The following is a 144179-nucleotide window of genomic DNA, read 5'->3' on the forward strand; positions in this document are numbered from 1 at the left end:
GAGCTCTGGCAAGCATCACAATGAATGCCACTGTTACCCACAGACAATTCCCTGTGGCTTGATAAAGAAGACTTCTATAGCGGTGCATTGATGATGAATTCTCGCTTTTGTTCTTTGTGGACTCCTCAGGATAGTCTCATGATCCTAGGAAAGGGAAGAGATCAGCCAGCCTGAAGAAATGTCAAACAGAGCCCCAGAAATAAATGGTGAAATCCCTAAGGTTCCAAAATGATCTGCAGGATACCTCAGGCCTGCCTTGATTTAGTAGGGGTGTCTTTTTGAAAATTGCCCCACTGTAATTTCTATGTACAGCCCACCTCTGTTCCCTGGGTTTGCTATCTCCCACCTGGGGTTTCCTGCAGAACCATGCAGCCTCAGCAGGTGCCAGGCTCCGTGTTTTTCTGGGAGTGTTGGATGTCTGTGTGTGTTTGTGGCTTTATGTGTGTGTGTTTGTGTGTGTGCATGCCTGTAAGGAAGTCTGCTTAAAGAGATGTGGCTAACATACTGCAGCACTTTTTTTTTGTCACCCTACATTTTGGTGGTCTGCGTGGCTCTTCTTAGGCTGTGTGGTTCTGTGTTCTTTACTTTTCTGTGGCTCAAGCATTCACAGTTAATTGGGACACGAGTTGAGACCCAAAAGGTTCAAAATAACCTCCCCTGCAACAAAAACCACTCTTCTAGAGATAAGAGGAACACACCACATCCAAGAACAGATATCTCCCAATGTTTCATTGTCCTGCAGTGAACCCAGGAAGAGACACTAGCAGTCCTGTTAGCAGGGACTCTTGAATTTACTTCAAATTCAGTTCCCAGTTGAGCAGGTGCTTCATGTCATGAGGGTTACTCCTGAAACATCTTGAAATTTCACTCTGGATTAGAGTGTGAGCAGAAATAAGTTCAGACAGGGGTGAGGATACAGTCTGGTGTGTGGATGCCAACTAGCGTATTCACCTGCAAAAAGTGAAGATCCATTACACACAAGGTGCTCTCAACTGCATTCCCTCATTCCCTTAATTGCAGAAGCAGTGAACACCATGGCCTGGTGTTCATGTGGGAGTACTTCAAAATGCATGGCACCTTTGGAATTGCAAACTGTGACCATCCTTGCAAACTCTTGATATGAGGGCTTTCAAACCCTCAGCCAAATAGGAGAAGAATGGATTGATGCTGGATGGGATGTGGCCTTCACACTTACCTCTTCTTTTCCTGACTTCTATGTTCCTCATTGGTCTAGGGTTTCCTGAAGCTGGTTCCATGTCTTTCACACTAAATGTTTCCCACTTCATGGAGGACAACCCTCATGGGGATCAATTGCATCATAAACACTGTCACATTTTAATGACTGGTCAGCTGTCATAATTTTAACAGAGTAAATTCCCATTACAGCCACCAAAAAGGAAATGTTTATTCACCCACTTCTATTGAAGGGCAGCATAATTCCTGTAGAATGAGAAGCAGGCAGCTGTGCCTTGTAATCTAGGCTCTGTTTCATTTTATCCTTTGTCAATGTTCAGAGTGTCTTTCATTAGGCTGTTGCAGGATGGGACTTCTTCTTGCCACAGATCGTTTCATTGCCAGAAATTTCAGGGTGCAAAATGGACTTTGAATAGGCTTGCTGCACTCCAGTTTGTGGTTAGAGGTCTCAGTGTGGAAGCTGAGGTTGTTTTCACTTTGAAGGAGGCTTTTGAGTACTCTGACAGGAATTTTGGAATGCTGCCAGGACTCCAGCACAAATCAGCTTATTCTCTTAGGTAAGCCTTGATCTTTCATTTCATCCACTGTATCCCTCAAGAGCACCACTGGAAACCCTCTTCTGGATGGAAATAACCACAGAGGGCATTTGAGACATTGTCTAAACTTCATCTGCACACTTGAGAGGACTTTTTGAAGTGCAAAAATACTGATCCACCATGGAACTGCCTTTGTCAGTGTTCCTGTCTTTCCCAGAGAGCTGCTGTGAGGCCCAGAATGAAGGGAGGCAGTGAGGCTAAGGTCATGGCCAACTTTCACTAGCACTTGCCTCTGGGGTCTAAGGTGTAATTCCATCACCAAAAGACCCCTCAAAAACTCACCAGACTATATTCCAATCCCCAAGGGACCCAATTATTGTGCACACTTTCTTTAAGTAATGGAGTCAGAAGAGTAGTTTCCAGTGAACACCTCAGAGGCTGGAAATGCCTCTTCCTCCAGTGGGACCTGACCACAGAGATATCCTGAATGTGGCCCTAAGGTCAAGACTTTTAGGGTCCCGCAGTGGGTTATCACAAGTAACATTTTCCTGATACCAGACCGGTTCATGAATGTGCATGCCCTTGTCTCAGGGAACAAGAACTGTTCTGTGAGCTCTGCATAGAGTCGCAATGAATGGCACTGTTGCCTAGAGACAAATGCCTGCAGCTTGGCAGAGAAAGAGACCTCCGTGGAGGGGCATCGGAAGTGGACACCCCCCCCCTTCTTCTCTCTGAAATCCACAAGACAGTCCCATGATCCTAGGAGGAAGCAGACATGAAACAGCCTTAAAAAACGTCATGCAGAGCCCCAGAAATTAACCACAAAATAACTATGCATCCCAAAAGATCCGCACAATGCCTCAGGCTTGTCTTGATTATGCAGGGATGAGTTTTTTTGAAACTTGTGCTGCTGTGATTTCTAGGTATAGTCCACCTGTGTTTCCCAGGGTTGCCCTATCTCAGGAGCTTCCTGCAGCACCACACAGCCTCAGAAATTGCCAAGATATGTGTTTCTGTGGGATTGCAGTAAATCTTGGATGTCTGTGTGTATGCGTCCTTGTATGTCTGTGTGTTTTTCTCTGTGTGTGTATGCCTGCATCTGGATTCCTCTTAAAGAAATGTGGCTAACGCATATCAGTGCTTCATTTTTTTAAAACTCTTTCAAACTTTTGGTGGCCTATCATGAATCACCTTCCTGTCCAAAGGAGCCACTCTTCTAGAAAGAAGAAGAGCACACCACACCAAAAAACAGATCTCCCTGTGTTTCATTGCTCTGCCCCTAACCCAGGGAGAGACACTAGCAGTCCTGTCCACAGGGCCCTTTGAATTTACCTCGAATTACGTTCCCAGCTGAGCAGGTGCTTTATGTTATAAGGGAGAACTCCTCCATCATCTTGGAATTTTATCCTGGGTCATACAGTGTGAGCAGAAGTAAGGTCATATAGGGGTGAGGATACAATCTGATGAGGGGTGGATGGAGTCCTGCAACTTCACCTGCAAATGAAATTAAGACAGATGACACAGAATGTGCTTCCAACTGAATCCCACATTCCCTTAATTGCACGAGCAGTCTGCACAATAGTCCGGCGTTCAATTTGGAGTATTCCAACATTCAAGGAACAGTTGGAATGTAAATTGGGGCCTTCCTGGCAAACTTTTGATTTGAGGATTTTCATAGCTGACACCAAATGGGAGTGGAAAGGATTGATTCTGGGTGTGATATGGCCTCCACACTTGCCTCTTCTTTTTCTGATTTCCATGTTTTTTGTTTGCCTAGGGTTTCCTTGGTTTGGCTTAACCAATTACACACTAAACCTTTCCCAGTGCACTGAGGATGACCCTGATGAGAATCCATTGCATGAGTTTTTCCTTCTGAATACCATTATGTTTTAATTAATGGGCAGCTTTGATACTTTTAAAACCATAAATTCTTGTTACAGCAGCCAACAAGTAACCTCAACAACACACCAGACAATAAGCCAATACCTATGGAACAAGATTCTTGCACACAGCGTCTTTCAGGAATGGAGTCAGAAGAACAGTTTCCAGTGATCACTTCACCATCTCAAAACACTTCAGATTCCAGTGGGATCTGACCCCAGAGACAACCCGAAGGGACCCTAAGTTTGAGACATTTAGGGTCCTGCAGTGTGTTATCTCAGACAGCATTTTTCCCAACAGCAAGCTGTCTGAATCTCTACCATTTTCCTCTGCAGGCAGGCTGGCAGCTCTGACAGTCAGGCACAGGAGGCTACCTCGTGAATACACATTTCCAAGTCTCAGGGCATGAGGCCTGAGATTTGAGCACTGGCTAGCATCACAATCAATGCCACTTTTGCCTAACGACAAGTCCCTGCATGTTTGGGGAAAAGGGGACCTCCATGAAGGTGCATATGGTGCAGACTCCTGCCTGTCTTCTCTCTGGGATCCTCGAGATGGTCCCGTGGTCCTAGGAGACATCAGACTTGAACCAGCCTGAAAAAATATCAAGCAGAGCTTCAGGAACAAAGTGCAAAATTTCCAAACATCCAAAAGCATCTGCAGGATGCCTTAGTCATGCCTTGATTTTGTAGGGTTGGGTCTTTTGAAACCTACCACATTGTGATTTCCAGGTACAGCCCACCTGTGTTACCCAGGTTTGCCATCTTTCAGGTGAAGCTTCCTGTAGAACTACAGAATCTCAGAAGCTGCCTTGCTATGTGATTCTGATGGAGTGTTGCAGGTGCTGGATGTCTGTGTGAGTGTATGGCTTGTGTGTTTGTATGTGTGTGTGTGTGTGTGGCTGTAAGTGGAGTCTGCTTAAAGCAATGTGGCTAATGCACTACGGAACTTCCTATTTTTGAATCTTCCAACCTTTTTGTGGCCAGTCAGTGTTTGCTCTGCTTTGGCTGCAGGGTTGATGTTCTTTGTTTTTCTGTGGATTATAAATTCATAGTAAATTGGGACACTGGCTGAGACACGCTGGTGTTCAAATCACACCCCCCTCCCATAAAAACAAAATAAAAGCCACTCTTCTAGAAAGAAGAGGAGCACATGACACCCCAAACCAGGGAGAGATATTAACACTCAATTCCACAGAGCCCCTTGAATTTATCTGAAATTCGTTTCCCAGTCAAGCAGGTGCTTCACGTCATCATGAGGCATGCCTCCATCATCTAGTGATTTCATTCTGGGACACATAGTGTGAGCAGCAATAAGGTCAGATGGGGTGAAGATACAATCTGATGGGGGTAAATTGACTCCTGCACGTTCTCCTGCATTAAAGGTGAAGAGAGATGACACAGAAGTTGCTTCCAAGTGGATCCCTGCATTCCTTTAATTGCACACTGTCCACATCATGGCCTGATGTTCGGGTGGAAGTTCTACAAAGTGCAGGGAACATTTGGAGTTCAAACTGTGGCCATCCTGGCAAACACCAGATTTGAGAGCTTTCAAACCCCGATCCAAATAGGAGTGCGATGTATTGATGATGGGTGTGATGTTCCCTACATAATTGCCTCTTCTTTTCCTGATTTCCATGTTCCTTATCAGCCTAGGGTTTGCTGCGTCTGGCTCCACGTCTTCTACACTAAGCAATTTATAGTTCATGGAAGATGACCCTCATGGGAATCCATTGCATGAGTGTTTCCTTCTAAACACAGTCATGTTTTAATGACTGAGCAGCTTTGATACTTTTAAAAGCATGAATTCTTTTTACAGCCACCAACAAAGTAACTCTGGTTCTCCCACTTTTAACAGAGGGCTGCATGATTCCCTTAGAGTGAGAACCAAGCAGCAGTGTCTGACTTTTGCCTGGTAATCTAGGCTCTGTTTCATTTCATCTGCGCATCCTTTCTCATTGTGGAGAGAATCTTTCATGGGGCTCTTGCTGGATGGGGCTGCCTCTCACCACACATCTTTGGCTGCCAGGGATTTAAGAGCAAATGAGACTTTGGGTAATCTAGCTGCACTCCTTGTTGTTGGTCTTCATCTAGTTGTGGGATCTGTTGTTTGCACTTTGTAGGAGGCTTTTGGTGCCTCAGCCAGGAATCTTTGAACATTGCCTGGACTCTAGCACAATTCAGCTCATTATCTCAGGTGAACTTTACTTTCTTTTTTTTTTTCTTTCATGGGAGGTTCAGAGTCCCCCTCGACAACACTACTGGTCACTCTTTTTCTGCTTGCAATAAACACAGATGGTCTCTGGGACACTGTCTTAATATCATCTGCACTCTTGAGAGGCCAATTAGAGGTGTGAGAACACTGCTTTACCTTGCACTTGCCTTTGCCATGGTTCCTGCCTTTCCCAGAGAGCTCCAGTGAGGCCCAGGATAAAGGGAGGCAATGAGGACAAGGTCCCTGCCAAACTTTGGTGAACCTGCCTCTGGGGTCTCAGGTATGATTCCATTACCAAAAGGCCCCTCAACAACTCACTAGACTATATACCAATCCCCATGGGAACTGATTCCTCCACACAGCCTCTTTCCGAAATGGGGTCAGAAGAGCAGTTTCCACTGACAACCTCAGAGTCTCAAAATACCTCATGCTCCAGTGTGACCTGAATACAGAGAGGGCCTGAATGGGCCCTAAGATGGAGACTTTTAGGGTTCCACAGAGGATTATCACAGCCAGCCTTTCTCCTGATACCATTCTTGCTCTGCTTGCACCATTTTCCTTTCCTTAGGCAAGCTGACAACTCTAACATCTGGGCCCCGGAGCCTGCCTCCCGATTGTGCATGAGCTAGTCTTAGGGCACAAGGCCTGACCTGTGAGCTCTGGCTAGCATCACAATAATGGCCCTGTTGCCTAATGGCATGTCCCTGTGGCTTGGCAGAGAAGGAGACCTCTCTGGCTTTGCATCAATGGTAGACCTTCACCTGTCTTCTCTATGGAATACAGGGGACATTCCTATTATCCTGGGAGATGGCAGACATGATCCAGCCTGAAGAAACATCTAGCAGAGCCCCAGGAATAAATAATGAAATCCCTAATGATTCAAAATAATCTTCGGGATGCCTCAGCCCTCCTAGATGTTGTAGCAGTTTGAATCTTTTTGAAACTTGCCACACGTGATTTCTAGGTACAGCCTGTCTGTGTTCCCAGGGGTCCCTCTCTCTCTGGTGGGGTTTTCTGCAGAACCACACAACTTTAGAAACTTCTGGGCTGTGTGTTTCTGTAGGAGTGTTGTAAGTATTGGATTTCTGTGTGTGTGTGGCATTGTGTACTTGTGTGTGTGTGCATGTGTGTTTGCCTGTAGGTGGAGTCTACTTAAAGGAATGTGGCTAATGCACTGCAGCACTTTTTTTCTTTTGAGTCTCCCAACTTTGTTGGCCTGCCTGTGTGGCTCTCCTGAGAATGCAAGCCTCCCTCTTCTTTATTTCTCTGTGACTTATGAATCCACAGTGAATTAGGAGGCTGGCTGAAACCCACGAAGGGCCAAGTCAACTTCTCCCTGCAAACAAATCCACTCTTCTAGAAATAGGAGGAGCACACCACATGCTAGAACAGACATCTCCCAGTGTTTTATTTTGTGGCCAACACAGGGAAAGACACCAGAAGTCCTTTCTGCAAGGACCCTTGAAATTACCTCAAATTTGATTACCAGATGAGCAGATTCTTCAAGTCTTGAGGGGGCACTCCTCCATCGTCTTGAGTTTTCATCCTGGGGCAGAGAGTGTGATCAGCAATAAGGAACAGTGAGAGGTGAGATTACTCTCTGTGGTGGATTCGGTCCTGCGACTTCACATGCAAAAAGGGAAAGACTGATAACACAAAAGGTGCTTCCAATTGCATACCCACATTCCCTTAATTGCACAAACAGTGCATACAATGGCCCGGTGTTCAGGTGAAAGTACTCCAACATGCAGGAAACATTTGTAGTGCAAACTTGGGTGATCATGGCAAACTCTTGGTTTGAGGGATTTCATACCCTGAAGCAAATGGGAATGGGATGGGATGGGTTGATGCAGGGTGGGATGTGGCCTCCACACTTGCTTCTTCTTTTTCTGGCTTCCATGTTCCTCACGGGCCTAGGGTTACCTGGTTCAGGCTCAATGTCTTCCATACTAAACGTTTCCCAGTTCACGGAGGATGGCCTTCATGGAAATCCACTGTGCGAGTGTTTTGTTGTAAACATTGTCATGTTTTAATGACTGGGCAGATGTGATATTTTTAAAATTACAAATTCCCATTACAGCTGCCAACAAGGAAACTCTTGTTCTCCTGCTTCTATCAGAGGGCTGCATGATTCCTGAAGGATGAGAAGCAGGCCACCAAGTTTGGCTTTTCCCTGATAATCATGGCTCTGTTGCATTCCATCTGCATGTCCTCTGTCTTTGTGGTGGGGATCTTTCATTGGGCTGTTGCTGGATGGGACTGCCTCTCATCACACATCTTTTGGTACCAGGGATTTCAGAGAGCAAAACGATGTCAAGTAGGCTGGGAGCACTCCATGTTCTGGGTGGTTATCTCCTTGTGGGGGCTGAGGTTACCTGCACTTTGCTGGAGGCTTTTGGGTCCTCTGATAGAAATCTTTAAATGTTGCTTGGATTCCAGCACAAGTCAGCTCATTCTCTCAGGTGAGCCTTGATTTTCCTTTCCTTTCATGGCAGTCCACAGTGCCCCTCAACAGCACTACTGGACACAATTTTCAGGCTTGCAATCAGCACAGACAGCCTCTGAGACAGTCTCAACCTTATGTGCACCCACAAAAACCCAGTTTGAGGTTTGAGAACACTGCTCCACATCAGACTGCCTTTGTCATGGTTCCTGGCTTTCACAGAGAGTCCCTGTGAGACCCAGTTTGAAGGGAGGCACTGAGGCCAAGGGCCTGGCCTTCTTTCACTGACACCCACCTCTGGGGTCTCAGGTATAATTGCCTCAACCAAAGACCCATCATCAACTCAGCAAACTATATTCCAATCTTCATGGGTCTGATTCTTGCATAAAACCTCTCTTGGGAATCAAGTCAGAAGAGCAGTTTCCAGTGAAGACCTTAAAATCTTGAAACACCTCCCACTTCAGCAGGACTGAGCTTGGAGACATCGTGAAGGGGCCCAAAAGTTGAGTCTTGCAGTGAGGTGTCGCAAGCAGCCTTTTTCCTGATATCAGGCCAGCTCTGCCTGTAACATATTCCTCTTCTTAGGCAGGATGACAGTTCTGACAGCTGGGCCCCTGAGCCTGCTAACAAATGCACATGTACTAGTTTGAGGACACCTGGCCTGAGAAGTGAGTTCTGGCTATCTTCACCATAAATGCCAACTTGCCTAGTGACAAGTCTCTGCTGCTTGGCACAGATGGCAGCCTTCTTGAAGGGGCAACAGTGGGGAACTCTTTCCTGTCTTCCTTGTGGGATTCACGGGATAGTCTGATGATCCCAGAGAGGGCAGTCATGAGCCAGCCTGGAGAAACCTCAAACACAGCCCCAGAAATAAACCACAAAATCTCTAAGGACCCAGAAGGATCTGCCAGATGCCACAGGCCTTCCTAGATGTCATAGCGGTGACTTCTTTTGAAACTTGCCCCACTGTGATTTTAAGATACAGCCCACATGTGTTCCCTGGGGTTGCTCTCTCCAAAATGAGGCATCCTGCAGAACCACACAGCCTCAGAACCTGCTAGACTGTGTGTTTCTGTGGGAGTATTTTGAGTGTTGGATGTCTGCGTGTGTATGTGGCTTTGTGTGTTTGTGTGTGTGTGTGTGTGTGTGTGCCTGTAAGTGGACCCTGCTTAAAAATATGCCGTTATTGCACTGTAGCTTTTTTTTTTTCGAGTTTCACACCCTTTTGGTTGTCTGTCTGTGTGGCTCTTCTTGGGATGTGGGGATCCTTGTTCATCATTTTTTCTGCGGATTATGAATCTGCAGTGAATTGGAAGGCTGACTGAACATGCCAGGGTCCAAATCACCTCCTCTTGCAAAAAAAAAAAAAAAAGCCACTCTTCTAGAAGAAAAAGAGCACACCAAACTCAAGAACAGACATCTCCCAATGTTTCATTGTCCTGTGGCCAACCAGGGAGAGACACTAGCAGTCTTGTCCACAGGGCCCCTTGAATTTACCTCAAATTAGGTTTCCAGTTGGGCAGGAGCTTCATATCATGAGGGGGCACACCTCCATCATCTTCGGGTTTTATTCTGGGAAAGAGAGGGTGAGCAACATTGAGGTCAGATAGGAGTCAGGATACAATCTGATGAGGGGTGTATCGGTTCCCGCACTCTCACCTGCAAAAAAGTTGACAGATGTCAGAGAAGTTGTTTGAAACCAAAGGATCTGCAGGATGACTCCGGCCTGCCTAGACACTGTCAGGTTGATTTTTTTTTTGGAAACTAAACACACTGTGATTACTAGGTACAGCCTGCCTATGTCCTCCAGGGTTGCTCTCCCCAAATGGGAGTTTGTGCAGAACCACGCCGCCTCAGATGTTTCTGGGCACTGTGTTTCTGTTGGTGATTTGCAAGTGTGGGATGTTTGTGTGTGTGTGTGGCTTTGCGGGTTTTTTTCTGTGTGTGTTTGTCTGTGTGCCTGTAAGTGGAGCCTGCTTAAAGAATGTGGCTAATGCACTGCAGAGCCTCTTCTTCTTTTTTTTTTTCTTTTTTTTTTGAGTGTCCCAACGATTCTGTGGCCTGTATGTGTGGCTGTGCTTGGGCTGTGGGGCTAGTGTTATTTATTTTTCTGTGGATCATGAATCTTCAGCAAACTGGTAGGCTGGCTGAGACTGCCAAGGTCCAAATCACCTCCCATAGAAAAAAAAATCCACTCTTCTAGAAAGAAGAGGAGCATATCACACCCAAGAACAGAGATCTCCCAGTGTTTCCTTGTCTGGCAGCAAAAGCACAGCAAGACACTAGCAGTCCTGTCCCCAAGGCTCCTTGAATTTACCTCAAATTCTGTGCCCAGCCAAACAGGTGCTTCAAGTTGTGAGGTGCCACTCCTCCATCGTCTTGTGATTTGATTGTGGGACAGAGGGTGTGAGCAGCAATAAGGCCAGATAGGGGTGAGAATGCAATCTGGTGAGGGGTAAATTGGGTTCTGCACCTTCACCTGAAGAAAAGGTGAAGACAAATGACATAGAAGGGAAACTGCATCACCAAATTCCCTTCATTGCACAAGTAGTCCACACCATGGCCCATTGTTCAGGAGGGAGTGTTTCAACGTGCAGGGAATATTTGGGGTGCAAACGGGTGCTGTCATGGAAAACTCCAGATTTGAGGGCTTTCATACCTGGAGCCTAATGGGAGTGAGGTGGATTGATGCTGGATGGGATGTGGCCTCTACACTTGCTGAATCTTTTACTGACTTCTATGTTCCTCATCGGCCTAGGGTTTCCTGGGTCTTGCTCAATCTTTTCCACACTAAATGTTTTGGGAAGTGTGGTTCACGCATGATGACCCTCAAGGATATACATGCTGTGAGTGTTTCCTTCTAAACACTGTCACGTTTTAATGACTGGGTAACAGTGATACCTTTAAAACCATGAATTCCTGTTACACCTGCCAACAATGAAACTCATTTTCTCCCACTTCTATTGAAGAGCTGCATAATTTCTCCAGGATGGAAGCAGGGAGCAGTGGCTGTCTTTTGCTTGGTACTAGGGTCTGTTTCATTTCATCTGCACATTCCTTATCATTGTTGAAGGGGGTCTTTAATTGGGCTGTTGCTGGTTGAAACTGCCTCTTGCCACAAAAACTTTTCACTACCAGGGATCTCAGAGAGCAAAAGGGACTTCAGGTAGGCTGGCTGCACACCAGGTTGTGGGTGATTGTCACATTCTGGGGGCTGAGGTTGTTTTCAATCTGCAGGAAGTTTTGGGTTTCCTGATAGGAATCACTGAAGATTGCTTGGACACCAGCACAAGACAGCTCGTTCTCTCAGGCAAGCTTTGATTTTTCTTTGCTCTCATGGGAAATCCACAGTGCCCCTCAACAACACTACTGGTCACAGTTTTCAGGCTTGCCATAGCCAAAGACAGTCCTGAGACACCGTCTCAACCTCATCTGCACCTGTGAGAGGCCAATCAGAGGTGTGAGAACACTGCTCCACCGTGGACTTGCCTTTGTCGTGGTCCCTGTCTTTTGCAGAGAGCCCCTGTGAGGCCCAGGAAGAAGGGAGGCAGTGAGGTCAAGAGCCTGGCAATCTTTCATTGACACCCTCGTCTGGGGTCTCAGGTATGATGCTATCACCCAAAGAACCCTCGAAAACACACCACACACTATTCCAATCAGCAATAAGTAAGAATCACCAGATAATATTCCAATCTGCAATCCGTAAGAAACATGCGATTCTTACACACAGCTTCTTTTGGAAATGGAGTCGGAAAAGCAGTTGCCAGCGACCAAAAGGACAGTCTCGAAACACGTCCTTCTCCAGTGGGACCCAACTACAAATACAGCTCCAAGGGGCCCTGAGGTCGAGACTTTTAGGGTCCCGCAGTTGGTTCTCGCAGGCAGGCTTTTACCCGATACCAAACCGGCTCTGAGTATACCGCCTTCCTTTGCTTAGGCAGGCTGACAGCTCTGACAGACTGGAGCACGAGCCTGCCTCACGAATGCGCATGCACTAGTCTCAGGGAACCAGTCTTGATTATCAGCACTGCCTAGACTCGTAAAGATTGTCTCTTTTGCCTAGCGACAATTTCCTGCGGCTTGGCAGAGAAAGAGACCTCTGTGGAGGTGCGTCAGTGGTGGACTCTCACCTGTTGGATGCAGGGGATAGTCCCATCATCCTAGGTGAGCGCAGACGTGAGCCAGCCTGAAGAAACGGCAGCCATAGCCTCAGGAATAAACCGCAATATCCCTAATGATCCAAAAAGATCTGCAGGATTTCTCAGGCCTGCCTACACATCGTAGCGGTGAGTGTTTATGAAACTTGCACCTCTGTTATTTTCAGGTACAACCCGAGTGTGTTCTCCATGGTTGCTCTCTCCAAGTTGGGGATTCCTGCAGAACTAGGCAGCCTCAGGAGCTGCTGGGCTGTGTGTTTCTGTGGCGATGTTGTGAGTGTTGAATGTCTGCGTGTGTGTGGCATTGTGTGTTTGTGTGTGTGTGCTTGTAAGTGGAGTCTGCTTAAAGGAATATGGCTAACTCGATTCAGAGCTTCTTCTTTCTCTTCTTCCTCTTCTTCTTCTTCCTCTTCTTCTTCCTCTTCCTCTTCTTCCTCCTCCTCCTCTTCTTCTTCTTCCTCTTCTTCTTCCTCTTTCTATTCTTCTTCCTCCTCCTCTTCTTCTTCTTCTTTCTTCTTTCTTCTTCTGCTTCTTCTGCTTCTGCTTCTGCTCTTCTTCTTCTTCTTCTTCTTCTTCTTCTTCTTCTTCTTCTTCTTCTTCTTCTTCCTCTTTTCTTCTTCTTCTTCTCCTTCTCCTTCTCCTTCTCTTTCTTCTTCTTCTTCTTTTGAGTCTGAAAACCTTTTGGTGGCCTGTCTGTGTGGCTCTGCTTGGGATGTGGGACTCCATTTTTTTTGGTTTGTTTGTTTGTTTGTTTTTTCTATGGATCATAAATCTACAGTGAATTGGAATGCCAGCTGAGGCCTGTCAGTGTCTAAATCACTTTCCCTCGCAAAAACAGCCACTGTTTTAGAAAGGAGAACACCACATCAATAAAGAGGCATTCCCTAGTGTTTTATTGTCTTGCAGACAACCCAAAGAGAGACACTAGCAGTCTTGTCCTCAGGGCCCCTTGAATTTCCTCAAATTCTGTTCCCAGCTGAACAGGTGCTTCATTGTGTGAGGGGGCACTCCTCCGTCATCTTGGGATTTCATCCTGGGATAGAGAGTGTGAGAAGAAATAAGGTGAGATATGGACGGGGGTACAATCTGATGAGGCATGGATAGGGTCCACTTCACCTGTAAAATACATGAAGATAGATGACATAGAAGGTGCTTCCAAATCCATTCCCACATTTACTTAATTGAACAAGCCATCCCACATCATGGCTCAGTGTTCAGGCAGGAATACTCCAATGTCCAATTATCATTTGGAGTGCAAACTTGTGGCATCCTATCAAACTCCCGATTTGAGCACTTCCATACCTGTAACTAAATGAAGTGGAATGCATTGATGATCGGTGGGATGTGGCCTACACACTTGCCTCTCCTTTTCATGACTTTCGTGTTCCTCATTGGCCTAGGGTTTCCTAAGTGGCTACGTGACACCCACGCTGAAAGTTTTCCAGTTAACAAAGAAGTCCCCTCAAAGGCATTCATGATGTGAGTGTTTCTCTATAAACACTGTCACGTTTTAATGACTGGGCAGCTTTGATACATTTAATACCATAAATTCCCATTACAGCCACAACAAAGAAACTTTTGTTCTTCCACTTCTATTAAAGGGCTGCATGATTCCTGTAAGATAAGAAGCAGTCAGACATGTCTATCTTTTTTCTGGTAATCTAGCCTCTGTTTCATTTCATCTGTATGGCCTTCTCATATTGCAGGGGCTCTCTCATTGAGCTGTTGCTTGATGGTACTGCCTCTCGTCATAGATTATTTAGCTGCCAGGGATTTCAGAAAGCAAAAGGGACTTTGGGTAGGCTAGCTGGGCTTCATGTTGTGGGTCATCGTCTCATTGTTAGGGGTGAGATTGTTTGCACTTTACAGGAGACTATTGGGTCCTCTGACAGGAATCATTGAACACTGCTTGGACTCCAGCACAAGGCAGATCCTTCTCTCAGGTGAGCCTTTATTTTTGCTTGCTTTTACGGGGAATCAACAGTGCCCTTCAACAGCATTACTGGAAAACTTTTTCAGGCTTGCCATCTGCACAGACAGCCTCTGAGACACTCTCAACCTCATTTGCTCATGTGAGAAGCCAGTCCTAGGTGTGAGAACAGTGCTCCCCCTTGACTTGCCTTGCCGTTGTTTCTCTCTTTCCCCAAGAACCCCTGCAAGGCCCAACATGAAGCGAGGTAGTGAAGTCAAAAGTCCAGCTATCTTTGGCTGGAACCTGCCTCTTGGGCCTCAGGTATAATTCTATCACCCAAAGAACCCTCAACAACACACCAGACTGTATGCCAATCCCCATGGGACCAGATACTTGCACACAATATCTTCAGGGAATGGAGTCAGAAGAGCAGTTTCCAGAGACCACCTCACATTCTCAAAATGCTTTTCCTACAGAGAAACCTGACCACAAAGAAGGCCTGAAGGGGCCCTGTGGTCCAGACTTTTAGAGTCCTGCTGTGGGATTTCTCAGGCAGCCTTTTTCCAGATACCAGGCTGGCTCTGCCTGTACTCTTTTCCTCTGCTTAGGAAAGCCAACAGCTGTGACAGACTGGCTCCTGTGCCTGCCTCAAGGATGTGCATGTTCTAGTCTCAGGTCATCAGGCCTGATTATAAGCTTTGCCTAGAGTCACTATAAATGTCACTGCTGCCTAGCGACAAGTTCTTATGGCTTGGCATAGAAGGAAGTCTCCGTGGAGGTGTGTAGGTGGTGCAATCTCACTGTCTTCTCTGTGAGATCCAAGGGATCATCCCATGATCCTCAGAGAGGGCAGACATGAGCCAGCCTGAAGAAAGTTCAAGCATAGTCCCAGGAATAAACTGCAAAATCCATAAGGATTCAACACTTTCTGCAGGATTCCTCAGACTTGTCTAGATGTTGTATGGGTGAGACTTTTTGAAACTTGCCCCACTTTGATTTCTAGGTAGAGCCCGCCTGTTTTCCCCATCTGTTTTCCCTGGTGTTGCACTCTTTCAGGTTCTTCCTGCAGAGCCATGCAGCCTCAAGAGCTGCCAGGCTGTGTGTTTCTTTGAGAGTGTTGCAAGTTTTGGATGTCTGTGTGTGGCTTTGTGTGTGTGTGTGTGTGTGTGTGTGTGTGTGTGTGTGACTGCAAGTGGAGTCTGCTTAAAAATATGTAACTAACGCATTGCAGAGTTTCTTTTTTTGGTCTCACAACTTTCTGGTGGCCGGTGTGGCTCTGCTTGGGCTGTGGGGATCCGTGTTCATTATTTTTCTGTGAATCATGAACATTTAGTCAATTGGGAGGCAGGCTCAGACATACTAAGGTCCAAATCACCTACTTTTGCCAAAAAAAAACCCACTCTTCTGGAAGAAGGGAAACATATCACACCCAGGAACAGCCATCTCTCAGTATTTTATACTCCTGCCACCAACCCAAAGAGAGACACTACCAGTCCTGTCTGCAAGGCCCCTTGAATTTATCTCGATTTTTTTTTGCCCACCGAGGAGGTGCTTCACTTCGTGAGTGGACACTTTTCCATTGTCTTTGGATTTCATTTTGGGATAGAGAGTGTGAGCAGAAATAAGGTCAAGTAGCAATGAGGATAAAATCTGGTGAGGGGTGGATGGTGTCCAGAATATTCACCTGCAAAAAATGTGAAGAAGATGACTCTGAAGGTGATTCCAACAGCATCCCCACATTTCCTTTATTGCACAAGCTGTCCACATCATTGCCTGCTGTTCAGGTAGAAATACTCCAAAGTGCAGGGAACACATGAAGTGCAAACTGGAGACATCCTGGCTAACTTACAATTTGAGGGGTTTCATACTCAGAGACAAATGAGAGTGAGATTGATTGATACATTATGAAATGTGGTCTGCACACTTACCTCTTTTTTTTCCTAACTTCCAACTTATTTATTTATTTTTTTCGGCCTCAGGTTTACTGTTTCTGACTCAACCTTTTCCATGCTAAATATTTATGAGTTCAAGAAGGTGACCCTCAAGAAAATCCACTGCCTGTGTGATTCCTTCTAAATACTTTATCATTTTAATGACTGGGCAGCTGTGATAATTTCAAAACTGTAAATTCCATTACAGTTGCCAACAAGCCAACTCTTCTTCTCCAGCTTTCATGGCAGTCCTGCATGTTTCCTGTAGGATGAGAATCAGGCAGCTGTGTCTGTCATTTGCCTAGTAATCTAGGTTCTATTTCATTGCATCTGCGTATTCTTTCTCATTGTGGAGGGTATCTTTCATTAAGCTGTTGCTGGATGAGGCTGCCTCTTGCCATAGTTCTGTAGGCTACCAGGGATTTCAGGAAGCAAAAGGGACTTTGGGCAGGCTGGCTGCACTCCAGTTTGTGGGTCATATTCTCATTGTGGTTCTGAGGTTGTTTGCAGTTTCCAGGAGTCTTTAGGGTCCTCTGACAGGAAACTTTGAACGTTGCTTCGACTCCAACACAAGTCTTCTGTTTCTCTTATGTGAGCCTTGATTTTTTTTTTTTTTGCTTCCGTGGGGCATCCACAATGTCCCTCAATAGCAATACTGGACAGGCTTTTCAGGTGTGCCATCACCACAGATGGCTTCTGAGTCACTGTCTCAACCTCATCTGTGCCCATTGGAGGCCAGTTCGAGGTGTGAGAATAATGCTGCAATTTGGACGTGTCTTTGTCATGATTCCTCCCTTTCCCAGAAAGCTCATGCAAGGCCTAGGATGAAGGGAGGCAGTGAGGTTAAGGGCCTGGCCATCTTTCACTGGCACTTGCTTCTGGGGTCTCAGGATGACACTATAACCCAAAGACCCCTGCGCAATTCACCAGACTACATTCTGTTCCCCATGGGACCCGATTCTTGCACAGGGCCTCTATAGGGAATACAGTCAGAAAAGCAGTTTCCAGCTACCATTTCACAATCTTGAAACACAACCTCCTCTAGTGGGAACTGACCACGGAGACTGCCTGAAGTGGCCCTAGGGTCAAGACTTTAAGGTTCCAGCAGTGGGCTATCACAGTCAGCCATTCTCCTGATACCAGGCCAGCTCTGCCTGTACCATTTTTCTCTACTTAGGCAGGCTGACAGCTCTGATGGATAGGTGCTGGAGCCTGCTCCTGAATGTGTATGTACCAGTCTCAGAACACCAGGCCTGAGCTGTGAGCTCTCACTAGCATCACAATGAATGTCACCATTGCCTAGCGACAAGTCTCTGTGGTCTGGCAGAGAAGGAGACTTCCCTGGTGATGCGTCAGCGGTGGACTCTCGCCTGTCTTCTCTGTGGGATCACGGCATAGTTCCATGATCTTAGTAGAGGGCAGACATGAGCCAGCCTAAAGAAACCTGCACCACTGTGATTTCCAGGTACAGCCTACCTGTATACTCAGGGGTTGCTCTCTCCCAGATGGGGCTTCCTACAGAAACAGGCAGCCTCAGAAGCTGCCAAGCTGTGTTTTTCTTTGTGGGTTTTGTGAGTGTTGGATGTCTGTGTGTGTCTGTGGCTTTTTGCTTTTGCGTGTTTTTGTGTGTGCGTGTGGCTGTAAGTGGAGTTTGCTTAAATAAATGTGATTAATGCACTGCAGCACATTTTTTTAAATCTCCCAACCTTTTGGTGGACTGTCTGTGTGGCTCTGCTTGCGCTGTGGTGCTCTGTGTTCTTTATTTTCTGTTGGATCATGAATCCGCAGTAAATTGGGAGGGTGGCTGAGACAAGCCTGGTTGAAATTACCTCCCACTGAAAAAAAAACAAACAAAAAAAACAAAAAAACTATTCTTCTAGAAAGAAGAGGAGCATGCACATCCAATAATAGATGTCTCCCTGTATTTCATTGTCATGCCACCCAGAGTGAGTGCCACCCAGAGTGAGACACTAGCAGTCCTGTCTGAAGGGCCCCTTGAATTTACCTTGAATTCAGTTTACAGCAGGGCAGGTGCTTCACATCATCATGGGGCACTCCTCCATCATCTTGGGATTTCATTCTGTGAAAGAGAGTATGAGTATCAACAAGGTCAGACAGGGGTTAGGATACAATCTGGTGAGGGATAAATAGAGTCCCACACCTTCATTTGCAAAAATCATGAAGACAGATTACACAGATGGTGCTTCTAACTGCAACCCAGCTTTCTCTTAATTGCACAAGCAGTCCACAGCATGGCCTGGTGTTCACATGGGAGTACTATAGCATGGAGGGGCTATTTGAAGTGCAATCTGTGGCCCTCCTGGCAAATTCCCGATTTGAGGACTTTCATACCTCAAGCAAAATGGGTGTGAGATGTATTGATGCTGGGGGGAATGTGCCCTCCACACTTGCCTCTTCTTTTTCTGAATTCCATCTTCCTCATCGGCCGATGGATTCCTGGGTCAGTCTCAACGTCTTCCACTCTAAAGTTTACACAGTTCATGGAGAACGATCCTCATGGGATTCCACTCTGCGTGTGTGTGTTTCCTTGTAGACACTGTCATGTTTTAATGACTGGGCAGCTATGATATCTTTAAAAACATAAATTCCCATTACAGCCGCCAACAAGGAGACTTATTCTTCCACTTCTGTCAGAGGACTGCATGATTCCTGTAAAATGACAAGCAGACAGCATTGCCTGGCTTGGGATCAAAGCTCTGACTCATTTCATCTGCCTGTCACTTCTAATTGTGGAGAGGGTCTTCCATTGGGCTCTTGCCTAATGGGACTGCCTCTCATTAAACATCTTTGGCTGCCATGGAATTCAGGGAGCAAATGGGATTTCAGGTAGGCTGGCTGTGTTCCAGGTTGTGGTTGTTGTCTGTGTGGGGGCTGTGGGTGTGTGCACTTTGCAGGAGGCTTTTGGATCCCCTTCCAGGAATCTTGGAATGTTGCTTGGACTCGAGCACAAGACAGCTTGTTCTCTCTGGTGAGCCTTGATTTTTATTTGCTCTCATGAAAAAGCCACAGTGCACCTCAACAGTTCTACTGGACGAAGTTTTCAGGCTTTCAATCACCACTAATGACCTCTTGAGACACTGTCTCAACCTCATCTGCATATGTAAAAGGCTAGTTCAAGATGTGAGAACACTGCTCCACCTTGGATTTGCCTTTATGATGGTTCCTGTCTTTCCAAGATCTCTTGTGCTAGGGCAAAGATGAAGGGAGACAGTGAGGTCAAGGCTTAGGCATCTTTTGGTGACACCTGCCTCTGGGATTTCAGGTATAATTCTATCACCCAATTACCCCTCAACAACTCCCAAGTCTATATTGCAAACCACGTGGGACCCGATACTGGCACACAGCCTCTTTAGGAAACACAGTCAGAAGAGCAGTTTCCAGCAACCACCTCACCATCCCAAAACGCCTCCTTCCCTAAAGGGACCCGAACATGGAGACATCCTGAAGGACCCTTAAGATTGACATTTTATAATTTGGGAGTGGATTATCACAGGCAGCCTTTTTCCTGATACCAGACTGGCTCTTCCTGTACCATATTCCGCTTAGGCAAGCTGACAGCTCTGACTGCCAGGCGCCTGAGCATGCATCACTAATGCACATATGCTAGTCTCAGAGAGTGTTTCAAGTGTTGGATATCTGCATATGAGTGTGGCATTGTGTTTTTGTGAGGGTGTCTTTGTGTGTGTGTGTGTGTTGGCCTGTAAGTGGAGATGGATTACAGAAATGTGGCTAATACACTTCAGCGTTTCTTTTTGTGTGTCTCCCAGCCATTTGCTGGCCTGTTTGTGTGGTTTTGCTTGTGCTGCAGTGTTCCCTGTTTTTTATTTTTCTGTGGATCATAAATCCACTGTGAATTGGGAGGGTTGCCGAGAGCCACTGGTGTCCAAATCATCTACACCTGCAAAAAAAGCCAATCTTCTAAAAAGATGAGAAACACACAACACCAAAAAAAATAGACATCTCCCAGTGTTTTATTGTCCTGTGACCAACCAAGGGAGAGAGACACTAGCAATCTTGTCCGCAGGGACCCTTGAATTTACATAGAATTCAATTTCCAGCTGAGCAGGTTCTTCATGTCATGAGGTAGCACTTCTGCAACATCTTGTGATTTCATTCTGGGACATAGAGTATGAGGAGCAGCATGCTCAGATGGGGTGAAGATACAATCTGGTGAGGAGTGGGTGGGGTCCCACAACTTCACCTTCCAAAAAAAAAATGAAGACAGAGGACACAGAAGGTACTCCCAACTCCATGCCTGCATTCCCTTAATTGCACAAGCAGTCCACACTGTGGCTCAGTTTTTAGTTGGGAGTACTCCAACGTACAAGGAACAATAGGAGTGCAAGTCAGGGCCACTTTGGCAAACTCCCGATTTGAGGGCTTTCATACCTGAAAACAAATGGGAATGGAATTCATTGATTCTTTGTGGGATGTGGCTGGTACACTTCCCTCTTATTTTCCTGAGTTCTATGTTTCTCATTGGCGTAGGGTTTCCTGGGTCTGGCTCAATGAGTTCCACACTAAACATTTCCTAGTTCATGGAGAACACCCTCATGGGAATATATTACCAGAGTGTTTCCTTCTAAACACTCTCACTTTTTAATACCTGGGCAGCTTTGATATTTTTAAAACTGTTAATTCCCATTAGAGCCACCAACAAGAAATCTCTTGTTCTCCCATTTCTGTTGGAGAGCTGCATGATTCCTGTTGGATGAGAAGCAGGGAGGTGTGTCTGGCCTTTGTCTGGTAATGTGGCCTTTGTTTCATTTCATCTTCACGGACATCTCATTATGGAAAATCTCTTTTATTGGACAGTTGCTGGATGGAATTGCCTGTCCTTACAGATTATTTAGTCTCCAGGGTTTTCAGAGAGCAAAAAGGGAATACAGGCAGGCTGGCTGCACTCCAGGTTGTGGTTTGTTGTCTCCTTATGGGGGCTGAGGGGCTTTGCACTTTGCAGGAGGTTTTTTAATGTTCTGACAAAAATTATTAAATATTGCTTGGACTCCAGCACAGGGCAGCTCATTGCCTCAGGTGATTTTGATTCTTCTTTGCTTTCATGTGGAGTCCTCGGTGCCCCTCAACAACACCATGGGACACCATTTTCAGGCTGGCCATTTCCACAGACCGTGTCTGAGACACTGTCTTAACCTCATCTTCACCTGTGGGAGGCCAGTTCAAGGAGTGGGAACACTGCTCCACTTTGGACTTGCCTTTGTCATGGTTCCTGCCTTTCTCAGAGAGCCCCTTTGAGGCCCAGGATACAGGGAGGCAGTGAGGACATGTACCCAGCCATCTTTTGCTGACATCCACCTCTAGGGTCACAGATATTATTCCATCACCCAAAGAACCCTCAGCAACACACCAGACTATATTCCAATCCTCATGGGGCCAGATTATTGAAAACAGTCTCTTTCCAGAATGGAGTCAGAAGAGCAGTTTCCAGCGACCACCTCACAGTATCAAAATGCCTCCTCCTCCAGTGGCACCTGACTAAGGAGACATCATGAAGATGCCCTGAGGTCCAGACTTTTAGCGTCCCACTGTGAGTTTTCACAGGCAGCCTTGTTCCTCATACCAAGTGGGCTCTGGCTGTTTCATTTTCCTCTGCTTCAGCAGAATGATGGCTCTAAAAGCTGTGTGTCCTAACCTCCCTTATGAATGTGTGTATTCTAGTCTCAGGGCACCTGGCCTGATTGTGAGCTTTGCCTTGCCTCATAATGAATGTCACCATTTCCTAGTGACAAGTACCTGCAGCTTGGTAGAGGAGAATTCCTTAGATGTGAGTTGGCCTTTGGCTCTCGACTGTCTTTTTTGTGGGATTTAAGTGATTGTCTCATCATCTTAGGAGAGAACATAAGTGAAACAGCCTGAAGAAATGGCAAGCAGAGCCCCAGGAATAAACTGAGAAATCCCTATGGATTTAAATGGATCTGTAGAATTCCTCAAGCCTGCCTAGGCTTTGTAGGGGAGAGTCTGTTTGAAACTTCCACCGCTGTGATTTTTAGGTATAGCCCATATCTCTTCTTTGAGGTATCTCTCTCCCAGTTGGGGCTTACTGAGAAACTACACAGCCTCAGGAACTGCTGGGCTTTGTGTTTCTGTAGGATTGTTGAGAGTGTTGGATGTCTGAGTGTGTGTGGCATTGTGTGTTTGTGTGTCTGTCTGTCTGTAAGTGAAGTCTGCTTAAAGAATTGTGGCAAATGCATTTCAGCACCCTTTTTTTAGTCTCTCACCATTTGGTGGCCTGTCTGTATTGCTCTGCTTGGGCTGCAGGCTCTGTATTCTTTATTTTTCTGTAGGTCATTAATCCACAGTGAATTTGCACACATGCTGAAACCTGCCACCATCCCAATCACCTCCCTATGCCAAAAAATAATAATAATAAAAAAGCCAGTCTTCTAGGAATAGGAGAAGGACATCACACCAAAAGACAAACATTTCTGTGTTTTATTGTGCTGTGGCCAACCCAGGGAGAGACACTAGCAGTTCTTTCTGCAGGGCCCCTTTAAAGGGTTACCTCGAATTCAGTTCCCAGCAGAGCAGGTGCTTCATGTAGTGAGGGGTCACTCCTCCGTTTGTGTTGAGATTTCATCTTAGGACATAGAAAATGAGCAGCAGTAAGGTCAGGTAGGGGTGAGGATTCATTCTGGTGAGGGGTGGATGGGATCAAGCAACCTCACCTGCAAAAAAAATGAAGACCCATGACACTGAATGTGCTTCTGAAACCACTCTTGCATTCCCCTAATTGCACAAGCAGTCCACTCCATGGCCTGGCGTTCAGTTGGGAATACTCCAAAGTTTAAGGAACGTTTGAAGTGCAAGTTGGAGCTTTCCTGGCAAACTCCTGATTTAAGGGCTTTCATACCTGGAGCCAAATGGGAGTAAAATATTTTGATGTTGGGTGAAATGTGGCCTTCACACTTGCCTCTTCTTTCCCTGAATTCCATGTCCCTCATTGGGCTAGTGTTTTCTATGTCTGGCTCAATGACTTTCAAACTGAACATTTCCGAGTTCACAAAGAATGAGCCTTATGGGAATCCATTGCGACGGTGTTTAATTCTAAACACCGTCAAGTTTTAATGACAGGGCAACTTTGATATTTTTAAAACTATAAGTTCCCATTGCAGCCACCAACTAGGAAATTCCTGTTCTTTCACTTCTTTCAGAGGGCTGCATTATTCCTGTAAGATGAGAAACAGACAGCCTATTTTGGCTTTTGCATGGTGATCAAGCCTCTGTTGTATTTCATCTGCAAGTCTTCTCATTAGGAGGGGCTTTTTCATTGTCTGCTGCTGGATGGAACAGCCTCTTGCCACAGATTATTTGGCTGCCAGGGATTTCAAAGAGCACAAGAGACTTCAGGTAGGATGGCTGCTCTCCAGGTTTTGGGTCATTATCTCCTTGTGGGGACTGCGGTTGTTTGCACTTTGCAGGAGACTTTTGGGTTCTCTGACATGAATCATTGAACATTAATTGGACTGCCGCACAAGACAGGTCTTTCACTTAGGTGAGCCTTGATTTTTCTTTTCTACCATGGAGAACCCACAGTGCCTCTCAGCAGCACTACTAGACACACTTTTCAGGCTTGCCATCACCACAGACAACATCTGAGACCCGATTTCAACCTCATCTGCACCTGTGAGAGGCCAGTCCAAGGGGGAGAACACTGCACCACTTTGGACTTGCCTTTGTCATAATTCCTGTCTTTCCCAGAGAGCTGCTACAAGGCTCAGGATGAAGGGAGGCAGTGAGATAAAGAGCCCAGCCATCTTTCACTGACACCCACCTCTGGGGTCTCAGGTATGGTTCTATCTCCTAAGGAATGCTCAACAACGCACCAGATTTTATTCCAATCTCCATGGGACCCGATTCTGGTACACAGTCTCTTTTGGTAATGGAGTCAGAAGAACAGTTTCTGGGAAACACCTCACTGTCTTGAAACACCTCCCCTTTCAGGTAGATCTGACCATGGAGACAGCCAGAAAGGGCACTGAAGTTGAGACTTTTAGGGTCCAGCAATGGGTTATCCCAGGCTGCTTTATTACTGGTATCAAGTCAGTTCTGCCTGTACCATTTTTCTCTGCTTAGGCTGGCTGACAATTCTAACAGCTGGGCACCGGAGCCTGCTTCATGAATGCTCATCAGCTAGTCTCAGGGCACCAGGCCTGAATGTGGGCTCTGACTAGCATCACAATGAATGTCACCATTGTTTAGTGACAAGTCCCTGTAACTTGGTGGAGAAGAAAATATCCGTCGAGGTTCTTTGGCATTGGACCCATATTTGTCTTCTCTTTGGAACCTATGCCATAATCCCATGAATAGAGGAGAGGGCAGAAGTGAGCCAGCCTGAAAAAATGTCAGTCAGAGCCCCTGAAATAAACTGTGAAATCCCTAAGGATCCAAAAGGATTCACAGGATTTCTCATTCCTGCCTAGACTTTGTAGGTGTGAGTATTTTTGAAACTTTCCATACTGTGATTTTTAGGTACAGCCCATCTGTGTCTCCCGTGGTTGCTCTTTCATAGTTGGGTCTTCCTACAAAACCACAGAGTCTCAGAAACTGCCAGGCTGTGTGTTTCTGTGGGAATGTTATGAGTGTTGGATGTCTGTGTGTGTGTGCTATTGTGTTTGTGTGTGTGTGTGCCTGTAAGTGAAGTCTGCTTAAAGAAATGTGGCTAACGCACTTCTTGGATTTTTTTTTCTGAGTATTCTAACATTTTGGTGGCCTTCCTGTGTGGCTCTTCTTGGGCTGTGGGGTTCCATGTTCTTTATTTTTCTGTGGATCATGGACTGCAATGTATTGGGAGGGGACCAAGACTCTCAGGCCTCCAAAACTCTGCCCCATGAAAAAAGAAAAAAAAGCCACTCTTGTAGAAAGAAGAGTAGCATATCACACCAAAAAAGGGACATCTTCCAGTGTTTCATTGTCCTTAGGCCAACCCAGCAAGAGACACTGGCAGTTCTGTCAGCAGGACTCCTTGGAGTCACATCAAATTCAGTTTCCAGCTGACCAGGTGCTTCATGTAGGGAGGGGGCACTTCTCCATCATCTTGATATTTCATGCTGGGACAGAGTGTAAGCAGCAATAAGGTCAGATGGGGTGAGGAAACAACCTGGTGATTGGTGGATGGGGTCCCACAACTTCACCTGCAAAAAAAATGAAGACAGATGATACAAAAAGTGCTTCCAACTCCATCCCCACTTTTCCTTAATGGCACAAGTAGTCCACACCATGGCTGAGTGTTTAGGTGGTAAGGAAGGAGACCACCTCTCTTATTATCTCATAACTCAGAATAAGAAAGAAGAAGCAAAAGCTAAAGAAAGGCAAAAATGAGATCAATAGTCAGACAGCGCAGCCTCACACCCCAGGCCTGGTAGTTAAAATTGAGTCCCTGACCTAAGCGCTTGTATTATCTATAGATTGCAGACGTTGTATGAGGAAGCATTGTGAAACTTTCTCTACTGTTCTCTTCTGTTCCTTCCTGATTATTGATGCATACCACCCCAGTCACATACCCGCTGCCAGCTCAACCAATCACAGCCCTTTCATATGGGCCCTTAAAGTTGTAAGCCTTTAAAAGGGGCAGGAATCTCTCTATTGGGGAGCTCAGTTTGTGAGATGCAAGTCTGCGATGCTCCCAGCCAAATGAAGCCACTTCTTTCTTTAACATGGTATCTGAAGGGTTTTGTCCACAGCTTGTTCTGCTACATTTTGTGATTCCCCTACGTGTAAGTGAACTGATTAGTGGACAGTCGATGCAGCCTCTTAGGTGGCTTAGGCCTGCCCTGTAGAGCATGCTTGTGCTGGGCTTTGGCCAGCTTGAGAAACGGGGATCCTGAGAGTGCTCCCGTGTAAGCAATTACCGTAGTGGAACACCTTGCCAGAGCAGTGCACAGCAGGCCCCCACAGAGTATTGACACTGTGGCTGCATGCCCTAAGGGAACTGGCACTTGGAGTACAGACATCTGGAACATGATAAGACTGGTCTTGAGAATTTACCAACTCCATTTGAGTGAAAGCGTGGCCTGATCACCCATGGCATGACTTTATCAGCACTTTGGTTTTGGTTTTGATTTGGACTTGGCTTCATTTACTTGATGTAATGAATTAGATGTGTAAGTGACCTTTGCCCTTTCCCCCTTGCAGTGCAAATGTTGTCTTGTCTCAGGAGAAAAATGGTTCAGACAAAAAGTAAGCCCACCCCACTAGGAACTATGTTGAAAAATTTCAAGAAGGGATTTAAAGGAGACTATGGAGTTACTATATCAAGGATACTTAGAACTTTGTGTGAGATAGACTGGCCAGCATTAGAAGTGGTTTGGCTGTCAGAAGGAAGCCTAGATAGGTCCCTTGTTTCAAAGTTATAGCACAAGATAACCTGTAAGCCAGGGCATCCAGACCTGTTTCTGTACATAGACACTGGTTAAGGCTGGTTTTAGAACCTCCACAGTAGTTAAGAGGTCAGGCAGCAGAAGCAGTGTTAGTGGCAAAGCGACATATATCCAAGGAAGGATTGGGCTCCACCTGATGAGGGAAGTTGGCTCCTAAATTTCAGTCTGACCCAATATCAGAAGACCCATGGCAGGAAATGGCACCAGTTATGGCCTTCTTCACCAAGAAGAGAGACTGCCCACAGCACGTGTGCCTCTGCAGGACACACACATCCCTAGGCCACCCAGAGTAGACAAAAGAAGATGTGAAGCCACGGGAGGAACCCCGCCTTTGGCAGCTCATTTACAACATAAGACTGGAATACAAAGGCCCCTGAAGGAACAGTGGTATACTGGGGTAGATGAGCATGGGCATATGGTGGAAAGGCATGCCTCTGTGTATCGACACTTTACCTCTGCTGATCTCCTAATTTGAAAAAGCAGTACCCCATCTTATACTGAAAAGCCTCAAGCTTTAATTGATTTGCTCCAAACTGTGATCCAGACACACAATCCTACTTGGACTGATTGCCATCAGTTGCTAATATACCTCCTTAACACAGATGAAAGATGAAGAGTGCTCTAGATGGCAACCAAGTGGCTGGAGAAACGTGTTCTGGCCAATTACAAAAACCCCCAGGAGCATGTGGAACCCAAAATAAGGGGAAGGTATAGAAAGGCTAAACTGATATAGGAAAGCCCTCCTAGAAGGGTTAAAGAAGGGAGCTCAGAAGGCCACAAATGTTAACAAAGTCTCTGAGGTCATTCAAGGAAAAGAAGAGAGTCTGGCATAATTTTATGAAAGGTACTCTGTGAGGCCTATCATATGTATACTCTCTTTGATTCTGAAAGCCCTGAAAATTAGTGCATGATTAACATGACTCTAGATAGTCAAAGCAAAGAAGATATTAGAAAAAAACTTCAGGAACAGGCTGGGTTTGCGAGTATGAACTGTCAAAGGCTGATGGCCTACTTCTCTAAACAAATAGACAGGGTTTCTAAAAGCTGGGCATCATGTTTGAGGGACTTATCAGTAACTGCCCTGCTGGCACAAGAAGCAGATAAACTAACTCTTGGACAAAACATGAACATTAAGGCCCCCCTTGCTGTGGTGATTTTAATGAATACAAAAGGACATCACTGGATAAAGAATGGTAGACTAGGTACCAAATCTTGCTCTGTGAAAATCCCCGCATAACCATTGAAGTTTGTAACAACCTGAACCCTGCCACCTTGCTTCCAGTATCAGAAAGCCCAGTTGAGGATAACTGTGTGAAGGTGTTGGACTCAGTTTACTCTAGAATACCTGACATGTGGAACAAGCCTTGGGCATATGTGGACTAGGATTTGTACTTGGAGGGTAAGAATTTTGTCAACCCACAAGGAGAAAGGTATGCAGAATATGCAGTGGTGACCCTGGACACTGTCATGGAGGCCATACTCTTGCCCCAGGATGCTTCAGCCCAGAAAGCTGAGCTCATTGCTTTAATTCAGGTCTTGGAACTCAGTGAAGGTAAGACTGTAAACATTTACACTGACTCTCGGTGTGACTTCTTATCCCTCCAAGCGCATGGAGCATTATAAAAGTAAAGGTCCTGTTAAACTCTGAAGGAAAGTACATAAAACATCAGCAAGAAATTGTGCAATTATTAGAAACAGTATGGAAACCCCAAAATGTGGCAGTCATGCATTGCAGTAGACACCAGGGAGCTTCTACCATGGTTGCTTTAGTGAACTCCAGAGGTGACTCAGAGGTTTGAAAATCAGTCTCTGGCCCTTACCAGTCATCAGTCTAAGCCCTCCTGCTTCCTCAGGCATCTGACCTTGTACCTACCTATTCTAAAGAAGAGAAAGCCTTTTTTCAGGTGAAGGAGGGCATACAGCAAAAGAGGGATGGATCTGGTTACCAGAGGGAAGAACAACCATGCCACAACTGCTAGGAGTCTCATTTGAGGTTGCTGTGCATGAAACTACCCATCTAGGTCAGGAATCACTTGACAAGTTGTTATGCAGGTACTTCTGTGTCTCATATTTTTCAGCCCTTGCCAGAACGGTGGTGCAGTGATGTATTACCTGCCAACAGCACAATGTGAGGCAGGGTCCAGCCGTTCTGCCCAGCATACAACTTGAGGGAGCAGCCCCTTTTGAAGACCTCCAGGTGGACTTCACAGGAATGCCAAAGTGTGGAGGTAACAAGTATTTTCTAGTTCTTGTGTCTACCTACTCTTGGTGGGTAGAGGCTTACCCAACACAAACTGAAAAGCTCATGAAGTAACCCATGTGCTTCTTCGAGATCTTATTCCTAGATTTGAACTGCCCTTATGAATCAGCTCATGTCATGGGCTGGCATTTGTGGCTGATTTCGTGCAGAAGACAGTAAACATATTGGGGATCACATGGAAACTGCATGCAGCCTACCTACCTCTTAGTTCTGGAAATGTGTTACGATTGAATTGGACTATGAAAAATAGCTTAGGGAATGTGTGCCAGGCAACAAGATTAAAATGATTACAGGCTCTCCCTATGGTATTGTTTAAGACAAGATGTACCCCTTGTAAAAGGACAGGATATTCCCCTTATGAAATGTCATATCACAGAACCCCTCCCTTATTATAGAGACACCCAGGGACGCCTCAAGATTTAGGTGAAATTGAGTTAGAGCAACAACTACAGGCTGTAGGAAAAATTACACAAACAATTTCAGCCTGGGTAAATGAAAGTTGCCCTATTAGCTTATTCTTCCTTGTTCACCTCTTCTCCCCAAGTGATCATGTGTGGATCAAGGACTGGAATGTAGCCCACCCACAACTACGGTGGGAAGGACCCCAGACCATCATTTTGACGACTCTCACAGCATGAAAATAGAAGGATTCCCAGCCTGGATCAATCACAGTCATGTATCATCTACATTGTCTGAGACCTGAGAGGTGAGACTGAGCCTGGTGGACCCCTGCAAAGTGACATTGAGAAAGATGGCAAGCCCTGCTACAGTCACAACCAGAAGCTTACTGTTGTATGCATGGCAAAAGAATGAGGATACTCATCATGGGATTTATTCTCCTTAAAATTTGTACTTCTATAATAAAGACTGATTTTTCCTGCATGGAGGACTGTTCCCAGTTTATTCATCAGGTTACTGAGGTAGTACAACAAGTTCAAAGAATCTTTTTGTTTTATATTTATTATGAATGCCTAGGAACTTCAAAAGGAACTTGCCTATATAATTCGACTCAGTATAAAGTGTGCAGCCTAGGAAATGACTGACCTGATTTGTACTACAACCCATCTGAGCCTCCTATGATCACAGTCTTTGAAATAAGATGAAGAACTGGTCCATTTCTTACTGATACAAGTAAAACAATAGCTAAAATAGAAGAAAAAGGAAACCCCAAACAGATAATCTTAAATTTTGATGCTTGTGAATCCATCAATAGCAACCAGTAAGGATTAGGATGTGGCTCTCTAGATTGATAAAAAAGTTATACAGCAGACAATTAGTATATTTGTCATGAGTTAGGCTTATGTGAAAAAGTATGGAATTACTGGTCTGGCATCATTTGGGCTACCTGGAAAAAGAATGAAAAAGATCTGGTATGGCTTTAAAAAGGAAAGGGTGATTCCTCTTGCATGAATGGCCACTGTAACCCCTTAGAAGTAATAATCACCAAACTCCTAGTCCCCCATTGACAAAAGGGAGAACATGTAACTCTATGGATCAATGGAGCTGAACTGGTCCTCGAGTAAATATTTTAGTCCTAGGAGTGTTGAAAAGGCACTCTCTCAAACCAGTGTTTCAGACCTTGTATGATGAATTGAATGTGCCAGTACCAGGGCTCCCAGGGAAGACAAAGAAGCTGTTCCTGCTGTTAGCAGAAAATGTAGCCCATTCCCTCAATGTACTTCCTGTTATGTATGTGAGTTAACCACTGTGGAAGAACAGTGGTGTTGGGAAACCGGAGAATTAGTGCCCACTAATCCAGTTCCTGATAGGATTCCAGTCCAGAATGCCCACACTGACAACTTCTGGTTCTTAACTACCCAATTATTAGGCAGTACTGCATAGTTAGAGAAGGAAAGAACTTCACCCTCCCTCTGGGAAGGCTCATCTGCCTTGGGCAAAAACTGTATAATGGCAAAGTAAAAACAGCCATTTGGTGGGTTTCAAACCACACTGAGAAAAATCCATTTAATAAATTTCCAAAGTTGTAATCTATGTGGACCCATTCAGAGACTCATTGGGACTAGACTGCCACCACTAGACTATAACGGATATGTGGGCATAGAGCCTACCCCAAGTTATCTCACCAATGGTCAGGTAGTTGTGTTATCAGCACCATTAAACCATCTTTATTCCTACTGCTCAGGAAAACAGGTGAACTCCTGGGTTTTCTGGTCTATGCTTCCTTAGAAAAGAGAAGCATAGCTACCGGTGATTGAAAAGATGATGAGTGGCCCCCTGAAATAATCATACAGTAATATCAACCTGACCCTTGGGCACAATATAGCTCTGGGGATGCCAAACCCCCATTAAATGATCAACAGGATCATATAGTTGCAAGCTGTCTTAGAAATAATCACTAATAAAATCAGTAGAGTTTTGACTGCTTTAGCTAGGCAGTAAATCTAGATGACAAATGCTATTTATCAAAATAGATTAGCCCTAGACTACTTGCTAGCAGCTGAAGGAGCAGTCTGTGGAAAATTTAACCTAGTCAATGGCTGTCCGCATATAGAAGATCAAGGAAAAATGTCAAAAATATAATCAGAGATATGACAAAGCTGGCACATGTTTTTATACAGGTTTTACATGGGTTTGATCCTGGATTAGTATTTGGAAAATGGTATCCCAGCACTAGGAAGATTTAAAACTATTGTAATAAGAATAACAATAGAAATAGGAACTGGCTTGTTGTTCTCCTACTTGCTGCCCATGCTCCTTCAAATAATGAGAAAGTCTGTTACTGACTTTGTCCACCAAAGTGCTTCAGAACAAGTATGTTACATGAATCCATATCAATCTGTCTTGCAGGAAGACCCAGGTACTGAGGATGATAAGTACTCCCACTAATAAGTGAGATCCTCAAAGGGGGTAATAAGGAAAGAGACCACCTTTCTTATTGTCTCATAACTCAGAAAAAGAAAGAGAAAGCAAAAGCTAAAGAAAGGCAGAAATGAGATCAATAGTAAGAGAGTCCAGTGCCACAGCCCAGGCCTGCTAGTTAAAAATCAGCCCCTGACCTAAACATTTGTATTATCTATAGATTTCAGACCTTGTATGAGAAAGGGATGTGAAACTTTCTGTGCTGTCCTGATTACCAATGCATGGAGCCCAGCCACATTGTCCATGCTGGCCCAATCTATCACGACCCTTTCAAGTGGGCTCACTTAGAGGTGTAAGCCTTTTAAAGGGGCAAGAAACTCTCTCTCAGGAAGCTCAGTTTTTGAAATGCAATCTGCCCAAACTCCCAGCAGAATAAAGACACTTCCTTATTTAACTAGGTGTCTGAAGGGTTTTGTCTGCAGCTCATCCTGCTACAGTAGAAGAAGTACACCAATGTGCAAGTAATATTTTTAGTGCAAATAGCAGCTAACCAGGAAAACTCCTGATTTATGGGCTTTCATACCTGGAGTGAAATGGGAGTGGAATGGATTGATGCTGTGTGGGATGTGGCCTCCACACTTGTCTCTTCTTTCCCTGCCTTCCATTTTCCTCCTCAGCCTAGGGTTTCCTGGGTCTGGCTCAAAGACTTCCACAGTAAACGTTTCCCAATTCAATGAGAATGACTCTCATTGTGAGTGTTTCTTTCTAAGCTTTGTCTCGTTTTAATGACAGGGCAGCTGTGATACTTATAAAACCATAAAATGTCATTAGAGACTCCAACAAAGATACTTTTCTTCTTTCACTTCTATTGGAGGGTTGCATGATTCTTGTAGCATAAGAAGCTGGTAGCCTTGTCTAGCATTTGCCTGGTAATCTAGCTTCTGTTTCATTTCATATGCACAGCCTTCTAATTGTGGAGGTGTGGTTTCATTGTGCTGCTACTGGATTGGACTGCCTCTCAGAACAGATTAATTAGCTGCCAGGTATTTCAGAGAGCAAAAAGACTTTGGCTAAGCTGGCTGTGGTCGAAGTTGTTGGTCATTGTTTTGTTGTGGGAACTGAGTTTGGTTGCACTTTGCAGGAGGAACTGAGTTTAGTTACACTTTGCAGGAGGCTTTAGGGTCTTCTGTCAGGAATCATTGAACATTGGTTGGACTCCAGCCCAAGGCAGCTCATTCTCTCAGGTGAGCCTTAATTTTTCCTTACTTTCATGGGGAATCCACAGTGCCCTTCAACAGCATTACTTGGCATACTTTACTGGCTTGCCATCAGTGCAGACAGCCTTGGAGATGCTGTCTCAATCTTATATGCACCTGTGAGAGGCCAGTCCAAGGTGTGAAAACACTGCTCCACATTGAACTTCCCTTTGTTGTGATTCCTGCCTTTTCCAGACAGCACCTCTGAGGCCCTGGATGAAGGAAGGCAGTAACAACAGCAGTCCTGCCATCTTTCATTTACACCCACCTTTGGGGTCTTACCTATGTTTCTATCAGTGAAAGAACCCTCAAAAACACACCAGACTATATTCCAATTCCCGTGGGACTCAATTCTTGCACAGAGTATCTTTCCAGAATGAAGTCAGAGGAGCAGTTTCCAGCAGCCACCTCACAATCTCAAAATGCCTCCTCCTCCATCGGAAACTGACCACGGAGACAACAGAAGGGGTCATGAGGTTGAGACTTTTATGGCTCCACTCTGAGTTTTCATAGGGAGCCTTTCTCCCAATACCAGACAAGCACTGCCTGTATGATTTTTCTCTGCTTAGGCATGCTGACAGGTCAGAGAGCTGGCTCTAGAGTCGGCATCAGGAATGCACCTGCCCTAGTCTCAGGGCACCAGGCTTGATTGTGAGCTGTTGCCTAGCAACAAGTCCCTGTGGCTCGCTGGATGAGACCTCCGTGGAGATGCATCAGTGGTGGACTCTTATCTGTCTTCTCTGTGGGATCCACAATATAGTCCCATGATTTTAGGAAAGGGGAGATGTAAGCCAGCCTAAGGAAAGGTCAAGCATAGCCCCAGGAATAAATCAAGAAATACCTAAGAATCCAAAAAGATCTGCAGGGTTCCTCAGGTCTGCCTACAATTTGTAGTGGTGAGCCTTTTTGCAACTTGCCCAACTGTGATTACTAGGTACAGCACACGAGTGTAACCAGGTGATGCTCTCTCCTAGGTGGGGCTTCCTGTAGAATTATGCAGTCTCTGGAACTGCTGAACTGTGTGTTTCTGTGCAAGTGTTGTGAATGTTGGATGTCTGCTTGTATGTGTGAGTGTGTGTGTGTACGCATGCCTGTAAGTGAAGTCTGCTTAAAGGAAGGTGGCTAACACACCAGCACTTCTTTTGTTTTTTGAGTCTCCCAACCTTTTGGTGTCCTGTCTGTGTGGCTCAGCTTTGGTTAAGGGGCTCTGTGTTCCTTATTTTTCTGTGGATCATGAATCCACAGTGAATACAGAGGCTGGCTGAGACCCGCAGTCAGCCAAAACACCTTCCACTGAAAAAAAAAGAAAAAAGAAAAAGAAAAAGAAAAAAAAGCCAGTCTTCTGAAAAGAAGACTAGCACACTACACACACACACACACACACACAGACACACACACATAAAAAATAAATAAATAAGACATCTCCCAGTGTTTCACTGTCCTGCAGCCAACCAAGGAAGAGACATGAGCAGTCCTGTCCCCAGGGCCTTTTGAATTTAACTTGAATTCTGTTGCAACTGAGCAGGTGCTTCATGTCATGAGAGGGTAATCCCCCATCATCTTGGGATTTCATCATGAGATGTAGAGTAGGAGCAGCAATAGGTCAGATAGAGGTGAGGACACAATGTGGTGAGGGGTGGATGCTGTACCACAACTTCACCTACAAAAAAAATAAAGACAGATGATACAGAAGGTGCTTCCAACTCCATTTTCACATTCCCTTAATTAAACAATTAGTCTACACCATGGGCCTAGTGTTCAGGTGGGAGGACTCCAACATGCAAGGAGCATTTCTAGTGCAAACTGGGGCCATCCAGGCAAACTCCTGATTTGAGGGCTTTCACACCTGGAGCCAAATAGGAGTGGAATCAATTGATGCTGGTTGGGATGTGGCCTCCAAACTTGCCTCTTCTTTTCTTGACTTCCATGTTCCTTGTTGGTCTAGTGTTTCCTGGGTCTGGCTCAATGACTTCCACACTAAACGTTTCCCAGTTCATGGCTTACAAACCTCTTCAGAATACATTCCATGATTGTTTTCTTGTAAAAACTCTCAAATTGTAATGATTGGGAAATTATGATACTTTTAAAAGCATAAATTCTCATTAACAGTACCAACAAGGAAAGTTATTATTTTGCTTCTATCGGAGGGCTGCATGATTCCTGTAGAATGAGAAGCAGGCAGCAAAGTCTGGCTTTTGCCTGGTAATATAGTCTCTGTTTTATTTCATCTGCATGGCTCTCTTATTTTGGAGGGTCTTTTTCATTGGTCTGTTGCTGTATGAAACTGCCTCTCACTACAGATAATTTAGCTTCCAGGTATTTCAGAGAACAAAACAGACTTCATCTGGGCTGGCTGCACTCCAGGTTGTGGGCCATTGTTTCATTGTGGGGGATAAGGCGGTTTGCACTTTACATGAGGCTATTGAATCTTCTGACAGGAATCATTGACTATTGCTTGGACTCCAGCACAAGGCAGCTTCTTCTCTCAGGCTAGCCTTGATTTCTTTTCTTTTCTTTTTTCTTTTTTTCAGAGTCTCCTAACCTTTGGGTGACCTGTGTTTCTCTACTTAAGCTGTGGAACTCTGTGTTCTTTATTTTTCTGTGAGTCATGAATCTGCAGTTAATTGGGAGGCTGGCTGAGACATACCACTGTCCAAATCACATCTCCCTGTAAAAAAAGAGAGAGAAAAAAAGCCACTCTTTTAGAAAGAAGATAAGCATGTCACACCCAAGAACTTACATCTCTCTGTGTTTCATTGCTCTGTGGCAAATCCAGGGAGAGACAATAGCAGTCCTGTTTGCAAAGACCCTTAAATTTACCTAAATTCAGTTCCCATGCAAGCAGGTCCTTCACATCATGAAGGGGATCTCCTCCATCGCCTTGTGTTTTCATTGTGGGACATAAAGTGTGAGCAGCAATAAGGTCAGATGGGGTAAGGATACAATCTGGTGAGGGTAGGTGTAGTCCCACACATTAAACTGTAAATAAGGTGAAGACAGCTGATTCAGAAGGTTCTTCCAACTGCATTCCTGCATTCCCTTGATTTCACAAGTAACCACACCATGGCTCGGTGTTCATGAGGAAGTACTCCAACATGCAGGGAACGTTTGGAGTGCAAACTGGGGCCATCCTAGCTAACTCCCGATTTCAGGGCTTTCATTCCTGGAGCCAGATGGGAGTGGGATGGACTGATGCTCGGTGGGATGTGGTATCCACACTTTCCTCTTCTTTTCTTGACTTCCATGTTCTTTGTCAGCCTACGGTATCCTGGGTTTCACTCAACAACTTTCACACTAAATGTTTCCCACTTCCTGGAGGTTGACACCCAGGGGAATCAATTGTGTGAGTGTTTCCTTTTAAACACTGTCATGTTTTAGTGACTGGGAAGCTTTGATTTTTTAAAAGCAAAAATTCCCATTAAAGCCACCAACAGGGAAACTCTTGTTCTCCAACTTATTTATTTATTTTATTTTTATATTATTTTATTTTATTTTATTTATTTTATTTTATTTTTATTTTATTTTATTTTATTTTTTTGAGACAAAGTCTCAATCTGTTGCCCAGACTGGAGTGCAGTGGCATGATCTCAGCTCACTGCAAGCTCTGCTTCCTGGGTTTAGGCCATTCTTCTTCCTCAGCCCCCCGAGTAGCTGGGACTGCTAGCACCCAGCACCATGCTTGGCTAATTTTTTTGTATTTTTTGGTAGAGACAAGGGTTCATCCTGGTGTTATCCAGGATGTTCTTGATCTCCTGACCTCATGATCCACTCACTTCTGCCTCCCAAAGTGCTGGAATTACAACCATGAGCCACCGTGCCTGGCCCCTGTTCTCCCACTTCTATTGAAAGACTGCTTGATTCCTGCAGGATGAGAAGCAGCGAACCCTGTCTGGATTTGCCTGAAAATCAAGGCTTATTTCACTTCATCTTCATGTCCTTTCTCATTGTGGAGGGGCTCTTTCATTAAGCTTTTGTTGGACAGGAGTTCCCCCATCAACAGTTCTTTTGGCTGCCAGGGATTTCAGGTAGCAAAAGGGACCATGGGTAGGTTGTCTGTTCTCCCAGTGGTGTGTTGTGAACTTATTGTGGTGGTTCAGGTTGTTTGCACTTTGCAGAAGATTTCTGGGTCCTGTAGCATGAATCTTTGAATGTTTCTGGGACTCCAGGACAATTCAGTTTGTTCTCATAGGTGAGCCTTGACTTTTCTTTGTTTTCATGTAGGTTCCTAATTGCACCATGACAGCATTTCTGACATCTTTTTCAGGCTTTCAATCACCACAGATGGCTTCTGCAACACTATGTCCATCTCTTCTGCACACGTCAGAGACAAGTTTGAGGTATGGGAACACTGCTCCACCTAGCACTTGCATTTGTCATGGTTTCCGCCATTTCCAGAGAGCCCGTGTGAGGCCAAGGATGAAGGGAGGCAGTGAGGTCAAGGGTATGTCCATGATATTTTGACACTCACCTCTAGGGTCTCAGGTATGATTACATCACTCAAAGACCCTTTCAACAACTCACTAGACTGCATTCCAATCCCCACTGGACCCAATTCCTGCACTCAGCCCCTTTCAGGAATGGAGTCAGAAAAGTAGTTTCCAGTGACCACCTCACAGTCTCAAAAGTCCTCTTCCTGCAGCAGAATCTGACCACAGAGACAGTTTTAAAAGTCCCTAAAGTTTAGAAATATAGGGTACCACAGTGGGTAACTGCAGGCAGCCTCTTCCCAAATACCTAGCCACCTCTACCTGTTCCTCTTTCCTTAGCTTAGTCAGGCAGACAGCTCTTATAGCTGGGCACACAAACCTGACTCCTGAATGCACACACAGTAATCTCAGGGAACCAAGCCTCAGCTGTGAGTTCTGGCTAGCCTCATAATGCATGCCACCATTGCCTAATGACAAGTCCCTGTTTGGCAGAGGAGACCTTCGTGGAGGTGCATCGGTGGTATACTCTTGCCTGTCTTCTCTGTGGGATCCATGGGAGAGTCCCATGATCCTAGAAGCAGGCAGACTTGAGCCATCCTCAAGAAATTTCAAGCATAGCCCCAGGAATAAACCATGAAAGCCCTAAGGGTCCAAAAGGATCTGCGGAATGACTCTTGGGCTGGCTTGATATTGGAGAGATGAGTCTTTCTGAAACTTGCCCCTCTGTGATTTCTAGGTACAGCCCGCCTGTGCTCCCAAGGATTGTTCTCTCCCAGATCGTGCTTCCTGCAGAACCACACAGCCTGAGAAACTGCTGGGCTGCGTGTTTCTGTGAATGTTTCAAGTGTTGAATTTCTGCATGTGGGTGTGGATTTGTGTTTCTGTGTGTGTGTGTTTGTGTGTGCTTGTAAGTGGAGTCTGCTTAAAGAAATGTGGATAACCCACTGCAGCTCTTTTTTTTTTTGAGTCTTTCAATCCTTTGGTGGCCTGTCCACATGGCTCCACTTTGGCTGCGTGGCTCCATGTTCTTTATTTTTCTGTGGATCATAAATTTGCAGTCAATTGGGAGGCTGGCTGAGACATGCCGTGGTTCAAATCACCTCTTCCTGCAAAAAAAGCCACTTTTCTAGAAAGCAGAGGAGAACACCACACCCAAGAACAGACATCTCCCAGAGTTTCACTAGCCTGTGGACAACCCAGGGAAAGACACTGGCAGTGTTTTCCTCAGATCCCCTCACATTTACCCTGAATTTGGTTCCCAGCCAAGCAGGTGCTTCACATCATCAGGGGACATTCTTTTATGGTCTTGGGATTTCATTCTAGCACAAAGAATATGAGAAGCAATGAGGTCAGATAGGGGTGAGAAGACAATCTTTCACTGATGCCCACCTCTGGGGTGTCAGGTATGATTCTATCACCCAAAGACCCCTCCTCAACTAACCAGACTACATTCCAATCACCATGGGACCCAATCCTTGTACACAATCTCTTTGGGAAATGGAGTCAGAAGAGCAGTTATCCATGACCACCTCATAGTCTTGAAATGCCTCCTCCTTCAGCAGGACCCAAACACAAAGATGGCCTGTGTGGCCCTAAGGTCAAAACATTTAGGGTTTTGCAGTGGGTAATTGCAGGCAGCCTACCTCCCAACACCAGGGTGGCTCTGCCTGTACCATTTTCCTCTGCTTAGGTAAGCTGACAACTCTGACAGCCAGGCTCTTGAGTTTGCCCACAAATAGGCATGATCTGGACTCAGGGCACCAGGCATGAATGTGAGCTCTTGCTAACATCACAATGAATGTCACCGTTGCCTAGCGACAAGTCCCTGGGGCTTGGCAGAAAAGATATTTGTGGAGGTGCTTCAGCGGCGGACTCTTACCTGTCTTCTCTGTGAGATCCATGGCATAGTCCCATTACTCGAGGAGAGGGCAGATGTGAGCCAGCCAGAAGAAATGTTAAGCAAAGCCCTAGGAATAAACCGCAAAATTCCCAGAGATCCAAAAGGATCTGCAGGATTTATCAGGCATGCCTATACGTTCTAGGGGTGAGTCTTTTTGAAAGTTGCCCCACTGTGATTTCTAGCTACAGCCCAGCTGTGTTTCCCCAAGTTCCTCTCTTCCAGGTGGGGCTTTCTGCAGAACCACACAGCCTCAGGATATGCCAGGCTGTGTGTTTCTGTGGGAGTGCTGCGAGTGTTGGATGTCTTCCTGTGTGTATGGCATTGTGTGTTAAAGTGTGTGTGTTGACTGTAAGTGGAGTCTGCTTAAGGAAATGTAGCTAACACAGTTCAGCCCTTGCTTTTGGAGTCTCAAAACCTTTTGTTTGCCTGTGTGTATGGCTCTGCTTGGGCTGTGGGACAACGTGTTCTTTATTTTTTAGGTGGATCATAAATCTGCAGTGAATTGGGAGACGTGCTGAGACCTGGCGGCATTCAAATTATCAACCCATGCCAAGAAAGCCACTCTTCTAGAAAGAAGGGGGGTACACCAGAGAAAAAAAAATCCCAGTGTTTCATTGTCATGAGGCTAAGCCAGGAAGAGACACTACAGTCTTGTCTGCAGAGCACCTTAAATTTATCTGTAATTCGGTTCCCAGCTGAGCAGGTGCTTTATTTTACGAGACGGCACTCCTCCATTGTTTTGGGATTTTACCCTGGGAAATAGAATGTAAGCAGCAATATCCCATAGAGGTGAGGATGCAATCTGATGAGGGGTGGATGTTGTCTCACAATTTCACCTGCAAAAAAAAAAAAAAAGAAGAAGAAGACAAATACCACAGAAGTTTCTTTCAACACCATCCTCAGATTCCTTTAATTGCAAAAGCAGTCCATAACATAGCCTGGTGTTCAACTGGGACTACTCCAGAGTGCAAGGAATATTTAGAGTGCAAATTAGAGCCATCCTTTCATACCTGAAGCCAAAAGGAAGTGGAATAGATTGATGCTTATTAGGATGTAACCTCCACACTTGCCTCTTCCTTTTCTGACTTTCATGTTCCTCATCATCCTGGGTTTTCCTGAGTCTAGCTCAGCAACTTCCATAGTAAATGTTTCCCCACTGACTGAGAACGACTCTCATGGGAATCCATCGTGTAAATGTTTCCTTCTAAACACTGTCATGTTTTAATGACTAGGCAACTTTGATAATTTTAAAATTCTAAATTCCCTTTACAGCCACCAACAAGGAAACTCTTGTTCTCCTGCTTCTATAGGAGGGCTGCATGATTCCTGCAGAGAGAGAAGCATGTAGCATTGTCTGACTTTTGCCTGGTAATCTAGCCTCTGTGTCATTTTATCTGCATGACATTCTCATTGTGGAGGGTTTCTTTAAATGGGCCATTGCTGGATTGGACTGCCTTTTGCCACAGATTGTTTAGCTACCAGGGATTTCTGAGAGCAAAGCGGACTTCGGGTCAGCTGGCTACACTCTAGGTTGTGGGTCATTTCCTCCCTCTGGGGGCTGAGGTTGTTTGCACTTTGTAGGATTCTTTTGGGTCCTCTGCCAGGAATCATTGAACATTGCTTGGACTCCAGCAGAAGGTAGTTTGTTCTTTCAGGTGAGACTTGATTTTTCTTTGCTTTCATGGGGAATCCACAGTACCCATCAACAGCACAACTGGACACATTTTTGTCAGCTTGCCAGCACCACACACCCCCTTTAAGAAACTGTTTTAACCTCATGTGCAAACTGGAGAGGCCAGTCCGAGGTGTGAGAACACTCTCCACGTTGGACTTGGCTTTGTCGTGGTTCCTACCTTTACCATAAAGCCCCAGATGAATGGAAGAACTGAGGTCAAGAGTTTGGCCATCTTTGACTGACAGCCATCTCTGAGGTCTCAGCTATGATTATATCACCCAAAGAACCCTTGAAAACACACCAGATTATATTCCAATCCCCATGGACCAGATTCTGGTACACAGCCTTCTTCATGAGTGGAGTCAGAAAAGCAGTTTCCAGCAACCCCCGCACAATGTCGAAAAGCCTTCTCTTCCAGCAGGACCAAACCACAGGATGGCCGATGTGTCCTTGACGTCAAGACTTTTAGGGTCTGACCATGGGTTTTCACATGGAACCTTTTTTTCTGATACAAGGACAGCTCTGCCTATACCATTTTCCTCTGCTTAGGCAGGCTGACGGCTCTGACAGCCGGATGCTCAAACCTGTGTCATGAATGCGCATGCACCAGTCTCTGGTCACGAGGCCTGATTGTGAGCTCTGTCTAGCGACACAATGAATGACACAGTTGCCTAGTAAAAAGTCCCTGCAGCTTGGCAGAGAAGACATCCGTGGAGGTGCATTGGTGGTGGGCTCTCGCGTGTCTTCTCTGTGGTATCCATGGGAATGTCCCATGATCTTAGGATATGACAGATGTGAGTCAGGCTGAAGAAACATCAAGCACCCCCCCAGGAATGAACCGCAAAATGCCTAAGCATCCAAAAATAATCCGCAGGATTCCTCAGGCCAGCCTACACACTGTAGGGGTGTCTTTTTGAAATTTCTCACATTGTGATTTCCAGGTACAGCCCACCTGTGTTCCCTGGGGTGTTCTCTTTCAGGTGGGGCTTCCTGCAGAACCACGCAGCCTCATGAGCTGCAGAGCTGTGTGTTTCTGTAGGAGTGTTGTGAGTGTTGGATGTCTGAGTGTGTGTGGCTTTGTGTGTGTGTGTGTCTGTGTGTGTGTGCACCTGTAAGTAAAGTCTTACAAAAATGTGGCTAAAGAACATCAGCACTTCATTTTTTTTTGTCACCCAGCCTTTTGTTTGCCTGTCGTGTGCCTCTGCTTGGGCTGCAGAGGTCCATGTTCTTTACGTTTTCATGGATAATGAATCTGGAGTGAATTAGGAGGCAGCCCAAGACCGTCAGTGTCAAAATCATTTCCCTCTGGAAAAAAAAAAAAAATCACTCTTCTAGAAAAAAGAGGAGACAACCATAGCAAGAAAATGGATATCTCATAGTGTGTAATTGTCCTGTGGCCAACCCAGAAAAAGACACTAACAGGCGTGTTGGTAGGGCAAGTTGAATTTACCTCGAATTCAGTATCCCACCGAGCAGGTGCTTCATGTCATGAGGAGGAGTGCCTCTATTGTCTTGGGATTTGATCCTAGGGCATAGAGTGTGAGCAGCAATAAGGTCATAAAGGGGTGAAGATACAGTCTGGTAAGGCATGGATGGGGTTCCGTAACTTCACCTCCAAAAATGATAATAACAATAAAGAGAGATTACACAGATGGTGCTTCCAACTCCATCCCCACCTTCCCTTTATTGTACTAGCAGTCCACACCGTGGCCCAGTGTTCAAGTGGCAGTTCTCCAATGTGAAAGAAACATTTGGAATGCAAACTGGGTCCATACTGACAAATTCCAGATTTGAGGGCTTACATACCTGGAGCCAAATAGGAGTGGAATGGATCAATGCTGGGTGGCATGTAGCCTCCACACTTTCCTCTTCTTTTCTTGACTTCCATGTTCCTCATTGGCCTAGAGTTTCCTGGATCTTGCTCAAAGATTTCCACACTAAATATTTCCCAGTTCTTGGAGAATGACTCTCATCTGTATCCATTTCATGAGTGTTTCCTTTTAAACACTGTTGCAATTAAATGACTGGGCAAATTTGATTATTTTTAAACTGTAAATTCCTGTTACAGCCAAAAACAAGGAACCTCTAGTTCCCCCACTTCTATCAGAGGGCTGCATGATTTCCACAAGATTAGAAGGATATAGCCACGTTGGCATTTTGCCTGGTAATCTAGCCTGTTTTATTTCATCTTCACTTCACGGCATTCTCATTGTGGATGGGCTCTTTTCATTGGGCTGTTTCTGGATGGGACTGCCTCTTGCCACATATTATTTAGCTCCCAGGTATTTCAGAGAGCAAAAGGGACTTCGGGTACGCTGGCTGTTCAGCAAGGTGTGGGTTGTTGTCTCATAGTGGAGGCTGAGGTTGTTTGCACCTTGCAGGAGGCTTTCGGGTCTTCTGAAAGGAATCATTGAACATTGCTTTGACTCCAGCACAAGGCAGCTCTTTACCTCAGATGAGCCTTGATTTTTCCTTGCTTTCATGGGGAATCGATACTGCCCCTCAACAACAGTACTGGACACCCTTTTGAGTCCTGCCATTGACACAGGTTACCTCTGAGACACTGTCTCAATCTCATCTGCACCTCTGAGAGGCCAGTTCAAGGTGTGAGAACATTGGTCTACCTTGGACTTGCCTTTGTCATGGTTCCTGTCTTTCCCAGGAAGTCTCTTGGGGGTCCAGGATGAAGGGAGGCAGTGAGTTGAAGGGCACAGCCATCTTTCACTGACATCAAACTCCGGTTCTCAGATATGGTTTTATCACCCAAAGAACCCTTGAAAACACAACAGATTATATTCCAATCCCCATGGGACCTGATTCTTGCACACAATCTCTTTCAGGAATGGAGTCCGAAGAGAAGTTTTCAGATACCAGCCCACAGTCTCAAAACACCTTCTCCTTCAGTGGGACCTGACCAGAGAGATGACTTATAGGGGTCATGAGGTCAAGATATTTATGATCTCACAGTGGGTTTTCGCAGGAAGACTTTTTTCTGATACTAGCATGGCTCTGACTGTACCAGTATTCTCTGCTTAGGCAGTCTGACAGCTCTGACAACCAGGCACCACAACCTGCCTCACAAACATGTATACACAAATCTCAGGGCAACAGGCCTTATTGAGAGCTTCGGTGACTGTCACAATAAATGTCACCACTGCCTAGTGACAAGTCTCTAAGGCTTTTCAGAGGAGTCTTCCATGGAAATTCATAGGCTGTGGACTCTCTCCTGTCTTCTCTGTCGGATCCACAGGACAGTCCCATGATTCTAGGAAAGGGCAGATGTGAGCCAGGCTGAAGAAACATCAAGCAGAGCCCCAAAAATAAACCTTGAAATCCATAAGGATCATAAAGAATCTGCAAGATTCCTCAGGTCTGCTTAGACGTAGGTGTAAGTCTTTTTGAAACTTGTCCCACTATGATTTGTAGGTACAGATTGCCTGTATTCCCTGGGGTTTCTGTCTCACAGGTGGGGCTTCCTCCAGAAACACGCAGCCTCAGGAGCTGCAGGCTCTGTGTTTCTGTGGGAGTTTTGAGAGTGCTGAATCTCTGGGTTTGCGTGTGGGGGGAGGTATTTTAAGTTTGTGTGTGTGTGTGTGTGTGTGTGGGTGTGTGTGTGTCTGTAAGTGAAATCTGCTTACAGGTATGTGGCTAACACACTTCAGTGCTTCTCTCTTTTTTTTTTTTTTGAGTCTTCAAATCTTTTGGTGGCCCATTTGTGTGGTTCTGCTTGGGTTGTGGGGCTCTGTGTTCTTCATTTTACTGTGGATCATGAATCCTCAATGAATCGGGAGGTGGGCTGAGACCCGCCTGCATCAAAATCAACTCCCTGTGCCAAAAAAGCCACTGTTGCAGAAAGAAGAGGAGGACAGCCCACCAAATAACAGACATCGCCCAGTGTTTTGTTGTCCTGTGGCTAAGCCAAGGAGAGACACTGGAATTCCTGTCCACAGGGCCCATTGAATTTACCTCGAATTCTGTTCCCAGCCTAGCAGGTGCTTCGTGTAGTGAGGAGGTGATCCTCTGTCGTCTTGGCATTTCATCCTTGGATATAGAATGTGAGCAGCCATAAGGTCAGATAAGGGTGAGGATGCAATCTAGTAAGTGGTGGATGTGGTCCCCCAACTACACATGCAAAAAAAAAAAAATGAAGGTAAATGACAAAGAAGGTGCTTCCTACTCCATTCCCGCTCTCTGTTAATTGTAGGAGCAGTCAAAACCATGGCCCAGGGTTCAGGTTGGAGTACCCCAATGAGCAAGGAAAATTTGGACAGCAAATTGGGGCCATCCTGGCAAGCTCTTGATTTGAGGGCTTTCATACCCAGAGCCAAACGATAGTACAATAAATTGATGCTGGGTGGGATCTGGCCTCCACACTTGACTGTTCTTTTCCTGACTTCCATGTTCCTCATCGTGCTCCACCTTGGACTTGCCTTTGTCGTGGTTCCTTTCCTCCTCAAAGAACCCATGTGATATCCAGGATGTAGCCAGGCAGTGCAGTCAAGAGTTTTGCCTTCTTTCACTGACAGTGGCCTGGTATCTCAGGTATGATTCTATCACCCAAAGAATCCTGAAAAACACACTGTGATGGAACCTGATGTTTGCACACACCTTCTTTTGAGAATAAAGTCAGAAGTGCAATTTCCAGAGACCATCACACAATGTCAAGATGCCTCCTCTTCCAGTGGGACCTGACCACAGAGATGGCCCAAAAGGTCCCCAAGGTCAAGATTTTTAGAGTCTTGGAGTAAGTTTTCACAGGAAGGCTTTATTCCAACACCAGGAGGGATGTTCCTGTACTGATTTCCTGTGCTTAGACATGCTGACAGCTCTGAGATTCAGGAGCCCTTGCCTGCCTCATGAATGTGCATGCAGTAGCCTCAGGGTACCAGGCCTTATTGTGATCTCTGGCTAGTGTCACCATGAATGTTGTCATTGCCTAGCAACAACAAGTCCCTGTGGCTTGGTGGAAAAGGAGACCTCCATGGAAGTGTGTAGGCAATGGAATCCAGCGTTTTCTATGTTGGATTCATGAGATAGTCTTCTGATCCCAGGAGAGGGCAGACCTGACTCAGCCTGAAGAAACATCAAGCAAAGCCATAGGAATAAACAGTGATGTTCCAAAAAATCTAAGAGGATCTCCAGGATTTCTTAAAACTCTATATATGTTGTAGGGATGAGTCTTTTTGATACTTGCCCCACTGGGATTTCTAGATAAAACCTGCCTGTGTTCCGGTAGGTTGCTCCCTCCCAGGTGGGGCTTCTTGCATAACCACACATTTTCAGGAGCTGCTGAGCTGTGTACTTCTAAGGGAAAGTTGAGATTGTTTGATGTCTGAGTGTTTGTCATTCTGTTTTAGTTATTTTTATGTTTATTTTTATGTGTGCGTGTGTGTGTGTGTGTATGTGTGTGTGTCCCTGTAAGTGGATTCTGCATAAAATATTGAGGTTAATACAGTTTAGCGTTTCTTGTTTTTTTTTTTTTTTTTTTGAGTCTCCCAACATTTGGTGGCCTGTCCATGTGTGGCTCTGCTTGGGCTGTGGGACTCTGTTTTCTTTATTTTTCTGTGTATCGTGAATCCACAGCAAATTGGGAGGTGTGCCAGGAACTGCAAAGTTCTGAATCACCTCTGCTTACAAAAAAAAAAAGAAAAGATAATCTTTTAGAAAGAAGAGAAGCACACCACACTAAAACAAACAAACAAACAAACAAACAAACAAAAACCTTTCTTAGGATTTTATTGTCATATGACCAACCCAGGGAGAGACACTACTAGTCCTGTCCACAGGGCCACTTGAATTCACCTAAATTTTCCCCAGATGAGTAGGTGCTTCAAGTCATGAGGAAGGCCTCTTCCATCATATTGGGACTTTATCTTGGGACATAAAATGTGAACAGCAACAAGATCAGATAGAGGTGAGGATACAATCTGGTGAGAAATAGATGGGGTCCCTCAACTTCACCTGCAACGAAAATGAAGAGAGATGAGTCAGGAGGTGCTTCCAACATCTTCCATGCATTCCCTTAATTGCACAAGAAGTTCACACCATGGCCCAGTGTGCAGGTGGGAGTACTCCAACCTAGAAGAAGTATTTAGAGTGCAAATTGGGGTCATCCTGGCAAACTCCCAATTTGAGGGCTTTCATACCCAGAGCCAAATGGGTGTGGAATGAACTGATGCTGTGTGGAATGTGGCCTTCATACTTGCCTCTTTTCCTCACTTCCATGTTCCTCGTTGGCCTAAGATTTTCTGAGTCTGGCTCAACGACTTCCACTATAAGTGTATCCAAGTTCAGGAAAAACGACCCTCATGGGAATCCATTGTGTGAGTGTTTTCTTCTAAACACTCGTGTTTTAATGACTGGGCATCTTTGATACTTTTATAACCATAAATTCCCTTTACAGCCCCCAAGAAAAAAACTCTCAGTCTCCCGCTTCTATGTAAGGGCTGCATGATTTATGTAGGATAAGAAGCAGGAAGCCATGTCTGAATTTCACCTGGTAATCTAGCCTTTGTTTGGTTTAATCTGCACGACATTTCTCATTATGGAGAAGGTCTTTCATTGGGCTGTTTCTGGATGCAACTGCCTCTCTTTACAGAGCTTTTGGCTGCCAGGGATTTCAGTGAGCAAAAGGTCTTCAGGAAGACTTGCTTCACTCAAGGTTGTGGTTCATGCTCTCTTTGTGGAGGCTGAGGATTTTTGCTTTTTGCAGGAGATTTTTGGATCCCCTGACAGGAATTTTTAAATGTTGCTTGGACTCCAGCATTAGTCAGCTTGTTCTTTCAAGCTAGCCATATTTTTCCTTGCTATCACCTGGGGTCCACAGTGCCTCTCAACGGCACTACTGAACACCCTTTTCAGGCTTCCCATCTCCACAGATGGCCTCTGAGACCCTATCTCAACCCTACCTGCATCTGTGAGAAGTGAGTACGAGTTGTGAGAAATCTGCTCCTTGTAGGATTTGCCTTTGTCATGGTTTCTGCCTTTTCTAGAGAGCCCCTGTGAGGCCCAGGATGAAAAGAGGCAGTGACATCAAGGTCCCAGCCATCTTTGCTGACACCTGACTCTGGGGTCTCAGGTATGATTCCAGTATCCAAACACTTCTCAACAACTCACCAGATGACATTCCTATCCCCGTGGAAGCAGATTTTTGCACATAGAGTCTTCTGGAAATGGAGTCAGAAAAGCAGTTTCCAGAGACCACCTCACAGTATCGAAACACCTCTTCTTGCATGACCTGATGACAGAGGCAGCATGAAAATCCCCCGAGGTTGAGAGCTTTAGCATCCCACAAGGGGTTATCGCAGGCAGACTTTTTTTGGGACGCCAGGCCGGCTCTGCCTTACCATTTTCCTCTGCTTAGGCAGGCTGCCAGCTCTGAGAGACAGGTGCCTCAGCCTGTCTCCTGAATGAACCTGCAGTAGTCTCAAGGGACCAGGCCTGAGGTTGAACTCTGGTTAGCTTCACAATGAATGCCACCGTTGCCTAGAAAAAAGTTTCAGCGGCTGTTTGGAGAAGGAAACCTCCAGGTAGGTGCGTAGGCAGTGGACTCTCACCTGTCTTCTCTGTGGGATCGAAGGAATTGTTCCACGATCCTAGGAAAGGGAAGACATGAGCCAGCCTGAAGAAACATTAAGCAGAGTCCCAGAAATAAACTGTGACATCCCTAAGTATCCAAAAGGATCTGCAGGATGCCTCAGGCTGGCCTAGACCTTGTAGGCATGGGTCCTTTAGAAACTTGCCCCACTGTGATTTCTAGGTACAGCCCACCTGTGTTCTTCATGGTTGCTGTCTCCCAGGTGGGGTTTTCTGCACAACCACACAGTCTCAGAAGCTGCTGGGTTGTGTGTTTCTGTGGGAGTGTTGTGAATGTTGGATGTCTGTGTGTGAGTAGCTTTGTGTGTTTGTGTGTGTGTGTGTCTGTGTGTTTGTTCCTGTAAAGGGAGTCTGCTTACAGAAATGTGACCGATGCACTACAGTGCTTCTTTTTTGTTTGTGTCCCAACCTTTTGCTTGCCTGTCTGTGTGGCTCTTTTTGGGCTGAAGGGATCCATGTTATTTATATTTCTGTGGGTTATGAATCTGCAGTGCACTGGAAGGCTGGCTGATACCTCCTGGAATCCAAATCAATTCCCCCTAGAAAAAAAGCCACTCCCCTAGATAGAAGAGAGGCACACAAAACTTAAAAGAGACACCTCCTAGTGTTTCATTGTCCCATGGAAACATGGGAAAAAAGCATTAGCAGTCCTGTCTGCAGGGCCCCTTAAATTTTCCTCAAATTTCGTTCCCAGTTGAGCTAGTGATTGACATCCTGAAATAGCACTCTTCCATCATCTTGGGATTTGATTCTGGGATACAGTATGTGAGAGCAATGAGGTCAGATAGAGGAGAAAATACAAGCTGGTAATGGGTAGATGAGGTCTTGCACCTTTACCTGCAAAAGAGGTGAAGACAGATGACAAAAAAGTTGCTTCCAGCTGCATCCACGAATTCCCTTAATTGCACAAGCAGTTCGCACCATGGCCTAGTGTTCAGAATGGAGTACTCTAATGTGCAGGGAACATTTGGAGTGCAAATTGGTGCCATGCTTGAAAAGCCCGATTTAAGGGCTTTCATACTTGGAGGCAAATGGGAGTGAGATGGATAGATGTTGTTTAGGTTTTGGCCTTCACATTTGCCTCTTCTTTTCCTGACTTCCATGTTCCTCATTGGCCTAGGGTTTTCTGGGTCTGGCTCAACATCTTCCACATTAAAGCACTCCCAGTTCACAGAGGACGACCCTCATGGAAATCCATTGCATGAGTATTTCCTTCTAAACACTGTCATGTTTTAACGACTGGACATCTGTTATACTTTTAAAACAGTTAATTCATGTTACAGTCAAAAAAATGGAAACTCTTGTTCTCCCTCTTCTATCGGGGGGCTGCATAATTTCTGTAGAATGAGAAGCAGGCAGCCATGTTTGGCTTTCTGCCTGGCAATCTACGGTCTGTTTCATTACATCTGGATGTTTTTTCTTATTGTGTAGGGAGTCTTTCATTGGGCTGTTGCAGGATAGTATTGCCTGTCACCACTGATCTTTTGGTTGCCAGGGATTTCAGGGAGCAATAGGGACTTCAGGGATTCTTGTAGTGTTCAGGCTGTGGGTCACTGTCTTGTTGTGGGTGCTTAGTTTGTTTGCTTTTGCCAGGAGGGTTTTCAGTACTCTAACAAGAATCTTTGAATGTGGCTTGGAATCCAGCACAAGTCAGGTCATTCTCTCAGGCAATTCTTGGTTTTTCTTTGCTTTCAATGGTGTTCCACAGTGCCCATCAACAGCACTACTGGATACAATTTTCAGGCTTGCAATTACAACAGACAGCCTTTGAGACAATGTCTCAACCTCATCTGCACATGTCAGAGGCCAATTTGAGGGGAGAGAACATTGCTTCACCTTGGAATTGCCTTTGTCGTGGTTCCTGCCTTTCCTATATAGCCCCTGCAAGGCCTAGGTTGAAGGGAGGCAGCAACATCAAGAGCCCAGCCATCTTTCCTGACACCTGCCTTTGGGGTCTCAGGTCTGGTTCCATCATCCAACGACCCCTCAACAGTTCACCAGACTATATTCCAGTCCCCATGGGACATGATTCTTTCATGCACCTTCTTTTGGGAATGGAGTCAGAATAGCAGTTTTCAGCTATTACCACACAGTCATGAAACACCTCCACCTCCAGTGGAACCTGACCATACAGACAGCTCAAACTGACCCTAATATTGAGACTTTTAGGGACCTTCTTTGTTTTATCATAGGCAGTCTTTTCCTGATACCAGGCCAGCTCTGCCTCTACCATTTTCTTCTCCTCAGACAGGCTGACAGCTCTGACAGGCAGGCACCCCAGACTGTCTTAGTTATGTGCATGGACTTATCTTAGGGCACCAGGTCTGAGCTGTGAGCTAGTGTCAGAATGAATGCCACTGTTTACTAGCAACAAGTTCTTGCTACTTGGGGTGGAAAGAGACCACCACTGAAGTGCATCCATGGTGGACTCTCACCTGTCTTTTCTGTGGGATCCACTGGATATTCCCATGAGTCTAGGAGAGGGCAGATGTGAGCCAGCCTGAAAAAAGTCAATCTAATCCCAATTAATGAACCACAAATCCCTAAGGATCCAAAAGACCCACAGGATGCCTCAGGCCTGCTTAGATGTTGTAGGGGTGAGTCCTTTACAAACTTGCCCCATTATGATTTCTAGGCACAGCCCACCTGTGTTCCCCATGGTTGCTGTTTCCCAAATGGGGCTTCCTGTGGAACCACAAAGCCTCAGAAGCTGCTGCGCTGTGTTTCTGTGGGAGTGTTGTGAGTGTTGATTGTGTTTGTGTGTGGCTTTGTGTGTTTAAGAGTGTGTGTGTTTGTGTGTGTGTGTGTGTGTGCCTGTAAGTGGAGTCTCCTTAAAGGAATGTGGCTAATGAACTTCAGGGCTTCCTTTTATTTTATTTTTTTTTAATCTCCCAATATTTGTGTCCTGTCTGCGAGGCTCTTCTTGGGCTGTGGTGCTCCGTGTTCTTTATTTTTCTGTGGATCATGAATCCACAGTTAATTGGGAGGCTGGCTGAGAAACTGCCCCCTCCAAAATAAATAAATAAATAAATAAAAGCCACTCTTCAAGAAAGAAGAGCAGCAAACCACACCCCAAAACATTTCCCACTCTTTCATTGTCCTATGGCCAACCAAGAGAGAGACAGTAGCAGTCCTTTTTGCAGGGCCCTTGAATTTTCCTGGAGTCGGCTTCCAATCTGAGAAGGTGCTTGACATCCTGAGGTGGCACTCCTTCATTGTCTTGAGATATCATTCTACATCAGAGAGTGTGAGCAGCAATAAAGTCAGATGGGGTGAAGATATTATCTGGTGAGGGGTGTATGGGGTCCCACATCTTCACCTGCAAAAAAGGTGAGGACAGATGACACAGAAGCTGCTTCCAAATGCAACCCCACATTCCCTCAATTGCACAAGCAGTCCACACCATGGCCAGTTGTTTAGGAGGGAGTACTGCAACGTGCAAGAAACGTTTGGAGTGCAAACTGGGGCCATTTTGGCAAACTGCTGATTTGAGGGCTTTTACACCCAGAGCCAGATGAGAATAGCATGAATCAATGCTGGGTGGGATGTGGCTTCTACACTTGTCTCTTCTTTTCCTGACTTCCATGTTCCTTGTCAGCCTAGGGTTTCCTTTGTCTGGCTCCACCTCTTTCAAACTAAACATTTTTCAGTTCACAGAGGACGACCCTCATGGCAATCCATTGCTTGAGTTTTTCTTTCTAAACAGTGTCCTGTTTTAATTACTGGGCAGCTGCGATAATTTTAAAACTATGAATTCCTGTTGCATCCACCAACAAAGAAACACTTCTCCTTCCACTTCTATTGGAGGGCTGCATGATTCCTGTTGGGTGAGAATCTGGCAGCCATTTCTGGCTTTTACCTCATAATCTAGGCTCTGTTTCATTACATTTGAGTGTCCTTTCTCATTGTGGAGGGCCTCTTCAATTGGGCTGTTGCTGGATGGAACTGTTTCTCACCACAGATCTTCTGGCTGCCAGGGATTTCAGGGAGCAAAAAAGACTTCATGTGGGCTGTCTGCACTCCAGATTGTCATAGTGTCATTTTGGTGGCTGAGAATGTTAGCACTTTGCAGGATGCTTTTGTGTCCTCAGACAAGAATATTTTAACGTTGCTTGGACTGCAGGACAAGTCAGCTTGCTCTCTCAGGTGATCATTGATTTTTCTGTGTTTTCATTGAGGGTCCACAGTGCCCCTCAACATTACTACTGGACACACTTTTCAGGCTTACAACACCACAGATGCCCTCTAAGACACTGTCTCAACCTCATCTGCACCCGTGAGAGGCCTGTTTGAGATGTGAGATCACTGCTCCACATTGGAATTGCATTTGTTATGGTTTCTGCCTTTCCCAGAGAGCCCATGCAAGGAGCAAGGTGGAGGCAGTGAGGTCAAGTGCCCGGCCAAGTTTTGCTGACACCTGTCTCTGGTGTCTCAGGTATGTTTCCGTCACCCAACGACCCTTCAACAACTCACCAGATTATATTCCAATCCCCATGGGGCCAGATTCTTGCACACAGACTCTTTCTGGAATGGAGTTAGAAGAGCGGTTTCCAGCAATCACTTCACAGTCCTGAAATGCCTCCTTCTCCACTGGACCCGACTGCAGGGACCGCTGGAAGGATCTGTGAGGTCGAGAATTTTAGAGTCCTGCTATAAGTTATTGCAAGCAACATTTTTCCTGGTGCCAGGCCGGCTATGCCTGTACCATTTTTCTTTGCTTAGGCAGGATGACAGCCCTGACAACCCGGCGCCCGAGCCTGCCTCACGAGTGCGCATGCGCTAGTCTTAAAGCACTAACTTTTAGCTGTGAGCTCTGGCTAGCAACAATATGAATAGCACCGTTGCCTAGAGACAAGTCCCTGCGACTTGGCAGAAAAGGACACTTCTGTGGAGTTGCGTTGTCGGTTGGCACTCACCTGTCTTCTTGGTTTGATTCACATGATATACCTAAAATCCTAGGAAATGGCCTAGGTGAGCCAGCTGGAAGAAACGTTAAACAGTGCACCAGGTATAAACTGTGAAACCCCTAAAGATCCAAATTATCTGCAGGCCTGCCTAGATGTTGTAGAGGTGAGTCTTTATGAATCTTGCCACACTGTGATTCCTAGGTACAGTAGCCTATGTCCCCTGAGCTTGCCCTCTCCCAGGTGGGAATTCCTGCAGAACAACTCAGCCTCAGAAGCTGCTGGGCTGTGTTTCTGTGAGAGTGTGGTGGGTGTTCAATGTCTGTGTGTGTAGTTTGGTGTGTGTGTATGTGTGTGTGTGCCTGTAAGTGCAGTCTACTTAAAGAAATGAGGCTAACCCTCTACAGAGCTTCTTTGTTTTTTAGTCATCCAACCTTTTGTTGGCCCATCTGTGTGGCTCTGCTTAGGCTCCCATGTTCCGTGTTCTTCCGTTTTCATGAATCTCAGTGAATCGAGGGGCTGGTTGAAACCCACCAGGTTCCAAATCAGCACCCCTTGTATAAAGAAGCCACTCTTATAGAAAGAAGAGGAGCACATGACACACACACAAAAACAGATATTTGTCAATGTTTTTGTCTTGCAGCCAAGCCAAGGAGAGGCACTTGCAGTCCTGTCCACAGGGACTCTTGAGTTTACCTGAAATTCAGTTTCCAGCTGAGCAGGTGCTTCAAGTCACGAGGGGGCACTCCTGCATCATTTTGGGATTTCATTCTACGGTAGAGAATGCAAGCAGCAATGAGTTCAGATAGGAGTAAGGATACAATCTGATGAGGGGTGGATGCTGTCCCACCTTCACCTGCAAAAATCTGAAGATATATGACACAGAACGTGCTTCCAACTCCATCCCCACATTTCCTTAATTGCACATGCAGTCAAATCATGCCCCGGGGTTTATGTGGGAGTATTACAATGTGCAGGGAATACTTGGAGTGCAAACTGGGGTTAACCTGGCAAACTTCTGTATGAGGGCTTTCAAACCCGGGGCTAAATGGGAGTGGGATGGATTGATGCTGGGTGAAATGTGGCCTTCACACTTGCCTTTTCCTTTCCTGTCTTTCATGTTGCTCATTGACCTAGCTTTCTCTGGGTCTGGCTCCATGTCTTCCATGCTAAACGTTTCCCAGTTCATGAAGGACTACCCTCATGGGAGTCCATTGCCTGAGTGTTTCCTCCTAAACACTGTCGCATTTCTTTCAATGACTGGGAACCTGTGATGTTTTAAAACTGTAAATTCTCATTAAAGCTGCCAACAAGGAAACTCTTATTCTCCCACATCTATCAGAAGGCTGCATGATTCCTGTAAGAAAACAACCAGGAAGCCATGTCAGGATTTTGCCTGGTACTCTAGGCCCTGTTTCATTTCATCTGCATGTCATTTCTCATTATGGAGGTGGTATTTCATTGGGCTGTTGCTAAATGGGACTGCCCCCTCCACAGATCTTTTGGCTGCCAGGTATTTCAGGGAGCAAAATAGATTATGGGTAGTCTGGCTGCACTCCAGGTTGTGGATCATCGTATTGATGTGATAGCTGAGGTTGTTTGAACTTTGTAGGTGGCTTTTGGGTTTGCTGAAAAGAATCTTTGAATGTTGCTATGATTCCAGCACAAATCAGCTCATTCTCTCAGGAAACTTTTGAGTTTTTGTTGCTTTCATGTGGGGTCTACAATTCCCCTCAACACATTACTGTACAGACTTTATACACTGGCAATGGCCACAGAGGGCCTCTTAATTGTGGGTCCCCATCCACCCCTCACCAGATAGGATGATCAGCCCTAACTGACTTTATTTCTCCTCACACTCGATGTCCCAGGATAAAATCCCATGACCATGGAGGGGTGCCACTTAAGGACATGAAGCACCTCCTTGGCTGGGACCAAATTTGAGGTAAAAATCAAGGAACTTGTGAACAAGTCTGATAGTGTCTCTCTTTGGGTTGGATAATGAAGCACTGGAAGATGTCTGTTTTTTGGTGTGGTGTGCTCCTCTTCTTTTAGAAGAGTGCTTTTTTTGAAGGGGAGGTGATTTGGATGTTGGCAGGTCTTGGCTTGCCTCCCAATTCACTGTGGATTCATGATCCACAGAAAAATAAAGAACACAGAGCCCCACATCTCAAGCAGACCCACACAGGCCACAAAAGGGTTGTGAGATGAAAACAAAAAAAAAGAAGCACTGAAGTGTCGTAGCCACATTCTTTTAAGCAGACACCACTAAAAGACACACACACACAGAGACTCCCACATGCATACACACATACAGTGCCAAACATACACACAGAAATACAACACTCACAACACTCCCACTGAAATACACAGCTCAGTAGCTCCATAGGCTGTGTGTTTCTGCTGGAAGCTCCACTTGGGAGAGGAACCTTGGGGAATACAGATGGGTTGTACCTAGAAATCACAGTGGAGCAAGATTCAAAAGACTCAGCCCTACAATGTCTTGACAGGCCTGTGGAATTCTTCAGATCTTTTTGAATCCTTGGGAATTTCGCGGTTTATTCCTGGGGCTCTGCTTGACTTTTCTTCAGGCTGGCTCATGTCTGCTCACTTTTAAATTCATGGGAATATCTAGTGGATCCCACAGAAAAGAGAGGTGACAGTCCATGGCCAATGCTCATCCATGGAGGTCTCCTTCTTTGCCAAGCCACAGGGAATTGCCACAAGTCAACGGTGACATTCACCATGACAGCACTGTGCTATCAGTGCTGTCAGCCTGCCTAAGCAGAAAAAGAATCATACAGGCAGAGTCAGCCTGGTATTGGAAAGCAGGCTACCTGAGAATACCCACTGCGAGACCCTACAAATCTTGACCTCAGGGCCGCTTCCAGCCATCTTCGTGGTCGGACAGCATTGATGAAAAGGGTGTTTCGAGACTGTGAGTTGGCCAATGGAAACTGCTTTTCTGACTACATTCCAGAAAGTGGTTGTGCATAAGAATTGAATCCCATAAGGAATGGAATATAATCTGGTGAGTTTTTCAGGGCTCTTTGGGTGATAGAATCATACCTGAGACCACAGATGCCGGTGTCAGTGATAAATGGTTGGGATCTTCTCACTGTCTCTCTTCATCCTGGGCCTTGCAGTGGCTCTCTAGAAAAAACACAAAACACAACAAAGGCAAGTCCAAGGTGAAGCAGTCTTCTCACACCTCTGACTTGCTTTTCATGGGTGCAGACGAAATTCAGACAGTGAAAACGAGCTGCATTGTGCTGGAGTCCAGTCAGTGTTCAATGATTCCTGTCAGATGACACAAAAGCTTCCTTCAGAGTGCTAACATCCTCAGCATCCACAATGAGACAACGACACACAACCTGGAGCACAGCCAGCCTATCTTAACTCTTTTTGGCTCTCTGAAATCCCTGGCAGCTAAATAATCTGTGGAAAGAGGCACTCCCATCCAGCAACAGCCCAATGAAAGAGCTCCACAATGAGAATGCTGTGCATATAAAATGAAACCAAGGTTAGATTACAAGGAAAAAGCCAGAAATGTCTGCCTGCTTCTCATCTTACAGGAATCATGCAGCGCTCCAATAGAAGTTGGAGAACAAGAGTTCCCTTTTTGGCAGCGGTAACAAGAATTCACAGTTTTAAAAGCATCAAAGCTGCCCAGTCATTAAATTGTGAAAGAGTTTAGAAGAAAACCCTCAGGCAATGAATTCTCATGAGGATCTTTCTTCATGACCTGGGAAACATTTAATGTGGAAGTCTTTGAGCCAGACTCAGAAAACCCTATGCCGACAAGGAACATGGAAGTCAGCAAAAGAAGAATCAAGTATAGAGGCCACATCCCAACCAGCATCAATCTATTCCACTCCCATTTGGCTACAGGTATGAAAGTGCTCAAACTGGGTGTTTGCCAGGATGGTCCCAATTTGTAATACAAATGGTCCTTTCACATTGGATACTCCTACCTGAAGAGTGGGAGGTGGTGTGAGCTGCTTGTGCAATTAATGGAATAAGGGGATGGAGTTGGAAACACCTCCTGTGTCATCTGTCTTCATTTCTTTTGCAGGTGAAGTTGCAGGACCCCATCCACCCCTCAGTAGATTGTATTCTCATCCTTATCTAACCTTATTGCCTCTCACACTCTATGTTCCAGGATGAAATTCCAAGACAATGGAGGAGTGTCCCTTCATGATGTGGAGAACCTGCTTGGCTCGAAACTGAATTTGAGGTAAATTCAAGGGGTACTGTGGGCAAGACTGCTAGTGTCTCTCCCTGGTTTGCCCTCAGGACAGGGAAACACTGGGAGATGTCTGTTTTTTGGTGTGGTGTGTTCCCTTTCTTTATAGAAGAGTAGTTTTTTGTTTTTGTTTTTGTTTTTGTTTTCCAAGGAAAGGTGATTTGGATGCTGGCCTGTCTTGATCCACCTTCAAATTCACTGCGGATTTAAGATTTACATAAAAATAAAGAACATGGAGCCCCAGAACTGACCAGAGCCACACAGATGTGCCATAAAATGGTTTTGTTATTCAAATAAAAAGAAGTTCTGAAGGGCGCTAGCCATATTCCTTTAAGCAGACTTTACTTACAGGGACAGACAAACACCCAATACCACATAAGCATGCAGCCATCAAACACTTACAACACTCTCACAGAAACACACAGCCTGGCAGCTCCTGAGGCTGTACAGGAAACCCCACATGAAAGACAGCAACACTGGAACAAAAAAGATGGAAAACAAAATGCTCCCAGACATCACAGTGGAGCAAGCTTCAAAAAGACTCACCCCTACAACTTCTAGGCAGCCTCAGAAATCCTGTAGATCCTTTTGGATTTTTAGGGATGTCATGGTTTATTCCTGGGGCTCCGCTTGATGTTTCTTTAGGCTGGCTCATGTCTGTTCTCTCCTAGGATCATGGGATTATCCCATGGATCCCACAGAGAAGATGGGTGGGAGCCCAACACCAATACACTTCCACAGAGGACTTTTTCTCTGCCAAGCCACAGAAACTTGTTGCTAGGCAATGGTGACATTCGTGGTGACAATAGCCAGAGCTCAAAATCAGGCCTGGTGTGCATTCATGAGGCAGACTCGTGTGCCTGGTTGTCAGAACTATCAGCCTGCCTAAGAAGAGAATATTGGTATAGGCAGAGACCCGATGACATGGGAAAAAGGATGCTTGTAAAACCCACTGTGAAACCCAAGATCTCCCAACCTCAGGGACCCTCCAAGCCATCTCCGTTTTTGGGTTCTGCTGGAGAAAAAGGAGTTTAGTGACTTTGAGGTCATCGCTAGAAACTGCTCTTCTGACTCCATTCCCAAAAGAAGCTGTGTGCAAGAATCAGATCTCAAGGAAAGTGGAACACAGTCTGTTGTGTTGTTCAGCCTTCTTTGGGTGATAGAATTATACTGAAAACAGAGGCAGGTGTCAGCGAATGATGGCCTGACTCCTGACCTCACTGCCTCCCTTCATCCTTGGCCTTGCAGGGTATCTCTGGGAAAGGCAGAAACCATGACAAAGGCAAGTCAAAGTTGAAGCAGTGTTATCACACCTCGGATTGGCCTCTTTCAGGTGCATATGAGGTTGAGACAGTGTATTGGAGTCTGTCTGTGCCAATGGCAAGCCTGAAAATGGTGTCCAGTAGTGCTGTTATGGGACACTGGGTTCCCCATGAAAGCAAAAGAAATAAATAAGTAAAATAGATAAATAAAAAATCTAGGCTCACTGAGAGAATGAGCTGCCTTTTGCTGGAGTCCAAACAATGTTCAATGATTTCTGTCAGAGAAGACAAAAGCCTCCTTAAAATGCAAACATCCTCAGCCCCCACAATGAGACAATGACCTACAACCTGAAGCACAGCCATCCTACCCAAAGTCACTTTTTCTCTATTCAATTGCAGTTAGCTAAATAAGCTGTGGCCAAAGGCAGTCCCATCCAGCAACAGCCCAATAAAAAAGCCACTCCAAAATGAGGAGGACATGCAGATGAAATGAAACAGAGGGTAGATTACCAGGCAAAGGCCAGACATGGATGCCTGCTTCTCATCGGACAGGAATCATGCAGCCCTTTGATAAAAGTGGGAGAACAAGAGTTCTCTTGTTGGTCACTGTAATGAGAATTTACAGTTTAGAAAGTTTCAAAGCTTCCCGGTCATTAAAACGTGAGAATGTTTAGAAGAAAACAGTCGCTCAATGGTTGCCAATGAGTGTCATTCTCTGTGAAATGGGAAATGTTTAGTGTAGAAGTCATTGAGCCAGACCAAGGAAACCCTAGGCCAGTGAGAAACATGGAAATCAGGAAAGGAAGAGTCAAGTGTAGAGGTCACATCCCACCAGGGATCAATCTATTCCACTCCCATCTGGCTCTGGGTATAAACCACCAAAAATAGGGAGTTCACCAGGATGGCCCCAATTTCTTTTTCCAGTGCTCCTTGCATGTTGGAGTACTCCCACACAAACACTGGCCCGTGGTGTGGACTGCTTGTGCAATTAAGGAAACATGGGGAATTAACTGGGAGAACATTCTGTGTCATTTGTCTTCATTTTTTTTGCAGGTGAAGTTGTGGGACCCCATTCAACCCTCAGCAGATACTATCCTCACCTGTATCTGACCTTATTGTGTTCACACTGCATGTCACAGGATGAAATCCCAAGATGATGGAGGAGTGCCCCTCATGATGTGAAGCACTTGATCAACTGGTAACATAATGTGAGGTAAATTCAATGGGCCCTGTTGACAGGACTGCTAATGTCTTTCTCTAGATTGGCTGCAAAACAATGAAACACTGAGTTTTTTTTTTTTTTTTTTTTTTTGGCACACAAGGGTGATTTGGGTGCTGGCACATTTTGGCATGCCTCTGAATTCACTGTGGATTCATGATCCACAGAAAAATAAAGAAAACGGCCCCCTGCAGGCCATGCAGAGCCACACTGACAGGCCACCAAAATGTTGCAAGGCTAAGAAAAATGAAGTGCTGAAGGGTGTTAGCCACATTCCTTTAAGCAGAAGCCTTTTACATTCAAACACACACAAACACACTTACACATACAAACACACAATGTTCTTGACTTCCCTGTCTCACTTCATCCTGCACCTCGCAGGGCTCTATGGGAAAGGCAGTAACCATGACAAAGGCAAGTCCAAGTTTGAGCAGTGTTCTCAAACCTTGGACTGGCCTCTCACGGGTGCAGATGAGGATGAGACAGTGTCTGAGGTGCCACTGGTGGTGATGGCAAGCCTGAAAAGTGTGTCCAGTAGTGCTGTTGAGGGGCTCTGTGGATTCCCCATGACAGAAAATAAAAATCAAGACTCACCTGAGGAATGAGCTGCCTTGTGCTAGAGTCAAACAATGTTCAATGATTGCTGTCACAGGACCCAAAAGCCTCCTGCAAAATCCTATCAACCTCAGCCCCCACAACGAGACCACAAGCCACAACCTGGAGTGCAGCCAGCATACCTGAAATCCCTACTGCTCTCTGAAACCCATGGCAGCTAAATAATGTGTGGTGAGAGACCCTGCCACCCAGCAGCAGTCTAATGAAAGACCTCCTTTACAAAGAAAAGGCAGTGTGGACAAAATGAAACAAAAGCTAGATTACCAGTAAAAAGTCAGACACGGCTGCCTGCTTCTCATGCTACAGATATCACGCAGCCACCCTTTCTCTGATAGAGTAGAACTAGAGCTTCCTTGTTGTTGGCTGTAACAGGAATTTACGGTTTTAAAAGTATAAAAGCTGTCCAGTCATTAATATGTTACAGTGGATAGAAGGAAACACTCACACAATTGCTTTTCATGAGGGTCGTTCTCTGTGAACTGGAAAATGTTTAGTGTTGAAAACATTGATCCAGACCCAGGAAATCCTAGGACGATGAGGAACATGGAAGTCCAGAAAAGAAGAGGCAAGTTTGGAGGCCACATCCCAAGAAGCATGAATCCATTTCCCTCCCATTGGCTCCAGGTATAAAAGCCCTCAAATAGGGTTTTTGCCAGGATGTTCGCAATTTTCACTCCAAATGTTTCTTGCACATTGGAGTATTTCCACTTAAACACTGGGCCATGCTGTGGAATACTTGTTCAATTAAGGTAACTCAGGGAAGAAGCTGGATGCACCTTCTGTGTCATCTGTCTTTATTTTTCTTTGCAGGGGAAGTTTCAGGACACCATCCACCCCTCATCAGATTGTATTTACACTCCTACCTCACCTTGCTGTAGCTTACACTGTATGTCCCAGGGTGAAACCCCAAGACAATGGAGGAGGGCCAAGTCATGATCTGAAGCACCAACTCAGCTGGGAACCAAATTTGAGGTAAATACATGGGGCCTGGCAGACAGAATGGCTAATGTCTCTCCATTTGTTGTCCTCAGAACAATGAAACGCTAATAGATGTCTATTCTTTTGAAGTAGTGTGCTCCTTATTTATTTATTTATTTATTTTAAGAAGAGTAGTTTTTTTGCAGGGAAAGGTGATTTGGACGCTGGCTCATCTCTGCCTACCTCCCAATTCAGTTTGAATTCATGATCCACAGAAAATTAAAGAATATGGAGTCCTGCAACCCAAGCACAGCAACATAGACTGGCCACCAAAAGGTTGGGAGACTTTAAAAAAAAAAAAAAAAAGAAGCACTGGAATGAGGTAGCCACAAAATGTTAAGCAGACTCCACTTACAGGCACACACACACACACAAAGACACACTGCCACACACAGAAGCAGACATCCAACACTTGCAACACTGCCCCCAAAACACAGAGCCCAGTAGCTTCTGAGGCTGTGTTGTTCTGCAGGAAGTCCCACAAGGGAGAGAGCCACCATGGGAAACACAGGTGGGCAACACCTCAAAATCTCAGTGAGGCAAGTTTCAAAAAGACTCTCCCCTACAAAGTTTAGGCAGGCCTGAGGAATCCGGCAGACTCTTCTGGATCCTTAGGGATTTCATTGTTTATTCCTTGGTCTGTGCTAGAAGTTTTTTTCAGGCTGGTCGAAGTCTGCCCTCTTCTAGGTTCATGGGACTATACCGAGAATCCCACAGAGAAGACAACTGAGAGTCCACTGCCGACACATCTTCATGAATGTCTCCTTCTCTGCCAAGCCGGAGGAACAGTCGCTAGGCAATGATGACATTCACTGTGACGCTAGCCAGAGCTCACAATCAGGCCTGGTGCTCTGAGACAGGCATGTGCAAGTTCTTGAGACAGACTCGGGCTCCTGGCTCTCAGAGCTGTCACCCTGCCTAAGAAGAGGAAAACAATAAAGGTTAAGTCGGCCTGGTATCGTGAAAAATGTTGCCTGCCATTACCCACTGCAGGACGCTAAAATTCTTGACCTTAGGGCCCCGTCGGGATGTTTCTGTCTTTGGGTCTGACTGGAGGAGGAGGTGTTTCAATACTGTGAGGTGTTCGCTAACCACATCTCTTCTGACTCCATTACTTAAAGGGGCTGTGTGCCAGAGTTGGGTCCCATATGAATTGGAATATAGTCTGGTGAGTTGTTGAAGGGTTTTTGTGTAATGGAATCATACCTAAGATCCCCAAAAGTGGGTGTCAGTGAATGATAGCCGGGCCCTTGACTTCATTGCCTCTCTTCATTTTGGGCCTCCGAGGGGCTCTCTGGGAAAGGCAGGAACCACGACAAAGGCATGTCCAAAGTGGAGCAGTGTTGCCATACATCAAACTGTGGTCTCACAGGTACAGATGATGATCATAAGTTTTCTCAGAGGTCATCTGTGGTGATTGCAAGCCTAGAAAGGTCCAGTGTTGTTTTTGAGGGTGAATGTGGACCCAGCATGAAAGCAAAGACAAATCAAGGCCCACCTGAGAGAATGAGCTTACTTGTCCTGGAGTCCAGGAAACATTCAAAGATTCCTGTAAAAGGACCCAAAATCCTCCTGCAAAGTGTAAGCAATCTCAGCCCCCACAACAAGACAATGGTTCAAAATCTGGAGCACAGCCAGCCTAACCAAAGTCAATTTTGCTTCCTGAAATCAATGGCATCAGAAAGATATGTGGTGAGAGGTAGCCCATCCAACAACAGTCCAATAAAAGACCTTCTCTAAAATAAGAAAGGATATGCAAATGAAAGGAAACAGCCTTTCCAAGTGAAAGCCAGACACGTCTTTCTGCTTCTCATAGTACGGGAATCAAGCATCCCTCCCATAGAAGTGGGAGAACAATGTCTCCATGTTGTTGGCTGTAATGGAAATAAGGTTGTAAATTTATCACATAAGCTGTTATTAAAACTTGACAGTGTTTAGAAGGAAACTCACACAATGCATTTTCATGAGAATCATTTTCTGTGAAAGGAAAATGTTTAGTGTGGAAAATGTTGAGCCAGACACAGGAAACCCTATGCCAATGAGGGACATGGAAGTGAGGAAAAGAAGAGGTAAGTGTGGAGGCCACATCCCACCAAGCATCAGCCCATCCCACTCCCATTTGGCTTCTGGTATTAAAGCCCTTAAACAGGGAGTGTGCCCCAGTTTGCACTACAAATATTTCCTGAAAGTTGGAGTATTCCCACCTGAACACTGGGCCATGGTGTGGACTGCTTGTGCAACTAAGAGAATGTGGGGATGCAGTTTAAAACACCTCTGTTTCACTGTCTTAACCTTTTTTGCTGGTGAAGGTACAGGGCCCCATCAACCCCTCACCAAATTATATTTTCACCTGTTTGACCTTATTGCAGCTCACAATCTCTTTCCCAGTTTGAAATCCAAAGATGATGGAGGAGTGCCCGCTCATGATGTGAAGTACCTGCTCAGCTGGAAACCGAATTTGAGATAAATTCAAGGGTCTATGTGGACAAGACTGCTAGTGTCTCTCTCTGGATTGGTCATATTGCAATGAAACACCAGACGATGTCTGTTCCTGGGTGTTGTATTCCACTCTTCTTTCTAGAAGAGTGCCTTTATTTGCAGGGGAAGATAATGGAGACCCTGGCTGGTCACAACTAGCCTACCTGTTCATTGTGGATTCATGACCCACAGAAACATAAAGAACAGGGAGCCCACAGAGCCCACAGCCCAAGTACAGCCACACAGACAGGCCACCCAAAGGTTAAGACGCTAAAAAATAAAAAGCCCTGCAGTGTGTTAGCCACATTCCTTTAAGGAGAAACAACTTAGAGGCAGAAACACACACACACACAGCCACACACACCCACAGATATCCAACACTCACAATACTCCCACAGAAATACACAGCCTGGTAGCTTCTGAGGCTGTCTCATTCTATAGGAAGCCCCAACTGAAAGAGAGCAACACCAGGAAAAGCAGGAGGGCTGAACCTAGAAATCACAGTGGGGCATGTTTCAATAAGACTCACCCCTACATCAACTAGGCTAGTATGAGGAATCCTGCAGATTCTTTTGGACCCTTAGGAATTTCACAATTTCTGGGGCTCTGCTTGATATCTCTTCAGGCTGGCTCACATCTGCCCTCTCCTTGGATCCTGGTACTATCTGGTGGATAACACAGAGAAGACGAGTCCACCACTGATGCACTTCCACAGTGGTCTCTTTCTCCACCAAGGTGCAGGGACTTGTCACTAGGCAAAGGTCAAATTCATTGTGATGCTAGCCACAGGTCACAGCTTGGGCCTGGTGTCATGAGACTACCACATGCATATTAGTGAGACAGACTGAACTGTCAGCCTTCTTAGGCAGAGGAAAATGGTACAGACAGAGCTGGCCTTGTATTGGGAAAAAAGACTGCCTGTGATAACCCACTTCAGGTCCCTAAAAGTCTTGACCTTAGGGCCCTTATGCACCATAGCCATGTTAGGGTCACGCTGGAGGAAGAGCCATTTCATAACACTGAGTTTGTCTTTGGAAACTGTTCTTCTAACTCCATTTCTGAAAAAGTTTTTGTGCAAGAATTGAATCCCATGGGGATTGGAATATAGTCAGGTGAGATGTTGAGTGGTCTTTAGAATTATATCTGAGACCCAAGAGGTGGTCTCAGGCACATACACACACGCAAACACACCTCAACACAATGCTACAACATACACGCAAACATTTAACGTTCTATTGTGGAGCAGTGTTTTCACAACTCAGACTGGCTTCTCATGGGTGTAGATGAGGTTTAAAGTGTCTCAGAGGCCCCTGTGGTGATGGAAGCCTGAAAAGGGTGTCCAGTAGTGCTGCTGAGGGGCACTGTGGACCCTCAATGGGAAAGCAAAGGAAAATCAAGGCTTGCTTGAGAGAATGAGCTGCCTTGTGCTGGAGTATAAGCAATGTTAAATGATTCCTCTTAGAGGACCCAAAAGCCTCCTGCAAAGTGCAAACACCCTCAATCCCCACGAGGAGACAACGACCCACAATCTGTAGCATAGCTAAACTTCCCAAAGTCCCTTTTGCTCTCTGAAATCCCTGGCAGCTACATAATCTGTAACAAAACCAGTCCCATCCAGCAACAGCCCAAATAAACAGCCCCTCCACAATAAGAAGCCCATGTAGATGAAATGAAACAGAGGCTAGATTACCAGGCAATAGCCAGAAGTAGCTGCCTGCTTCTCATCCCACAGGAATCATGAAGCCCTGTAATAAAAAGGGGAGAAGACGAGTTTTAATTTCGCACCTGTAGCTGGAATTTACGATTTAAAAAATATCAAACCCTAGTCATGAAAAGGTGACAGTGTTTAGAAGTAAATATTCATGCAATGGATTCTCCTGAGGGTTGTTCCTCATTAACTGTGAAATGTTTAGTGTGGAAGTCATTGAGTAAGAATGAGGAAAACAGGCCGAGGAAAAAGATCGCAGTCAAGAACAGAAGAGGAAAGTGTGGAGGCCATATCCCACCCAGCATCACTCCATTTCCCTCCCATTTGGCTTTGGGTATGAAAGTACTCAAATGGGGATTTTGCCAGTAGAACCCCAATTTGCACTCCACATGATACTTGCTCATAGGAGTGCCCCAACCTGAACACCTGGCCATGGTGTGGACTGCTTGTATAATTAAAGGAATGCAAGGATGGAGCTGGAAGCACCTTTTGTATCATCTGTCTTTATTTTTTGCAGGTGAAGTTGTGGGACCCCATCCACTCCTCACCGGATTGTATCCACATCTTTATCTGTCTTATTGTTGCTCAAGCTCTATGTCCCAAGATGAAATCCCAAGATGATGAAAGAGTGCCTTTTCACGACGTGACGCAACTGCTTGGCTGGAACTGAATTCGTGATAAATTCAAGGGGCAATGTGGACAGGATTTCTACTGTCTCTTAGTGGGTTGGCTTCTGGAAAATGAAACACTGGGAGATGTCTCTTTTTTGGTGTGGTGTCCTCCTCTTATTTCTAGAAGAGTGTTTTTTTGTTTTTGTTTTTGTTTTTGTTTTTGGCTGAGGGAGGTGATTTGGACATCATTGGGTCTAAACCTGCCTCCAAATTCATTGCTGATTCATGATCCACAGAAGAATAGAAAACACGGAGCCTTTCAGCCCAAGCAGAGCCATGCAGTGAGGTCACCAAAAGGTTATGAGACTCAAAAAAAAAGAAGTGCTGAAGTGTGTTAGCCAAATCCCTTTTGCAGATTTCACCTACATGAACACATCCACACACAAACACACGCAAATACACAATGCCACACACATGCAGACATTCAGCACTCACAACACTCCCACAGAAACACACACCCTGAGAGATTTTGATACTGTGTTGTTCTGCGGAAAGCCACACTTGGGAGATAGCAACCCCAGGGAACATAGTCGGGCTGTAACTGAAAATCATAGTTGGGCAAGTTTTTTTTGTTTTGTTTTGTTTTGTTTTGTTTTGTTTTGTTTTGTTTTTGAGACGGATTCTTGCTCTGTCACCCAGGCTGGAGTGCATTGTCACTATGTCAGCTGACTGCAAGCTCCATCTCCCAGGTTCACACCATTCTTCTGACTCAGCCACCCGAGTAGCTCGAACTACAGGAAACTGCCATGAGGCTCAGCTAATTTTTTTGTATTTTTAGTGGAGATGGGTTTTCACTGGGTTACCCAGGATGGTCTCAATCTCCTGACCTCATGATCCACCAGCCTGGGCCTCCCAAAGTGCTGGGATTACAGGTGTGAGCCACCACTCCTGGCTGGGCAAGTTTTTTTTTTTTTTTTTGAGACGGAGTCTCACTCTGTCGCCCAGGCTGGAGTGCAGTGGCGGGATCTCGGCTCACTGCAAGCTCCGCCTCCCGGGTTCACGCCATTCTCCTGCCTCAGCCTCCCAAGTAGCTGGGCAAGTTTTAAAAAGTCTAAATTCTGTAATGCCTATGCAGGCCTGAGTAATCCTGTAGACCCTTTGGAATCCTTAGGGATTTTGTAGTTTATTTCTGGGGCTGTGCCTGATGTTTCTTCAGGTTGGTTCACATCTGCCTTCTCCTAGGATCAATAGGCTAACCCAGGGATTCCACAGAAAAGGCAGGTGAGAGTCCACAGCTGACACATCTCAATGGAGGTCTCCTCCTTCACCAAGCCAAAGGGACTTGTCACTAGGCAACGGTGACCTTCACTGTGAGACTAGCCAGAGCTCACAATCAGGCCTGGTGCCCTGATACTAGCTCACACTCATTTGTGAGACAAGCTTGAAAACCTGGCTGTCAGACCTGTCAGCCTGCCTTAACAGAGGAAAATGGTACAGGCAGAACCAGCATGGTGTTTGGTAAAAGGCTACCTGCACAAACACACTGTGAGAGCATAAAAGTCTCAAACTCAGGTCCCCTTCAAGCTGTCTCTGTGGACGGGTCCCACTGGAGGAGGAAGAGTTTTGAGACTGAGAGGTGGTCGCTGGAATCTGCTCTTCTGACTCCATTCCCAAAAGAGGCTATGTGGTAGAATCGGATCCCATAAAGATTGTAATATAGTCTGGTGTGTTGAGGGTTCTTTGGGTGATAGAATCATACCTGAGATGACAGAGGTGATTGTCAGCAAATGACGCCTGGTCTCTTAACGTCACTGCCTCCCTTCATCGTGGGCTTTGCAGGGGATCTGTGGGAAAGGCAAGAGCCACAACAAAGGCAAGTCCAAAGTGGAACAGTGTTCTCATACCTCAGACTGACAACTTGAGTTTGGAGATGAGGTTCAGATATTGTCTCAGAGGCCATCTGTAGCCATAGCAAGCCTGAAAAGAGTGTCCGGTAGTGCTGTTGAGGGGTACTGTGGATTCTCCATGAGAACAGAGATAAATCAAGACTTGTCTGAGCGAATGAGCTGCCTTGTCATGGAGTCCAAGTAATGTTCAGTGATTCCTGTCAGAGGACCGCAAAGCCTCCTGAAAAGTGCAAACAACCTCAGTCCCCACAACAAGAAAACAACCCACAAACAGGAGTGCAGTTAGCATTCCCAAAGTCACTTTTATTTTCTGAAATAACTGGCAGCTAAATAATCTGTGCTGAGAGGCCATCCTATCCATCAGCAGTCAAATGAAAGAGCCCCTCCACAATGAGAAGTACATACAAATGAAATAAAACAAAGACTTGATTACCAGGCAAAAGCTAGACAAGGCTGCCTACTTCTCATCCTAAAGGAATCATGTAGCCCTCTGATGGAAATGGGAGAACAAGAGTTTCCTTGTTGCCAGCAGTAATGGGAATTTATGGTTTTAAAAGTATCAAAGCTGCACAGTCATTAAAACCTGATAGTGTTTAGAAAAAAACACTCATGCAATTGATTCCCATGAGGGTCATTCTTTGTGACCCAGGAAACGTTTAGTGTGGAAGTCGTTGAGCCAGATCCAGGAAACCCTAGCCCAATGAGGAATATGGAAGTCAGAAAAACAAGAGGCAAGTGTGGGTACCATATACCACCCAGCATCTATCCGTTGCACTCCCATTTGTCTTTGGGTATCAAAGCCCTGAAATTGGGAGTTTGCCAGCATGTCCCCAATTTGCACACTAACTGTTCCTTGCACACTGGAGTACTGCCACCTGAACACAGGCCCATGGTATGGACTGCTTGCGTAATTAAGAGAAGGCAGGGATGGATTTGGAAACAACTTCTGTGTCATCTTTTTTTATTTTTATTTTTGCAGGTGAAATTGTGAGACCCAATCCACTCTTCACCAGATTGTATCCTCACCCCTAACTGACCTTATTGCAGCTCACATTCTATGTCCCAAGACCAAATCCCAAGATGATGGAGGAGTGCACCCTCACGACCTGAAGTACCTGCTCTTCAGGGAGCTGAATTTGAGGTAAATTGTAGCGGCCCTGCAGACAAGACTGCTAGTTTCTATCCCTGGGTTCACTGCAAGACAATAAAACACTGGGAGATGTCTGTTTTTTTTTGGTGTGGTGTCCTTCCCTTCTTTCTTGAAGAGTGGCTTTTTTTTTTTTTGCAGGGCCAGGTGATTTAGATGTTGTCTGGTCCCAGCTAGCCTCCCAATTCACTGCAGATTCATGAACCACAGAAAAATAAAGAATGTGGATTCCCATAGCACAAGAAAAGCTACACAGACAGTCCACAAAAAGGTTGGGAGACTTAAAAAAAATTGCTAAACTGCATTAGCCACATTCTTTTAAGCAGACTCCACTTACTGGCACAAACACATGTACACACACACAAATACAATGCCACACACACACAGCCATTCAACACTTACAACTCTCTCACAGAAACACACAGCCTGGCTGCTCCTGAGGCTGCATGGTTCTACAGGAAGCCTCACCTGGGATAGAGCAACCCCAGGGATCACTGGTGGGCTGTACCTAGAAATCACAATAGGCAAGCTTCAAAAAGATTTACCCCTACAATTTCCAGGCAGGCTTCAGAAATAATGCAGATAATTTGAGATTCTTAGGTATAATAAGGTTTATTCCTGGGACTGTAATTGAGGTTTTTTCATGCTGGCTCATGCCTTCCCTATTCTAGGATCATGGTACTAGTTCATAAATCCCACATTCCTGAGATTTGTGCATGGTCATTCATGAGGGAAAATCGGGCATGCAGCTGTCAGAGCTGTAAGCCTGCTTAAGCAGAGAATACTGGTACAGGAAGAGCCAGCCTGCTATTGGGAAAAAGGCTGCCTGTGATAACCTTGGAGGTTACAGGCAGGCTGTATCTAGAAATCACAGTGGGGCAAGTTCCAAAAAGACTCACCTTTACAATGTGTAGGAAGATTTTAGGAATCCTGCAGAATCTTTTGAATTTTTAGGGATTTCATGGTTTATTTGTGCAGCTGTGCTTGAGATTTCTTCCTGCTGGTTAATGTCTGCCCTCTACTAGGATCATGGGACTATCCCATGGATCCCACAGAGAAGACAGCTGACAGTCCACCACTGAAGCACCTCCACAAGGTCTCCTTCTCCGCCAAGGGACTTGTTGCTAGGCAATGGTGACATTCATTGTGATGCAAGCCAGAACTCATAATCAGGTCTGGTGCCCTGAGACTACTGCCTGTGTATTTGAGAGGCAGGCTCCAGTGCCCAACTGTCAGAGCTGTCAACCTGCCTAAACAGAGAACAATGGTACAGGTGAAGCCAGCCTCATATTGGGAAAAATCTGCCTGTGAAAACCCACTGCAGGACCCTAAAAGTCTAGACCTCAGATCTCCTTAATGCCTTCTCCGTTGTGGAATACCACTGGAGAACTAGTTGTTTTGAGACTGTCAGGTTGTCGCTGGAATCTGCTCTTCTGATTCTGTTTCTGAAAGAGGCTGTGTGCAGGAATTATGCCCCATGGGAATGGCAACATAGTCTTATGTGTTGTTGAGGGTTCTTTAAGTGATAGAAACATACCTTAGATTCCAGAGGTGGGTGTAAGTGAACGATTGCCTAGCTGTTGACCTCACTGCCACCCTTCATCCTGGGCCTTGCAGGGGCTTTCTGGGAAAAACAGGAGGAACCAGGAAAAAGGCAAGCTCAAAATGAAGCAGTGTTCTCACACTTTGGACTGGCTTCTGTCTGGTGTGGATATGGTTGAGACAGTGTCTCAGAGGCCATCTGTGGTGATGGTAAGCCTGAAAAAACTGTCCAGTAGTGCTGTCGAGGGGTACTGTGGATTCCTCTTGAAAGCAAAGAAAAATCAAGGCTAGCCTGAGAGAACAAGCTGATTTGTGCTTGAGTTTTTGCAATATTCAATGATTCCTGTTAGAGGACCCAAAACCCTACTGCAAAGTGCAAACAACCTCAGTCCCTAAAACGAGACAACCCACAACATGGAGCACAGTCAGCCTACCTGAAGTAACTTTTGCTTTCTGAAATCCCTGGCAGCTTAATAATTTGTGGTGACAGGCTGTACTATCCAGCAATAGCACAATGAAAGAGCTCTTTTACAATGTGAAGACCATGCAGATAAAATGAAACATAGGGTAGATTACCAGGCAAAAGCCAGACACAGCTTTCTGATTCTCATTCTACAGGAATCATGCAGGTTTTTGATAGAAGTGGGAGAACAAGATTTTTTCTATTGGCAGTTGTAATGGGAATTTACAGTTTTAAAAATATGAAACTGCCCAGTCATTAAGACCTGACACTGTTTAGAAGGAAACACTAACTCAATGGATTCCCATCAGGTTCGTTCTTTGTGAACTAGGAAATGTTTAGTGTGGAAGTCATTGAGCCAGACTCAGGAAACCCTAGGCCAATGTGGAACATGGGATTTAGGAAAAAAAAGAGGCAAGTGTGGATGGAGGTCAGAGCCCACCCAGCATCAATCAATTCCACTCCCATTTGGATCAAGGAATGAAAACCCTCAAATTGATAGTGGGCTAGGATGTCCTCAATTTGAAATCCAAATGTGTTTTGCACATTAGAGTACTACCACCTGAACCCACAGTCATAGTGTGGACTGCTTGTGCAATTCAGGGAATGAAGGAATGGAGTTGGAAGCACTTTCTGTGTAATCTGTGTTTATTTTTTCTGCAGGTGGAGTTGTGGGAACTCATCCATTCCTCATCAGATTGTATGCTAACCCCTATCTGACATTATTGCTGCTCACACTTTATATGCCAGAATAAAATTCCAAGACAGTGGAGAAATGCCACCTCATGATGCGAAGCACCTGCTTGGCTGGGAACCGATTTCGAGTTAAATTCAAGGGAACCTGTGGACAGGACTGCCGGTATCTCTCTCTGGGCTGGACTCAGGACAAAGAAAAACAGGGAGATGTCCATTTTTTGATGTGGTGTTCTCCTCTTCTTTATAGAAGAGTAAATTTTTTTCTTTTTTTCTTTTTTTTGCAGTAGGAGTTGATATGGACTCCAACGAGTCTCTGCAAGCCTTCCAATTCACTGCGTATTCATAATCCACAGAAAAATAAAAAAAACAGAGCCCCACAGCCCAAGCAGAGCCACACAGATAGGTTACAAAAAAATTGGTAGACACATGAAAAAGAAGTGTTGAAGTGCGTTAGCCACATTTCTTTAAGCCAGCTCCACTTACAGGCATGCACACACACACAAACACATAATGCCACACACACACACACATACAGACATTTAACACTTACAACACTCCCCCAGAAACACACAGCCAGATAGCTCTTGAGTCTGTGTGGTTTTGCAGAAAGCCCCACCTGTGAGAGAGTAAACTCGGGGAACACAGTGGGGATGTACCTAGAAATCACAGAGGGGCAACTTTCAAAAAGACTCACCCATCAGGCAGGCCTGGGGAATCCTGAAGGTCCCTTTGTATCCTTAGGGATTTCATACCCCTCCACAAAAAGAAGGCTGTGCAGTTGAAATGAAACAGTGGCTAGATTACCAGTAAGAAGCCAGACATGACGGCCTTCTTCTCATGCTACAGGAATCATGCAGCCTTCCAATAGAATTGGGAGAACAGGAGTTTCCTTGTTGGAGGCTGTAATGAAAATTTATGGTTTTAAAAGTATCAAAGCTGTCCAGCCATTAAAACGTGATAGTGTTTAGAAGGAAACACTCAAGCAATGAATTCCCATGAGTGCCATTCTCCGTGTACTGGGAAACTTTTCATGTGAAAGTAATTGAGCCAGAATCAGAAAACCCTGGGCTGACATGGAACATGGAAATCACAAAAGGAAGAGGCAAGTCAAGAACCCACATCCCAACAAGCATTAATCCATTCTACTCCCCACTGAAATTGGCAGTTTGCAAAGATAGCCCCAATTTGCACTCCAAATATTTCTCACACTTTAGAGTACTCCCTCCTGAACAATGGGCAATGGTGTGGAATGCTTGTGCAATTAAGGGAATGTGGGGATGGAGTTGGAAGCACCTTCTATATCAACTGTCTTCATTTTTTTTTCTAGTAAAGTTGTGGGACCCCATCCACCCTTCATCAGTTTGTATCTTCACCACTATCTGACCTTATTGCTGCTGACACTCCTTGTCACAGGATGAAATCCCAAGATGATGCAGGTGTTCCTCCTAGAGATGTTAAGTGCCTGCTTGGGTGGAAACCGAATTGGAGTTAAATTCAAGAAGCCCTGCAGACAGGACTACTAGTGTCTCTTTCTGGTTTGGCCACAGGACAATGAAACCCTGGAAGACATCTGTTAATTGGTGTGCTCCTCTTCTTTTTAGAAGAGTGGCTTTTTTGCAGTGGGAGGTGATTTGGATGCCGGACATTCTTGGCCCACCTCCCACTTCACTGCAGATTCAACATGCACATAAAAATAAGGAACACAAAGCCACACAGCCAAAGCAGAGCCACACAGACAGGGCAATAAAAGGTTTGAGACTCAAAAAAAAAAAAAAAAATGTGCTGAAGTGAGTAAGCTGTATTCCTTTAAGCATAAGCATACTTCACTTAGAGGCACACACACACACACACACAAACAAACACATAATGACATACACACATGCAGACATGCAACAATCTCAACACTGCCACAGGAACCCAAATCCTGACATCTCCTGAGGCTTTGTGGTTCTGTGGTAGACCCACTTGGGAGAGACCAAACCTGGAGAACAAGGGTTTGTGGTAACTAGAAAGCAGAGTGGGGAATGTTTCAAGAATACTCACATCTACAATGCCTAGGCAGACCTGAGAAACCCCGCAGATTTTTTTGTATCCTTAGGGATTTTGTGGTTCAATCCTGGGATTCTGCTTGATGTATCTTCAGGCTGGCTCATGACTGCTCTCTCTTGGGATCATGGGACTATCCCATGGATCCCACAAAGTGAGAATCCACAGCCAATGCACCTCCTTGGAGGTCTCCTTCTCCAGCAATCTGCAGAGACTTGGCGTTAGGGAACAATGACATTAATTGTGACACTACCCAGAGCTCATAATCAGGCCTGGTGTCCTGTGATCTGTCTTCATTTTTTTTGCAGATGAAGTTGTAAGACTACATACACCCCTCACTAGATTTTATTCTCACCCCTAACTAACTTTGTTGCTGATCACATTCTATGTACCAGGATGAAATCCCAAAATGATGGAGTGCCCCCTCATAATGTGAAGCATCAGCTTAGCTAGGAACAAATTTGACATAAATTCAAGAAGCCCTGTGGACAGGACTGCTAATGTCTCTCCCTGTTTTGGCTGAAGGACAGTGAAACACTGGAAGATGTCTGTTTTTTTTGCTGTGGTGTGCTCCTCTTCTTTCTAGAAGAGTGGCTTTTTTTTTTTTTTTTTTTTTGCAGAGGCAGGTGATTTAAACACAGGTAGGTCTCAGCCCGCCTCCCAATTCACTGCACATTCATGATCTACAGAAAAAGAGAGAACACGGAGCCCCACAGACCCTAGCAGAGCCACACAGACAGGCCACCTAAAAGTTGGTGACTCAAGAAAAAAAAATTAGAGATGAAGTGTATTAGCCACATTTATTTAAGCAGACGCCACTTACAGGCACACACACACAATGCCGCACACACACACAATTACACACACACACGCAGAAATCCAACACTTGCACCACTCCCACAGAAACATAGCCCGGCAATACCTGGGGCTACATGTTTCTGTAGGAAACCCCAACCTGGGAGAGAGCCACCCTAGGGAACACAGGCGGGCTGTACGTAGAAATCAGAGTGGGTCAAATTTCAAAAAGACTCACCCTTACAATGCCTAGACAGGCCTGAGAAATTCTGCAAGCTTTTTAGTATACTTAACCATTTCTCGATTTATTCCTGGGGGTGTGCTTGACATTTCTGCACGCTGACTTATGTCTGCCCTCTTGGGATTATGGGACTACCCCAACTTTCCCACAGAGAAGACAGGCAGGAGTCTACTGCCGAAGCACCTCAGCGGAGGTATCCTTCTTTTCCAAAACGCAGGGACTTGGCTCTGGGCAACAAGGACATTAATTGTGACGCTATGCAGAGCTCACAATCAAGCTTAGTGCCCTGGGACAATCGCATGCGCATTTGTGAGGCAGGATCTGATGTCGTTGGGTCTCCCTGGAGGAAGAAGATTTTCAAGATTTTGAGGTTGTCCCTGGAAACTGTTTTCCTGACTTGATTCTCAAAAGAGTGCGTGTGTGATAATCGGGTACCATGGGGGTTGGAATATAGCACAGTGTGTTGTTTAGGGTTCTTTGGGTGACAGAATCATACTTGAGACCCCAGAGGCAGATGTCAGCAAAAGATTCCCAGGCTCACTGCCTCCTTTTATCCTGGGACTTTAAGAGGCTCTCTGGGAAATGAGGGAACCACAACAAAGGCAAGTCCAAAGTGGAGCAGTGTTCACATATCTCTTATTGTCCACTAATGGGTACAGATGAGGTTTGTCTCAGATGCCATCTGCAGTGATGGAGTGATGGCAAGCCTGAAAGGGGTGTCCAGTAGTGCAGTTGAGGAGCACTTTGGATTCCCCATGAAGGCAAAAAAAATAATCAAGGCTCACATGAGAGTATGAGCAGCCTTGTGCTAGAGTCCAAGCAATGTTCAGTGATTTCTGTCAGAAGACCCAAAAGCCTCCTACAAAGTGCCAACGTTCTCAGCCCCAACAAAGAGAGAAAGACCCACAATCTAGAGTGCAGCCAGGAAGTCCATTTTGCTCTCTGAAATTACTAGCAGCTACATAATCTGTGGCAAGAGGAAGTCCCATCCAGCCACAGTTCAATGAAAGAGCCTTTCAAAAATGAGAAGGCTGTGCAGATAAAATGAAATAGAGTCTAGATTACCGGGTAAAACCCTAACACAGCTGCCTGCTTCTCATCCTACAGGAATCATGCACCCCTCTGATAAATGTGAGAGAACAACTTTTTTGTTGTTGTTGTTGTTTTACTGTAACAGGAATATAAAGTTTTAAAAGTATTAAAGGTCCCTGTCATTAAAATGTGACAGTGTTTAGAAGGAACAACTCATGCAATGGATTTCTATCAGGGTCATTCTCTGTGAACTGGAACATATTTAGAGTAGAATTCATTGGGCCAGACCCAAGAAACCCTAAGGTGAGGACATTAATGTAAGTCATGAAAAGAAGCAGCATTTATGGAAGCCACATCACACCCAGCATCAGTTGATTCCACTCATATTTGCCTCCCAGTATGAAAGGCCTCAAATCACCAGTTTCCCAGGTTGGCCCCAATTTGCATTCCAAATGTTACTTGTGCATTGGAGTACTCCCACCTGAACACTGAGCCATGGTGTGGACTGCTTATGCAATTAAAGGAGTGGGGAATGGATTTGGAAGCACTTCCTTGTCATCTGTCTTTATTTTTTTTTTGTAGGTGAAGTTGCAGCACCCCATCCATCCCTCAAGAGATTGTATCATCACCCCTATCTGACCTTATTTCTGCTCACACTTTATGTCCCAAGATGAAATCCCAAAACGATGGAGGAGTGCCCCTTCAGGACATGAAGCACCTGCTCAGCTGGGAACTGAATCTGAGGTAAATTCAAGGGACCCTGCTGACAGGACTCCTTTGTTGGCCTTTCCCTGTGTTGGCCATAGGACTATGAGACACCGGAAGATGTCTGTCTTTTGCTGTGGTGTGCTCCACTTCTCTCTAAAACAGTGACTTCTTTTAGCAGAGAGAGTTGATATGGATGCCAGTAGTCCCAGCCTGTCTCCCAATTCACTGAGTATTCATGATCCATATAAAAATAAAGTACATGGAGGCCTGCAGCCCAAGCAGAGCCACATCAACAGGCCACTGAAAAGTGGGGAGATTCAAAAAAAAAGTGCTGAAGTGTGATAGCCACATTTCTTTAAGCAGACTACACTTACAGGTGCATGCTCACAGACACACACACACAAAGACACAAACACAAAATACCTCACACATATGCACACACCTGGCATTCTCAATACTCCCATAGAAACCAACAGCCCAGGAGCTCTGGATGCTGCATGGTCCTACAGGAAGCCCCACCTGGAGAGAGCAACCCTGAGTACACAGGGCAGGCTGTACCTAGAAATTACAGTAGGGAAAGTTTCAAAAAGAATCACCCCCTGCACTGTCTAGGCAGGCCTGAGGAATCCTGAGGATCTTCTTGGATCCTTGGGAATTTTGCAGTTTATTCCTGGGACTCTGCTTGATGTTTCTTCAGGCTGGCTTATGTCTGCCCGCTTGTAGGACAATGGGACAATCCTGTGGATCCCACAGAGAAGACAGGAGAGAGTCCATCACTGATGCAAGTCCAGAAAGGTCTCTATTTCTGCCAAGACTCAGGGACTTGTTGCTAGGCAATGCTGATATTCATTGTGATGCCAGCCAGAGCTCACAATCAGGCCAGGTGCCCTGAGACTAGCACATGCACATGCGTGAGGTAGGCTGATGCCCTGGCTATCAGAGCTGTCAGCCTGTCTAAGCAGAGAAAAATGGTACAGGCAGAACCTGCCTGGTATTGGGAAACAAGCTGCCTGTGACCACCTACTGTGGGACACTAATCATCTAGACATCAGGGCCCCTTCTGGCTGTCTCTGTTGTCGGGTCTCACTGGAGGAGGAGGTGTTTTGAGACTGTGAGGTCATCACTAGAAACTGCTCTTCTGACTCTAGTCCCAAAAGAGGCTGTGTGCAAGAATCAGGTCCCATGTGAATGGGAATATAGTCTGGTGTCTTGTAGAGCCTTGCTGGGTGATAGAATCATATCTGAGACCCCAGAGGTAAGTGTCAGCAAAAGATGGCCAGCTCTTGACCAGAAGACTCCCTTGATCCTGGGCCTCACAGAGACTCTCTGAAAAAAGCAGGAACCATGACAAATGCAAGTCCAAGCTGGAACAGTGTTCTCAAACCCCGGAGTGGCTTCTCACATGTGCTGATGAAGTGGAGGCAGTGTCTCACAGTACTGCAAAGTGCAAATAACCTCAGCCTCCACAAGGAGACAATGAGCCACAATCTGGAACACATCCATCCTACCCAAAGTCCCTTTTGTTCTCTGAAATCGTGGGCAAATAAATAATATGTGGATACAGGCAGCCCCATCCAGCAACAGCTCAATTAAAAATTCCCTCCACATTAAGATGGCCATGCAGATGAAATGAGACAGAATCTAGATTAGCAGGCAAAGGACAGACATGGCTGCCTGCTTCTCATCCTACAGGAATCATGCAGCCCTTGGATAGAAATAGGATAAAAAGTTTCCTTGTTTGAGGCTATAACGGGAATTTAAGGATTTAAAAGTATCAAGGCAGCCCAGTCATTAAAATGTGACAGAGTTTAAAAGGAAACACTCAGGCAATGGATTCCCACAAAGGATGCTCCCTGTTAACTTGGTAACGTTTACTGTGGCAGTCATTGAACCAGAACCAGCAAACCCTAGGGCAAAGAGAATCATAGAAGTCTGGAAAAGCAGAGACAAGTCTGGAAGTCACATCCCTCCCAGCATCAATTGATTCCACTCACATTTGCCTCTGGGTATGAAAGACCTTAAAATGGCAGTTTGCCAGGATGGCCCCAGTTTGAATTCCAAATATTCCGTGTTCGTTGGAGTACTCTCACCTGAACACTGAGCCACGGTGTGGACTGCTTGTGCAATTAGGTGGGGATGGATTTGGAAGCACCTTCAGTGTCATCTGTGTTTATTTTTATTTTGGCAGATGAAGTTGTGGGACCCCATCCACCCCTCACCAGATTGTATCCTCACCCCTATCTGACCTTTTTCCTGCTGACACTCCTTGTCCCAGGATGAAATCTTAAAATGATGGAGAAGTGAGGCTTCATGAGGTGAAACATCTGCTCGACAGGGAACTCAAGTCGAGGTAAATTCAAGGGGCCCTGCCAACAGAACTCCTTGTGTTGGACTCTCCCTGTGTTAGCCATAGGGCTATAAAACATGGAAAGACGTGGGGTTTTTGGCGTGGTGTGCTCGTCTTCTTTCTAGAACAGTGGTTTGTTTTTTTTTGTTTGTTTGTTTTTTTTGGTTTTTTTTGTTGTTGTTGTTGTTTTGGTTTTTTTTTTTTTTTTTTTTTTGCAGAAGCAGCTGATTTGGATGCTAGCAGTTTCCAGCCTGTTTCCCAATTCACTGCAGATTCATGATCCACATAAAAATAAAGAACAAGGAGCCCTGCATCCCAAGGAGACCTACATAGACAGGCCACCAAAACATGGTGAGACTTAAAAACAGAAGTGCTGAAGTAAGTTAGCCACATTCCTTTAAGCAGACTACATTTACATGCACACACACACAAATACAAAAACACACAATGCCTCACACATATGCACACATCCGACATTCACAATTCTCCCACAGAAACACACAGCCCACCAGCTCCTGAGGCTGTGTGGTTCTGCAAGAAGCCCCATCTGAAAGAGAGCAACCCCAGTTAACAGTCAGGCTATACCTAGAAATCACAGCAGACCAAGTTTCAAAAATATTCACCCCTGCAACATCTAGGCATGCCTGAGGAATTCTGCAGATTTTTTGGATCCTTAGAGTTTTGTAGCTTATTCCTGGTGCTTTGCCTGATGTTTCTTCAGTGTGGCTCATGTCTTCTATTTTCTAGGACAATGGGACCATCCCGTGGATCTCACAGATAAGACAGGGCAGAGTCCACACTGACACACCTCCACGGAGGTCTCCATCTCTGCCAATTAGCAGGGACTTGTCGCTAGGCAATGCTGACATTCATTGTGACTCTAGCCAGAACTCACAATCAAGTCAGGTGCCCTGAGAATACCACATGCCCATTTATGAGGTAGGCTAGGGTCCCTGGCTGTTGGAGCTGTCAGCCTGACTAAATAGAGGAAAATGTACCAGGAAAAGCTGGCCCAGTATCCTGAAACAGGCTGTCTGTGAAAACCCACTGCAGGACACTAAAAGTCTAGACTAATATCCCCTTCTGGCCACCTCCGTGGTCAGGCCCCACTGGAGGAGGAGGTGTTTAAAGAATGTGAGTTGGTCGCTGGAAACTGCTGCTCTGATTCCAGTCCCAAAAGAGGCTGTGTGCAAAAATCAGGTTCCATGTGGATTGGAATACTGTCTGGTGTATTGTGTGGTGTTCTTTGGGTGATAGAATCATATCTGAGACCCGAGAGGCAGGTGTCAGTGACAGATGGCCAGGCTCTTGACCTCAATGCCTCCTGTGATCCTAGGCCTCACAGGGGCTCTCTGGGTGAAACAGGAACCATTACAAATTCAAGCCCAAGATGGAACAGTGTTCTCATACCTCGGACTGGCCTCTCTTGGGTACAGATGAGGTTGAATCCATGTCTCAGAGTCCATCTGTGGCCATGGCAAGCCTGAAAAAGGTGCCCAGTAGTGCTATTGAGGGGCACTGTGGATTCCCCATAAAAGTAAAGAAAAATCAAGACTTGTCTGAGAGAACAAGCTAACTTATTCAACTTGTTCTGGAGTCCAAGCCATGTTCCATGATTCTTGTCAGAGTAACAGAAAGCCTCCTGCAAAGTGCAAACAATCTCAGCACCTGCAAGGAGACAATGACCCACGACTTGAAAACCAGCCAGCCTATCCAAACTCCCTTTCATTCTCTGAAGTCCCTGACAGATAAATAGTCTAGGGTGATAGGCATTCCCATCCAGCAACAGCTCAATAAAAAATCCCCTCCACATTGAGACGGTAGTGCAGATTAAATGAAACAGAGGTTAGATCAGCAGGCAAAGGCCAGGCATGGCTGCCTGCTTCTCATTCTACAGGAATCATGCTGCCCTTTGATAGAAATGGGAGACAAAGTTTCCTTGTTTGTGACTGTAATGGGAATTTATGGTTTTAAAATTATTGAAGTTGCCCAGTCATTAAAACATGACAGTGTTTAGAAGGAAACACTCAGGCAATGGATTCCTATGAGGGACACGCCCCATCAACTGGGTAATGTTTAGTGTGGAAGTAGTTGAGCCAGAAGCAGGAAGCAATATGGCAACGAGAATCATGGAAGTCTAAAAAAAAAGAAAAAATGAGGCAAGTCTGGTGGTCACATACCATCCAGCATCAATCCATTCCACTTTTATTTGGCTCCAGGTATGAGAGTGCTTGTATGAGATGTTTGCCAGTATGGCCTGAATTTGCACTCCAAATCTTCCTAGAGTGTTGGAATACTCTCACCTGAATATCAGGCCATGGTGTGGACTGCTTGTACAATTAAGGGAATGCGAGGATGAAGCTGGAAGCACCTTCTGTGTCATCTTTTTTATTTTTATTTTTGCAGGTGAAGTTGTGGGTTCACATACACCCCTCACCAGACTTTATCCTCACCCCTATCTTACCTTATTGCTGTTCACACTCTAGTTCCTGGGATGAAATCCCAAGATGATGGAGAATTGCCCCCTCATGACATGAAACACCTGCTCCAGTGGGAACAAAACTCGATGTAAAGTCAAGGGGCCCAACGGACTGGACTGCTAGTGTTTGTCCCTGGTTTGGCCACAGGACAATGAAACACTTGAAGATGTCTCTTTTTTGGTGTGGTGTGCAGCTGCTTTTTCTAGAAGAGTGGCTTTTATTTTTTATTTATTTATTTATTTTAGCAGTGGGAGGTGATGTAAGTAAACACCTGCAGGTCTCAGGCCGCCTCCCAATTTACAGTAGATTTATGATCCACATAAAAATAATAAACAAGGAGCCCCACAGCTCAAGCCAAGCCGCATGGACAGGTCATCAACTAAAGGGTTGGTGACTCAAAAAAAAAAAAAAGGAAGAAGTGATTACACACACACACACACATACACGATGCCACACAGACATGCGGACATTCAACATTAGCAACTCTCTGACAGAAACACAGCCCAGCAACTCCCTTGGCTGTGTGTTTCTGCAGGAAACCCCACCTCAAGAGAGCCAACCTAAGGTACAGAGGCAGGCTAGAAATCTGACTGTGGCAAGTTTCAAAAAGACTCATATCTACAACCCCTAGGCAGGCCAAGGAATCCTGCAGATTTTTTGTGTCCTTAATGATTCCACAATTTATTCCTGGGGTTGTATTTGACGTTTCTTCAGGCTGGCTCTTGTCTGCCCTCTCTTGGGATCATGGAACTATCCCATCTATCCCAAAGAAGATAGGCAAGAGTTCGCAGCCAATGCAACTCAACGGAAGTGACCTTCTCCTCCAAGCCACAGAGACTTGGCACCAGGCAACAATAACATCAATTGTGATGCTACCCAGGGCTCACAAACAGTCCTGGTGCCCTGAGACTAGTGCATGTGCATTCGTGAGGCAGGATCTGGTGCCAGGCTTCAGAGCTTTCAGCCTGCCTAAGCAGTGGGAAATGGTATGGGCAGAGCCAGCCTGGCATAGGGCAAAAGGTGGCCTGTGAAAACCCACTATGGGACACTAAACTTCTCGACCTCAGGGCCCCTTCAGACCATTTACATGGTCGGGTCTCACAGGAGGAGAAAATATTTTGAGACTCTGAGGTGGTCACTGGAAAAGCTTCTTCTGACTTCATTTCCAAAAAAGGCTGTGTGTGAGAATCTGGTTCCACAGAGATTGGAATATAGTACCGTATTGGAATTGTTGTGTTGTTGAAGGTTCTTTGGGTGATAGAATCATACCTGAGACCACATGTGTGGATGTCAGTGAAAGATGGCTGGGCTCTTGACCTCACCATCTCCATTCATCCTTGACATCACAGAGGCTTTCTGGGAAATGTAGGAGCCACGACGAAGGGAAGTTCAATGCAGAATCATGTTCTCACATCTCATATCATCCTCTAACAGTTACAGATAAGGTTTAGACAGTGTTTCAGATGCCGTCTGTAGAGACGGCAAGCATGTAAATAATGTCCATTAGTTCTGTTGAGGGGCATTTTCGATTCCTGTGAGAGGGAAGAAAAATCAAGGCTCACCTGAAGGAAACAGCTGCCTTGTGCTGGAGTCCATGCAATGTTCAGTGATTTCTTTCAGAAGACCCAAAAGCCTTCAGAAAAGTGCAAACGTCAGCCCCTGCTATGAGACAACGATCCACAACCTGGAGCACAGACTGATTAATAAAAGTCCCTTTTCCTCTCTGAAATCTCTGGCAGCTACATAATCTGTGGCAAGAGACAGTCCCATTGAGCAACACTTCAATGAATGCACCCCTCCAAATTGAGAAGGCCATGAAGATGAAATGAAATAGTCTAGATTCCCAGGTAAAAGACTGACACAACTGCCTGCTTCTCATCCAAAAGAAATCATGCAGCTCTTCAATATGTAAGAGAGAACAAGTTTCCTTTTGGTGGCTGTAATGGGAATATACAGTTTTGAATGTATCAAACTTTCCAGTCATTAAAGCATGACAGTGTTTAGAAGGAAACATTCATGCAATAGATTAACATGAGTGTTGTTATCCATGAACTGGGAAATATTAAGTATTGAAGTCGTTAGGCCAGACCCAGGAAACCCTAGGACAATGAGAATCATGGAAGTTCTAAAAAGAAGAGGCAAGTCTTAAAGCCACATCCCACAAAGCATCAATCCATTCCACTCACATTTGGCTTCAAGTATGAAAGGCCCCAAATCCTCAGTTTGCCAGGATAGCCCCAATTTGCACTTCAAATGTTACTTGTACATTGGAGTACTCCCACCTGAACACTGAGCCAGGTTGTGGACTGCTTGTGCAATTAAGAGAATGGGGGGTGGATGTGGAAGCACCTTCTGTGTCATCTGTCTTTATTTATTTATTTATTTTGCAGATGAAGTTGCAAGACATCTTCTACCCCTCAACAGACTGTATCTTCACCTCTATCTGACCTTATTGCTGCTCACATTATTTGTCTCAAGATAAAATCCCAAAACTCTGGAGGGGTGCTGCCTCACAAGATGCATCACCTGCTCAGTTGGGAACCAAATTTGAGGTAAATTCAAGGTGCCCTGCTGACAGGACTGCTGTGTCTCTTCCTGTGTTGGCCTTAGGGATATGAAACACAGAGACATGTCTGTTTTTTTTTAATATGGTGTGCTCCTCTTATTTCTAGAACAGTTTTTGTTGTTGTTGTTGTTGTTTGTTTTGTTGTTTTTGTTTTTTCTTCAGAGGGAGTTTATTTGGATGCTAGCGATTCCAGACTTACATCCTAATTCACTGCAGATTCATGATCCACATAAAAATAAAGAACACAGAGCAGTGAAGACCATGCAGAGTCACACAGACAGGCCACCAAAAGGTGTGGAGACTTATAAAAAAAGAAGTGCTGAAGTGCGTTAGCCACATTTTTTTAAGCAGATTCCAGTAACAGACAGACACACACACACAGAAGACACAAAAACATAATGCCTCTCTCACACACACACACACACACACGTCAGACATTTGGAACATTCCCATAGAAACACTCAGCCTGGCATCTTGTGATGTGGCGTGGTTCTGCAGGAAGCCCCATCTGGGAGAGAATAACCCTGAGAAACATAGACGGGCTGCTCCTAGAAATAATAGTAGGGTAATTTTCATAATGACTCACACCTACAATGTCTAGGCAGGCTTAATAACCCTGCAGATCTTCTCAGATCCTTAGCAATTTTGTGGTTTATTCCTGGGGCTCTGCTTGACATTCAGGCTGGCTCATGTATACTTCTTCTTAGAACAATGGGACAATCCCATGGATCCCACAGAGAAGACAGGGGAGAATTCACCACTGACACACCTCTACGGAGGTCTCTATCTCTGCCAAGCCACAGGGAATTTTCACTACGCAAGAGTGGCATTCATTGTGACACTAACAAGAGCTGACAATCAGGCCAGGTGCCCTGGGACTAGCACATGCACATTCATGAGGTAGGCTAGAGCCCCTGGCTGACAGAGCCGTCAGCATGCCTAAGCAGAGAAAAATGTTACAGGCAAAGCCGGCCTGGTGTCAGAAAACAGGCCGCCTGTGAAAACCCACTGTCAGACACTAAAAGTCTAGATCTCAGGACCTATTCTGACCATCTCCATGGTAAGGTCTCACTGGAGGAGGAGCTGTTTTGAGGCTGTGAAGTGGTCGCTAGAAAGTACTCTTCTGACTCCATTCCCAAAAGAGGCTGTGTGCAATAATCGGGTCCCCTGTGGATTGAAATACAGTCTGGTGTAGTGTAGAGGGTTCCTTGGGTGATAGAATCATACCTGAGGCCACAGAAGTGGGTGTCAACAAAAGATGGCCAGGCTCTTTATCTCAATGACTCCCTTGATCCTGGTCCTCACCAGGACTATCTGGGAAAAGCAGAAACCAAGACAAATGCAAGTCCAATGTGGAGCAGTGTTCTCATACTGTGAACTGGCCTCTCACAGATAAAGATGAGTTTGAGTCAGTACCTCAGAGTCCACCTGTGGCCATGGCAAGCCTGAAAAGTGTGTCCAGTAGTGCTGTTGAGGGGCACTGTGGATTCCTCTTGAAAGCATAGAAAAGTCAAGGCTCACCTGAGAGAATGAGCTAAATTGTTCTGGAGTCCAAGCAAAATTCAATGATTCCTGTTAAAGGGCCCAAAACCTCCTGCAATGTGCAAACCACTTCAGCCCCCACAAGGAAACAACAACCGCAACCTGGAATGCAGCCAGCCTATCCAAGATCCCTTCCACTCTCTGAAATTCCTGACAGCTAAATAATCTGTTGCTAGAGGCAGTCCCATCAAGCAACAGCTCAATGAAAGAGCCCCTCCACAATGAAACGGCCATGTAGATGCAATGATAGAGGCTAGATTACCAGGCAATGGACAGATATGCCTGCCTCCTTCGCATCCTACAGAAATCGTGCAGCCCTTAGATAGAAATAGGAGACAACATTTACTTGTTTGTGGCTCTAATGGGTATTTATAGTTTTAAAAGTATCAAAGCTTCCCAGTCATTAGAATTTGACAATGTTTAGAAGGAAACACTCAGGCAATGGATTTCCATTTGTGTTGCTCCCTGTTAACTGGGTAACGTTTATTGCTGAATTCCTTGAGCTAGAATCAGGAAACCCTAGGGTGATCAGAATCACGGAAGTTAGAAAAAGAATAGGAAAGTCTGTAAGCCACATCCCACCAAGAATCAATTCATTCCACTTCCATTTGGCTATGGGTATGAAAGCCCTCAAATCGGGAGTTTGCCATGAAGGTCCCTATTTGCACTCCTAATGTTCCTAGCATGTTAGAGTACTCTCACCTGAACACCGGCCCATAGAGTGGACTGCTTGTGCAATTAAGTGAGTGCGGAGATGGAGTTGGAATCACCTTCTGTGTCATCTGTCTTTATTTATTTATTTTGAAGTTAAAGTTGCAGGACCAGATACACCCCTCATCAGATTTTATCCTCACTTCTTTCTGAACTTATTCCTGCTCACACTATATATCCCAGTATAAAATCCCAAGATGATGAAAGGGTGCCCCTCATGATGTGAAGCTCCTGCTTGGCTGGGAACCGAATTCAATGTAAATTCAAGGGGCCCTATGGACAGGAATGCTAGAGTCTCTCCCTGGTTTGGCTGCAGGACAATGAAATACTGGGAGATGTCTGTTTTTTGGTGTGGTGTGCTTCTCTTCTTTCTAGAATTGTGGATTTTTTTTTTTTTTTTTTTTTTTTTTTTGCAGAGGGAGGTGAATTAAACTCCAGTGGGTCTCGGCCTGCCTCACAATGCACTGTGTATTCATGGTCCACAGAAAAATAGAGAACTTGGAGACTGGCAGCCCAAGCAGAGCCAAAAAAACAGGCCATCTAAAGGCTTGGTGACTCAAAAAAACAGAAGCGATGAAGTGCATTAGCCACATTCATTTAAGCAGACACCACTTATAGTTACACATACACACACAAAAACACACAATGTCACACAAACATGCAGACATCCAATATTTGCAACATTCCCACAGAAACATATAGCATGGCAACTTCTGAGGCAGTGTGCTTCTGCAGGAAGCCCCAGGTGGGAGACAGCAACTAAGGGGAACACAGGCATGCTATACCTACAAATCACAGTAGGTCAAGTTTTAAAATGACTCACCACTACAATGTCTAGGCAGGCCTGAGTAATTTTGCAGATTTCTTTGCATCCTTAGGGATTTCACAATTTATTTTTGGAATTGTGCTTGATGTTTCTTCAGACTCTCATGCCTGTCTTCCCTTGGGATCATGGGACTATCTCGTCTATCTTACAGAGAAGAGAGGTAGGAGTCCATGGCATACACAACTACACAGAGGTCTCCCTCTTCTCCAAGCCACAGGGACTGGGCCCTAGGCAACAATGACAATAATTGTGACACTACCCAGAGATAGCAGTCAGACCTGGTTCCCTGTCAGAGCTGACAGCCTGCCTAAGCAGTAAGAAATGGTACAGGCAGAGCCAGCTTGATATCAAGAAAAAGGAGACCTGCAAAAACCTACAGTGAGAGACTAAAAGTCTAGACCTCAGGACTCCTTTAGATGGTTTCCATGGTCGGGTCTTGCTGGAGGAGGAATGGTTTTGAGACTCTAAGGTGGTCACGGAAACTGTTCTGACTTCATTCCCAAAACATGTTGCTTGCGAGAATCGGGTATTGTGGGGATTGGAATATAGTATGGTGTGTTGTTGAGGGTTCTTTGGGTGATAGAATCATACTTCCCAAAGTTGGAAGTCAGCGAAAGATGGCCAAGCCCTTGGCCTCACAGCCTCCCTTCATCCTAGGCCTTGCAGAGGCTTTCTGGGAAAAGTAGGAACCAACACAAAGGCAAGTCCAATGTGAAGCAGTGTTCTCACACCTCATATTGTCCTCTCACAGGTGCAGATGAGGTTTATACAGTGTCTCAGATGCTGTCTATAGAATGGCAAGCCTGAAAAATATGTCCATTAGTTCTGTTGAGGGGCACTGTGGATTCCACATGAAAGCACCAATAAAAATAAATAAATAAACAAGGCTTGCCTGAGAGAATGAGCTGCCTTCTGCTGGACTCTAAGCAGTGTTCAATGAATCCTGTTAGAAGACCCATAACCCTCCTGCGAAGTGCAAACAAATTCAGCCCCCACAACAAGATAATGACCCACGATGTGGCTTGGAGCCAGCCAAATGGAAGTCCCTTTTGCTGTCTGAAATTTCTGGCAGCTACATAATCTGTGGCAACTGGCAGTCCCCTTCCAGCAACAGTTCAATGAAAGCGCCCCTCCAAAATGAAAAGGCTGAGCAGATGAAATGAAACAAAGTCTAGATTGCCAGGTAAAAGCCTGATATGGCTGCCTGCTTCTCATCCTACATGAATCACGCACCCCTCAGATAGATGTGAGATAACAAATTTCCTTTTGGTGGCTCTAAAGGGAATATACGGTCTTAAAGTATCAATCTTCCCAGTCATTAAAACATGACAATGTTCAGAAGGAAACACTCATGCAATTTCCCATGAGGATCGTTCTCCATGAACTGGGAAACATTTAAGGTGGTAGTCATTGGGCCAGACTTAGGAAACCCTAAAGCAATTAGAATCATGGAAGTCACAAAAACAAAAGGCATGTCTAGAAGTCACAGCCACATCCCACCCAGCATCAATCCATTCCACTCACATTTGCCTCCAGGTATGAAAACCCACAAATGAGTAGTTTGCCAGTATGGCCCCTATTTGTACTCTGAATGTTCTTGTGCATTGGAGTACTCCCACCTGAACACTGAGCCATTGTGTGGATTTCTTTTGCAATTAAGGGAATGTGGGGATGAAGTTGGAAGCAACTTTTTTGTCATCTGTCTTTATTTATTTATTTATTATTTATTTATTTATTGCAGGTGAAGTTGCAAGACCCCATCCACCCCTCACTACATTGTATCCTCATTCCTATCTGATCTTATTGCTGCTCACACTCTATATCCCAGGATAAAATCCCAAGACAATGGAGGAGTACCTCCTGAGGATGTGAAGCACCTGCTTGACTCAGAACTGAATTTGAGGTAAATTTAAGGGGCCCAATCAACAGGACTGCTAGTGTCTCTCCCTGTGTTGACTGTAGGAATATGAAACACGGGCATGTCTGTCTTTTGGCATGATGTGTTCTTATTCCTTTTCTAGAAGAGTGGCTTTTGTTTGTTTTGTTTTGTTTTCTGATTTGTTTTTTTGCTTTTGCAGAAGGAGTTGATTTGGACACATTCAACTAAAAATAAAAAATAAAGAACATCATGCCCCACAACCCAAGCAGAGCCACATATGCAGGCCACCAAAAGCTGGGGAGACTCCAAAAAAAAGTGCTAAAGTGCTTTACCCACATTCCTTTAAGCTGACTCCACTTACATTCACACACACAAACACAAACACACACATACACAAAGAGTAACCTTGAAAAACACTGGTGGGCTATACCAGGAAGTCACAGTAGCACAAGTTTCAAAAAGACTCACCTTTACAACATCTAGGCAGGCCTGAGGAATCCTGCAGATCTTCTTGGATTCTTAGGGATTTCATGGTTTATTCCTCAGGCTCTGTTTGACATTTCTTGAGGCTGGCTCATGTCTGCCCTCTCCTAGGATCATGGATCAAACCCATGGATCCCACAGAGAAGACAGGTGAGTCCAACACCAATGCACCTCCACAGACATCTTCTCTGCCAAGCCACAGGGACTTGTCTCTTGGCAACGGTGACATTCATTGTGATGCTAACCAGTGCTCACAATCAGGCCTAGTCCCCTCAAACTAGCACATGTCCATTTCTGAGGCAGACTCAGGAGTCAGGCTTTGAGAGCTGTCAGCCTGCCTAAGCAGAGGAAAGTGGTACAGCCAAACCCATCCTGGTATCAGGAAAAAAGCTGCCTGTGAAAATCCACTGCTCAGGGCCTTTTTGGGTGGACCCCATGGTTGAATCCTGCTGTGTCAGGAGGCATTTGAAGACTATGAGGTTGTCTCTGGAAACTGCTCTTCTGACTCCACTCCTGAAAAACGCTGTGTGCAAGAATCAGGTCCAATGGGAATTGGAATATTGTCTGGTGTGCTGTTGCATGTTCTTTGGGTGATAGAATCATACCTCAGACCTCAGAAGCTATTGTCAGTGAAAGATGGCCAGGTTGTTGACCTCACTGCTCCCCTTCATCTGGGCCTCACAGAGGCTTTCTAAGAAAGGCAGGAACCAGGACAATGGCAAGTCCAAGGTGAAGCGGTATTCTCACAACTTGGACTGGCCTCTTAGGCATGCAGGTGAGGTTGAGACCTGTCTCAGAGATTGTCTGTGTTGACGGCCAGGCTGAAAATGTTTCCAGTAGTGCAGTTGAGGGGCACAGTAGATTCCTGATGAAAGCAAAGAAAGGCCAAGGCTCACATGAGAGAATGAGCTAACTGGTGCTGGGTCCAAGCAATGTTCAATGATGCCTCTTAAAGGACCCAAAAGTCCACTGCAAAGTGCAAACAGCCTCAGCCCTGGAAATGAGACAATCACCCGCATGCTGGAGCACAGCCAGCCTACCTGAAGTCCGTTTTGCTGTCTGAAATCCCTTCCAGCTAAATAATCTGTGGTAACAGGCAGCCCCACTCAGCAACAGCCCAATGAAAGAGGCTCTCCACAATGAGAAGGCCATGCAGATGAAATGACACAGAGGCTAGATTACCAGGCCAAAGGTAGACATGGCTGCCTACTTCCCATGCTACGAGAATCATGCAGTCCACTAACACAAGTGGGAAAACAAGAGTTTCCTTGTTGGTGGCTGTAACAGAAATTTATGGTTTTAAATGTATCAAAGCTGTCCAGTCATTAAAATATGACAGTGTTTAGAATGAGACACTTATGCAATGGATTCCAGAAGTGCTGTTCTCTGTGAACTAGGAAAGGTTTATTGTGGAAGTCGTTGAGCCAGACCTGAGAAGCCCTAGGGCAAAGGGGAACATGGAAGTTAATATAAGAATAGCAAGTGTGGAGGCCACATTCCACCCAGTGTCAATATATTCCACTCCCATTTTGCTCTGGGCTTGAAAGCCCTCAAATCGGGAGTTTGACAGGATGGCCCCAATTTGCACTCCAAATATTCCTTGCATATTGGAGTACTCCCATCTGAACACTGGGACCTGGTTTGGACTTATTCTGCAATTAAGGTGAGGAGAGAGATCATTTCTCTTACTGCCTCCTGTTTCTGAAGAGAAGGAGGAAGTAAAAGCTAAAAAAAACAACAGGAATGATAGCAGTGGCAAGACCAGCTGGCACCACTAATGACCAGTCCTGAGGCTAAATGATTAACCCACCACTTTAACCACATTTGTATCTATAAATCTCAATTTATTATGCCCCTTTCCTGTAGAAGCCCTTAGAGTTCTAAGCCCTTAAAAGGGCCTGGAACTCTTTCTTCAGGGAGCTTGGTCCTTGAGACGTGGGTCTGCCAATGCTCCCAAACAAATAGAGCCACTTTCTTCTTTTACCTGTTGTCTAAGTTTTTATTTTTGTTTTTGTTTTTGTTTTCCCCACCACTCGTACTGCTACATTTCTTGGTTCCCTGACCTGGAAATGAGGTGATTAATGCACAATCAAGGCAGCCCCCAAGGCAGCTTAGGCTTGCCCTGCAACATATCCCTGTGGGTAACTCCAGCCAGCTTGAGTAACATGTATCCTGAGAGTGCTCCTGGTTAGATGTTTTCCCAGGTGGAACACTTCATCAGAGCAGTACACTGCAGGCCCCCACAAAGGATCAATACAGTGGCTGTACTCTGCGAATAAACTGGTTCTTGGAGTCCAGACATCTGGAATATGGTAGAAGGAGTCCTGGTAACTTGCTCACTCCATTTAAGTGGAAACATGGTCTGATTACCCACAATGTGTCCTTATCAACACTTTGGTATTGATTTTGATTTGGCTTGACTTGCTTGCAAAAAGGAAAAAGAAATTGAGTGAGTGCTTGAGTTTCAGATGGGAGAGATGAGTGACTGAACCCTTTACCCTTTCCTTCTTCTGATGTGTGTTGTCTTGACTCAGGAAGAAGATGGATGGAACATAAAGTAAGCCCACTCCGTTAGAAACTATGCTGAAAAATTTCAAGAAACCAGCAAAACTTAGAACTTTGTGTGAGATAGACTGGCTAGCTTCTGGCACTACAACAAAACTTGAGGGTAAATAAACATTTAATTGGAATGAATCATAGAAAACTGATTAGAAGAATACTTGATGTTCATGATAATTGTGGTGCAAGACAGTTTTAAGTATGTTTTTAGTATTTTTATAGTTCAGGAAGATATATTCTAGGAGCAGTTTTAGATGACTCTTATTTCTGTAGTAATATTCAATATAGTGTACCTGCTTTGTAGTCAGAAGAAGGCTAGAAGTTGAATTCAGGCATTTTCTTCCAATAAAGCTAATTATGGCTCATTCCCATTGACAAGGTGTAGATTTGGATTAGCAATTGTAATTACATCTGTGATTCTTAATTAATGATGTTAATTCAGAGATATGTAAAGTGCAAGTGAGCTTCTCTGCTGTCACTGGCCTTCCAACATTTTTATCCAGTGTTGTATTTGAAATTTCTGCTTCTGTAAATAAATTTTTGAAGATTACAAGTGGTTTGGTCATCAGAAGGAAGCCTGGATAGGTACCTTGTTTCAAAAGTGTGGCACAAGGTAACTGGTAAGCTGGGATACCCAGACCAGTTTCTGTACATAAATACTTGGTTACAGCTGGTTTTAGACCCCTCACAGTGGTTAAGAGGACATGCAGCAGTAGTACTAGCAGCAAAGTGGCAGACAGCCAAAAAAGAATCCCACTCCATCCACTGAAGGGAATTGGCTCCTAAAGTCTTGACCCAACATCAGAGGATTCATGGCAAGAAATGGATCCAGTTGCCCCCACTTCACCAAGAAGGAAGGCCTCCTGAGCCCACTACACCTGAGCTTCCACAAGACCTACATAACCCTAGGCCACCCAGAGTAGAAAGGAAAGGATGTGAGACCTCAGGAGAAACTCCTCCCTTCATAGCCTGTTTGAGGTCTAGAATTGAAATACAAATGTGCCTGAGAGAGCAGTGGTAGATGAGGATGGGCATATGGTGGAAAGGTGAGCCTTTGTGTACTTACCCTTCAGCTTTGCCAATCTCCTCAATTGGAAATACAATATCCCATCCTATACGAAAAATCATCAAGCTATAATTGATTTGCTCAAAACTATTATCCAGACCAACAACCCCACGTGGGCCGATTGCCCCCAGTTGCTCATGTACCCTTTTAACACAGATTAAAGGAGGAGAGTGTTCCAAGCAGCAACTAAGTGGAAGGAAGAACATATTTCAGCTGATTACGAAAACACTCAAAACTATGTGAGGATCTAATTACCAGGAACAGACCCACAGTGGGACCCAAATGAAAAAGAGGGTATGCAAAGGTTAAACTTGTACAGGGCACCCCTTCTGGAAGGGTTAAAGAAGGGAGCTCAGAAGGCCACAAATGTTTTACAAGAGACTATATGAGGCCTATTGTATGTTTACTCCCTTTGATCCCAATGGCCCTGATAATCAGAACATGATTAACATGGATTTAGTTAGTTAAAGTACACAAGACATTAGAAGAAAATTGCAGAAACAGGCTGGGTTTGCAGACATACATACTTCACAGTTATTGGAGATAGTCAACCAGGTGTTTGTAAATAGAGATTCACTAAGATACAGAGAGAACTGCAGAGAGAGAGAGAGTGAATGCCAAGCCCAGTGAAATGCCAACCTGCTAGCTGCAGCTATTAGAGGGGTTCCCCCAAAGGGGCAAGAGAGGGGGCCACAGGAAAAATACCCAGTCTGGTCATCCAGGCTTGCAGCATAACCAGTGTGCTTACTGTAAGGAAATAGGACATTGGAAGGACAAGTGCCCCAGTTGGAAGGAAAACAAGGTGACTCTGAGCAGGAGGCATCAGACAAGGATGAAGGAACCTCCTTCAATCTGGAAGTCCAGTTCAAACTGGACTGAGGGAGACCAGGCTCATGTGCACTACTAACCACCTTGGTTGCCCTCTTATCCAAAAAGACTATTGATATAACCGAAGCCACAGGGGTCTCAGCAAAGCAAGCTTTCTCTTTGCCCCAGACCTGCACTGTAGGGGGGCATGAAGTGATTCACCAGTTCCTGTACATGCTTGACTTCCTCTTGCCTTCGGTAGGAAAGGACCTACTTAACAAAATGAGAGCCACTGTCCCTTTACAAAGCACAGCTCCTTACAGATAAAGTTAACTGGAGTGTGAGTCATAATGACCATTACAGTTTTTCAGGAGCCAGGCCCAAAGATAGGACAAGCTCTGGCTAAGTGATGGCCAACGGTGTGGGTGGGAGACAGCCTTCCAAGGTTGGCAGTCAACTAAGCCCCCATACTCAGAGAAGTTAAGCCTGTGACAGCCAGTCAGGCAACATAAGTACCCAGTTCCCATAGAAGCTCTTGAAGGTACCCAGGTGCATCTCAAGGGCCTGGGGGCCTCTGAAATTAGACTCCCTTGTCAATCTCCAAGGAACACCCCCCTCCTGTCTGCTCTCCAGCCAGAGACCAAGGGCTACAGGCCGGTACAGGACTTGCACTTGGTCAACCAAGGTACAGTGACTTTGCCCACAATGGTACTTAACCCATACACATTGTTGGGAATTCTGTCAGCTGAGGACAGCTGAAGGATGCTTTCTTTAGCATCAGACTAGCCCCTTAGATCCAGAAATTGTTTGCCTTTCAGTGGGAGGATCTGGGGTCAGGTGTCATCACTCTGTACACTTGGACCTGTCTTCCCCAAGGGTTTAAGAACTCCCCCACCATCTTTAGGGAAGGCACTGGTTTGAGACCTCCAGAAGTTTTCCATCAGAGACCTAGACTGTGTGTTGCTCCAGTACATTGACGACCTCTTGTGGGGAAACCCCAAGGCAGTCAGGTGCATCAAGGGAATTGTTACCCTTCTCTAACAACTGGAGGACTGTGGGTATAAGCTCTCCAAGAAAAAAGCTCAGATCTGCTGACTGCATTTACATTACCTGGGATTTACTATCTGGCAGGGGGAGCACAGCCTGTGATAAGAATGAAAGCAGGTCAACCTACAAGGAAAACAGTCATGAACTACAGAGAATACCAGTGAGCTTCCATCTTGATTGCCTTGAGGAACTCTGGAGCTGACTCAGAGGCTCAAAAAGCACTATCTACACCCTACCAGGCATCTGTCACAGCCCCTGCTCCCTCAGTCACCTGTACTTGAATCTACTTATTCTAAAGAAGAGAAAGACTTTCCCCAAGCAGAGGGAGGGCCAGTGAGAGAAGAGGGATGCATCCAGTTATTGGACAGAAGAATAGCTGTGCCACAACTGCTAGGGGCTGCAGTCATACTGTCTGTGCATGAGACTACCCACTTAGACCAAGAGTCACTTGAAAAGTTGTTAGTCTGGTACTTCTATGTCTAGCATCTGTCGCTACCCACAGCACAATGCTAGGTAAGTTCCAAACTTCATACAACCTTCATACAACCTTATGGAGCAACCCCCGTTGAAGATCTCCAATTAGACTTCACGGGCATGTCCAAATGTGGAGGTAACAAGTATTTGCTAGTTCTAGTGTGTACATACTCTAGGTGAGTGGAGGTCTATCCAACATGAACTGAGAAAGCTTCTGAGGTAACCCATGTGCTTCTCCAAGATCTTGTCCCTAGGTTTGGACTATGCTTATGAATCAGCTTGGAGAATGGGCCAGTGTTTGTGGCTGACTTGGTAAAAAAGATAGCAAAGGTGTTGGGGATCACATGGGACATACATACAATTTACCAACTGTAGAGCTCCAGAAAAGTGGAGCAGATAAATCGGACTATCAAAATAGTTTAGGGAAGTGTGTCAAGAAACAAGGTTAAAGTGGGTACAAGCTCTCCCTATGGTATTGTTTAAGACTAGATGTACCCCTTCTAAAATTACAGAATATTCCCCTTATAAAGAATTATATCATAGGTTCCTTCCCGTACAATGGGGACTCTCAGGCATTTCTCGAGAGCTAGGTGAAATTGACTTACAGTGACAGCTGAAGGCTTTAGGGAAAATTACACAAACAATTTCAGCCAGGGCAAATGAAAGCTGTCCTGTCAGCTTATTCTCTGCAGTTCATCCTTTCTCCTCAGGTGATCAGGTTTGGATCAAAGATTGTAATGTAGCACTCTTGCAGCCACAGGAGGAAAGAACCCTAGAGCATCATCTTGACCACTCCCACAGCTATAAAGATAGAGAAAATCCTATCCTGGATCCACCACAGCCACATAAAACCTACAGCACCTGAGACCTGGAAGGTGAGGCCAAGCCCAGACAACACCTGCAAGCTGACATTGAAGATGACAAGTCCTGCTCCAGTCACACCCTGAAGCTGACTGGTCCATGCATGGTTGAAGCATGAGGAAACTCATCGTGAGACTCATTTTCCTTAAATTTTGGACTTGTACAGTAAGGACTTCAACTTGACCTTCTCAGACTGAAGACTGTTCAAGTTACTGAGGTAGGGCAAAGAGTTAAAAGAGTCTTTCTGTTTTTATGATTATTATGAATGTACTGGAACTTTAAAAGGGACTTGTTTGTATAATGCCACAAAACAGAAGGTATGCAGCACAGGAAATTACCAGCCTTATGTGTGATAACCCATTAGAACTACTCGATCCCTAGTGGAAAACAGGAGAGTAAGTAATTCTAGGAATCAATGCAACTAGACTCTATCCCTGAGTAAATATTTTAATCTAATGAGAGGTCCACAGGCACTCTCCAAAGCTGGTGTTTACTCCACTGTTTAGCATATTTCTAGCAACTTAGTTCATCAAAAGACCACAGCACAAGTGTGTTACATGAATTGCTGGCGATCTGTCTCTCAGGAAGACCTGAATAGTGAAGATGAGAGTGAGAATTCCCACTAGTGAGTGAGGTTCTCAAAGAGGGGAATGAGGAGAGAGGCCATTTCTCTTACTGTCTCCTGTTCTTTGAAGAGAAGCAGGAAGTAAAAGCTGAAAAACAACAGGAATGAAATCAGTGGCAAGATCAGCCAGTGCTATTGATGACCAGGTCTGTCACTAAAATATCAGCCCAATACTCTAACCACACGTGCTATCTATAGATCTCAACCTGTCATTAAACTTTCATGTGGAACCCCTTAGAGTTGTAAGCCTTTACAAAGGCCAGAAACTCTTTCTTCCGTGAACGTAGTTCTTGAAACATGCATCTGCCAATGCTCCCAGCTGAATAAAGCCATTTACTTCTTTAATCTGGTGTCTGACGGATTTTCTCTGCAGCTCATCCTGCTACAAAGAGAATGTGAGGTCAGATTTGCTGGAAGCTTCTGTGTCATCTGTCTTCATTTATTTTGTTTTTGCAGCTGAAGTTGCGGGACCCCATCCACCCCTCATCAGAATGTATTCTCACCCAATCTGATCTTATTGCTGCTCAAACTCTATGTATCAAGATGAAATCCCAAGATGATGAAGGATTGCCCCCTCATGATATGAAGCACCTGCTCAGCTGGGAAGTGAATTCAAGGTAAATACAAGGGGGCATGCATTTAGGACTGCTAGTATCTCTCCATGTTTTGGTGCAGGAAAAAGAAACACTGGGAGATGTCTGTTTTTTTTGTTTTGTTGTGCTCCTCTTTTCTCTAGAAAAGTTGCTTTTTTTGAAGGTAAAAGTGACTTGGATGCTTGTGGGTAATGGCATGCCTCCCAAATCACCGCAGATTCATCATCAACAGAAAAATAAAGAACATGGAGCCCTGCATCCCAAGGAGAGCCACACAGACAGGACAACAAAAGGTTTTGAGACTTAATATAAAAGAATCGCTTGAGTGAATTAACCACATTTCTTTCGGCGGATTCTACTTACATTCACAGCAAACACACACAAACAATGCCACATACACACACACAGACCTCCATCATTCAAGGCACTTCCAGAGAGACACACAATATGGAAGCTCAGGAGGCTGCTTAGTTATGTAGGAGGCCCCACATGGGACAGAGCAACCCTGAGAAATACAGTGGGCCTGTACCTAGAAATCACGGTGGGCAAGTTAAAAAAGATTCAAACCTACATTATCTAGGAATGAATGAGGAATCCTGTAGATCTTTTTGGATACCTAGGGATTTCACAATTTATTACTAGGGCTCTGATTGATATTTCTTCAGAGTGGCCAACATTTGCCCTCTCCAAGAATCATGGGACTATCCTGTGGATCCCACTGAGAAGACAGGTGAGAGTCCACCACAGACACACTTCCACAGTGGTCTCCTTCTTTGCCAAGCTGAAGGGACTTGTTGCTAGGCAATGATGACATTAATTGTGATGCTATCCAGAGCTCACAGTCAGGCCAAGTGCCCTGAGATTAGTGTGTGTGCATTTGTGTGGCAGACTTAGGCACCTGTCTGTCAGAACTGTAAGCCTGCCTAAGCAGAGAAAAATGGTACAGTCAGAGCCAGCCTGGTATTTGGGTAAAGGCTGCCTGCAAAAATGCACTGCAGGACCCAAAACTTCTCAACCTCAGAGCCCCTTCAGGCTGTCTCCATGGCCAGGTGGTGCAGGAGGAAGAGGCATTTTGAGCCTGAGAGGAGGTTGCTGGAAACTGCTCATCTGACTCCATTCCTGAAAGAGGCTGTGTAGAAGAATCCACTCCCATGAAGATTGGAATCTAGTCAGGTGTATTACTGAAGGTTCTTTGGGTGATAGAATCATACCTGATACCCCAGATGCTGATGTCAGTGAAAAATGGCCAGACTCTTGACCTCACTGCCTCCTTGCATCCAGGGCCTCGCAGAGGCTCTTTCGGGAAGGCAGGAACCATGACAAAAGCATATCAAAGGCTGCGTGTGATAATGGCAAGCCTGGAAAGGGAGTCCAGTTGTGCTGTTGAGAGGCACTGTGTAATCCCCAGGAAAACAAAGAAAAATCAAGGCTCACCTGAGAGAATGATCTGCCTTGTTCTTAAGTCCAAGAAACGTTCAATGATTCCTATCAGAGGAACAAAAACCCCTTGCAAATTGCAAACAACCTCAATCTCTCAACGTGTCAAAGACCCACAACCTGTAAGGCAGCCAGCCTACCTGAAGTCCCTTTTGCTCTCTGAAATCCCTGGCAGCTACATAATCTGTGGTGAGAGGCAGTCCCATCCAGCAACAACTCAATGAAAGAGCCCCTCCACAATGAGAGGACCATGAAGATGAATGAAACAGAGGCTAGATTACCTGATAAAAGCTAGAAACAGCTGCCTGCTTCTCATCCTAAAGGAATCATGCCACCCTCCAATAGAAGTGGAAGAACAAGTTTATTTGTTGATGGCTCTAATGGAAAGTTATGGTTGTAAATATATCAAAGCTTCCCAGTCATTAAAACGTGATAGTGTTTACAAAAAAACACTCACACAATAGATTCCCATGAGGGTCGTTCTCCATGAACTGGGAAATGTTTATTGTGGAAGTTGCTGAGCCAGATCCAGGAAACCCTATGTCGATGAGGAACATGGAAGTCAGGAAAAGAACAGGCAAGTGTAGAGGCCACACCCAACCTAGCATCAGTCTTTTCCACTCATTTTTGGCTCCGAGTATGAAAGCCCTCAATTTGGGATTTTGCCAGGATAGCCTCAGTTTGCCCTCCAAATATTCCTGGCACATTGGAGTACTCCCATGTGAGAACAGGGCCAAGATATAAACTGCTTGTGCGATTCAGGCAATGTGGGGATGGAGTTGGAAGAAACTTCTTTGTTGTTTGTCCTTACTTTTTTTTCAGATAATGTTGTGAGGCCCCGTTTACCCCTCAAGAGATTCTATTATCACCTGTGTCTGACATTATTGCAGCTCACACTCAATGTCCCTGGATGAAATCCCAAGACAATGGAGGGGTACTGCCTTAAGACATGAAGACCCTGCTCGGCTGGGACCTGAATTCAAGGTAAATTCAAGGGCCCTTCATACAAGACTGCAAGTTTTCTTCCCTCAGTAGTCCACAGAACAATGAAATGTTGGGAGATGTCTGTTATTTTGGTGTGGTATGCTCCTCTTCTTCCTAGAAGAGTGGCTTTTTTTTGCAGCGGCAGGTGATTTGGACGCTTGTGGTTTCGGCATGCCTCCAAATTCACTGCAGGTTAATGATCCACAGAAAAATAAAGAACATGGGGTCCCAAAGCCTAAGCAAACCCACACAGAGAGGCCATCAGAAGTTTTGGATATACGAAAAAAAAAAAAGGCTGAAGTGTGTTAGACACATTTCTTTAAGGAGACTCCACTTACAGGCACACACAGAAACACACACACACACACACACACAATGCCACACACACAGGCAAACATCCAACACTCACAACACTCCCACAGAAACACACAGATCGGCAGCTCCTGAGGCTGCCTGGTCCTGCAGAAAGCCCTACCGTGGGGAGAACAACCCCGGGGAACACAGGCGGGCTATACCTAGAAATCACAGTGGGGCAAGTTTTAAAAAGACTCAACCCTACAACCTCTAAGCAGGCCTTAGGAATCCTGTAGATTGTTTTGGATCCTTAGGGATTTTGCGGTTTATTCATGAATCTGTGCTTCACGTTTCTTCAGGCTGGCTCACATCTGCCCTATCCTGGAATCATGAGAGTATGTCGTAGATCCCTCAGAGAAGACAAGCGAGAATTCACCACCGACTCACCTCCACGGATGTCTTCTCTGCCAAGCCGCCTGGACTTGTCACTAGGCAATGATGACATTCATTATGATGGTGGTCAGAGCTCACCATCAGGCCTGGTGCCCTGAGGCTGGCACAAATGCATCCATCATGCAGGCTCAGGTGCCTGGATTTCAGAACTCTCATCCTGCCTAAGCAGAAAAATATATGGTACAGGCAGAGCTGGTCTGGTTTTGGGAAAAAAAGGCTTTCTGTGAAAACCCTCTGCGGGGCTCTAAAATTGCCTACCTCAAGACCCTTTTGTGTCATGTCTGTGGTCGGGTTCCGCTGAAGAAGGAGGCATTTGGAGGCTGTGAGTTGGTCACTGATCTTCTGACTCCATTCCTGAAAGAGGCAGTGTGCAAGAAATAGGTCCCATGGGGATTGGAATACTGTCTGGTATTGTTTAGGGCTCTTTGGGAGATAGAATCATACCTGAGACCCAGAGGCTGACATCAGCAAACAATGGCTGGGCTCTTGACCTCACTGCCTCTCTTCCTCCTGGGCCTTGCAGTGGCCCTCTGGGAAAGGCAGGAGCCATGACAATAGCAAGAGCAAGTTGGAACAGTGTTTTCACACCACAGACTCGCCTCTCACAGGTGTATATCAGGTTCAGACAGTGTCTCAGAGGACGTCTTTTGCGATGACATGCTTGAAAACAGTGTCCAGTATTGCCAATGAGGGTCACTGTGGATTGCCTGTGAAGGTAAAGAAAAATTATGGCTCACCTGAGAGAATGAGCTGCCTTTGCTGGATTCCCGGCAACGTTCAATGATCCTGATCAGATTACCCAAAAGCCTCTTGCAAATTGCAAATAACCTCAGCCCTTACAATGAGATAATGACTTTTAACCTGGGGAACAGCCAGCCTAATTGAAGTTTCCTTTGTTCTGAAATCCCTGGCACCTAAATAGTCTTTGGTGAGAGGCAGTTCCATCTAGCAAAAGCCCAATGAAAGAGGTCCTCCACAACGCAAAGGCCACACAGATGAAAAGAAACAGAGGATAAATTACCCTGCAAAAGCCAAACACAGCACTGTTTTAGACATATCAAAGCTGTCCAGGAATTAAAACGTGACAGTGTTTAGAAGAAAACACTTACACAATGGCTACCCATGAGGGTCGTTCTCCATGAACTAGGAAATGTTTAGTGTGAAAGTCATTGAGCCAGGCTCAGAAAAGCCTAGACTGATGAGGAAAATAGAAGTCAGAAAAAGATGAGGCAAGTGTAGAGACCACATCTTACCCAGTATCAATCCACTCCACTACCCTCTGCTACCAGGTATAAAAGCCCTCATATCAGAGGATGGCCCCAATATGCAACTCAAATGATTCTTGCACGTTGGAGTATTCCCACCTCAACTCTGGGCCATGGTGTGGACTGCTTGTGCAATTAAGGGAATGTGGGAATGGGGTTGGAAGTGTCTTCTCTGTCATCTGTCCTCATTTCTTTTTTTGCAAGTGAAGCTGCAAGACCTCATCCACCACTCAGGATATTGTATCCTCACCCCTATCTGTCCTCATTGCTCCTCACATTCTATGTCCCAGGATGGAATCCCAAGGCGATGGAGGAATACCACCTCATGATGTGAAGCACCTGCTCTGCTGGGGATAGAATTCGAGTTAAATTCAAGAGCCCCTGTGGAGAGGACTGCTACTGTCTCTCCCTGGCTTGGCTGAAGGACAATGAAACACTGGGATATGTTTGTTATTTTGTGTGTTGTGCTCCTTTTCTTCCTAGGAGAGTGGCTTCTTTTGCAGGGAGAGGTGACTAGGACGTCGGCGGGTCTTGGCACACCCCTCCTTTCACTTCAGATTCATGATTCATGGTAAAATAAGAATGTGCCCCACAACCCAAGCACAGCCAAACAGTCAGGCCACCAAAAGGTTGGGAGATTCAAAAAAACAAAATGGAGAGCCGAAGTGCTTTAGCCATATTTCTTTAAGTGCACTCTACTTGCAGGCACACACACACAAACACACAACACACAATGCCACATACACAGGCAGATATCCAACACTCACAACACTCCACAGAAACAAATAGGCCTGCAGTTCCTGAGGTTTTGTGGTTCTGCAGAAAGCCCCAACTGGGAAAGAGCAACCCCAGGAAGAACAGGAGGGATGTATCTAGAAATCACAGTGGGACAAGTTTCAAGAAGACTCACCATGACAATGTCTAGGCAGCCTGAGGAATCCTGCAGATTATTTTGGACCCTTAGAAATTTCACATTTTATTCCTGAGGCTGTGCTTGATGTTTCTTCAGGTTGTCTCATGTCTGCCCTCCCCTAGAATCATGGAACTATCTTATGGATCTCATAAAGAAGATGGACAAAAGCCCACCACCAACCCACCTCCATGGTGTTCTTCTTCACCAAGACCAACGGACTTGTCTCTAGGCAACGATGACATTCATTGTGATGCTAGACACAGCTCAGAATCAGGCCTGGGGCCCTGAGAATATGCATGCCAATTCATGAAGAAGTCAGGGTACCTGACTATCAGAGCTGTCAGCCTGTCTAAGCAGAGGAAAATGGTACAGGCAGAGCTGGCCTGTTATCAGAAAAAAGCTGTCGGTCAAAACCCATCCCGGGATCCTAAAATTTTTTACCTCAGGGCGCCTTTGTGCCTTCTCAGTGGTGAGGTCTTACTGGAGGAGGAGGCATTTCAAGACTGACAAAGTCACTGAAAACTGCTTTTCTGACTCCATTCCTGAAAGAGGGTGTATGAAAGAATTTCCCATGGAAATTGGATTAAGGCTGGAGTGTTGTTTAGAATTCTCTGGGTGATAGAATCATATCTGAGACCCCAGAGGTGGGTGTCAGAGAAAGATGGTCGGACTCTTGACCTCACTGCCTCCCTTCATGCTGAGACTCACAGGGTTTCTCTGGGAAAGGCAGGAACCACGACAAAGGCACATCCTGGGTGGAGCAGTGTTCTCACACCTTGAACTGGCCTCTCAAGGATGCATATGGAGTTGAGGCAGAACCTCAGTGGCCATCTGTGGCCATTGCAAGCCTGAAAGGGATGTCCAGTAGTGCTGTTGAAGGGCAATTTTGACCCCCAATAAAAGTAAAGAAAAATCAAGGCTCACCTGAAAGAAGAAGGTAAATTGTGCTGGAGTGCAAGTAATATTCAAAGACTACTGTCAGAATACACAAAATCTTCCTTCAAAGTGCAAACTACCCTAGCTTCCACAATGAGATCATGAATGACAAAAGTGCAGCAAGCCTACTCAAAGTCCCTTTCTCACCTGGAAATCCCTGGCAGCCAAAAGATCTGTGGTAAGAGGCAGTCCCATCCAGCCACTATCCAGTGAAAGACTCCCTCCACAATAAGAAAGGACTTCCAGATGAAATGGAACAGAGCCCAGAATGACAGTCAAAAGCCGGACACAACTGTCTTCTTCTCATCCTACAGGAATTCTGCAGCCCTCCAATAGAGGTAGGAGAATAAGTGTTTCCATGATGGCAGCTGTAACTGGAATTAACAGTTTCAAATGTATCACAGCTGCCAGGAAATTAAAACATGACAGTGTTAAGATGAAACACTCATGCAATGGATTCCCATGAGAGTGTCCTCCATTAAGTGTGAAATGTTTAGTGTGGAAGACGTTGATCCAGACCCACGGACCCTAGGCCGACGAGGGACATGGAAGTCAGGAAAGAAAGAGGCAAGTGTGGAGGCCACCTCCCACCCAGCATCAATCCACCCCACTCCCATTTGGTTCCTGGTATGAAAGATCTCAGATTGGAAGTTTGCAAGATGGCCCCAGTTTATACTCCAAATGTTCCCTGCATGTTGGAGTACTCCCACCTGAACATGGAGCTGCTGTGTAGACCACTTGTACAACTAAGGCAAGGCAGGGATGCAGTTGGAAACACCATCTGTGTCATCTGTCATCACCTTTTTTGCAGGTTAATGTGTGGGACCCCAGCAACCCTCAACTGATTGTATTCTCACCCCTATCTGACCTTATTGCTGCTCACACTCTGTCCCAGAATAAAATCCCAAGATAATGAAGAAGTGCCCCCTCATGACATGAAGCACTGCTCACCTGGGAACTGAATTAAAGATAAATTCAGGAAGCCCTGTGGACAGAACTACTAGTGTCTCTCCCTGGTTTGGCTGTACGACAATGAAACAGTGGGAAATGTCTGTTTTTTTGTGTGGTGTGCTCCTCTTCTTTCTAGAAGAGCAGCTTTTTTCAGCGGGAGGTGATTGGGATGCCAGCGGGTAATGGCCCACCACCCAGTTCACTGCGGATTCATGATCCACAAAAAAATAAAGAACACAGAGCCCCGTAGCCCAAGCAGAGTCACAGGCCACCAAAAGGTTGGGAGACTCAAAAGCAAGAATCGCTGAAGTGCGTCATCCATATTCCTTTAAGCAGACACCACTTACAGGTGCGTGTACACACACATACACATACATACACAAAGACACACACATATGCAGATATCCAACACTCACAACACTTTCAGAGAGTACACAGCACAGCACTTTCTTGGGTTGTGTTGTTCTGCAGGAAGCTCCACCTGGGAGGGAGCAATACCAGGGAACACAGTAGGGCTGTATCTGGAAATCGCAGTGGGTCAAGTTTCAAAAAGATTCACCCCTACAATGTCTAGGCAGGTCTGAGGCATCTTGCAAATCATTTTGGATTCTTAGTGATTTCCCGGTTTATTTCTAGGGCTCTGCTTGACGTTTCTTCAGGGTCTCTCATGTCTGCCCTCTCCTAGGATTGTGGGACCAACCCAGATATCCCACAGAATAAGTAGGTGAGAGTCCACAGCCGACGCAACTCTACAAAGGTCTTTTTCTCTGCCAAGCCACAGGGACTTGTCGCTAGACAATGGTAGCATTCATTGTGAGTCAAGCAGCGCTCACAGCTCAGGCCTGGTGTTTTGAGACTAGTGCATGGGCATTCCTGAGGCTGATTCAGGCTGTCCTGCTGTCAGAGCTGTCAGCTTGCCTAAACAGGGGAAACTGGTACAGGCAAAGCCGGCATGGTAACAGGAAAATTGCTGCCTGTGATAACCCACTGTGGGACCCTAGAAGTCATGAACTTATGGCCTCTTAGGGCTGTCTCTGTAGTCGGATATCACTGGAGAAGGAGGCATTTTGAGATTGTGTGGTGGTCATTGGAAACTGCTTGTCTAACTCAATTTTCAAAAGGGGCTGTGTGAAAACTCAGGTCCATTGGGATTAGAATGTAGTCTGTTGAGTTGTTGAGGGGTCTTTGGATGATAAAATCAAAGCTGAGACACCAGAGGCAGGTGTCAGTGAAAGAAGGCCATACCCTTGACTTCACTTCCTCTCTTCATCCTGGATTTCACAGGGGCTCTCTAGAAATAGCAGCATCCATGAAAAAAGCAAGTCCAAGGTAGAGCAGTCTTCTCACACCTCAAACTGGTCTCTCATGCATGCAGAAAAGGTTGAGACAGTGTTGCAGAGGACTTCTGTCATGATTACAAGCCTGAAAAATGTGTCCAGTAATGTTGTGGTACTGTAATGTTGACCAGTCATGAAAGCAAAGAAAAATCAAGGCTCACCTGTGAGAATGAGCTGACTTGTGCTTGATTCACAGAAACATTCAAAGTTTTCTGGCAGAGAAACCGAATCCTCCTGCAACGTGCAAAGAAACTCAGCCACTAAAAGAAGATCATGAAACACAATCTGGAAGACAGCCAACCTACCAAGATCCCTTTTGCTCCCTGAAATTTCTGGCAGCCAAAAGATCTGTTGTGAGAGGCAGTCCCATCAAGCAAAAGCTCAATGAAAGACTCCCTCCACAATGAGAAAGGTCATGCAGGGGAAGTGAAACAGAGCCTTGATTACCAGGCAAATCCAGGCATGGTTCCCTGCTACTCATCCAACAGGAATCATGAAGCCTTCCAATAAAAGTGTGAGTACAAGAGTTTCCCTGTTGGTGGCTTTAATAGGAATTTATGCTTTTAGGCAATATATAGCTGCCCAGTCATTAAAATGTGACAGTGTTTGGAAGGAAACACTCATGCAATGGACTCCCATGAGTTTGACCTCCGTGAAGTGGGAAATGTTTAGTGTGAAAGAGGTTGAGTCACACACAGGATACCCTAGGCTGATGAGGAACATGGAAGACAGGAAAAGAAGAGGCAAGTGTGGAGACCACATCCCACTCAGCATCAGTCCATCCCACTCCCATTTGTCTGTGGGTATGAAAGCTTTCAAATCCAGAGTTTGCCAGGTCATCCCCAGCTTGCAGTCCAAATGTTTCCTGCACTTTGGAGTACTTCCAACTGACCACTGGGCTATGGAGTTGGAAGCACCTTCTATTTCATTTGTCTTCATTTTTCTTTCAGGTGAAATTGTGAGACCCCATGCACCTCTCAACAGACTGTGTCCTCACCAGTATCTGACCTTATATCTGCTCACACTTTATGTCCCAGGATGAAATCCCAAGATGATAAAAAGTGCTCCCCCCATCCCCAGATGTAAATCAGCTGCTCAGCTTGGAAGTGAATTCGAGGTTAATTCAAGTGGCCCTGTGGAAGGACTGCTAGTGTCTCTCCCTGGGTTGGCTGCAAGAAAATGAAACACTGGGAGATATCTGTTTTTCAGTGTGGTGTTCTCCTCTTCTTTCTAGAAGAATGGCTTTTTTCCACACAAAATGCCACACACACTCAGACATCCAACATTCATAACTCTCCTACAGAAACACACACCCAGCAGCTACTAAGGCTGCATTGTTGTGCAGGAAGCACCACCTGAGAGAGAGCCCCACAGCCCAGGCAGAGCCACACACAGAAGCCACCAAAAGGTTGAGAAATTCAAAAAAGAAGGAAGCACTGAAGTGTGTTAGCAACATTCCTTTAAGCAGACTGCACTTACAGTCACACACATACCCCCCCACACACACACTTACAATGCCACACACACAGAGACAGATATTCAACCCTCACAGCACTCAACCAGAAAGGTTGGGAGATTGAAAAAAAAAAAAGAAAGGTTGAAGTGTGTTAGCCACGTTATTTTAAGCACAGACCATTTACAGGCACACACACACACAAACACACAATGCCCGATACATACACAGACATTCAACACTTGCAACACTCCCACAAAAGAAAATAAAGCTGGGCAGTGCCTGTGGTTGTGTGGTTCTACAGGAATCCCAACCTGGGAGCGAGCAACCCCAAGAAACACAGGAGAACTGTACCCAGAAATCACAGTGGGGCAAGTTTCAAAAAGACTCACCCCTAGTACATCTAGGCAGGCCTGAGGATTTCTGCATATCTTTTTGCATCCTTAGGAATTTCACTGTGTGTTCCTGGAGCTGTGCGTGACTCCTCCAAGCAGCTTGGAGGAGTGCAACCCCAAGATGTGAATCTCCTGCTCATCTAGGAACCGAATTCGAGGTAAGTTCAAGTGGGCCTGTGGCCAGGACTGCTAGTGTCTCTCTCTGGGTTCCTGGGTTGGCTGAAGGAATGAATCACTAGGAGATGTCTCTTTTCTTGCGTGGTGTGCTCCTCTTTTTCTAGAAGAGTGGCTTTTTTTTTTTTCACTGGGAGGTGATTTGGAAGGCTGAGAGTCTCAGTCCACCTCCCAATTCACTGCGGATTCATGATCCACAGAAAAGTAAAGAACACGGAGCCCCACATCCCAAGCACAGCCACATTGATCACCCAACATAATGTTGGAAGGTTCAAAAGAGAAGAAGTGCTGAAGTGCATTAGCCACATTATTTTAAGCAGAGTCTACTTACAGGCACATAGACACACACACACAGGCACACACATACAAACACACAATACCAAAAACACACACAGACATCCAACACTCACAACACTCCCTCATATAAACACACACTGGCAGTACCTAAGGCTATGTGGTTCTGCAGGAATCCCCACCAGGGAAAGAGCAGCCCCCAGAAAAACATTCGGGCTGTACCTAGAAATCACTCTAGGGCAAGTGTCAAAAAGACTCACTCCTACAACCTCTAGGCAGTTTTGAGGAATCCTGCAGATCTTTTGCATCCTTACAGATTTTGTAGTTTATTGCTGGGGCTGTACTTGACCTTTCTTCAGACTGGCTCACATCTGCCCTCTCCTAGGATCATGGGATTGTCTCAGGGATCCCACAGCAGAGACAGGCGAGAGATCAAAGCTGATGCACCTCCACGGAAGTCTACTTCCCTGCCAAGCTGCAGGGACTTGTTGCTAGGCAACGGTGACATTTACTGTGATGCTAGCCAGAGCTTACAATCGGGCCTGGTGCCCTGAGACTAGCACGTGCACATTTGTGCGCAAGGCTTGGGGGCCAGGCGGTCAGAGCTATCAGCCTACCTAAGCAGAGGAAAATGGTACAGGCAGAGCCGACCTGGTATCAAAAAAGAGGCTGCCTGGAAAAACCTACTGTGGGACCCTAAAACTCGAACTGATGGACTATCTAGGCAGTCTCCGTGGTTGGGTCTTCCTGCAGGCAAAAGCGTTTTGTTAATGTGAGGTGGTCACAGGAAACTTCTCTTCTGACTCCATTCAAGAAAGACCTGAGTGCAAGAATTGTGTTCCAACCAGATTGGAATACAGTTGGGAGTGTTGTTGTGGGTTATTTGGGTGACAGAATAATACCTGAGACCCCAGAGGCAGGTGTCAGTGAAAGATTAGGTCGGGCTCTTGACCTCACTTCCTCTCTTCATCCTGGGCCTCACAGCCACCCTCTTGTAATAGCAGGAACCAGGACAAAGGCAAGCTCAAGTTGGAGCAGTGTTCTCACACCTCAGACTGGCCTCTCATGAATGCAAATTTGAGGTTGAGACAGTGTGTCAGACGCCATCTGTAGTGATGGCAAGCCTGAAAAGGGTGTTTAGTGGTGCTATTGATGGGCACTGTGGATTCACCATGAAAGCAAAGGAAAATCAATTTTTGCCAGAGAATGAGCTGCCTTGTGCTGGATCCCAAGCAATGTTCAGTGATTCCTGTCAGAGGACCCAAAAGATTCCTGCAAAGTGCAAACAACCTCAGCCCCACAATGAGACAAGAACCCACAACCTGGAGCACTGATTTTTTTTGAAATCTCTGAAATCCATGGCAGCTAAATAATCTGTGGTGAGAGGCAGTCCAATCTAGCAACATCCCAATGAAAGAGTCCCTTCACAATGAGAAGTCTGTGTAGATGATCTGAAACAGCCTATATTACCAGGAAAAAGCAAGATACAGTTGCCTGCTTCTCATCCTGAAGGAATCACACAGCCCTCAGATAAAAGTGGGAGAATAAGAGTTTTCTTGTTGGTGGCTGTAACAGGAATTTATGATTTTAAAACTATCACAGCTTCCCAGTCATTAAAACTTGACAGTGCTTAGAGGAAAACACTCACACAATGGTTTCCCACAAGGATCGTTCTCTGTGAACTGGAAACTTTTAGTTTGTACATCATTGAGCCAAACCCAGGAAACACTATGCTAATAAAAAACATAAACATCAGAAAAGAAAGAGGCAAGTGTGGAGGTCACATCTCACCCAGCTTTAATCCATTCCACTCCCACTTGGCTCCAGTATGAAAGCTGTCAAATTGGGAATTTGCCAGGATGGCCCCAATTTCTACTCCAAATGCTCCTTGCACATTGGAATACTACCATCTGAACACCAGGCCATGGTGTGGACTGCTTGTGCAATTAAGGGAATGTGGGGATAAGTTTGAAAGCATCTTCTGTGTCATCTGTCTTCATTTTTTTTTTTTTTTTTGCCGGTGAAGTTGCAGGGCCCCATCATCATCCACCAGATTGTATCCTCACCCTATCTTACTTTATTGCTACTCACACTCTGTTTCAGGTTGAAATCCCAAAATGATGGAGGAGTGCCCACTCATGACATGAAGCACCTGCTCAGCTGGGAGCCGAATGTGAGGCAAATTCAAGGTGCCCTGTTGAACAGGATTGCTAATGTCTCTCCCTGGGTTTGCTGCAGGATGATGAAACACTGGGAAATGTCTGGTTTTTTTTTGGTATGGTGTGCTCCTCTTCTGTCTAGAGGAGTGGCATGGTTTTTTTTTTTTTTTTCTTTTTTTTTTTTTCAGAGGGAGGTTATTTATCTGGATGCCGACACTTTTCAGCATGCCTCCCAATCCACTGCAGATTCATGATCCACAGAGAAATAAAGAATGTGCGGTGACACAGCCCAAGGTTAGCCACACAGACAGGCTACCAAAACTTCGGAAGACAAACATACAAACAAGCAAAAATGCTTTAGTGCATTAGCCACATTCTTATTTGCTTATATGCAGACTCCACTTATGTGGCACACACACACACACACCCAATGCCACACAGACACGCAGACATTCCAACATGCAGATATTGCAAACTCACAACTGTCCCACAGAAACACATAAACCAGGAGCTCCTGAGGCTATGTGGTTCTACAAGAACCCCTATCGGGAGAGAGCTGCCCCAGGGAACACAGGCAGTCTGTACTTAGAAATCACAGTGGGACAAGTTTCAAAAAACTCAACCCTATGACGTCTAGGCAGGCCTGAGGAATCCTGCAGATCATTTTGGATCCTTAGGGATTTTGCTGTTTATTCCTGGGGTTGTGCTTGATGTTTCTTCAGGCTGGGTCACATCTGTCCTCTCCTAAAATCATGGGACTATCCCATGGATCCCACGGAGAAGACAGGCAACATTTCACTCCCTATGCACATCCATGGAGGTCTCCTTCACCAAGCTACAGAGACTTGTCGCTAGTCAAAGATGACATTCATATTGATGCATGCCAGAGTTCACAATGATGCCTGGTGCCCTGAGGGTAGCACATGAACACTTGCATTCATGAGGCAGGCTAGGGCACGTGGCTCTCAGAGTTATCAGCCTGCATAAGTAGAGCATATTCATACAGGCAGAATCTGCATGGTATTAGGAAAAAGGCTGCCTGAGAAAAGCCACTGTGGGACCCTAAAACTCTCTACCTCAGGGACCCTCTGACCCATCTCCATGGTTGGGTTCTGCTGGAGGAGGAGGCATTTTGTGACTGTGAGTTGGTCACTAGAAATTGCTCTTATGACTCTATTCCCAAAACAGGTTGTGTGCAAGAATTGGGTCCCATGGGGATTATAATATAGTCTGGTATGTTGTTGAGGGTTCTTTGTGTGATAGAATTATACCTGAGACCCCAGAGGCTGGTGTCATGAAAAGATGGCCAGGCTCTTGACCTCACTGCCTCCCTTCATCTTTGACCCCGCAGGGGCTCTCTGGGAAAGGCAGGAACTATGATAAAGGCAATTCAAAGTTGGATCAGTGTTCTCACATCTCGTACTGCCCTCTCTGGAGTGCAGATGAAGTTGAGACAGTGTTTCAGAGATGGTTTGTGGCAACGGCAAGCCTGAAAAGAGTGTCTGTAGTGCTGTTAAGGGGCAATGTGGATTCTCCATGAAAGCAAAGAAAAATCAAGGCTCACCTGAGAGAACGAGCTGCCTTCTTCTGGAGTCCAAGCAATGTTCAGTGATTCCTGTCAGAGAACCCACAAACTTCTGGCAAAGTGCAAACATTCACAGCCTCTACAAAAAGACAATGACAGACAACTTGCACTGCAGCCAGAACACCGAATTTTCCTTTTGCTCTCTGAAATCCCTGGCAGCTAAATAATCTGTGGCCAGAGGCAGTCCCATCCAGCAACAGCTCAATGAAAGTGATCCTCTACAATGAGGAAGTCATGCAGATTAAATGAAACAGAAGCTCGATTACCAGGCAAAAGCCAGACACTGCTGCCCACTTTTCATCCTACAAGAATCATGCAGCCCTCTGATAGAAGTGGGAGAACAAGAGTTTTCTTGTTTGTGGCTGTAACAGGAATTCAGAGTTTAAAAAAATTTCAAAGCTTCCCAGTCATTAAAACATGATGGTGGTTATAAGAAAACACTCATGCAATGGATTTTCATGAGGGTCATTTTCTGTGAACTGGGAAACATTTATTGTGGAAGCCGTTGAGCCAGATCTAGAGAGCCCTGGTCCAAGGAGGAACATGGATGTCAGTAAAGGAAGAGGCAAGTGTGAAGGCCACATCCACCCAGCATCAATCCATTCCACTCACATTTGTCTCTGAATAAAAATCCCTCAAATCATGAGTTTGCCATGATGGCTCCAACTTCTACTCCAAAGTTTTCTTCAATGTTGGAGTACTCTGACTTGAACACCGGGCCACGGTGTGGGCTGCTTTTGCAATTAAGGGAATGCAGTGATGGAGTTGGAAGCACTTTCTGTGTCACCTATCCTTATTTTTTTTTTTGCAAGTCAGGTTGTGGGTCCCCATCCACCCCTCACCAGATTGTATCCTCATCCCTATCTGACATTCTTCTTCACACACTGTACTTGACATATTTTCAAAATGGCTCATGTCTACCCTCCCCTTGAATCATGGAACTCTCCCTTTGATCCCACAGAGAAGACAGGTGAGAGTCCACTGCTGACAGATGTCCATGGAGGTCTCCTTTTCCGCCAAGATGCAGGGCTTTTTTCTACACAATGGTGACCTGCGTTGTGATGCTAGACAGAGCTCACAATCAAGCCTGGTGACCTGAGACTAGCCCTTGTGCATTCATAAAGCAGGCTCGGGCCGGTGGCTGTCACAGTTGTCAGCCTGCCTAAGCACAGCAAGAGCCGGCCTGTTATCTGGAAAAATGCTGCCGTGAAAAGCCACAGTGGGATCCTAAAAGTCTCAAATTCAGTCCTCCTCCAGACAGTCTCAATGGTCAAGTCCTGCTGGAGGAGGAGGCCACTTGAGACTGTGAAGTGGTCAAGGGAAACTTCTCTTCTTATTCCATTCCTGAAGGAAGCTGTGTGCATGAATCAGGTCCCATGGGGAATGAAATATAGTCTGGAGTGTTTTTGACGGTACTTTGGGTGATAGAATCATACCTGAGACCCCAGAAGCAGGTGTCAGTGAAAAATGGCTGGGCTCTTGATCCACTGCCTCCCTCATCCTGGGTTTTGAAGGGCATCTCTGGGAAAGGCAAGAACCAAGAAAAGGGCAATTCCAAGGTGGAACAGCGTTCTTAACCCTCGGACTGTCCTCTCTCTGTGTAGATGAGGTTACAACTGTATCTCAGAGAATGTCTATAGAGATGGAAGCCTGAAATGTGTGTTCAGTAGTGCTGTTGAGGGCCACAGTGGATGCCCCATGAAAGACTTGAAAAATCAAGGATTGCCTGAGAGAATGAGCTGTTGTTTTGGAGTCCAAACAATGTTCATTGAATCCTGTCAGAGGACCCACAAGCCTCCTACAAAGTGCAAATATTCTTAGCCCCCATAAAGAAACAATGACCCACAACCTATAATGCAGCCAGCCTACCCAAAGTCCATTTGGCTCTCTGAAATCCCTAGCATCTAAATAACCTGTGTTAAGAGGCAGTCCCATCCAGCAACAGACCAATGAAAGAGCCCCTCCACAATGAGAAGGCCATGAAGATGAAAAGAATAAGAGGCCAGATTAACAGACAGAAGCCAGGCATTGCTTCCTGCTTCTTATCCTACAGGAATCTTGCAGCCCTCCAATGGAAGTGAGAGAGCCAGTGTTAAGAAGAAAACACTTATGCAATGGATACCCCTGAGGGTCGTTTTTCATGAACTGGGAAATGTTTAGTGTAGAATTAATTGAGCTAGACTCAGGAAACCCTAGGTCAATGAGAAAAATGGTAGTCAGAAAAAGAAGAGGAAAGTCTGGAGGCCAAATTCCACACAGCATCAATCCATTCCACTCCCATTTGACTCTGGGTATGAAAGTTATCAAATCAGGAGTTAGCTAGGATGGCCCCAATTTACACACCAAAAGTTTCTTGCAGGTTCATGCACCTGAACATCAGACCATGGTGTGGACTGCTTGTGCAATTGAAGGAATGTGGGAATGGTGTTGAAAGCACCTTCTTTGTCATCTGTCTTCCTTTGCATTGCAGGTGAAGTTGCAGGACCCAATCCACCCCTCAATAGATTGTATCCTCACACCTATTTCACCATATTACTTCTAACACTCTATGTCCCAGGATGCAATCCTAAGATGATGGAGGAGTGCCTCTTCACAAAGTGAAGTACCTGATCAGATGGGAACCTAATTCAAGGTAAATTACAGGGGCCCAGCAGATAGGATGCCTAGTCTGTCTGTCTGGGTTGGCTGCAGGACAATAAAATACAGAAAAATGTCTGTTTTTTGGTGTGGTGTCTTCCTCTTTTTTCTAAAAGAGTGGCTTTTTTTTTTTCCAGAGGGAGGTTATTTGGATGCTGATGGGTCTTGGCATGCCTCCCAATTCACAGTGGATTTATAATGCACAGATAAATGAAGAAAACAAGACCCCAGAGCCCAAGAAAAGCCACACAGGGCAGCCACCAAAAGGTTAGGAGTCTCAAAAAAAAGAAGCACTGAAGTGCTTTAACCATGTTCCTTTAAGAAGACTCCGCTAAAAGGCACACACAAACACACACAAAATGCTAAACACATATGCAGAAAACACTCTCACAGAAACACATAGCCAAGCAGCTCCTGAAGCTGTGTGGTTCTGCAGGTAGCCCCACGTCGGGGAGAGCAACCCCAGCTAACACAGTCAGGATGTACCTAGAAATCACAGTGGGACAAGTTTCAAGAAACCTCACTCCTACAACATTTAGGTAGGTCTGAGGAATCCTGAAGAACGTTTTAGATCCTTAGGGATTCCGCGGTTTATTCCGGGGGCTGGGCTTGAGGTTTATTCAAGCTGGCTCGTGTCTGCTCCCTCCTAGATTCGTGGGACTATCCCATGGATCTACAGAGAAGATAGGCAAGAGTCCACCACCGATGCACCTCCACAAAAGTCTCCTCTGCCAAGCTTCAGGCACTTGTCACTATGCACCAGTCACAATCACTGTGATGCTAGCAAGGGCTCACAATCAGTCCTGGTGCCCTGAGACTAGAACATGCACATTCGTGAGGCAGGCTCTGGTGCCCATTTGTCAGAGCTGTCATCCTGTCTAAGCAGAGGAAAATAGTGCAGGCAGAGCCAGCCTGGTATCAGAAAAATTCTGACTGCAAAAACCCACTGCAGGCCCCTAAAAGTCTAGACATCAGGACCAATTCGGGCCATCTCCATGGTCAGTTTTCACTGGAGGAGGAGGCATTTCAAGACTGTGAGGTGGTTGCTAGAAACTGATCTTCTCACTATATTCCCAAAAGAGAATGTGTGTGTGCAAGAATTGGGTCACATGCGGATTGGAATATAGTTTGGTGTGTAGTTGAGTGTTCTTTGAGGGATAGAATCTTACCTGAGACCCCAGAGGCATGTGACAGTGAAAGATGGCTGGGCTCTTGACATCACTGACTGTCTTCATCTCAGGCCTCCCATTGGCTCTCTGGGAAAGGCAGGAACATGACAAAGGCAAGTCCAAGGTGGAGTAATGTTCTCACACCTTGGACTGTCCTCTCAAGGGTGCAGATGAGGTTCAGACAGTGTATCCGAGACCATCTGTGGTGATGGCAAGGATGAAAATGCTGAATATTAGTGCTGTCAAGATTCACTGTGAATTACCCACAAAAGCAAAGAATAATCAAGACTCGCCTGAAAGAATGAGCTGCCTTCTGCTGGAGTCAAAGCAATGTTCAATGATTCCCATCAGAGGACCTAAAAGCCTCCTACAATGTGCAAACAATCTCAGCCCCCACAAGGAAGCAATGACCCACAACCTGGAGCGCAGGAAGCCTACCCACAGTCGCTTTTGCTCTCTGAAATCCCTGGCAGCTAAATAATCTGTGGTGAGAGGCAGTCACATCCAGCAACAGCCCAATGGAAGAGCCCTTCCACAATGAAAAGGCTGTGCAGTTGAAAGAAAATAGAGGCTAGATTAGCAGGCAAAAACCAGACAAGTATTCTCATCCTGCAAGTATTATGCAGCCGTTCAAAAGAAGTAGGAGAAAAAGAGTTTCTTTGTTGGCAGCAGTAATGAGAATTTTTGGTTTCAAAATATCAAAGCTGCCCAGTCATTAAAACGTGACAGTGTTTAGAAGGAAACACTCATGCAATGGATTCCCATGAGGGATATTCTCCGTGAACTGGAAAACCTTTAGTGTGAAAGTTGTTGAGCCAGACACAGGAAACTCTAAGTGGATGAGGAATATAGAAGTCACACAAAAAAAGAGGAAAATATGGAGGCCACATCCCAGCCAGCATCAATCCATTCCACTGGAATTGGTCTCGGAATATGAAAGCCCTCAAATCAGGAGTTTGCCAGGATGGACCCAAATTGCACTCCAAATGTCTGTTGCTCATTGGAGTATCGCCACCTGAACATGGGGTCATTGTGTGGACTGTGTGTGCAATTAAGGGAATGCAGGGATGGAGTTGGAAGACCTTCTGTGTCATCTGTCTGTATTTTTATTGTAGATGAATTACAGGACTCCAACCACCTTTCACCAGATTTTATCTCCACCCATATCTGACCTTATTGCTGCTCACACTCGATGTCCCAGGATAAAATCCCAAGATGATGGAGGAGTACCCCCTTACAACGTGAAGTACCTGCTCAGCTTGGAACCTAATTCAAGGTAAGTTCAAGTGTCCCTGCAGACAGGACTGCTAGTGTCTCCCCTTGTGTTTGCTGCAAGACAATGAAACACTGAAAAATGCCTGTTTTTTCTTTTTTCTTTCTTTCTTTTTTTTTGTGTGCGTGTGTGTGTGGTGTGCTCCTCTTCTTTCTGGAAGTGTGGCTATTTTGCAGGGGGAGATGATTTGGACGCCATGGGGAATTGGCCTGACTTCCAATTCATGTTGGATTCATAATTCACAGAAAAATAAAGAACATGAAGCTTTGTAGCCCAAGCAGATCCACGCAGACAGGCCACCAAAATGTTGGGAGACTCAAAAAAATAACGCTGAACTATGTTAGCCACATTGCATTAAGCAGACTCCCCTTACAGGCACACACACACACAAACACACACAAACACTCACAAACACACACAGAGAAACAGACAAAGTGCCACACACACGCAGACATCCAACACTCACAACACTCCCACAGAAACACACAGGCTGGCAGCTCCTGAGGCTGTGTGATTCTGAAGGTAACCTCACCTGCGAGAGAGCAACCCAGGGAAACATAGTTGGGCTATACCTAGAAATCAGTTTGGCAAGTTTCAAAAAGACTCACCTCTACAATGTCTAGGCATGCCTGAGAAATGCTGCAGATCTTTTTGGATCCTAGAGATTTTGCAGTTTATTCCTGGGGCTTTCCTTGATGTTTCTTCAGGCAAGCTTGCATGTGCCATTTCCTGGGGTCATGGGACAATCCCATAGATCAAACAGAGAAGACAGGCGAGAGTTCATGGCCAATGCATCTCCACAGAAGTCTCCTTATATGCCAAGATGCAGGGACTTGTCACTAGGCAATGGTGAAATTCATTGTGACACTCGTTAGAGCTCACAATCAGGCCTGGTTCCCTGAGACTGGAGCATGTGCCTTTGTGGGCAGGCTTGGAAGCCTGGCTGTAAGAGCTGTCACCCTGCCTAAGCAGAGGAAATTGGTACATGTAGAGCCAGACTGGTATCTGGGAAAATATTTCCTGTAGTAACCCACTGTGGAATGCTAAAAGTCTCATCCTTAGGACCCCTTGGATCATCTTTGTTCTTGGGTACCCCTGGAGGAGGTTGCTTTTTTTTTTTTAAGATGTTAAGTGTATATATGAAAAAGGAGGTTGCTTTTTCAGACTGTGAGTTGGTTCTGAAAAACTGCTCTTCTGACTCATTGCTGAAAGAAGCTGTGTGCAATAATCAGGTCCCATGGGGATTGGAATGTAGTCTGGTGATTTGTTTAGGTGTCTTTGGGTGATAGAATCATACCTGAGACCCCAGAGATGGGTGTCAGCAAAAGATGGCTGGGCCATTAACCTTACTGCCTCCCTTCATCCTGGGTTTCACAGGGTCTCTCTCAGATAGGCAGGAAACATGACAAAGGCAAGTCCAAATTGGAGAAGTACTCTCACACCTCAAACTGGCCTCTCACACATGCAGATGAAGTTGAGAGAGGGTCTCAGTGGCTATCTGTGGTGATTGCAACCCTAGAAATGGTGTCCAGTAGTGATAGTGAGTGGCACTGTGGACCCCCCGTGAAATCAAGAAAAATCAAGGTTTGCATGAGAGAACACACTACCCTGGGCTGGAGTCCAAGTAACGTTCAAAGATTCCTGTTAGAGGACCCAAAACCCTCCTGCAAAGTTCAAACAACCTTATCCCCCATAACAAGACCAAGACTCACAACCTGGAATGCTGCCAGCCTATCTGAAATCCCTTGTCTTCTGGGAAATCCCTGGCATCCAATAAATTTATAGTGGGAGGCAGCCCCATCCAGCAACAGCCCAATGAAAGACCCTCTACACATTGAGAAAGGACATGCAGATAAAAGGAAACAGAATCTGTATTACCAGGCAAAATCCAGACATGGCTGCCTGCTTCTCATCCTACAGAAATCATGTAGGCCTCCAATAGAAGTTGGAGAGCAAGAGTTTCATTATTGGCAGCTGTAACAGGAATTTATGGTTTTAAAATTATCACAGCTGCCCAGTCATTGAAACTTGACAGTGTTTAGAAGGAAACACTCATGCAATGGATTCCCTTGAGGGTCACCTTCCATGAACTGGGAAATATTTAGCATGGAAGATGGTATGCCAGACCCACGAATCCCTAGGCCAAGGAGGCACATGTAAGTCAGGAAAAGAAGAAGCAAGTGTGGAGGTCACATCCCACCATGCAGCAGTGGATCTCACTGACATTTGGCTCTGCCTATGAAAGCCCTCAAATTGGGAGTTTGCCAGGATGGCCCCAGCTTGCACTCTAAATGTTTCCTGCATGTTGGAGTTGGAGTACTCCCAACTGAATACTGGGCTAACTTGAGGACTGTTTGTGCAATTAAGGAAATGTGGGGTCTGCTGGAAGCACCTTCTGTGTCATCTGTCTTTAACTATTTGCAGGTGAAGGTACGGGACCCCATCCACCCCTCACCAGATTGTATCCTCACCCCACCTGATCTTATTGCTGCTTACACTCTATGCCCTAGGATGAAATTCCAAGACAATGGAGGAGTGACCCCTGACAATGGGAAGTACCTGCTCAGCTAAGAACCAAATTCGAGGTAAATTCATGTGGACAGAACTGTTGGCATTTCTCCTTAGGATGGCTGCAGGACAATGAAACATTGCAAGATTTCTGTTCTTGAGTGTGGCATGCTGCTCTTCTTTCTAGAAGGGTGGCTTTTTTTGCAGTGATCAGTTATGCAGACCCCTGCAGGTCATAGCCAGCCTCATAATTCACTGTGAATTCACGATTCACAGAAAAATAAACAGGTAGGCCTACATCCCAGGCAGAGCCACACAGGTAGGCCACCGAAGTGTTGGGAGTCTCAAATAGAAGAAGCCCTGCAGTGCGTTATCCACATCCCTTTAAGCAGACTAAACTTACAGGTGTGTGTGCGTGCGTGCACGCACACACACTCAAACACACAAAACCAAAAAGTCACACCCACACCCAGACATCCAACACTTGGAACACTCCCTCAGAAACACAGAGCCTGGCAGCTTCTGAGGCTGCACGTGTATGCAGAAAGCCCCACCTGGGAGAGAGAAACTCTGACGAACACAGTGGACTTTACCTAAAAATAACAGTTGGATGAGTTTCAAAAAGTCTCAACCCTAGAACGTCTAGGCAGGACTGAGAAACCTGGCTAATTTTTTTGTAACCTTAGGACTCGCGGTTTATTCCTTTGGCTCTCCTTGATGTTTCTTCAGGCTGGCTTATGTCTGCCCTCTTCTAGGAACATGGGACTATCCCGTGAGTCCCACAAAGAAGACAGGCGAAAGTCCACCGCTGTCACCCCTCTACGGAGATCTCTTTCTCAGCCAAGTTGCCAGGACTTGTCGCTAGGTAATGGTGACATTTATTGTGATGCTAGCCAGAGCTCACAATCAGGCCTGGTGCCCTGAGACTAGCGCATGCGCATTCAAGGGTTGCCCGGCTGTTAGAGCTGTCAAACTGTGGAAGCAGAAAAAAACTCTACAAGCAGAGCCGGCCTGGTGTCGGGAATTAGGATGCCTGCGACAATGCACTGCAGGACCCTAGAAGTCTCGATGTTAGGGACACTTCAGGCTGTCTCCGTGGTCTGTTCCCACAGGAGGAGGTGTTTAGAGACTGTGAGATGGTCACTGGAAACTGCTCTTCTCACTCCCTTTCCAAAAGAGGCTGTGTGGAAGAATCAGGTCCCATGGGGATTGTAATGTAGTCTGATGAGTTGTGGAGGAGTCTTTGGGTGACAGAATTATACCTGAGACACTAGAATTGGGTGCCCACAAATGATGTGGGTGACAGAATTATACCCGAGACCCTAGAATTGGGTGCCCACAAATGATGTTTGTGCCCTTATCTTCACTGCCTCCCTCCATTCTGGACCTCACAGGCACTCTCTGTGAAATGCAAGAAGCATGACAAAGGAAGTCTAAAATGCAGCAGTGTTCTCACACCTCAAACAGGCTTCTCATGAGTGCAGATGAGGTTGAGACAGTGTATTAGAGGACATCTGTGGTGATGCCAAGCCTCAAAAGAGTGTCCAGTAGTGCTTTTCAGGGGCACTGTGGACTTCCCAGGAAAGCAAAGAAAAATTAAGCCTCATGAGTGAGAAAAAGATGGCTTGTGTGGAGTCTAAGAAACATTTAAAATTTCCTATCAGAGAACTCAAAAGCCTCCTGCAAAGTGCAACCAACCTCAGCACCCACAATGAGACTCTGACCTACAACCTGGAGTGCTACCAAACCTAACCCGAGTCCCATTTGCTCCCTGAAATCCCTGGCAGCCCACAGATCTGTGGCAAGAGGCAGACCCATCCATCAACAATCCAGTGAAAGACCACATCCACAGTGAGAAAGGACATGCAGATGCAATGAGACACAGCATAGATTACCAGGCAAAAGCCAGACATGGCTCCCTGCTTCTCATACTACAGGAATCATGCAGCACTCCGATAAAAGTTGTAGAACAAAAGCTTCCTTGTTGGCGGATGTAATAGGAATTTATGGTTTAAAAATTATCACAGCTGCCCAGTCATTAAAACGTGAAAGTGTTTAGAAGGAAACACTCACCCAGTGGATTCCCTTGAGGGTCGTCTTCTGTGAACTGGGAGACGTTTAACATGGAAGACACTGAGCCAGACCAAGGAAACCCTAGGCTGACAAGGAACATGGAAGACAGGAAAAGAAGAAGCAAGTGTGGTGGCCATATCCCATCTTGCATCTATCAATCTCACTTTCAAGTGGAGCCAAGTAGGAAAGCTCTCAAATTGGGAGTTTGCCAGGATGGCCCCAGTTTGCACATCAAATATTCTCTGCATGTTGGCGTACTCCCACCTGAACATCAGGCCATAGTGTGGACTACTTGTGTAATTAAGGACATGTGAGGATGCAGTTGGAATCAATTTCTGTGTCATCTGTCTTTACATTTTTTCCAGGTGAAGGAGTGGGACCCCATCCACCCCTCACCAGATTGCATCTTCAACCCTATCTGACCTTTTTGCTGCTTATACTCTCTGTCCCTGAAGGAAATGCCAAGATGATCTAGGAGTGCCCTCTCATGACTTGAAGCACCTGCTCGGCTAGGAACCAAATTCGAGATAAATTCAAGGGGCCCTGTGGACAAGCATGCAGGTGTTTCTTCCTGGAATGGCAGCAGAACAATGAATTACTGAGGGAAGTCTGTCCTTGGGTATGGTGTGCTCCTCTTCTTTCTTGAAGAGTAGCTTTTTTTGCAGGCAGAGGTGATGCGGACCTTGGCATGTCACAAGCAGCCTCCCAGTTCATTTTGCATTCATGATACAGGGAAAAATAAAAAAACACGGAGACCTGCAGCCCAAGTAGAGCCACACAAGCCACCTAAAGGTTGGGAGACTCAAAAAAAAAAAAAAGAGTTCAGTGTGCTAGCCACATACCTTTAAGCAAATTCCACTTACAAGCACACACACAGACAAACACACACACAGAAACACACAATACCAAAAAAGCCACACCCACATGCATACATCAAAGACTCACAACACTTTCACAGAAACACACAGCCTGGCAGTTTCTGAGGCTGCAGTTTCTGAGGCTGCATGGTTCGGCAGGAAGACTTACCTGGGAGAGAGCAATTGTGGGGAACACAGGTATGGTGCACCTAGAAACCACAGTGAGGCAAGTTTCAAAAAGACTTTCCTCTACATGCCTAGGCAGGCCTGAGGCATTCTATAGATAGAGATTTCACATTTTATTCCTGGGGTTGGCTTGACCTGTCTTCCAGTTGGCTCATGTCTGCCCTCTTCTAGGATCACGGGAATATCCCTTGGATCCCACAGAGCAGACAGGTGAAAGTCCACTGCCGATGCACCTCCAAGAAAGTCTCCTTCTTTGCCAAGCTGCAGTGACTTCTCACTAGGCAATGTTGTCATTCATTGTGACACTAGCCAGAGCTTACAGCTCAGGCTTGGTGTCCTGAGACTAGTGTATATGCATTCTCAGCACCTGACAGGCAGAGCTGTCAGCCCACCTAAGCAGACAAAAATGGTACAGGCAGGGCAGGCCTCGTATCAGGACAAATTGCTTCATGCGATAACCCACTGTAGAACCCTAAAAGTCTCGAACTTAAGGACCCTTCGGGTCATACCCATGATCTAGTCCCACTGGAGAAGGAGGCATTTCAAGACTCTGAGGAGGTTACTGAGATCTGCTCTTCTGACTTCATTCCTGGAAGAGACTGTGTGGGAGAATCAGGTCCCATGTGAATTGGAATGTTGTCTCGTGAGTTGTGGAGGGTTGTTTGGGTGATAGAATCATACCTGTGACCCCAGAGGTGGGTGTCAGTGAAAGATGGCTGGGACTTTAACCTCACTGCCTCCCTTCCTCCTGGGGCTCACAGGGGCTCTTGGGGAAAGGCAGGCAGCATGACAAAGGCAAGTCAAAAGTAGAGCAGAGTTCTTATACCTTGAACTGGCCTCCCTCTCATGGGTGCAGAAGAGGATGAGACTGTGTCTCAGGGATCATCTCTGGTGATTGCAATCCTGAAAATATTGTCAGATAGTGCTGTTGAATGGCACTGTGGACCTCCCATGAAAGCAAAGGATAATCAAGGCTTATATAACAGAATGAGCTGCCTTGTGCTGTGGTCCAAGCAACATTCAGAGATTTCTGTCAGAGGACCCAAAAGCCTCCTGCAAAGTGCTAACAACCTCAGCCTCCACAACAAAACCATGATCCCAAACCTAAAGCACAGCCAGCATACTTGAAGTCCTTTTTGTTCTCCAAAATCTCTGGCAGCCAATAAATATCTGATGGAAGGAAACCCCATCCAGCAACAGCCCAATGAAAGATTCCTCCACAATGAAAAAAGACAAGCAGATGAAATGAAACAGAGCCTAGATTCCCAGGCAAAAGCTAGATATGACTGCCTGCTCCTCATCCTACAGGAATCAAGCAGCCCTCCGATAAAAGCTGGATAACGAGAGTTTCCTTGTTAGAGACTATAAAAGAAATTTACAGTTTTAAAAATATCAAAGCTGCCCAGTCATTAAAACCTGACAGTGTTTAGAAGAAAACACTTATGGAATGGATTCCCTTGAGTGTCGTCTTCTGTGAAATGGGAAACATTTAGCATGGAAGACATAGAGTCAGATCTAGGAGCCCCTATGCCAATGAGGAACATGGAAGTTGGGAAAAGAAGAGGCAAGTGAGTTGACCATATCAAACTTTGCATAAAAGGATTTGTCTCCCATTTGGATCCAGGTGTGAAATCCTTCAAATAGGGAGTTTTCTGGGATGGCCCAGTTTGCACTCCAAACATTCCATGCATATTAGGGTGCTCCCACCTGTACACTGGCCCATGGTGTGGACTGGTTATGTAATTAAAGTAATGTGGGGATGCAGTTGGAAGCACCTTCTGTGTCATCTGCCTTCTGTGTCATTTTTTGTAGGTGAAGGTGCAGGACCCCATCCACCTCTCACCAGCTTATATCCTCACCTTTATCTGATGATATGGCTACTCAAACTCTCTGTCCTAAAAAGATATCTGAAGATGATGGAGGAGTGCCCCTTCACCAAGTGAAGATCATGCTCGGCTAGGAACCGAAAATGAAGTAAATTCAAGGGGCCCTATGGACAGAATTGCTAGTGTTTCTCCATATAAAAAAACTCAAGGCTTGCCTAAGAGAATGAGTTGACTTTTGCTGGAGTCCAAGCAATGTTCAAAAACTCCTGTCAGAGGACCCAAAAGCCTTCCGCAAAGTGCAAACAACTTCATCCTCCAGAATGAGACCAAGGCCCACAACCAGAAATGCAGCCAGCCTACCCAAAGTGCATTTTGCTCCCTAAAATCAGTAACAGCCAAAAGATTTGTGGTGAGTGGCAGTCACGTCCAGCAATGGCCCAATTAAAGATACCCTCCACAATGAGAAAGGTCTTGCAGTTGAAATGATACAGACTGTAAATTACCAGGCGAAAGCCAGACAATTCTGCATGCTTCTCATCCTACAGTAAACATGCAGCCCTCCAAAAGAATTGGGAGAACAAGAGTTTCCTTGTTGGCATCTGTAATGGGAATTTATTGTTTTAAAAGTATTACAGATTCCCAGTCATTAAATCGTGATAGTGTTTAGAAGGAAACACATGCAAACCATTCCTATGAGGGTTGTCATCCATGAACTGGGAAGCATTTATTATGAAAGACATTGAACCAGGCCTAGGAAACTCTACGCCAACAAGGAACACGAAAGTCGGGAAAAGAAGAGGCAAGTGTGGAGTCCACATGCCCTCCAGGATCAATGCATCCCACTTTTTTTTTTCTCTCCAGGTACAAAAGCCCTCCAATTGGGAGTTTTCCAGGATGGTCCAAGTTTGCACTACCAATGTTCCCTGCACATTGAAGTACTCCCACCTGAACACTGGGCCATGGTGTTGATGGCTTGTGTAATTAAGGGAATGCAAATATGCAGTTGGAAGCACCTTCTGTGTAATCTGTCTTCACCATTTTTACAGGTGAATGTGTGGTTCCCCATCCACTGCTCACCAGATTGTATCTTCCCACCAATCTGATCTTATTGCTGCTAGCACTCTCTGTCCTAGAATAAAATCCTGATAGAGGCTAGCCCCATTATAATGAAAAGCACCTGCTTGGCTGAGAATCAAATTTGAAGTAAATGCAAGTGGCCTGTGGACAGGACTGTTACTGTCTCTCCCTGGGTATGCTTCAGAACATGAAACACTTGGGGATGTCTGTTCTTCAGTGTGGTTTTCTCTTCTTTTTTCTAGAAGAGTGTTTCTGTTTGTTTGTTTGTGTGTTTGTTTTTTCCCAAGGGGGCCATAATTTGATTTTGACATGTTTCAGCCACCCTCCCAATTCACTGCAGATTCATGATCCACAAAAAAATAAAGAACACGGAGTCCTGCAGACCAAGCAGGGCCACACAGAGAGGCCACCAAAAGTTTGGGAGATTCAAAACTAAGAAGCACTGCAGTGCAATAGCCATATTCCTTTAAGCAGATTCCACTTACAGGCACACACACAAACACATGCACATACAAAGCCACACCAACACTCCCAACACTCCCACAGAAACACAGCCCGAGAGCTTCTGAGGCTGTGTTGTTCTGCCAGAAGCCCCACTTGGAAGAGAACAACTCTAGGGAACACAGGTCGGCTGAACCTAGAAATCATAGTGGAATAAGTTTCAAAAAGATTAACTGATACAATGTCTAGGCAGGCCTGAGGCCTTTTGCAGGTCCTTTTTGATCCTTAGAGATTTCACACTTTATTCCCGGGGCTCTGCTTGATGTTTCTTCAGGCTGTCTTGCACCCAGCATCAATCTATTGCAATTTTATTTGGCTATAGCTATGAAAGCCCTAAAATCAGGAGTTTGCCAGGATAACCCCAATTTGCACTCCAAATGTTCCTTACACGTTGGAATACTCCCACCTGAAAACTGGGCCATGGTGTGGTCTATATGTGCTATTAAGGGAATGCAGAAATGGAGTTGGAAGCACATTCTGTGTGATCTGTCTTTTTTTTTTCAGCTGAAGTTGCAGGACCCCATCTACCCCTCACCAGATTGTATCCCCACTTTTATCTTATTGCTGCTGCCTTATCACTGCTGACACTCTATGTCCTATGGTGAAATCCCACAGACAATGGAAAGTGCCCCTCATGACCTGAAGCAACTGCTTGGCTGAGAACCGAATTCAAGGTAAATTCAAAAGGCCCTGTAAACAAGACTGCTAGAGTGTTCCCTGGGTTTCCCTCAGGACAATGAATCTCTGGGAGAAGTCTGATTTTTGGTGTGGTGTGCTCCTCTTCTTTCTAGAAGAGTGGCTTTTTTTTTGCATGGGGAGGTGATTGGATGCCAGCATGCCTTAGCCTGCCTCCCAATTCACTGTGAATTTATGATCCACAGAAAAATAAAGAACACTGAGCCCAGCATCTCAAGCAGAGCCACACAGACAGGCCACCAAAAGTTTGGAGTCTCAAAAAAAAAGAAGGGCTGAAGTTCATTATCCACATTCCTTTAAGCAGACTCTACTTACAGGCACACATAGACATACACACAGACACAAAAACCCACAAAGCCACACACACATGCAAACATCCAATACTCACAACTCTGTCACAGACACACACAGCCCTGCACTTCTTGAGGCTTCATGGTTCTGCAGGAAGCCCCACCTGGAAGAGAGCAACCCTGGAGAACACAGGCATTATATGTACCTATGAATCACAGGCCAAGTTTCAAAAAGAGTCACCCCTACAACATCTAGGCAGGCCTGACGGAACCTGCAGATCCTTTTGGATCCTTATGGATTTTGCTGCTTAATCCTAGGGCTGTGCTTGAGGTTTCTTCAGGCTGGCTCATGTCTATGCTTTCCTAGGATCATGGGACTATGTCGAGGATTCCAAAGAGAAGACAGGTGAGAGTCCTCCGCAGACCCTCCCCCACAGAGGTCTCCTATTCCACCAATCCACAGGGACTTGAGCTAGGCAAAGATGACATTCATTGTAATGCTTGATATAGCTCACAATTAAGCCTGGTGCCCTGAGATTAGGACATGGGCATTCTTGAGGCGGTCTCAGGCACCTGCCTGTAACAGCTGCCAGCCTGCCTAAGCAGAGGCAAATAGTACAGCCAGAGCCAACCTGGTATCAGGAAAAGGCTGCCTGTGAAAACCCACTGCGGGATCTTAAAAGTCTGGACCTCAGGGCCCTTTTGGTGTGTCTCCATTGTCATGTTTTGCTGGAGGAGGAGGGGTTTTCAGACTGTGAGGTGGTCGCTGAAAACTGCTCTTCTGACTCAATTCCTGAAAAAGGCCGTGTGCAAGAATCAGGTCCCATTGAGACTGGAATACTGTCTGGTTTGTTTTTGATGGTTCCTTGCGTGATAGAATCATATCTGAGACCCCAGAGGTGGGTGTCAGTGAAAATGGCCAGGACCTTTAACTCACTTCCTCCCTTCATTCTATGCCTCCCAGGGGCACTTTGGGAAAGGCAGGAACCATGAAAGAGGCAAGTCCAAGGTGGATCAGTGTTCCCACACTTCGGACTCACTGCTCAAGACTGAGATGAGGTTGAGACAGTGTCTCTGAGGTAGTCTGTGGTGATGGCAATCCTGAAAAAGGTGTCCACTAGTGCTGTTGAGGGGCACAGTGGATTCCCCATGAAAACAAACAAACAAAATCAAGGGTTTCCTGAGAGAACGAGCTTCCTTGTGATAGAGTCAAAGCAATGTTCAATTATTCCTGTAAGGGGACCCAACACCCTCCAGCAAAGTTCAAACCACCTCATCCCCCACAACCAGAAAACCACCCACAACCTAAAGCACAGCCAGGCTACCCAAAGTCAATTTTGCTCTCTTAAATAGTTAGCAGCTAAATAATCTTTGGCAAAGGGCAGTCCCACCCAGCAAAAGCCCAATGAAAAACACCATCCACAATGAGGAGGCTGTGCAGATAAAATAAAATAGAGGATAGACTGCCAGCCAAAAGCTAGACATGGCTGTCTGTTTCTCATCCTACAGAAATCATGCAGCACTCTGATAGAAGTGGGAGAACAAGAGTTTCCTTGCTCATGGCTGTAATGGGAATTTACTGTAGCTTCTAAGTCATTAAAACGTGACAGTGTTTAGAAGGAAACACTCATGGAATGGATTTCCATGAGGGTATTTCTTCATGAACTGGGAAACATTTTGTGTGGAAGTCCTTGAGACAGAAGCAGAAAATTCTAGGCCAGTAAAGTACATGGACATCAAAAAAAGAAGAGGTAAACATGGAGGTCCATATCCTACACAGCATCAAGCCATTCCACTCACATTTGTCTCCGAGTATGAAAGCCCTCAAAGAAGGAGTATGCCATTATATCCCCAATTAGCACTCCAGATGTTCCTTGGACATTGGAGTACTCCCATCTGAACACCAGGCCAAGGCATGGACTGAATGTGTAATTAAGGGAATGCAGGGATGGAGTTAGAAGCACCTTCTATGTCATCTGTCTTCATTTTTATTTCAGGTGAAGTTGTGGGATCCCATCCTCTCCTCACCATTGTATCCTCACCCATAACTGACCTTACTGCTACTCACACTCTATGTTCCAGGATGAAATTCCAAGATGATGGAGGAGTGCCCTCCCATGACATGAAGCACCTCCTCAGCTGGCAACCGAATTTGAGATAAATATGGACAGTACTGCTAGTACTTTTACCTGCGTTGGCCACAGGACAATGAAACACTGGAAGATGTCTGGTTTTGTGTGTTGTGCTCCTTCTTTCTAGAGGAGTGTTTTTTTTTTGCAGGGGTAGGTTATTTGGACACCAGCGAGACTTTGTAAGCCTCCCAATTCACTTCAAATTCATGATCCACAGAAAAATAAAGAACAAGGAGCCTCATAGCACAATCAGAGCCACACAGAAAAGCCGTCAAAAGGGTTTAAGACTCATAAAAAGTAACGCCTAAGTGGGTGAGCTACATTTCTTTAAGTAGACTCCACTTATAGGCACAAACACACACACACACACACACACACACACAACATAAACCCTCAGTGCTGCACACACATGCAGACATCCAAAACTTGCAACACTCACAGAAACACACAACCAGGCAGCTTCTGAGGCTGCATAATTTGGCAGAGAGCCCCACCTCGGAAAGAGCAACCCCAAGGAAAACAGGCAGGCTGTGCTTATCAATCACAGTGGGGAAAGTTTCAACAACACCTCAACAACATCTAGGCACTTCTGAATAATCCTGCGAACATTTTTGGATGCTTAGGGATTTTGCGGTTTATTCCTGGAGCTGTGCTTGAGGTTTATTCAGGCTGGCTCCCATCTGCCCTCTCCTAGGATTATGGAAATATCCCATGGATCCCACAGAAAAGACAAGCAAGTCACTACACACATCCACAGTGCTCTCCTTCATTGACAAGCTTCAGGAACTTGTCGGGAGGCAATGGTGACATTCATTGTGACCTTAGCCAGAGCTCACAATCAACCATGGTGCACTGAGACTAGCTCATGCACATTCATCAGGCAGATTCAGACACCTGGCTGTCAGAGCTGTCAGCCTTCCTCAGTAGAGGAAAATGCTACAGTCGGCACTGGCCTGGTATCAGGAAAATAGATGCCTGCAAAAACCCACTGTGGGACCCTAAAAGTCTTGACCTCAGGTCCCCTTTGTGCTGTCTCTGTTGTCAGGATCCACTAAAGGAGGAAGTGTATCAAGACTCTGAGGTGGTCTGTGGAAACTGCTCTTCTGTCTCCATTTTTGAAAGGCTGTGTGCAATAATTGGGTCCTGTGGAGATTGGAGTATAGTCTGAATTATTGTTGAGGGTTCTTTGGGTGATAGAATCATACCTGAAACCCCAGGGGCTTGTGTCAGTGAAAGATGACCAGGCCCTTGAACTCACTGCCTCCCTTTATCCTGGGCCTCCCATGGACTCTCTGGGAAGGGCAGGAGCCACAATAAAGGCTAGTCAAATGTGGAGCATTGTTCTCACCCCTCAGACTGGCCTCTCACTGGTGAAGATGTGGTTCAGACAGTGTCTCAGAGGCCATCTGTGGTGATGGCAAGCCTAAAAACGGTGTCCAGTAGTGGTGTTAAGGGGCACTGCGGATTGTCCATGAAAGCAAAGAAAAATTAAGGCTTGCCTGAGAGAATGGAGACAGAAGAGCAGTTTCCACAGACCACCTCAGAGTCTTGATACACTTCCTCCTTTAGTGGATCCTGACAACAGAGACAGCACAAAGGGGACCTGAGGTCAAGACTTTTAGGGTCCCACAGTGGGTTTTTGCAGGCATCTATTTTCCTGATACCAGGCCAGTGCTGACTGTAGCATTTTCCTCTACTGAGGAAGGCTGACAGCTCTGACAGCCAGGTGCCTGAATCTGCCTGATGAATGTGCATGAGCTAGTCTCAGTGCACCATGGTTGATTGTGAGCTCTGGCTAAGGTCACAATGAATGTCACCATTGCCTCCCGACAAGTTCCTGCAGCTTTTCAATGAAGGAGACCACTGTGGAGGTGTGTAGTGACTTGCCTGTCTTTTCTGTGGGATCCATGGGATATTTCCATAATCCTAGGAGAGGGCAGATGGGAGCCAGCCTGAATAAACCTCAAGCACAGCTCCAGGAATAAACCGCAAAATCCCTAAGGATCCAAAAATGTTCGCAGGATTTTTCAGAAGTGCCTAGATGTTGGTGAGGTGTTTTTGAAACTTTCCCCACTGTGATTGATAAGCACAGCCTGCCTGTTTTCCTTGGGGTTGCTCTTTCTGAGGTGGGGCTCTCTGCCAAATTATGCAGCCTCAGAAGCTGCCTGGTTGTGTGTTTCTGTGAGTGTTCAAGTTTTGGATGTCTGCATGTGTGTGCAGCACTGAGGGTTTATGTTGTGTGTGTGTGTGTGTGTGTGTGTGTGTTTGTGTGAATGCTGGAGTCAAAGCAATGTTCAAAGATTCCTGTCAGAGGACCCCAAAACCTCCTGCAAATTGCAAGCAACCTCAGCCCCCAAAACGAGACCATGAACCACAAACTTAAGTGCAGCCAGGCTCCCTGATGTCCCTTTTGCTGTCTGAAATCCCTGTCAGATAAATAATCTGTGGTGAAAGGCAATCCCATCCAGCAGTGGCTCAATGAAAGAGCACCTCCACAATGAGAAGGTCATGCAGATGAAATGAAACAGAGGCTAGATTACCAGGTAAAAACCCACGCACATCCACTTGCTTCTCATCCTGCAATAATTATTCAGCCCTCCAATAGAAATGGGAGAACAAGAGTTTTCTTGTTGGAAGCTGTAATGGGAATTTACCATTTTAAAATTATCAAAGCTGCCCAGTCATTAAACATGAAAATGTTTAGAAGGAAAATATCCCCCAGTGGATTCCTATGATGGTCATTCTCCATGAACTGGGAAATGTTTAGTGTGGAAGTCATTGAGCCAGACACAAGAAACCCTAGACCACTGAGGAACATGGAAATCAGGAAATGAAGAGGGAAGTGTGGAGGTCACATCACATCCAGCATCAATTCATTCCACTCCCATTTGGCTCCTGGTATGAAAGCTTTCAAATCAGGAGTTTGCCAGGATGGTCCCAATTTGCACACCAAATGTTCCTTACACGTTGGAGTACTCCCATATGAACATATGGGGATAGAGTTGGAAGCAACTTCTGTTTCATTTGTCTTCATTTGCTTGCAGGTGAAGATGTGGTACCATATCCACCACTCACCAGATTGTATCCTCACCCCTATCTGACCTGATTGCTACTCACAATCTATCTCCCAGGATGAAATCCCAAGAAAATAGAGGAGTAACCCCTCTTGATGTGAAGCACCTGCTTGACTGGCAATTGAATTTCAGGTAAATTCAAGGGGAGCTGGGGACAGGATTACAAGTGTCTCTCCCTGATTTGGCCTGAGGACAACACTGAGAGATGTCTGTTTTTTGGTGTGGTGTGCTCCTCTTCTTCCTAGAAGGATGCTTTTTTTTTCTTTTTTGAAGGGGAATAATTTAGATGCTGGCAGATCTTGGCCAGCCTCTGAATTCATGGCAGATTCACAATTTACAGAAAATTAAAGAACACGAAGCCCCACTGCTGAAGCAGAGCTTCACAGAGAGGCCACTGAAATGCTGGGGAACTAAAAAATAATAATAATAATCATTAAAGTGCATTAGCCAAATTCCTTTAACCTGACTGCACTTATGGACACACACACACACACACACACACAAACACAATGCCACACACAAAAGCAGATATCCAACACTCACAACACTCCCAGACAAACACACAGTCCAGCTGCTTCTGAGGCTGCTTGTTTCTGCAGGATGCCCCATTTGGGAGAGAGAAACCCCAGGGAATGGGGAGCACAGGCAGGCTTGTTCCTAAAAATCTCAGAGGGACAAATTTCAAAAAGGCTCACCCTTAAAATGTCTATGTGCTTGCTCATGTCTGTCCTCTCATAGGATCACGAGACTATCACATGGATCCCACAGAGAAGACAGGCAAGAATTCATAGCCAACGAACCTCCACAAAGGTCTTTTTCTCCACCAATCCCAAGATGAGGAAGAAGTGCCCCATCATGACATGAAACACATGCTTGGCTGGGAACTGAATTTGAGGTAAATTCAGGGGCCCTGCAGACAGGACTGCTAGTGTCTCTTTCTTGGTTTACTGCAGGAAAATGAAACACTAAGAGATATCTGTTTGTTGGTATGGTGTGATCCTCTTCTTTCTAGAAATGTGTATTTTTTTTCCCAGGGTTGTTAACCTTGAAGCCAGCAGGTCTTGGCCAGCCTCCAATTTCACTGCAGATTCATGATCCACAGAAAAATAAAAAACATGGAGTCCAGCAGCCCAAGAAGAGGCACACAGAGAGGCCACCACAACTTTGGGAGACATAAAAAAAAAGAAGTGCTGCAATGCATTAGCCATATTTATTTAAGCAGACTCCACTTACCAGCACACACACACAAACACAAAATAGCACACACGCATGCATACATCCAACACTCACAACCCTCCCACTAAAACACACAGCCCAGTAGCTCCTGAGGCTGTGTGGTTTTGTAGGAAGCCCCATCTGAAAGACAGCAAGGAACAGAAGCAGGCTGTACCTAAAAATCACAGTAAGGCAAGTTTCAAAAAGACTCACACTTAAAACATCTAGGGAGGACTCAGGAATCCTGCAGATGCTTCTGGATCCTGAGGGGTTTCCCAGTTTATTCCTGGGCTCTGCTTGAGGTTTCTTCAGATTGGCTCAGGTCTGACCTCTCAGAGGATCACGCGACTAACTGATGAATCCCAAAGAGAAGACAGGTGAGAGTCCACAGCCGATGAACCTCCACAAAGGTCTCCTCTGCCAAGCTGCAGGGACTTGTCGCTAGGCAATGGTGACATTCATTGTGATGCCAGCCAGAGCTAACAGTCAAGCCTGATGTTCTGAGGCTAGCTCATGGACATTCTTGAGGCAAGATCTTGTGCCCGGCCTTAAGAGCTGTCAGCCTGCCTAGGCAGAGGAAAATGATACAGACAGAGCCAGCCAAGTTGGGAAAATGGATGCCTTTGAAAACCCATGGTGGACCTTAAAAGTATCAACCTCAGGGCCCATTCGGGCCATCTCCATATTTGGGTCACGCTGGAGGAGGAGGCATTTCAAGACAGTAAGATGGTCGCTGGAGACTGCTCTTCAAATTCCATTCCTAAATGAGAATGCGTGTATGCAAGAATCCAGTATAATGGGGATTGGAATACAGTTGGCAAGTTTCAAAAAGCCTCACCCCTACAACGTCTAGGAAGGTTTGAGGAATTTTGCAGACCTTTTGGTATCTTTAGGGATTTTGCAGTTTATTCCTGTGGCTCTGCTTGATGTTTCTTCTGTCTAGCTCACGTCTGTCCTCTCTTAGGATCATAGGACTATCTCGTGGATCTCACAGAGAAAAGAGGTGAGAGTCTGCTGCTGACACACCTCCACAGAGGTCTCTTTCTCCACCAAGCCACAGGGACTTGTGGTTAGGCAAAGGTGACATTCATTTTGAAGCTAGCCAGAGTTCACAATCAGGCCTGATGCCCTGAGACTATCATATGTGCATTTGTGAAGCAGACTGGGGTGCCAGACTATCAGCGTCCTCAGCCCACCTAATGGCACAGGCAGGGCTGGCCAGGTATCCAGAAAAAGGCTGCCTGTGAAAACCCACTGTGAGACCCTAAAAGTCTCGACCTCAAAGTTTCTTCTTGCCATCTGCATGGTTGGGTCCCACTGGAGGAAGAGGCATTTCCAGACTGTGAGTTAGTTGGTGGAAACTGTTCTTCTAACTTCATTCCCAAAAGAGGCTGTGTGCAAGAATCAAGTCACTTGGGTATTGGAATATACTCTGGTGTATTGTTGAGGGTTCTTTGGGGGAAAGAATCATACCTGAGACTCCAGAGGTCGGTGTCAGTGAAAGATGGCTGGACTCTAGATCTCAGTGCCTCCCTTCATCCTGGGCCTCACAGGGCTCTCTGGGACAGACAGGAACCATGACAAAGGAAAGTGCATGAAGCAGCAGTGTTCTTGCACCTTGGACCTTCCACTCATGGGTGCAGGTGAGGATCAGTCAGTGTCTCAGAGGCTGTCTGTGGTGATGGCAAGCCTGAAAAGGGTGTCTAGTACCACTATTTAGGGTCACTGTGGATTCCACCATGAAACAAAACAAAACAAAACAAAATTCATGGCTCACATGACAGAATGAGCTCCCTCATGCTGAAGTTTAAGCAATGTTCAATGATTCTTGTCAGAGGGCCCAAAAGCCTCCTGCAAAGTGAAAAAACCTCAGTCCCCACAATGAGACAATTACCCACAACCTGGAAGACAGTCAGTTTACCCGAAGTCCCTTTTGCTGTGTGAAGTCCTTGGCAGCTAAATAATTTGTGATGAGAGGCAGTCCCATCCAGCAACGTCCAAATGAAGAGTCCCACACAATGAAAAGGTTATGCAGATGAAATAAAACTGAGGCTAGATTACCAAGCAAATCCAGACACAGCTGTCCGCTTCTCATCCTCCAGGAATCATGTGGCATTCCAATAGAAGTGGGAGAACAAGACTTTCCCTTTTGGTGGCAGTGATGGGAATTTACTGTTTTAAAAGTACCAAAGCTGCAGTTATTAAAACATGAGAGTGTTTAGAATGAAACATTCATGCAACGGATTTCCATGAGGGTCATTCTCCATGAACAGAGAACCATTTAGTGTGGAACTCGTTAAGCCAGACCCAGGAAACCCTAGGCTGATGAGGAACATAAAAGTCAAAAAAGAAAAGGCAAGTGTGGAGGCCACATCCTACCCAACATCAATCCATTACACTCCCCATTTTGCTCTGGGTATGAAAGCCCTCAAATCTGGAGTTGGCCAGGATGGTCTCAATTGGCACTCCGAATGTTTCTTGTCTATTGGAGTACTCTTATCTGAGCACCAGGCAATGGCGTTCACTGCTTGTGAAATATATGGAATGAGGGGATATATTTGGAAGCACCTTCTGTGTCATCTGTCTTCATGTTTTTTGCAGGTGAAGTTGTGGGACACCATCACCCCTCACCAGATTGTGTCCTCTCCCCATCTGACCCTATTGCTGTTCACACTCCATGTCCCAGGACAAAATCACAAGATGATGGAGGTCTTCCCTCTCATGATATGAAGCACCTACTCAGCAGGGAACCAAATTTGAGGTAAATTCAATGGGCCCTTTGGACAGGACTACTAGTGTCTCCCCCTGGTTTGGCCAAAAGACAATGAAACTCTAGGAGATGCCTATTTTTTTTTTATGTGTTGTGCCCCTGTTCTATCAAGAAAAGATGCTTTCTTGCAGGGGGAGGTGATTTGGATGCCAGCGTGTCTCTGCCCACCTCCCAATTCACTGCGGATTCATGATCCACAGCATAATAAAGAACATAGATCTCTGCAGCCCAATCAGAGCCACCCAGACATACCACCAAAAGTGAGGAGACTAAAAAAAAATTCACTGAAGTGTGTTAGCCACCTTCTTTTAAGCAGACTCCACACACAATGCACACACACATACACACATAATGTCACACACAAAAACACAGAAATCTGATACTCACAATACTTACACAGAAACACACAGCCCAGCAGCTCCTGAGGTTGCATGGTTTTGTAGGAAGCTCTGCCTGGGAGAGAGAAACACCAGCTGGACTATACCTAGAAATCACAGTAGGGCTAGTTTCAAAAAGACTCACCCCTATGTCTAGTCAGGACTGAGGAATCCTGCAGATCTTTTCAGATCCTCAGGGATTTCATGGTTTATTCCTGGGGCTGTGCTTGATGTTTCTTCAGACTGGCTCATGTCTGCCCTCACCTTGGATCATGGGACTATGTGGTTGATTCCACAGAGAAGACAGGTGACAGTCCACCACCTACACACCTCCACAGAGGTATCTTTCTCCACCAAGCTTCAGAGACTTTTTGCTTGGCAATGGTGACATTCATTGGGAAGTTAACCAGAGCTCACAATCATGCCTGGTGCTTTTAGACTACTGCCTGCACATTCCTGCAGCAGGCTTAGATGCCCAGATGTCAGAGCTCTCAATCAGCTTAAACAGAAGTAAATTGTACACGCAGAGCTGGCCAGGTATTGGGAAAAAGAATGCATGTGAAAACCCACTTTGGGACTGTAAAAGTCTAGACCTCAGGGTCCCTTCAAGGCATCTCCATGGACAGGTACCGCTGGAGGAAGAGGTGTTTTAAGACTGTGAGGTGGTCACTGGAAACTGATCTTCTGGCTCCATTCCAGAAAGAGGCTGTGTGCAAGAATCGGGTCCCATGGGGTTTGGAATATTGTCTGGTGTATTGTTGAGGGTTCATAGGGTGATGGAATCATACCTGAGACCCCCAAGTTTGGTGTCAATGAATGATGGCCAGGCTCTTGACCTCACCACCTCCCTTCATCCTGGGCCTTGCAGGGGTTGTCCCCAAAAGGCAGGAACCATGACAAAGGCAAGTCCAAGGTGGTGCAGTGTCCTGACACCTCTGTCTGGCCTCTCATGGTTGCAGGTGAAGTTAAGAGAGTATCTCAGAGGCTATCTGTGCTGATGGCAAGCCTGAAAATGGTGTCAGGTAGTGCTGTGGAGGGGCATTGTGGATTCCCCATGAAAGCAAAGAAAAATCAAAGCTCACCTGAGAACAAGCTGCCTTGTGCTGAAGTTTAAGCAATGTTCAATGATCCTTCTCAGAGGACTCAAAAGCCCCAGTCAAAGTGCAAACGATGTCAGCCCCCACAATGAGAAAATGACCCACAATCTGAAGACCAGCCAACCTACCTGAAGTCCCTTTTGCTCTTCAAAATTCCTGACAGCTACTTAATCTGTAGCAAGAGGCAGTCTCATCCAGCAACAGCCCAAATGAAAGAGCCCTCCCACTATGAGAAGGCCCTGCAGCTAGAATGAAGCTGAGTCTGGATTATCAAGCATAAGCCAGACATGGTGGCCTGCTTCTCATCCTACAGGAATCATGTAGACCTCCGACAGAAGTGGGAGAAAAAGAGTTTCCTTGTTGGTGCCTGTCACTGGAATTTACAGTTTTAAAAGTATCAAATCTGCCCAGTGATTAAAACGTGAATGTTTAGAAGGAAAATATGCAAAGGATTCCCATGAGGGTCTTTCTCTGTGAATGTTTAGTGTGGAAGTCTTTGAGCCAGATCCAGGGATCCTTAAGCCAAGTAGTAACATGGAACTCAGGAAAACAAGAGGCATGCATGGAGGCCACATCCCACCCAGCATCAATATATTCAACTTCCATTTGACTCTGGGCATGAAAGCCCTCAAATCAGGAGCTTGCCGGCATGGCTCCTATTTGCACTCCAAATGTTCCTTGCACGTTGGAGTACTCTGACCTGAATACAGTACTCTGACCTGTTTATTGCAGTTGAAGTCGGGGCACCCCATCCTGCCCTCATCAGATTGTATCATTACCCCTTTCTGACCTAATTGCTGCTCATACTCTATGTCTCAGGATGAAATCCCAAGACCTTGGAAGGGTATCCCTTGAAATGTGAATCACCTGCTCTGCTGGGAACCAAATCTGAGGTAAATTCATGGGCCCTGCAGACAGGACTGCAGGGGCTCTCCCTGGTTTGGCTGCAGGACAATGAAACAATAGAAGATAACTTTTTTTTTTTTTTTTGGTGTGGTGTCCTCTTCTTCTTTCTAGAAGAGTGGCCTATTCTGTAGGAGGAAGTGATTTGGACACTGTCCGTGTCTTGGCACATATCCCAATTCACTGTTGCTTCATGATCCATAAAAGAATAAAGAACATGGAGCCCCACAGCCCAAGCAGAGCCACACAGACATGCCACCAAAAAGACTTGGCAACTGAAAAAAAAAAGAAGTGCTGAAGTGCATTAGCCACATTCCTTTGGGCAGACTCCACTTACAGGCACACACACAAACACACACACACACAATGCCACACACACACCCTGACATCCAACTTGCAACACTCCCACAGAAACAAACAGCCAGCCAGCTTCTGAGGCTGTGCGGTTTTGCAGGAAGCCTCTCATTGGAGAGAGCAACCTCAGGGAACACAGGTGGGCTGCACGTAGACATCACAGTGGGGCAAGTTTAAAAAAGACTCACCCCTAAAACGTCAAGGCAGAACAGAGCCATCCTGCAGGTCCCTTTGGATCTTTATGGTTTTTGTCGTTTATTTCTGACGCTGTGCTTGACACTTCCTCAGGCAGGCTCACGTCTGCCCTCTCCTAGGATCATGAGACTATCCTGCATATCCCACAGATAATACAGGCAAGAGTCTGCAGCTGAAGTGGCTTCAAAGAGGTCTCCTTCTCTGCCAAACAGCAGGGACTAGTTATTAGGCAACACTGACATTCATTGTGAGGCTAATCAGAGCTCACAATCAGGCCTAGTGCCCTGAAACTAGTGCATGCACATTCCTGAGGAAGGCTCAGGTGCCCCTTTGTCAGAGCTGTCAGCCTGCCTAAGCAGAAGAAAATGATACAGACAGAGCTGGCCTAGTATTGGGAGAAAATGATGAATGTGAAAATCCACTGTGGGAACCTAAAAGTCTCCACTTCAGGGCTCCTTTGGGCCATCTTCGTGGTCATGTTCCACTGGAGGAGAAGGCATTTCGAGACTATGAGCTGGTCGATGGAAACTGCCCTTTTAACTCCTTTCGTGAAAGAGGCTGTGTGCAACAGCCCGGTCCCATGGGGATTGGAATACCGTCTGCTGTGTTCCTGAGAGATCTTTGGGTAATAGAATCATACCTGAGAACCCAGATGTGGGTGTCAGTGAAAGATGCCTGAGCTACTCACCTTACTCCCTCCCTTCATCTGGAGCCTCCCAGAAGCTCTCTGGGAAAGGGAGTAACCATGACAAAGGCAAGTCCAAGATGGAGCAGTGTTCTCACACCTCCAGCTGGCCTCTCACGGGTACAAATGAGGTAGAGACAGTATCTCAGTGTCTTGTCTGTGGTGATGGCAAGCCTGAAATGGGCATCCAGTAGTGCTGTTGAGGGGCACTTTGCTTCCCCATGAAAGCAAAGAAAAATCAAGGTTTGCCAGAGAGTACGAGCTGCTTTGTGCTGGAGTTCAAGCAATGTTTAATGATTCCTATCAGAGGACCCAAAAGCCTCCTGAAAAGTGCAAACAACCTCAGCCCCCATAATGAGACAACCACCTGCAACCCAAAGTGCAGCCAGCCTACACAAAGTCCCTTTTTCTCTCTGAAATCCGTGGCAGCTAAATAATCTATGGTGAGAAGGAGTCCCATCCAGCAACAGACCTATTAAAGAGCCACTCCACTGTGAGGAGCCCATGCAGATGAAATTAAACAGAGGCCAGATTACCAGGCAAAGGCCAGTCATGGCTGCCTGCTTCTCATCTTACAGGAACCATGCAGCCCTCTGATAGAAGTGGGAGAACAAGAGTTTCCTTGTTGGTGCCTGTAATTGGAATTTACAGTTTTAAAACTATCAAAGCTGCCAGTCATTAAAATATTGCAGTGTTTAGAAGGAAACTCTCAGGTAATGAATTCCCATGAAGGTTGTTCTTTGTGAACTGGGAAACGTTTTGTGTGGAAGTCATTGACCCAGACCCAGGAAACCCTCGGCTGATGAGGAACATGGAAATCAGAAAAGCAAGAGGCAATCATGGAGGCTCATCTTACCCAGCATCCATCCATTTCACTCCCATTTGGCTCCAGGTATGAAAGCACTCAAATCAGGAGTTTGCCAGCATGGCCCCCATTTGTACTTCAAAATGTTCCTTGTACATTGGAGTACTTTCATCTGAAAACTGGGCCATGGTGTGGACAGCTTGTGCAATTAAGGGAATGTGGAAGCACCTGCTGTGTCATCTGTCTTCACTTTTTTTGCAGGTGAAGTTGTGGGACCCAATACACTTCTCAGCAGATTGTGTCCTCACTCCTATCTGACCTTCTTGCTGGTCACACTCTATCTCCCAGGATAAAAACAAAAGATGAGGGAGGAGTGCCCCCTCATGACATGCAGCACATGCTTGCCTGGGACCTAAATTTGAGAAAAATTCAAGGGGCCCTACAGACAGGACTTCTATTTTCTCTTAGTTGCCTGCAGACAATGAAACACTCAGAAATGTCTGCTCTTTGGTGTGCTGTGATCCTCTTTTTTTCTAGAAGGGTGGCTTTTTTGCCACTTCTAGAAGCGACAACGTGTGTTAGACAATTCCTTTAAACTGACTCCACTGATAGGCACATACAAACACCCACACAATGCATAAGGCAGTCCCTTCCAGCAACAACCCAATGATAGAGAACGTCCAAAATGATAAGGCCACACAGATGAAATGAAACTGAATCTAGATTACCAAGCAAAAGACAGACATGGCTGCCTGCTTCTCATCCCACAGGAAACATGTAGCCCCCTGATAGAAGTAGAAGAACAAGAGTTTCTTTGTTGGCAGCTGCAAGGGGAATTTACACTTTTAAATGTATCAAAGCTGCCCAATCATTAAAATGTGATAACTTTTAGAAGGAAACACTCACACAATGGATTCCCGTAAGGGTCATACTGTGTGAACTGATAAACATTTAGTGTGCAAGTTGGAGTCAGACACAGGAAACCATAGGCTGAGGAGGAACATGGAAGTCAGTAAAAAATGAGGGAGGTGTGGAGGCCACATGCCACCCAGCATCAATAATTCCACTCCCATTTTGCTCCAGGTATGAAAGCACTCATATCAGGAGTTTGACAGGATGGCCCCAATTTGCACTCTAAATGTTTCTTACATGTTGAAATACTCCCAATTGTTCACTGGGTCATGGTGTGGTCTGCTTGTGCAATTAAGGGAATGCTGGGTTGGAGTTGGAAGCACTTTCTGTGTCATCAGTTTTCTCTCTCTTTTTTTTTTTTTTTTTTTTTTTTTTGCTGGTGAACTTGCAGAACCCCATCCACCCCTCAGCAGACTGTATCCTCACCCCAATCTGACCTTATTGCAGCTCATACCCTATGTCCCAGAATGAAATCACAAGACTATGGAGGAATCCCCCTCATGACATGAAACTACTGCTTGGCAGTGAGCAGAATTCGAGGTAAATTCAACAGGCCCTGTAGACAGGACTGTTAGTGTCTCTCCCTAGTTTGGCTGCAGGACAATGAAACACTGGGAGATGCCTGTTTTCTGGTGTGGTGTACTTCACTTCTTTCTGGAAGAACAGCTGTTTTTACAGGGGGAGGGGATTTGGATGCCAGCAGGTCTCGGCCTACCTCCCTATTCACTGCAGACTAATGATCCACAGGAAAGTAAAGAACACGGAGCCCCACAGCTGAAGCAAAGTCACACAGACAGGCTGCAAAAAGGTTGGGTGACTCAAAGAAAACAAACAAACAAACAAAAAAAAAACAGAAGCGCCGAACTACATTAGCCACATTCCTTTAAGCAGGCTCCAGTTACAGGCAAACACGTACACACCACACACACTTAAACACACACACACAGACATCCAGCACTCACAACACTGCCACAGAAACACACAGCCTGGGAGCTCGTGAGTTTGCTTAGTTCTGCAGGAAGACCCACCTGGGAAAAAACAGTCCTGGGGAAGACAGGCAGGCAGTACCTAGAAATCACAGTGAGGCAAGTTTCAAAATGACTCACCCCTGCAAAATCTAGGCAGACGTGAAGAATAATTCAGATCTTTTTGAACATTCGGGACTTTGCAATTTATTCCTGGGCTCTGCTTGAGGTTTCTTCAGGCTGGCTTATGCCTGCCTTCTCCTAGTATTATGAAACTATCCCATGAATTTCACAGAGAAGACAGGCAAGTGTCCACCACTGAAGCATATCCACGGAGGCCTCTTTCTTCTGCAAGCCTCAGAGAAGTGTCGCTAGGCAACAGTGATATTCACTGTGACATTAGCCAAAGCTCACAATCAGGCCTGGTGCCCTGAGACTAGTTCATGCACATTCGTGAAGCAGGCTCAGACACCCAGCAGAGGAAAATCGTACTGGTAGAGCCAGCCTGGTATCAGGAAAAAGGCTGCCTGCAAAAACCGACCTTGGGATCATAAAAATCTCGACCTCAGGGCCCCTTTGGGGCATCTCCGTGGTTGGGCCCAGCTGGAGGAAGAGGCATTTCTAGAATGACAGATGGTCACTGGAAACTGCTCTTTTTGGCTCCATTCCAGCAAGAGGCTGTGTGCTAGTTATGGGGCCCACAGGCATTGGAATATATTCTGGTGTGTTGTTGAGGGTTCTTTGGGTGATAGAATCACACCTGAGACCCCAGAGGCAGGTGCCAGTGAAAGATGGCCAATCTCTGTACCTCACCGCCTCCCTTCATCCTGGGACTCACAGGAGCTCACTGGAATAGGCAGGAATCCCAATAAAGGCAACTGCAAGGTGGAACAG

At 45.6% G+C, this 144179-nt stretch overlaps 6 long non-coding RNA genes across 6 annotated transcripts; 3 read left to right on the forward strand and 3 right to left on the reverse strand.

The window, feature by feature from the left end:
- The first annotated feature begins 17620 nt into the window (after positions 1-17620).
- LINC00279 (long intergenic non-protein coding RNA 279) lies at positions 17621-24456 on the forward strand. The gene is made up of 4 exons (NR_138045.1): positions 17621-17733; positions 23459-23654; positions 24006-24248; positions 24381-24456. It is a non-coding gene; the product is annotated as a long intergenic non-protein coding RNA 279 (long non-coding RNA).
- A 14912-nt stretch (positions 24457-39368) lies between these two features.
- On the forward strand, positions 39369-40210 carry LOC107987340 (uncharacterized). The gene is made up of 2 exons (XR_001756057.1): positions 39369-39490; positions 39826-40210. It is a non-coding gene; the product is annotated as an uncharacterized LOC107987340 (long non-coding RNA).
- A 22486-nt stretch (positions 40211-62696) lies between these two features.
- Positions 62697-63205, reverse strand: TTTY18 (testis expressed transcript, Y-linked 18). The gene is made up of 2 exons (NR_001550.1): positions 63048-63205; positions 62697-62759 (listed from the first exon to the last, which is right to left on the reverse strand). It is a non-coding gene; the product is annotated as a testis expressed transcript, Y-linked 18 (long non-coding RNA).
- Positions 63206-73203: 9998 nt separating this feature from the next.
- On the reverse strand, positions 73204-74625 carry LOC105377234 (uncharacterized). Its single transcript, XR_938652.2, has 3 exons — positions 74434-74625; positions 73775-73852; positions 73204-73290 (listed from the first exon to the last, which is right to left on the reverse strand). It is a non-coding gene; the product is annotated as an uncharacterized LOC105377234 (long non-coding RNA).
- Positions 74626-83798: 9173 nt separating this feature from the next.
- Positions 83799-84610, forward strand: TTTY19 (testis expressed transcript, Y-linked 19). Its single transcript, NR_001549.1, has 2 exons — positions 83799-83886; positions 84430-84610. It is a non-coding gene; the product is annotated as a testis expressed transcript, Y-linked 19 (long non-coding RNA).
- Positions 84611-101123: 16513 nt separating this feature from the next.
- On the reverse strand, positions 101124-103609 carry LOC105377235 (uncharacterized). Its single transcript, XR_938654.2, has 4 exons — positions 103422-103609; positions 101691-101953; positions 101505-101600; positions 101124-101407 (listed from the first exon to the last, which is right to left on the reverse strand). It is a non-coding gene; the product is annotated as an uncharacterized LOC105377235 (long non-coding RNA).
- Between the last annotated feature and the right edge of the window lie 40570 nt (positions 103610-144179).

Source organism: Homo sapiens, chromosome Y (genome assembly GCF_000001405.40).
Source record: "Homo sapiens chromosome Y, GRCh38.p14 Primary Assembly".
Taxonomy (NCBI): domain Eukaryota; kingdom Metazoa; phylum Chordata; class Mammalia; order Primates; family Hominidae; genus Homo; species Homo sapiens.